At 37.5% G+C, this 134,844-nt stretch overlaps 2 protein-coding genes and 2 long non-coding RNA genes across 4 annotated transcripts; 2 read left to right on the top strand and 2 right to left on the bottom strand.

Moving 5' to 3' along the window:
- Positions 1-32,944: 32,944 nt before the first annotated feature.
- LOC139142624 (uncharacterized) lies at positions 32,945-33,590 on the bottom strand. Its single transcript, XR_011554441.1, has 2 exons — positions 33,472-33,590; positions 32,945-33,058 (listed from the first exon to the last, which is right to left on the bottom strand). It is a non-coding gene; the product is annotated as an uncharacterized lncRNA (long non-coding RNA).
- Positions 33,591-49,088: 15,498 nt separating this feature from the next.
- On the top strand, positions 49,089-52,583 carry LOC139140578 (uncharacterized). The gene is made up of 4 exons (XR_011554024.1): positions 49,089-49,146; positions 49,572-49,724; positions 49,951-50,041; positions 52,251-52,583. It is a non-coding gene; the product is annotated as an uncharacterized lncRNA (long non-coding RNA).
- Positions 52,584-54,478: 1,895 nt separating this feature from the next.
- LOC139145636 (ankyrin-3-like) lies at positions 54,479-119,377 on the bottom strand. The gene is made up of 30 exons (XM_070716914.1): positions 119,348-119,377; positions 118,927-119,025; positions 117,968-118,078; positions 112,486-112,584; positions 105,459-105,557; positions 105,172-105,267; positions 104,673-104,786; positions 104,483-104,581; positions 100,946-101,050; positions 100,658-100,744; positions 99,944-100,048; positions 93,826-93,924; positions 93,427-93,576; positions 92,161-92,259; positions 91,866-91,967; positions 89,456-89,551; positions 88,855-88,962; positions 87,308-87,406; positions 87,085-87,195; positions 86,723-86,827; positions 78,070-78,174; positions 74,584-74,682; positions 72,986-73,123; positions 72,030-72,128; positions 71,127-71,225; positions 70,190-70,288; positions 66,463-66,582; positions 64,100-64,198; positions 56,221-56,382; positions 54,479-54,640 (listed from the first exon to the last, which is right to left on the bottom strand). The coding sequence occupies exons 1-30, from the start codon at positions 119,375-119,377 to the stop codon at positions 54,479-54,481; spliced, it is 3,195 nt and encodes a 1,064-aa protein (XP_070573015.1).
- A 1,267-nt stretch (positions 119,378-120,644) lies between these two features.
- On the top strand, positions 120,645-121,687 carry LOC139145627 (uncharacterized). The gene is made up of 2 exons (XM_070716903.1): positions 120,645-121,251; positions 121,572-121,687. The coding sequence occupies exons 1-2, from the start codon at positions 120,645-120,647 to the stop codon at positions 121,685-121,687; spliced, it is 723 nt and encodes a 240-aa protein (XP_070573004.1).
- Positions 121,688-134,844: the final 13,157 nt, after the last annotated feature.

Here is a 134,844-nt window from a genome sequence, read left to right as displayed (position 1 = left end):
AAATTAGAAATGTGCACAATTATGAGGTACTGGATGTGGCATCATAAGGTCTTAGATCGTACCACATATGAAGGGTAAGGACTCTTGGTTACTGAGTTATGGACAGATATGTGTATTTGAGGTCAAAGGTCATCGAGGTCACATGACATTTTGTCAAAAAAATTGTATCCCATAGTTATCCTATATACCAAAAATCAGACCTCTAGCTCTGTTGGCTTGCCCAAAATTAGATATGTGCATATTTAATGAGGCATGACCTATGGTACCATAAGGTCTCCCATCATACTAAATATGAAGGGTGTAGCCCTTGTGGTTACTGAGTTATGGACAGATATGTATAATTGAGGTCAAAGGTCATCGAGGTCACGTGACATTTTTGTAAAAAAAATGTATCCCTTAGTTATCCCTATATACCAAAAATCAGACCTCTAGCTCTGTTGGCTTGCCCAAAATTAGATATGTGCATATTTAATGAGGCATGACCTATGGTACCATAAGGTCTCCCATCATACTAAATATGAAGGGTGTAGCCCTTGTGGTTACTGAGTTATGGACAGATATGTATAATTGAGGTCAAAGGTCATCGAGGTCACGTGACTTTTTGTCAAAAAAATTGTATCCCATAGTTATCCTTATATACCAAAAATCAGACCTCCAGCTCTGTTGGCTTGCCCAAATTAGATATGTGCATATTTAATGAGGCATGACCTATGGTACCATAAGGTCTCCAATCATACTAAATATGAATGGTGTAGAACTTGTGGTTACTGAGTTATGGACAGATATGTATAATTGAGGTCAAAGGTCATCGAGGTCACGTGACATTTTTGTCAAAAAAATTGTATCCCATAGTTATCCCTATATACCAAAAATCAGACCTCTAGCTCTATTGGCTTGCCCAAAATTAGATATGTGCATATTTAATGAGGCATGACCTATGGTAACATAAGGTCTCCATCATACTAATATGAAGGGTGTAGCCCTTGTGGTTACTGAGTTATGGACAGATATGTATAATTGAGGTCAAAGGTCATCGAGGTCACGTGACTTTTTGTCAAAAAAATTGTATCCCATAGTTATCCTTATATACCGAAAATCAGACCTCCAGCTCTGTTGGCTTGCCCAAAATTAGATATGTGCATATTTAATGAGGCATGACCTATGGTACCATAAGGTCTCCCATCATACCAAATATGAAGGGTGTAGCCCTTGTGGTTACTGAGTTATGGACAGATATGTATAATTGAGGTCAAAGGTCATCGAGGTCATGTGACATTTTGTCAAAAAAATTGTATCCCATAGTTATCCTTATATACCGAAAATCAGACCTCCAGCTCTGTTGGCTTGCCCAAAATTAGATATGTGCATATTTAATGAGGCATAACCTATGGTACCATAAGGTCTCCCATCATACCAAATATGAAGGCTGTAGCCCTTGTGGTTACTGAGTTATGGACAGATATGTATAATTGAGGTCAAAGGTCATCGAGGTCATGTGACATTTTGTCAAAAAAATTGTATCCCATAGTTATCCTTATATACCGAAAATCAGACCTCCAGCTCTGTTGGCTTGCCCAAAATTAGATATGTGCATATTTAATGAAGCATGACCTATGGTACCATAAGGTCTCCCATCATACCAAATATGAAGGGTGTAGCCCTTGTTGTTACTGAGTTATGGACAGATATGTGTATTTGAGGTCAAAGGTCATCGAGGTCACGTGACATTTTGTCAAAAAAATTGTATCCCATAGTTATCCTATATACCAAAAATCAGACCTCTAGCTCTGTTGGCTTGCCCAAAATTAGATATGTGCATTTAATGAGGCATGACCTATGGTACCATAAGGTCTCCCATCATACTAAATATGAAGGGTGTAGCCCTTGTGGTTACTGAGTTATGGACAGATATGTATAATTGAGGTCAAAGGTCATCGAGGTCACGTGACTTTTTGTCAAAAAAATTGTATCCCATAGTTATCCTTATATACCGAAAATCAGACCTCCAGCTCTGTTGGCTTGCCCAAAATTAGATATGTGCATATTTAATGAGGCATGACCTATGGTACCATAAGGTCTCCCATCATACCAAATATGAAGGCTGTAGCCCTTGTGGTTACTGAGTTATGGACAGATATGTATATTTGGGGTCAAGGGTCATCAAGGTCATGTGACATTTTGTGAAAAAAATTGTTTTCAATGGTTATCACTTTATACCAAAAATCAGACCTCCAGCTCCATTGGCTTGCCCAGAATTAGATATGTGCATAATCAATGAGGTATAGGATGAGCTGGTCATGTGACATTTTGTTAAAAAACCGTAACACTGATACATGTCCTTGTGTACCAAAAATCAGAACTCTAGCTCTAGTTTGAAGGCTGGAATTACATATGTGCATAATCAATGTGGTAGAGAAACATGCCAGGGTCATAGGTCAAGTTCATCCTCAAAATATTGATTTGCAGTTTGATCCCCTGTAGGTCATTGTTCAGTAGTCACTAGCCCCCAGCCCCCCACGACTCTCACATAGGCCAGAATAAGCCATTGGTATAGCTTAGCTGCAGAGGTATAGGGGAGGTCAAAGGTTATTGAAAAATCAGAAAAATAATACTTTAAAAATCTTCTTCTCATAAACGGCAAGGTGAAAATTCCTGAAATTTGGTATGTAGCATCCAGGTAGTATGGTCTAAAAAGTTTCTTAACAGATTTTCGATTTTTCAATTTTTATGCAAATTAGGTGAAATTAAAATTTTTAATAATTAATAACAGCCAGGTCATGTATTCAATCAAAATATGAAGGGTCAGGTGCACCAGTACTCAGTATGCTTAATATGCCCTGCAAATTTGAAAAGGCTGCGCGCAACAGTTTTGGAGATCTAGCTTTGCAAAGAATTGTCGGAAGAAGAGGAAAAAGAAGAAGAAGAAGAAGAAGAAGTGATCCAGAGTAAATACAATAGGGGACAAGCCCCATAGGGCTTTGTCCCCTAATTAAAGCTGCAAGCAGCGTTGGCGGGGCCCAAGCGATTAACCTGGTTTCCAAATCTTCCACTGATTATATTATGTGCAAAATTTTAGCTTGAAAACAGTCAAGTTCTTGTAAAGAAGAATTTTGAACATCATCTCACATTTATCTGTTCCATGCAAAATACAATATGGCGGTAAAAACATGTGAGCGATCTAATTGCCTTTCACAAACCTGAAAGAGCTCTCACTAAGAATGACAAAAGTGGAATTTCACTTCCATCAGTGTTTTGGTTCAGGAGAAGAAGATTTGTAGAGATAAATTGCGATTTTCAAGAAATCAAATATGGCGTCTTAAACTGAGCACGGTGACCTACCAAAAATTTGTTTCAAAAGTACAAAACATATATGATTTAGATACTACTCAAAATTTACAATACGGGAAGGTTAAATATTCCATCAAATAAATGTATCAATCTCTGACATTTTTGGCGTAATAATTGCAAATTTGGTTAAAAAATAATAATTAGTCATATATTTTTTCATTTCATCTTTACTGTTTAAAGTTTTACTTTTGTATAATGTTTTGACAAAACTGTGAAAATTTAGAAAATCAAGCACGGTGACCCCCTCTTTTTTCTTTAATATTTGATTATTCTCATATGCTAGAATGCAAAAATTTTCATGTGTTCTTCCTTGTGTTGCTTTCTGGCCTGATCTTGTTTAGGTAATGTTTTACTGTCATGAGACAAAACTCTTCTTCAACTACAATGTATATCGGAGTCAGAGCTATCTCTGTCACTGCTCACGTATATACTACAGTAGCAGGGCGGTATCTGATAGTGACAGTTGCCCATAGGAAGAAGTTGTATTAACTTTGATAATTTTGACACTATTTTTGTTCAGTTTATCATACAACTGCGTTCTTGTTCTACTCTCTACAGCATGTTGAACTGTCCAGTATTCAGCTTGCTAGCACAGCCTGTGTATGTGTACCACGTATCAGTGCTGACAACTGACTGTCAGTCTGGACTCTAATCAAACTATCACCTAAATACATATTATATATACAGGTTTTGTCGACAAACTGAACATTGTGTGTTTGACCATGCTGTAGGGAGACAGCAGGAAACTGTAGTTGATATATTAGATAGATTACAAAAATCATCAACGGTTGCAGCTTCTGCCCTGTTACTAGGCTCAAGTTAGATTTTTTTACGACAATCACACATGTTTAGATTTTTTCGAGATATAAGTCATGGAATGTGACAAAATGGTTCTAGATTCTGTTAATTATTACTAACATAACAACATTTGAATGACATAAAAATGGTATTCACTTCATTAGATTACCTACAAAAAACTTGGAATCGGAAAATGTAAAACATAAAAGGGAACCAATAAATTTTCAAGTGCCCCCTGCAGGTAGAGCAAAATTTTCAAGTCCCCCTCTACTACCCCCAAAATTTTCGATTTCCCTTCTGAATGAATACCTCCAGCCCCCCCCCCCCCCACCTTTTTTGTGAACGCAGCCTTTGTAAAAAACCTGCAATCGCTATCACTGCTGTACTGTACATATCGCACTATAACGGCACGAAACCTGTTTCAGCATACCAGTTTTTCAAACGAATTATACGTAGATATCCATTTTCATAGCAGTTCAAAAGTAAAATACTCAAAGACTTGACATATTTGTGCATTTTAGACTTTCGATACATTTGCTTTACGCTTGAATTTAGCATGGAGCTTTGGTAGCTCCATGAATTTAGCAAGCGATGCTCGGACAGCGCACAGCGTATCGATGACACTTGGGTCAGGGGTCATCACCAAAAAAGTCAGTGCGTATCCACGGCCAGGTTGAATCATGCCACGGATGTTCATGTCTATTACTTAAACAGAACCCTAATATATAAAGCACATAATGTTTTGATATGGAGAAACATCTTTTGTTTCACTGACGATCAAGTTAAATGCTCAAATATCGCGACAAGACTTGCGGATTTGCACAATATGAATGCGGAAGTACGTCGACTGTACTCGGCGGACGAGCGGGCGCCTTCTCTGAAAATCTGTTTCCGATATAACGTCACAATAGCTGAAAAATCTTGCGAATTCATCTTCAAGGAAGCCAATTCACACAAGTTTCTAACATCAGTAAGGATATTTGCTTATTGGCAGCTATACACCATCAACATTTTCGCCGTTCAGGAGTGCCTTACTCGCTCTACCTTGTTAAAAAAGCCGTATGCTTTGGCCGTTTAAATTTACCCATGGAGATCGCCATTGTGAATCTCGCCGCAGAGACTCAAGTTAACCACAGACCGTTGCCGGGAACAAACACACCTGAACGCAGGGCTACTTTTGCACTAATAAACTTCACAAATTAAGGAAGTACATGTTACTGAGTGTTCCCACTGTAATAAGTTGTGCAAACAATTCTTCTGAACAGCTACACTATCAACTGAAATGGTCACACCTATTTAGACCTAGAACTATGGCAAGAGCGTCCAGCTTTGAATAGCAAATTTACGACAGGCTGTGAGTAACAACAGCCATTTTAAACCTAGTTTCCTTCCCAACTGACAACAATCAATAAACTATTTGTAGTTGGTAATTGCGGCCGCCTGCTAGCCGCATCGTAGACTGTGATTTGTGAATATTTTAGTGGGGTGAAGGCGATGTGAGACACCTGAGTGTGGTGAACGCGATAGGCGGGGTGAGTGCTATATAATATCCCGGAATCCCGAGGACACCGCGACATTGCACTTTGATATGATATCCGATATTTACGGCTATTAGACTATACAATACCGAAGTTAGATTGGCTCGACTAGATCTATAAGATGGTGAAATCTCCAATCTATATCGGATATTCACCCTCGATTTGACAGAATATAGTATCGCCTGGTATCGAAGTTACAGTCGGTCCTTCGCAGTCGGGTTTGTAAGGTAAGGTGATGAAATGTCCGATATATATATATATAATATATATATATATATATATAATATATATATATATATATATATATGTATATATGATATTTACCCGCGATTTGACAGAATCTAGTATCGCTTAGTATCGAAGTTAGAGTCAGTCCTTGGAAGTCGGATTGTGAAAACCTGTAAGGTGGTGAAATCTCCGATATATATGTCGGATATTTACCCGCGATTGACAGAATCTGGTATCGTCTAGTATCGAAGCTAGAGTCAGTCCTGGGAAGTCGGGTTTGACAAGAAGTGTAAGGTGGTGAAATGTCCGATATACATATCGGATATTTACCTGCGTTATGACAGAATCTGGTATCGTTAAGTATCGAAGCTAGAGTCAGTCCTTGGAAGTCGGGTTTGACAAGAAGTGTAAGGTGGTGAAATCTCCGATATATATCGAACATTTACTGGCGATTTGAGAAAATCTAGTATCGTCTAGTAACGAAGCTAGAGTCAGTCCTTGGAAGTCGGGTTCGACCAGAACTGCATGTAAGGTGGTGTATTCTTCGATATATATCGGACATTTACCCGCGATTTGAGAAAATCTAGTATCGTCTATTATAGAAGCTAGAGTCAGTCCTTTGAAGTCGGGTTTGGCAAAACCTGTAATGTGGTGAAATCTCCGATATATACCGGATATTTACCCGCGATTTAACAGAAAGTATATAGTCTAGTGTCGAAGCTAGAGTCAGTCATTGAAAGTCGGGTTTGACCAAAACTGTAAGGTAGTGAAATCTCCGATATCGGATATTTACCCTCGATTTGACAGAATCCAGTATCGTTCAGTATCGAATTTACAGTCAGTCCTTGGAAGTCGGGTTTGACCAGAACTGCAAGGTGGTGTATTCTTCGATATATATCGGATATTTACCCGGGATTTGACAGAATCTAGTATCGTCTAGTATCAATATTGGAGTCCCCAAATCGCTGATAAATATCTGGTAAATATCGGCAATTTCACAGACCTTGTGTGCCGAGGCACAGGGCAAGTCATTCTAGTATTGTGTGCTATTTATATTAGAGTCCCCAAATTCCCGATAAACATGCAGTAAATATATCGACGATTTCACAGATCTGGCGTACCGATGCATAGGGCAAGTCATTCTACTATTGTCTAGTATCGATATTAGAGTCCCCGAATCGCTGATAAATAAAGGGTACATTTCGGCGGTCACAGACCGGGGTACAATGGCACACAGCAATTACAGTGAAGTTAGATCAAGCTGCAGAACTTCATTAAACAAGGTGTTGTTTTAATAGATGTGTATCAGCGATTTTTATGACATTTACAGCTGGGCTTGATGTGGTCTTGTTTACATTTTTAATCAGGTACATGCTCTCATTTACACAACACACCAGGGCCACTCCATGCATGTCAGATAGAGAAACATAAACAAATCACCACACCTTGCAATGTCATGTATCTTTCTTTTTTATTAGTGATGAACAAGTGAGCGTGTATTGAGACACCTACATATAAAATTACCCAAATAGCTTCATTTATGATCCTTGACACTCACATATCAGCTGTGCGTAGACCCCAGTAATTGTGCCCTGGCGGGACCTTGTCTCTTATTCAGTCAATCACAGCAGTCGGCCACCCCTTAAAGCTAGTGGCACACTCCTCTAAGTACTTCCGTGGCAGTATACTCGACAAAGTCACCCGGCGTACAAAAGCTGGTCGCCAAAGTTGCCTTAAACAAGGCGCCGATATTAGGGTTCGTGTGACTGCTAGCTGAATTTGACAGCGGGCATTGCAGTCTGTTGTGCCGTCTTTGACTTTCAAGTGTACAATATAACATACATCACTGATCGATCTTCTGACTGACGAGGTTTTACACTGCAGCCTTATGCACATTGTGGCGACTTAACCGATCCAAATGCCTTTCGCAAACTTGAAAGTGCTCGCACTAAGAAAGATATGAGTAAAATTTCAGGTGAATCTGTGTGTTGGTTTTTGAGAAGAAGAGTTTTAATGATGAAATTGCGATTGTCGCTAAATCCAATATGGCAAACAAACCACTTGACCGACCCCAACGCCTTTCACAAACTTGAAAGTGCTCACACTAAGGGTGACAGAAGTAAAATTTCAGTTGGATCGGTGCGTTGGTTCTGGAAAGAATAGTTTTAAAGATGAAATTGCAATTTTTCACAAAATCCAATATAGCGGCCAAAGCCGAAATGTAAAAGAATTGCCACTAGGGATAATGAGTGTAAAATTTTAGTTCAATCTGTACATTGGTTCTGGAGAAGAAGATTGCTAAGGATTAAACTGCGATGTACATAAAATCCAATATGGCGGCCAAATTACGTGACTGATCAAAATGTTTTTCTGAAACTTAAAAGGACTACCACTAAGGAAAATAAATGTGAAATTTTAGTTCAATTGGTGTATTTGTTCTGGAGGAGAAGATTTTTAAAAATTGCATTACGATTTCACAAAATCCAATATGGCGGCCAAACCACGTGACCGATCGAAATGTTTTTTGCAAACTTGAAAGAGATCACCCTAAGGATGACTTGAGTAAAATTTGAGCTTAATCGGTGTTTTGGTTCTAGAGAAGAAGATTTTGAAAGATTAAATTACGATTTTTGCAAAATCCAATATGGCGGCCAAACCACGTGACCGATCCAAACGCCTTTTGCAAACTTGAAAGAGATCACACTTAAGATGATATATGTGGAATTTTAGTTGAATCGGTGAATTTGTCTGGAGAAGAAGCTTTTAGAGATTAAATTGTGATTTCACAAAATCAAATATGGCGACCAAACCACGTGACCGATCAAAATGATTTTTGCAAACTTGAAAGAGATCGTTCAAAGGATGACATGAGTAAAATTTGAGCTTAATCGGTGTTTTGGTTCTGGAGAAGAAGATTTTTAAAGATTAAATGAGTATTTTAGAAAATTCAATATGGCGGCCAAGGTCACGTGACCGCATGCGATTTTATGTGCAAATTATGAAGACCTTAGGTCATGCTTGCTATACAAAAAAATTCAAATCGACTAAACCCCTAGGTCTTCTGGAGAAGCCATCTTTAGGTTTTTGGAAAATCCAATATGGTCGCCAGGTCACGTGACCAATCAAAATTTCAAGGGTCAGGTGCACGAGTACTAATTAACACCTACTAGCTCTGCAAATTTGAGAAGTTTTCATTCAGCCGTTTAAGAGATCTAGGTCGACAAAGAATCGGCAGAAGAAGAAGAAGAATTAAAGCTGCAAGCAGCGTTGGCGGGGCCCAAGCGGATAACATGGTTGAAAGATCTTGTACTAATGATATTATGTGCAAAATTCGATCTTGGAAAAGTATGATTTTGAACATCATCTCATAGTTACTGTACGTGTCAGTGGGAATTGCATGTTTTACGTAAAATCCAATATGGCGGCCAAATATGAAAGGTGTAGCACTTGTGTTTGTGAATATTGACATATACTCATATTTAAGGGCAAAGGTCATCGAGGGTCACGTGATATTTTGTCAAAAAAAATGTAATGCTAAGTTATCTCTAGCTCTATTGGCTGGCTCAGAATTAGATATGCGCATAATTAATGAGGTACAGGATGTGGTGTCATAAGGTCTCCCATCATACCAAATATGAAGGGTGTAGCACTTGTGGTTACTGAGTTATGGACATATACGTATATTCAAGGTCAAAGGTCATGAAGGTCACGTGACATTTTGTCAAAAAAATTGTATTGCTAAGTTATCCCTATATACCAAAAATCAGACCTTTAGCTCTATTGACTGGCTGAGAATTAGATATGCGCATAATTAATGAGGTAAAGGATGTGGTGTCATAAGGTCTCCCATCATACTAAATATGAAGGGTGTAGCACTTGTGGTTACTGAGTTATGGACATATACTCATATTTAAGGTCAAAGGTCATCGAGGTCACATGACATTTTGTCAAAAAAATTGTATTGCTAAGTTATGCCTATATACCAAAAATCAGACCTCTAGCTCTATTGGCTGGCTCAGAATTAGATATGCGCATAATTAATGAGGTACAGGATGTGGTGTCATAAGGTCTCCCATCATACCAAATATGAAGGGTGTAGCACTTGTGGTTACTGTGTTATGGACATATACGTATATTCAAGGTCAAAGGTCATGAAGGTCACATGACATTTTGTCAAAAAAATTGTATTGCTAAGTTATGCCTATATACCAAAAATCAGACCTCTAGCTCTATTAGCTGGCTCAGAATTAGATATGCGCATAATTAATGAGGTACAAGATGTAGTGTCATAAGGTCTCCCATCATACCAAATATGAAGGCTGTAGCACTTGTGGTTACTTAGTTATGGACATATATGTATGTTTGAGGTCAAAGGTCATGGAAGTCATGTGACATTTTATTAAAAAAATTGTTTTCCGTGGTTATCCCTATATACCAAAAATCAGACCTCTGGCTCTATTGGATTGCCCAGAATTAGATATGACTCTTACATAGGCCAGAATAAGCCATTGATATAGCTTAGCTGCAGAAGTATAGGGGAGGTCAAAGGTCATTGAAAAATCAGAAAAATAATACTTTAAAAATCTTCTTCAAAAACCGCCAGGTCAATTTCCTTGAAATTTCATATATAGCATCTAGGTAGTATTGCCTATAAAGTTTGCGAAAAGATTTTGGATCGGTCAAATTTTATGGAAATGGGACAGTAAAAAACATTTTCATTTCAAAATTGTAGCCAGGTCACATGACTAATTAAAAATTCAAGGGTCAGGTGCACGAGTACTACCCATCACCTGTTACCCCTGCAAGTTTGAGAAGTTTTCGTTCAGCCGTTCGAGAGATCTAGGTGAGCAAAGAAATGGCAGAAGAAGAAGAAGAGGAAGTCAGTAGAACTTGAGCAATAACAATAGGGTCCCAGCGGTCGGCTTGGGCCCCTAAAAAGAGGAAGAAGAGGAAGTAGTAGAACTTGAGCAATAACAATAGGGTCCCAGCCGGTCGGCTTGGGCCCCTAAGAAGAAGAAGATTTTGATTTTTCAAATAAACGTTTATTACTAAAATTAGTCTCCTGTACAGACAAGTACATATCAAAACAATTCAAATTTTGAGACAAAAAGCAAAAATGAAATCTGACAAATGCTTTACAGCAAATGATGGTCAATTACTGAAAATACTAAACAAAATTGGACTGTAAAAAATCAGCAAAAACTGCGAAATGACTATGAAACTGATGCTGGAGCGAGACGGAGAGAACTGGTGAAAGGGCAAACAGGTAGCTATATCACTTGCAACATGGGGAAGGAAACCAATTAAATCTGAAAAAAAGCACAATTTTGTTAATGACAAAAGGCAAGATGCGAGGTGCATGAAAAATCTCCACGAAATAGGGAAAGCGAAACAAACATCCGAAACAAGAAAAAGTGACAGAAATTTGCGAGGAAATAGGACAGGAACACCTTACATCTTGCAGAAAAAGCCACCTAACGCCAATGAGAAGGGGTATATTGAGAAAACTTTCGTTGGCATGTACATGCTTACGAAGAATCCTCCCAACTGACCACCCCCTTCCATTCCGTGAGGAGTACGGTGCCAGGACGAGATAGGATTTGGCAAAAGGGAAAGTGTGCTTAGAGGTGAAAGCATTTTCTTTACAACAAAATTGAATCAATAGTAAAAGTTCCATCAATGTCTACAGAAACAATGACGTCATTAATACACCAAATGTTTTTGAAAGCACTTATGTTTGAATGAGCGTGAAGTAATTATATTCTTCTAAAATGCGAGCACAAACTCGCCTTTTAAAAACAGAAACAAGCATATTACTGATTGAGGGATCATGACCATTATTGCATTTCGTCTTGTTACATGAATTGCAATTTTAGCTGTCGTAAAAAGGAAATTTAAAAGCGCAAAAGTATTCTTGTCCATGTATGATTTATCAAAGGGTGGGCCTAAAACAAACCACCAGAATAAAATCTTGCATTCCTGACCAAGAAAAAGGTGACAGAGTTTACGAAGGAGAATGAACAAGGGAGAAAGACGAGGGCATTCTAAAAATATGTGTAAAAGGTCATCTCTGGCACTACAGAAAATACAATCAGAGGATGAGCTATACCCAGAATGGAACATAAACGAGCCAGTTGCGTACGCACCGTGGAGAAGACGCCATTGAAGATCTCCTTCTTTTTTGGGAATTGGACTGAGATAACAAGAAGTGAACAAAGGTTTGATATTTTCAGAAAGTGAAAGCAGATCTCTCCAAACTGTATCTTGACGTTTATTGTTCCCATGAAAATTGGACATAATCAAGAATTTATATATGCTACCCTTTTCAAATTTATACAAGGGACAATTCAAAATAATATGGTCATCAGTGCCTTTACAAATAAGTTCGAAAGAGTACGAAGGACGATGACAAGAATGAACGTCATCCAAATCAACTTCCTCTTCAAAATAACTTTGGATTTTTTTTTCCAATCACAGGGAATAGAATCAACCAACGTCTTGACAGTATTTGTTAAAATTCTATCCGAATGAATAGAAACAATGTTTTTAAAATGGCTTGGGGAGCGCCAAGATTTTGGAAAGGGTCAAAAAGATCTCCAACTTTTGTGATGCCAGCATTGATAAAGTGATTAACAAGAGTACTATCAAGAGGGTTGTAAAACTAACACAATCGTTGAAAAAAAAGGGCTTCATGGAAGATATCTTTGATTGAAAGGGGTCCACCTTTTCTCAGGAAAATACATGACTTCCAGACTCTCAAAAGTTCAAGATAAAAATTAGGAAGATAATCTGGAACAGACTGATAATTCACTGTAAAAAGTTGAGAGGTGTACTTGAGATTACCAACATCCGAAAATAAAAATCAGCAAACAAAAATGAAGGATGATCCAGACCTGAATACAAGTATCTTTGAAGATAATTTAATCTGAAAGCTTTCACACGTGAAGAGAGATCGATGAGATTTTGCCCTCCTAACTTCAATGGAGCAAAAATTGTACGACTTGGCAACCAATGTTTTCCTTGCCAGAAGAAATCAAGAAATTTGTGCTGAATTTCATCAATGATAAGCAGGAGGACAGAGGCAAATTAAACGGTGAAAGAGTTTAGTTGCAGCAAGTTGATTAATAACGATAACACGGCATTGGAATGACAAAGCAGGAGCATATCTATTCCACCAAGATAACTTATTGTCAATCTTGGTAACACACTCACTCCAGTTTTTTGAAAATACTCATTACTGTTACCTAAATAAGTACCAAGGACTTTGAGACGAACACTATTCCACGGAATTATAAGCGGATGATCGGTACGCCGACGCCATGAACCGACCCAAAGTCCTTTAGACGTACAATAGTTAATTTTGCATTACTAGCATACTCATAGACAGAAAACCAATATTTAAACCTAAAAAAAAATCAGTATTACAAGTAGCAAAAGTATTAAGGTCATCAGCATAAGCTGAAAGTTGACATTTACGATCACTTGAATTTGGAATCATAACACCTTGAATACTGTCGTCTTGTCTTATTCTGTGTAAAAGAGGTTCAATAACAATTGCATACAGCTGCCCCGATAATGAGCAACCTTGCCTTATACCACGTGAAAACTGAACTGGAGCAGTAAGGGAACTGTTAACACGAACAAGACTATCAGTTTGAGTATACAGAAGTTTAATAAATTGATGAAATTTTCACCAAACCCGAACGCATGCAGAGTTTGAAAAAGATAATGATGACTAACACGATCAAAAGCTTTTTCCTGATCTAAAGAAAGAATACCAAGAGGAAGATTCATGTCATTATGAAAATGAATGCAATCCCTAATTAAATGAAAATTGTCAAAATCTGTCTGCCTGGAACAGTATAACTTTGATCTACATGAATGATATCTTGCAAAACCTGCTTTAAGCGAAGCGATAAAGCTTTAGTGAAAATTTTATAATCAGAGCAAAGCAAACTGATAGGTCTCCAGTTCTTAAGAAGGGAGTTATCACCTTGTTCGGAAGGAGTGTGATAACAGCTCTACGACAGGACGTTGGAAGAAGGCCATCGGAAATTGACTTTTGAAAAACCTGGTGAAAATCGTTCCCCAATAGAGACCAGAATTATTTATAAATTCACAAGGAATGCCATCAACACCAGGTGTTTTACCATTCGCAATGTTCTTGAGTGCAAAGGTGTACTCGTCAAGACTAATGGGTTCATCAAGTTGCGTAACTTTGTCAGCAGGCAATTGAGGGAGATCATGAAGCAAAGTATTTTGTGCTTCGGGCGAAACAGGCTCAGCAGTAAACAGGTTTTGATAAAACTGACGAGTAAGTTGACGAATTTCTCTCTGATTTTCAGTTATTGTATGATCTTCACGTTGGAGATGGGTAATTGATTTACGACAGCCTTTGTATTTTTCAAGAGAAAAGAAAAACTGTGAATTAGTATCAGAATCATTGAGCTGTTGAAAACGAGAACGAATAACTGCACCTCTGGTGTCAAGTTTCTGAAAACTGTCTAACAGGTCTTTTTGCTGATGATATCTTGTTTCCAGAGAAGGCTGAGTATGAATCAATGTTTCCAAAGTACGAATTTCCTCAATAAGCTTTTGTTTTGAACGTTTAAAGTGATGAACTCGTTCAGCGCTGTACTGCTGACTCAATTCTTTAATCTTTTGTTTTCCTATATCCCACCAAGACTGAAGAGAAGAAAACCTATCCTTCTCATTACGCCAACCTTCCCAGAATTCCTTAATTAAAGTACAGTAATTTTCATCGTTAAGAAGACTGGTATTGAGACACCAAACTGGATTTTTGTTGACACTCGAATTCATAGTTAAAACAAGAGAAACAAGAGAGTGATCAGATAAATCAGTAGGAGAGTCAATAGACACAGATTTAATTTTCGAAGTCAACCTCTTGTTGATGAAGAAAGTATCAATGCGACTTTTTTGCTCTCCTCTCTGCCACGTAAAATTTTGAGCCTGCTTATGAAAATAACGCCAGGTATCAGAAAGCTTACAGCGATGAACAAGAGAAGAAAAAACTTGCGAAGACTTTAAATGTGGTTCAATATGAGACGACCTATCTAAATCAGGAACAAGAGTACAATTAAAGTCGCCCCCTATGACAATATTTTCATTATCAAGATCAAAATCAAGGAGAAATTTACGAAGACTTTCAAAGAAAATACAACGATCATCTCCACTTGAAGGAGCATAAAATTAAGCAAATGAAAGGAAGTGTCATCCATTTTAATATGCAAATGGATAGACGACCTGGACGACACTTTTTACAGAAACAACATCAATATTTTTGTTACGTGGAAACAGCACTGCAACCCCAGCAGAATTACTAGTACCATGTGAGAAATAAATAGGCGCGCGCCAAACTACTTGCCACTGCGCCTGATTAGCCACTGTAGAATGGGTTTCTTGTAAAAAATAAAAATCAGCAAAATGATTGGACTCAACGAAGACAAAATGTTATACCGTTTCAAAGAATCACGGCAACCATTTACGTTCCAAGAAATGAAACTTGCCATCACTAGACAAGCAAAAACAAGAACGATTTTACTTCCCATGTTTCGTAATAGCCAAGCTTTTACATTGTCGAACATTTGTTGTAACTTTGCCACAAGTTTATGGATACGAACTTTTTGTTGACTAGTGACAATATCTGACCTGCGTAAGTTAGCAAATGACTTTATGAGAACCTTAAAATCTGAGCAGTAATCTTTACATTTTTCTATCATATTTTTAGAGCCTTTAATGTCTTCTAAAAACTCAAGCAAATTAGACGCTTGATTTGTAGCTTTTCTTGAAATTCTGATAAGTCAGACATTTCAGACGCAACAGACTCATTGTCATGATCAGACATTTCGCTGAGAACATCAAAGGAGTTTGATGTTTTCACTCCCGACTAAATAAGCTGATTTTGAGAAGCTTTTCTTGGAGACTGTGACTGAGAAATAAACAAATCCTGAGACTCATTAACGTTGATATCTGAAAAAGGAGTCTCGGGAAACTCAAGTGATTGAGACTCAATAAGTGAAGATGATGACGAAGAAGGGGGGTCGAATGATAAAACGGGAGTAGAGGGGAGCGGAGAGAATACAAAGGCGAAGCAGGGGTTCGTACCCTGTCTTCATCGGCATGGACGTTAACATTTTTGTCTTTCTTTTGAGCGTCTGTGGGTTGACTGTTTTTACTGGTGAGAGGTCTTTGAGCAACAGAATTTCATCAACAGATGTGACTTTGTGAGCGGACTCTGATTGTTCCTCATTGTTTTCGACAAAGCGAGTTGACGTTGAGGCGTTACTTGAAGTTGAGGTGTTAATTTCTGTAGTATTGATATGCTGATTGACACCTTCATTTGCATTTGCTTCACTTTCGACAACATCCATTAAACCTGAGTTTTCATCCACACCATTATTGTCTTTTTGAACATTTTCAGTGTCATTATCGTTGTTTTCTGAAGATCTATAGTTTGGACAACGTTTACGGATATGACCTTTTAGTCCACAATGAAAACAACGCAGTTCATCAATAGAAACGTAAACGGAATAAAAACGATCATCATATTTGATTTGAATTACACCACTGATGTTCTCATTGTGTAACAAAACATGAACTTGTCGTCTAAACGACTTCACATGCTTCAGCGAAGCATTTTTACAACCAAGAGGGATTGCTCTTAGGTGACCAACAACTCTACCAAGTTTCCATAAATGTTCCTCCAAAACTTCATCAGGAATGAACGGAGGAACATTTGACAGAATTAATTTTGAGGCCGGTTTCACCATGTGTTCCACATCGACTAATTCATCAAACAAAGCAAACTTGGACTCAACAATACTTTCAACATTACCGAGTGTTGCTAAGAACACAACCACGGACTTATTCATTCTAGATGCAGCAATAACATTTTCACTTCCGACTTTCTTTGCAATCTCTTCAACATAGCTTTCAACAGGGACACCTTCAATATTAGTACACCTGACAGCATGCTTGCGTGTCAGATTCCGAAATGGCTTGTCCTCCCGGGCGGCCATATTGCCGACCACGGGTTAACAAATGACAAAAAATAAAATCGAAGGAAATCCACCTAATCGAAGATGAAACCGGACCGGAGACAAGACCCAAAAGAACTTAACACTACTCACAACATAAACTGATGACAATTGACGAAGGATGGCACTTCTTACAGGTAGAAAAACAAAACAAGTAGGAGCCCTTCTTCTGTACGTCTATCCAATATGGCGGAAGAAGAAGAAGAAGAAGAAGTGATCCAGAGTAAATACAATAGGGGACAAGCCCCATAGGGCTTTGTCCCTAAAAATGCTCGGTCTCGAGCGATGATTTTCCGATGTTCGATCTCTCAGGCGCCCCTTTTCTGCATTTTGGGCTGAAAGTGACGAAAATGCCGGACCAAGACGACAAAGATACACAAGTTGATATAATATAATAGCAATAACCCCCTTCGCAGTCGGGTATAGTCGACATATAGCACGCGCCTATCGGCTCGTGCTATATGTCGCGCATTGTACCACAGCTCGTGTATACCCTCCTGCGGCGGGGGTTATTGCTTAATTAATGGGTTACAAAGGCAAAGGAATTGTTTACAGCATTTCAAGGAATGAAGATCTAAATGTGTGCGCTTGTTTTCGTTCAGACATTGGAAGTAACTGTGAAAAATTATATTTTCTTAGTCCGTCAAATAATATTGTCTATTTATATCAAAATGGCGACCATTCTCATGTTCAGAAATAACCGCGTTCAGTCTTTTTAGAAAGGTATATGTTTGAGAAATCAAGTTATTTTTACAGTGTAACGTACAGGCAAAACCCATATTAAATCAACCACATTGATTTGAGTATGTTTATTGTCCATTTCAGAAATGTTTATATCTCTTAATCAATATATGGGTCAAAGAAGATTTTCTGATTAAGTAAATATTATAATTTGCATACTGATGATACATTAAAATACGTGCCTTCTATGATACCAAAGTATGTATGTGGTTCAGCCTATGGATAACATCATTTTCACTGGTCACAATGCCAAGAAAAAGCATCCATTTGTTCAAACGTTCACTGAAAGCAAGGTATATATTTACCAATGTCCTGTGTGAGGAAACAGTTTGTGGCACAGATGTGTTTATGTTCATCAGTATAGCTAATCGTAAAGAGACTCAAAAGTTAAAAGTAGTATATAGAAACAATCAACCGTAAATTGCAACATTAATTAATTAATTGTAACGAGTCCGAGTGTGAAATTACAAGATAAAGCAGAGCTGTATTTACGTAATACCTATAACAAACTCTGTAAAAGTCTAAGACACCAGACCACAACTTATGCCTCCTTGTAGAAATATATGACATTCAAGTCTTTAAAGTTCCTATACATTCAAAAATTTATCAACCTTGAAAACTTGATTGTACTCTATTAGGAATTCGAAACAATATCCTGCAATTAAAAAGACGATTACGAAAATAACCTGCGATAAACACTTGACAACATCACAAATATTTATGCACTTAAAACTCTAAAAATGCACGAACGCAAAAGTTTTTAATAAACCTTTGCTCGCATAGTGAACTACGACGAATGCTATCTATATTTATGCTATCTTCCGACGAGAAGGAATCCATTCACGTAACTCGTTATGTAATACGTGAAACATTCCTGAATACATACATGTTCGCATGTCATGAAAAGATAGTATTTCACCACTTAAATTCTGTACGATTATCTCTCTTATTATGTTAATATCGACATCAGCAGTTGTGCCTTTCAGTGACATCAAAAGTTTGTGTATTATCAATTGCGAACGTCCTTTCAGCTGTTCACAATTCTAGAACAATACACTCCGTTGTGATAATGTTTACAAAAACATTGCATACATAACTTGATTTCCTGTGAGACCATAACCAAGAAATGTATCAGGAATATCAAGACAGTTAATCTTAGGATACAAACACAAGTAGAACACCACCAATTACTAAATAATGTGAATACCAATGGGTATGGAAGTTGAAGGGATAACAGAGCTCTGTTTATCTTTGCTATACAAAAACCCTATCGAACAAATCTACTATATCTAAGAGATCACTCATTGACTAACTTTCAAAACATCGTAAAACTATATATATAATGTCAAATTTTGTTGACCTTGCAAAAATTTAAGTCTAGCACGTCAGTAGACATTCTGATAAATCAGGATCACATTTAAATTTGAAAGATTATTTTAGTAGGAAATTATGATAAATTTTGGAAATATGACTTTTCCAATAATATACTCTACAAAACACAGAATGTCTGAAAAATATGTGTAATAAACTGTGCAATACATAGAGCGAACAACATCGGCTATTATTTACATAAAACTTTCTCTGCACACACAAAAAACAAAAACAATATACTCACGTCCGATGTTACACCAAATGTCAAACATATTATTTGGCATATGCTTCTATTTTGTCTGATACAAAAATGGCATTTTGTATATGAGAATCACAGTGAGGAGATATTATTACGCTAGTTTCTAATTCATTTAAAACATTCTTGACCACTGAAGAATATAGCATACACTATCATTAAGTGACTGATCTCTGGTCGCGATGCTTTCCAATATCCAGATACATCATTATAGGCAGATAAAAAGCGAGCAAACCAATCATTTAAGATGCAATATTAAAAAATCAAACAATACTTCTGGTTCCTCTCACAAAGTACCATATGTTGTGCCTGTGTTCTGCAAACATTTGAAACTATAACTGTATCTAAATAGCTTGTAAGTCATCTAGGTTAGTAACAATATCGTATGAGTTATAAACGTTGACGACTGCGCTGGTGTACAATGAGTCACAATAATTTCTCAAAATGCATCATCAGGCCGACCGGTCTCTGGTGGCAAAAGTTCATCGTTGCTTAACGATGATATGTCACAGGAGCATGATAAATTGAATCTGTCATCCTGATGATGCATTCAGAAAAGGGTGAGAAATGTTGCCAGTCAATGTTAGTATTTGTCCGCTAATAACTAGATTGTCAACACCTTCTATGTACATTTACTATAAGTACAGTAATTGAACATGACGTTTTGAATTGAGTCTATGCTTATGAATATACATAACAGCATACAATCAATACAATGATTAAGTTAATTTTCTCTATCGAAAATATATGAATCAAACTGATAGAAATATAAACAATTTGTGTACACAATATATGTTTAAAGGCAGAATCATTCCTGTGTTTACTATGTGGATAAAAATGCTCAACACAAAAAAAAACATTCTGAAATGAACATCATTGTGAAATATTCCATCAGATCAAAAAGGCAAAGCCTGTATGCGTTGCTATCCCGGTACAGTTAGTTTTTATTAAACTGCAATGGCATAAAATAAAGTTAAACACTACGAACACATATCTTCATTGCTTGAAATGACAAAAGGAGACGACTGGCTGATGAAGATGATTACCAGACATGCAAAATTCACTTCCAAGAAAAATACTTGTGACAATAGCATGGAAAAAAGAAAAGTCGAAAAAAGACACTCATATAACTTACAAATACTGACGGTATGATTGCAATAATTATTCAGCAACATCAAAGTTCTCTAACATTAGTAAATAATATATGGTAAAATAGAGGAAAGGATCAACGTAACTGTCTTTCAGTGTGTCTCTTTTACCTAATTGATAGCCCTTTGCATAACATGCGCAATTACAAGAACGTCATTGTGGACACAAATGGTATATTTTTACCAAACGGTGTAACATAGGAAAACACGCCCTTTTAAGTATACTTGTTTATGATTAACGCATACTTTTTGTCTTTCTTTTCATGATCTGTAAAACGCATCATTTTTTTAAATTTCCTTTGTGAATATTTTAAAGCTACGGCTATTATCATTTAAGTGTTAATACATACGATGTGTGCAAACGTAGTTCCCAAAAGTTGACCGCCTACTATAGGCGATATTCACAGATTGTAAGAAATTGCCTTAACCTACTTTACGAAATAATCTTTACAGGTTTTACATAGCCAAAGATAATCACTTCCTGACTTTACCGGATACAAATGTCCAAAGTGGTCTGGCTCATATGGTACTTTTGTCATCTTTCCTAATTCAGTCCTGTTCAAATCATTTGATTGTTTCAGCTCTTCTTTTAAATGATCAGGATGGCGATCCTTGCAACCCGCTAAATCAGGAAACTCAAAACATAGGTCTTCTAGCAACTGGACTAATGCATCTTTCCCTGACTTTAATTCTTTGTATGCTATATATGCACAAACCTTGTGTACTGGGGGCCGAATGATATTTGTCTCTGTTGTAATTTCCGTTGATGACATTACTTTCAACACTTTACATACACGCTTTCCATAAACTTTCATGAAATCTTTCATTTGGTCAACCCTATAGCCGGGTCTGTCAAAAAAATGCCACCCAGATGGCCTTTCACAGACAAAGTGCACAAGAAAGCCGTCGCGGACACTTGATATTGATTGTGACAGAGACAGTAAGTTTCCTGTGTTCACTGGGAGGAGCGTGAATAGTTTTGGACATTCAACCTTACCGATGATGCGTAAAGTATCCCGAACATTTGTTACTCTGTCAAGTATATCTGTTAGAGTCTTATCAGAACGGAGGCCTCTGACAATTTCAAAGACATCTGAAAATCTATGCCCTCTGTGTTTTGGACAAATGTTCTTCTTAATATTTACAAAATCAGAGTCAAATTCCCCTGGTGTAGGTGTTTGTTCCAAGATGCAATGACCACATAAAGTGCTGCTGTTGACTGACAAACCAGAATAGTTACCACTTTCTAAGATGCGGCAGACAATAGGCTCTACTCTAGACAAAAAACAACAAGGAATCCGCCCTCTACCAGTCAAAACTATGCTGTATTTTGCATAGTCACACTCGATACGGGCGTAGTGCACATCTTGAGTCTCGGGACCGACGCTAGTAGAAGGTGAATCTTGTTTGCGGGCACAATTGAAACAGGGCTTGGTAACATTTCCCTCAATTAGAATGTTATTTTTGAAGTATTTCGGTCTTTCAGTAAACATCTTTTCACTTGCATCGATATCTGCAATGATTTCACTGAACAATGTCGGTGGAATGAATGATAGTTTGAAACATTTTGTCAACTGTAGTTCACGGTCATTGGGGTATCTTGGCCAATCTTCTTCCTTTGGTGGATGAATTGGTAATCGACATGGGAAGAGAAATGTAGAGTTTGCATCTACTGTCTCTCCCTCTTCACTGAGCTTTTCGATTGGGAGACAAATTTTCATTTCGACAAACAGACCAATCAGGGCCTTTTGGTACTCTTGCGGATACTCTTTCCAAGCAGCGTTTAGGTTTTTACGGGTAACAAATCCGTGCTCGATGTAATTTGCACTATACGAAATAATGCTCTTTAACTGAGTGGCAAGCCACTGGGGGTCAAGAATAACAATTGCCCGAAGTTCAGAAGACCGGCATTTATTGTAGTACAGAAGATCCCCTTGACCATTCAAATAACTTGTGATGTGTTTTAGTGACTTGTCATCCTGATGTGTGCAGATTCTATGGTCTTTTGCGATTTCAAAATACTCGGTAAAATTTAGAATTGGAGGCTCTTCTTTCGCTTTTTTCTGTTTGACCAATTTTTTCAGGTGAGTACGGAATGTTGCCCACAAAGAAGGAATGGTTGGCTGCAAACTTACAAATTTCCTTGATTCATTGCGGATAGCATTTTTAACCTGCTCGATGCTTAGATTCCTTGAACCCAAACGTCGTGGTAATTGTTTCTTGCTGCTTACTTCATAGTATCCAACAATATGAGGAAAGCGGATTTCACTTTCTATTTCAATTTCTACTTCTTCCTTTTGTTTGCTGAGGTCAACCTCGACACAAGCTGCCACTCCGCTTTTTTGAGTTCTACGTGTAATATGACCTGGATGACACATCATACAGTTTTCAACAAGTTTCAATTTATGCATCGTTGAGTGCATTTTGACTGCACTAAACAATAAAGTTTGGAAACGCTGCCATATTTGCTCACTTCATGTTGTGTTATTTCATCCGCATGAGTGCCAATAAGTATTACACGGGAATTTGGGGCTTGGCCGTGTATTGTTTGCAACCACAGGCAAATTCTTTCTAGCTGGTGTATTAAACTTGCTTCACTGTAGGCTCTAGTTATATTAAATTTACTCAGATCAAAAACCAATAAAAAAAGTGTGTTATCGGTCAAGTAAAGAGAGTGCGTCTCGAGAAAATCTACATCACCAGCAAAGTCAAAACATTTCACTCTTACTGAGCAAACATCTTCAATATTTGCACTAATACATTTGGCAAGGCCTTTTTTTGTTTACTGGAAAATATTAATTCTGATATTTCAATTCCATCTGTTTTTTCAACTTTTACAGTAGCTGTATCATGGGCACTTTGAAGTGCTTTTACAAGTGTTGTTTTCCCAACTTCTTCATGACCGACAATAACCATTTTAACATATTCATTAGGTTCAGAGTTCGTTGTCATGAACTCGTTGAGAAATGCAAGCACAGCTCCCTTGCCTTCTTTCAGGATATCACTGGGAATATTGATTATCGGGTTATTATCTATCATGAATTCCTCATACTCGTCCCTAACGCCTAGTGTAATGGGTATATTTTGGAGTTGACTGTCGTGAGCAATGAAAACAGACAATCCTGTTTTCGATCCAATATCATCTTGTAAAGATGTGAGTCCATGGTTGTTATGCACGAACAAAGCATCCAATTGTTGACACTTACAATAAACACATGGGATATGTTGACCTTTTTTTGATTTTTTTGATTTTTTTGAACCCTTCTCTAATGTACAGTGGCTAACGTTGATCACTTTACAATGTTTTGCAATATCTATCACTAATGGCGATGTGCCTGTTACATCCATTACTATAAACACTGAAAGATCAGTTCCATTGATCCAATTGAAAAAACGATCATTGTCAAAGTCTTTGATACTGAACACTGCAAGTTTTTCATTGACATTGTGTTCCCTATTTTCGAGTCTTGAAATAATACAATTTAGTTCACTTCCCTGTACATTCCCTACAATTACAGATGCTACTTCGTAATCTTCGACAATCTCCATAATTGTCGTCGGTTGACATCCCACAGCCATAAAGGACAATTTGGAGCATCACCCTCAGGACACGTCTTCACATCTAGCGCAGTCTTTACAACTTGTGCAGCGGTCCTGTCATGTGGGTTTATTACAAGTATACCATCATCGCTTTCTATGAAGATATATCCAAGTTTACTCAGCCTTCTCAAAGATTCCTGGGGAAAATATAAATAGTTTACTGGTACTTATGGTCGTCCCTAAAGCTGCTTAATCTTGTGTCGTTCAAGTGCATAAGTAATCGTATCAATGAAACAATGCTCTAGCTTTCCACTTCATGGGGAAACAACAATTCAAATTTACTGTCGAGAATGTTAACAATTAAAATGCCGTCTGAATTCTGAGACAGGTATTGTGGGAAGATCACAGTGAATCTGCCCTTATTATGTGCATTTAAATAAACATCATGCAACCATAACTCAAGAAAATGGGAAAATTTGTATGTTTCTGCTACCGAAACAATCACAGATTCAAGAAACTGGGACACTTATCTCATTGTTCCGGATGGAAAGCTCGAGCATACAATTCCTTGACTGTCTTGGAAATAGAATATGCCTTTTCTTATGCAATTATTTCTTTTGTTGCCCGGAAGTTATGTTACTACTTTTGTTTGGATTGATTTTTCCATAATAGCTGGCATATTCTAAATAAGAGCAAGTCTTGAAGAAGAGTCGTAAACGTATACAGTTGATCCGTGAAAAGCGAACTTCCTTGAATCTTTTACTAACTGCAATAATTGTAGCCTTGGTGGGCTGGGCCGTGCGGCTTTGGCCTCTGTCTTGCGGTTGGCACGATGCCGAACTAAGGCTGCAATTCCAACCTAATACCTTGCCCACGTAAAACAACACTGTAGATTTGCAGTGCACGCTCAAGGCACACACGGGGCCTCATTATCAGTGAATCTCGCCTTACCGTGTGCAAATTTCACCATAATCCTGCTCCCGTATACTACAGGATAGTGGTAACCGCATATCGATGGTCAACTGTACTCACTGCAGCTAAAAAAATGACAGATTAATGATTCAGACTCAAAGTCAATTCAAAATCTACCGTCATTTTCACATTTTTAACTAAGCCGACTGTCGGTCTCCCCTAAAACAATACAATACTTCGTATTTGCAAACAGTAAGGCGAGAATCGCTGATAACGCGGCCCCGTGTGTGCCTTGAGCGTGCACTGCAAATCTGAAGTGCTGTATTACGTTGGCAAGGTATACGATTGAATTGCAGCCTTGGTTGATTATCGTGCGAGCCGCACGACAGTAGCCTAATCCGCACGGACGGCCAAGCCCACCAAGGCTACAATTATTGCAGTTTTCTGAGGTGCCATGGCAAAGCGCTCTATTTGAGATTATCGGAAGTCGGTAAACAATTCTTATTTACTGTTTACAAATAATGTATAGGGATTAAAATAGGACGGAGACCTACGCCCTCTACGGTCGAAAGTGGTTACAACTCATGCATGCATGCATAATGGCGGATCCTCTGGTGCACATGCTGCAAACGCTACTCTATCTGAATTTGCATTCTAACTGTCACCGAGGCAGATTAATGGCTATTTGCATGAAGCGTAACACAAATTACCGCAAAAGCCTCGACAAGGGTTGTGGCATGTCGTAGCCAACACAAAAGATTACGTACACGAATGCGAAAAATTACTTTCGCAACATTCATAAATATGCAGGTCGCCAAGCAGATTTACAACGCGATCCAAACATTAATATACTGGCTTCGCTACTTGAAGAACAGTAACACTGAATTCACTGAATAACACTTAATTCACAAACACAAACTGAGGAATAATCTACGCTGCGAATGATGAGAAACCAGACTCGGGTTTCGAAACGCAAGCGTCAAAGGGCTACTCTATCAACTTTTGTAACACCATCATCAATCAAAATCGGCATGCTGTATACATGTAAAAACCTATTAAAAAGGTCCGTCAATGGCACTCTATCAAGTTTTGTAACACCATAGGTCCGGCTGCGTCTCGCCATAAGCTTTCCCTCACAAACAAAACATTATCGTGCACACTAATCCAAACTTCCCTACATATATCTGAAACGAAACAAACACTATTGTAACAAAACAATCGAATAAGAATGTAGGAACCCCATTTCACACATATCCGAAACGAATCAAACGCAAACCCAACACAAACATTTTGGATAGTAGGGTGGGGAGCCTCTTTCACATTTTTACATACGTAGACGCTTAATTTTCTTGTGAATTTGAACTGCTGTCCGCTAAAGGCCTTTAGCCATCGCTTTTGAAGCGATCACTCCATAAACCCGGGAATCCCTCGATGTCCCATCCAACATTTGTTGGATGCCTTCATCTTTCCAAATTGAAAGCAATACTCGAATCTCCCATTGACTCAGTTGTTGCCACGATCGCGAGATAATGCTCTTGTGAGATCAGCCATGCTTTTTGTGTGGAGTATCAAGGCATAATGAGGCAATCCCCGTCGGTAGAGGGCGTTTAGGACGGCCTTTTAAGCCCGCGTTTGTCCCACACGTGATTTAGGTCGCTGTTCAGGACGGAGCACCGACCCTAGACCTACTCCCAAGAGCGTTTCAAATAAAAGACGGTCCGGGGCGTCTCGACCTGTTCAGACGGAGCACTCATCAGAGATTAACAAATTTAGGCCGTCCGCTCTGAGTCCTAACCCGCACATCTAAACGGCACTTATGTCTCTCAGATTCTGGGATACAGTTGGGATTATGATTCAAATGAGGATTTCCGAATAAAACCGGAGGACTAGCATCTAATCTAGTGAGGCAGGGATACTCGGAACATAAAATGATAGGATCTTTAAAACCATTAAATAGCAGATATGAAGATTTTGTTAATGAATATGAGTGACGGCATCATAAAATTGCACGATTCTAACATTTTTCAATGCGTCTTTCTTAGGGAGAAAAGCCTCACAGTATAATGGCTATAACACCAGAGTATATAGGCGTACGCTGGGAAGAGAAGACAGCAGATAGCAAGAAATTAAGTCCTCAACTGGACATACCCCTCAGCGGGGATTCAGTTAAAGTGGAATTTGCTGTTTGCATGCCGGCCAGTGTACGATGAAGCCCTTCGAGGCTCGTCAACAACTGCCTAGGGTTACTGCAGTCCTGCTGTTGAGACGTCGTGGGTGTCTCGTTTCAAGCAGTTTCGTTCTATTATTTAACGGAGTTCTGCAGAGTTTAGAGTATTTCTCTGCTTCTTTAACAAGATTTCATCTGTTGTGATTATGAGTCATATATCTGAGTACACAATTTCGATTAGTGGCATGTGTTTTGCTCGTCTTTTATGATTTATGATTAACCTACGAAAAGCGCTTGTTCCACACTTTGTTCCACACTTTTATTTATCATATTTCATAAAGTTGATTCACTCTGCTTGATGCAGTGCCAATATGTCACACCATTTCTAATGTATTATTTTGGGTGTTCCTTTATGGTAAATGCTGCCAACATGTAACTCATGGTTTACCGCAGGATTGATCAATCGTCGTGTTCACAAATATCACACACTTTTGTATGTGTTACCAAAAAGGACATTTACAGACATATTATCACTGCTATTGGCGCTTCTGAATCACCTTCACTCATCATCATCTTATTATTTCTTACCCTTGCAATTAAAACTTACCACTGGACTTTCACAGGCAAGAAACATTACAATCTTGCACAGAATGTTGGCAAAAGACAGCATGTAAGAATTTGAATTCGCATAATTTCATTTTAATATATATATTAGCGCTTTTGAATTACCTTCAATCATCATCCTGTTTGCAAATCTTAAGTAACAACCTACCATGGGGCTTTCACAGGCAAAAAGCAGTACAATTTTGCAGACGTATTGAAAACTGACAGCGTGTACGAATTTGAATTTGTATAATCTCCGACAATCCTGCAGCATAGATGTGTCTAACATTATAAAGTCTGAAATATTAGTGTTACTTTGATTTCACTGTTATGTATCCACCTGCCTCAAAAAGCAGTTTAAGGCAAAGAACACTTTCTATCGGTTGACATCTAATGGCATCGTTCCAGATTTCAAGTAGGAGGTCCAAGGGAGAACTTTCGTCCTAATAGCATAAAAACAATAAAATTATTCATCAAAGACTGTATTTACTTAAGCATTCCTCATTTCAGTTCATTCAAAGTTATCAAAATGATAATGATCTATGACAGTATCTGTAATACCATGTTGTCTTGCAAATGTATAATCTTGCATTTACACTCTTAACGTAATATGGAAGATATGCATCATGAGATGATCAAAACGAAATTTAAAAATGCTACAGCTCTTCCGGTAAATGATATCAGAAGGTCGCTCATTTCAAAGTTAACAACCCTTTGTATTGAAATACAAACATATAACTATACAATTATAAGTTATGACTTTTGCAGTAATGAGAGTGGGATCTTTACAATTTTTAAATGTACTGTTAAAAGTTCGTAGCTCGAATGGAAAAACTTATCTGTTCAGTAAAACGTATGTGATAATATGTCTGAAAATGTCATTTTTGGTAACACATACAAAAGCCTACATAAAATTTTAAATAAACGACATCATTAGTATAATTTCTTTGAGACCAGTAGCTTTGGAATAGAAGGCATACAGTCGTGATGTATTTTTGCTTTGTTTGTTTTCTATAGTTCTTTTGAAAATGTACAGCTTAATGCTAAACAGGTCAACCTGTAACTTTTAAACAAACAGAAGTCCCGTTCTTATATTAAAATAATCGATTATTTGAAAAGGGGACAAAGTTAAATGAGACGCAGAGTGATATAGCTTGGAGTAAATCTAATGTAAAATTGTACATACACTAACATTTGGTCTTGATGATACACTAAGTCTTCATTTGATTTGGAATTTCATTTGCAAAAGCAAACCGAAAGACAGCATACCAATTGCAATAATAACGAATACAACATTGAACAATAAGGAGAGCACTTTCATTCTAATAGGGCTCCTAAAACATGGTAGCACATTTACTTCACAGATCTTCTGCTTGTTGTTGTGCAATCTAACGATACTAACTTAACATACATTCCAAAACCTAGGGGGACTAGTGCATAGACACTAATTCTCAGTTGACTTTAACACTCACGGAGTCCTTCTTTATGATGCTTGCCCCCGAGCGAAGGAGAAATGTTACTACTCTGTGTAGTGGATATTCAGTCTTACTCTTGAGTCTGATCAGAGTGTGTGAAGAGGAGTTTCTTTTTTCTGTAAGCAAAGAATATGGTTGAAAAGGGTGAGGGAGTTTGCTGAATATATAGAACAAATTGCTGCAGATTAATAAGTTTAGAAAATAGCTCAATATTTAGCATTTCTGCAGCCTATGGACCAAACAACAACTTATGCATTTTCACTTCACTGCTTAGTCAGCAAAAGCTATCAGGACAAAATCAACGAAAGTATTTCTCGAAATAAAGCAATGCCAGATGTTTTTGAAGGATAAGTGCATTTCAAGTATTTATTTTTTGCTCAGCGGTGCCCATTCAATTTTATAGAAACGCATCGTCTCCTTTGAGAAGCTAAGAACTATAGAAAATCAAAGTAAGACTAAGTGGAGAATGTTTGCTAAGATGAATGTATTGGAAATATGATGTAGGTGCAACAGCAGAGAAAATACCGACGTTTGCAGGAGTTTATGTCTACACAAACTTAGTGTTTCTTCATAAGCTCATAACCTTTGATGTTAAAACAGGTCTTACCTGTTCATGTAAGTGCTTTCAATTACGATATATAGAATAATTACAGAAAGTCAGTGAATATGAAAAGGACCAACAACATCTAGAATCTCTCACAGCCCCTCACCGGCTATGCCTTAGACTATTATACCGCCCTCAGCAGTTGAGCCGAGCGAGCCGGCGAAGCTTGCGAGGGGCTGTTAACACTTGTTTTTTCGATTTTATTTTCGATTTTTATTATCTTTTATTGAATGTCAAAACCCCGCCCATACTTTTCCATTTAGCCTGCAATTGGCCAGCTTTCGAGACATACATGTCTCCTTTCAGTTAACAAGGGATATCAGTGTTGATAGCATGCTACTCAAATATCTCAGGCTTAATTGTATTACGCAATTGCCAACATTTACACTGAATTTAGACGTCATAATATAATAGTCAGAGGGGCAGAAAGTCAAGGGTTCAAAATGTCTAAAGCGAAGCACTGAAAAGGTCATTGCATTGACAAAAAGAAATGTTATATCGAGAAGCTGCGTGACAAGCGGCATTAAATTCAGTAAATTCACTAAAAAAAATTCTGCATTTTCAAAACAGATCAAATTGATCTGTTGTTGATCTTCGAATGATTGACGGACTGACTGGTTATATGCATGGAGGTAAGAAGAGACTACCTCCATGGTCTGACATATATCGATAATTGTCGAGTCCTAAGTCACCGTCAGTGCTTGATTACTAAATTTGTAATTCACTCAAAACTTAGAATCTATAATATATATAGTCATATGCATATAACATGGAGGTAAGAGTGGTCAGACAGTACTGGACGGTTAATGGTGGACCTATGAAATATGAATTTTAACATGAATTATTGCATACGTTTGGACTGTTATAAAATCGTGTATGAGAATTGAACCTTGGCCTGTTCAAATTAGCAAGGGAAATGTTATGCAACGTTTGCAGACAAACGGGGAAACAAAGACATCATGCATTCTAATGAGTAGGCGGAACTGGAGTATGGAAGGCTTGACATTGAATGGAAAAGACGTGTACAACATCACTGCCAAATTAAGGCGATGCCGAAAGATTCAACGCGTGCGTGATCGCTAAGGCTGGCAGTGTTCCAAATGCGCGCTATTGCACGTGAAAATCGTTACTATTTACAAAGTTTTCTAGGCACTTTCGCTTTCTGCTCTTATGCAAATGTTTAAAAGATTTCAAGTCGGCCAATTTGCCATCTGTTGAAATAAATCGCGAGAATTGTAGACACCGCCAAGGGACTGTGAATGAATATGTCAAGTATCACTGTGTAAAATTTCAGGGGAATCTGAGCAAATTTGGAGCAGCTTAATCTGGTCACTGAAAACATGCTGAGCTAATCTATATACCTATGACGGCACGCGTTCCATGACCGGCAACCATGAGTCTGCTTGAATTGGGTTTTCGTGCCATTGTTTTGCATTTTTGGGTCAATATATGGACAAATTCTCCCTAGCAACCGTTGCCTACATCCTTAAACCCTTTGGTATCGCCTTAAATATCCATCTGCGAGGAGAAATAAATCTAACGTGTTTAACTATGCACAGCTCTTTCAATAGTTTTACAGTCGGGACTGTGATTAAGTGGACTGGCAAGTATAAAGGTCCTATGTTTAGATAAGGAGACTGAGTTTTTTGCCCTTCTAAATTAATTAAATTCACAGCAGCATAATGCTTACGTTCGATAGATAGCGCGGCTTGCCAATATGATATGGTGGAAAGAAAAGCCTACGTTGGACTAAGAATCCGCCCAAAAGTAGCCAATCAGAAAAATCGAATACAAAAATCGAAAAACAAGTGTTAACAGCCCCAAGTTCAGCTACTTTATAGCCCGACCGGCTCGGCGAGCCTCGCTTGCTAGAAAGACTGTTGAGGGCGCATCACCATATCGGTGAGGATAGCGCTGCTGAGCAAGTCTAAAGAACGAAATTCTATGGGCATCAAACTTCAAGCATGACTATCAAAATAAATGTACCTTAAAGTCTGATAAATTTAAGTTCATTCAGTTATGATATATTCCAATGACAGAAAGTTATTAAATATTCTAGTAACTTATTGATGAGCTAGTCATACCAGCAGCATTTTTAGAATTATTAGCATTGAGTGCAATCAACGTACTCCAGACATCGGATCAATGACTACGCATTCAGCTTTAAAGGGACAAAGTCGGCCATTTTTCATGAATTTTGTTTGATACGAGATACGAATTATATTAGTAAAAGATACAGAATGAATGGGTGACCATGCATATATTTGCCCCCGGTTTCAGACAAATTAAATAAAACCATCGCGATAATAATTAATGGTCATGATCATTAATTCATTATCGCGATGGTTTCGCTTATCGTGTTTAAAATCGGGGTCGAATATTTGCATTGTCTTCCATTCATTCAGTATCTTTCAATATGTCAATCAATATAAGTAGTGTCTCACATCAAACAAAATTCAAGAAAAATGGCCGACTTTGTCCCTTCAATATCTAGCTTAGCTGCAAACATTCATTAAACATGCAAAGGAGTTATGGCATGTAACACTGATAATAGTCTTAGGTAGGTGACTAAATCTAAATATATTTAAAATCAAATAAAGTACATTCAATTTTTGTACATTGCTTAATTACAGATTTTACATATGCAAATGAGCTAATAATCGGACTACAGTACCAATCAGTATTTGAGCATAAGAAAACCTAGATACGATCCTTTCAATATATATACATTTATAGAGTAATTGCAAAAATATCTTAAATATGTAAATGAGATAATAATCAATACATCAATCTTTATATATGACAAGCCATTTTACGCTATTATAATTATTTCAATTCTTTCGAAGAAGAGGTGAACCCTACTGTTGATGTAAATGTGGCAACTGTTATGTAGCGCATCGTCTCTTATAAAACAAGTCTTGTTTGAAAATAGATTGATGTGATATTTGCAAATAAGGTGAGAAGAAAAAGTTGTTTGGGAGGTCAAAAAAATACAATTATAAGAGGAAATATTTTATCATAATAAGGAACTGAGACAAAGGACTAGTAGCAACTGTTATTGAGTAGTCAGCCAATTCGGAAGAAATATTTACCTGAACATGAAATACGTGTTTCGCAGTGACAGATTTAAGAGACGTATGTAAATCGAAGAAAATTACCTTGGTAATGGCATTAACAGCAATCTTCTGGTCGACAAGATATGACATGATCTTTTCTACTTCACTATACGGGATTTCCGTAGAACAGCATGAATGAAGAGCCGTTTCACCTGACTGAATGAGAAATAAAAACCAAGCTGATTTATTTATTTGTTGTAAAGTTAAAACATAAAGGGATAATTCACTATGAAGGAACTTGTGATTTTAAAATTTAGCTATTGAATAAGAAAATACATTTCACATGTACAGTATGAGTTAGAATGTACTAAGAAAGTATTCTGACCTATGCAATGTTTTTGTTTTTCTTGATGTTTTAATAGAAATTATCTGGATGGATGATGAAACTGGTGATAAGATTATTTTTCAGGTGGACTCCAATTACTTGCTTTTATCTTCTTTTACATGTTTAACAATGCCCCACATTTTCTGAGTTCAGTATATTTCGATCATGTTTTCAATGTTGCAGTGTCGTTGAAAAACAAGGCTTGAACTAACGCTACTTATGTACTATTTGCCTATGGACATACCTCGTTTTTTGCATTCACATCAGCTCCAGCATCAATAAGAGTTTTTAAGGCATCCAGATCACCGACTTTACAAGCAAGTTGTATTGGTGTAAGTCCATCCTATCATAAAAAAGCGCAATAATACAAAATTAATTTATTTTATTTCAGCAAATCAATTGACAAAAGGAAACAGCAAAGTATACTCTCGTTTTTCCTTTGAATAGCTAACAATTAGATAGAATGCCTGTAAATAAGTCGAGAAAATGACGATAACTCAGTAATTAACTACATCGAAAGTATTGTGACTCTCGCATTATGAGAGAAAGATAGACAGCTGGTCATATTCCTGTTCATTGAAATTGTATATTTACATGTTACTTACATGTGACTTAAGACTTTTATTGATATCCACTTCTGCCTCCTGGAAAACCTTTATAAAGGACACTTTCTTCATTTCTGCAGCTGCGTATACTGGCGGAAAGATGGTCTTTTCACCCTTCAATATATGGAATCATGACAAAGTTTATTATGTGTTCTTAAGATTGTTCAATGGAAGATAATAGAACATGAAGCACAAATATTTATGGCCACAGTACAATAGATAATAATAATAATAATTAATATAAGTATTATATAGAAATAATAACGCGAATAATAATAGGTTCAATTTCCCTGAAAATTTCACCATAGGGGTATTTTGGGTCGAAAAGACCAAATATGATATCGATTTCACTGCCCCATGTTTCCATGGTAACCATTTTAGGGGTTGAAAATTTCAGTTTTTCTAATATCTCATGAAAAATTACTTTGATTGATATGAAAATTATTTACTTGGGGAGTTCGGGTAAGAGAACACAAAAACCAGACTAATTTTAATGTTTCAAGTTGCCATGGTAACACTTTTGGGATTGAAAATGTGACTTTTCCCTAATTCCTATTAAATAACTATTGATTGATGTATAAAAATTGATCATAAGGGTTTTTCTGATTAGCACACCAAAAAAATCACACGATTTAAAGGTGAGATGTTTCCATGGCAACCATTCAGGAGTAAAAATTAGCAGTTTTTCAAAGATTCTACCTAAAATCAAGTAATGAACAGAAAGTGTCATATCAAAGGGATATTTTGGGTTAGAAAGACTAAATATCCAGTGTAAAAATCCAGTAATCAAAAGAAATATTATAACAAACGGTTATTTTGGGTTAGAAAGATATAATATGATATCCAATTTTACTGCCCTATGTTTCCATAGTAACCTATTTATGTTTTAAAATTTCATTTTTTTTCCAAATTCCATTAAATGTTATCCCAGTTACTATGCAAATGCTCTCCTAAGTGTATTTATCAAAGCATGAACTCCATGTTCATTTTTGTTTTATGTTGCCATGGTAACAATTTTTTAGTTTAAACCATAATTCACTGTTTTTTATTTATTTCATTGATTTCTAAGTAACAACTTTTAACATTTGTTTATTTATTTCATTGATTTCTAAGTAACAACTTTTAACATTTGTTCTATAATAATAATAATTGTAATTTCTTTGCCTTCAGCTAGGAAGAATAATAAAGATAATGTATACTGGGGCCATTCTGGTCAAAATTATGCTTTTCGTTAATTTTAGTGTGTGAGAATTAATTTTATATAGACCAGAAATAATTTTTCAAGCATTTTAATTTTGTTTCATGCAGTCATCCCAAATAAGTGTTATATAGTATAGTACTAACTTATTATGCATTCATTGAATTAAGTTCATGCCTTCAAATTAATTTTATGTGCTAAAATTAATTCTACTAGTATCTCAAATTAATTTTATGAACCCTATTCCCCTTAGCACCCAATGTACCATTATTTATCACAAGCAGTAACAGTAGCGCCCATTTTTTTTAAATTCAAAACACGATTCACTGGTACATATTTATTTCATGGATTCATATCATAATTAACGACGTATTAATTTTCATTTTAAAATCATTTATTATGATATCTTTGCCTCATTCGAGGAAGAATAATTAAGACAAATTATTTCTGATTATTTAACTAAAGTAAATTATGACCATGTAGTGGTGCATTATTTTTAGTGTGACCTGGCGTGACCCCATATACTCTATGAATTGCTAGATCTCCCCTTTCCATGGTAGCAACGGCTAAATTTGAACATAGTGCCTGTATACCTTTAAACACTTTTTTAAAACCCAGCAGACAAAGACAAGGGGGGAAATATTACAAGTTAAATGTTTCGTGTTTAATACTACCCTGGTTGTAAAGAAAATTAAACTAACACCAACTCTCAATGAATTTTGCCCTATTTCTCACTTGTGCGAACGTCGTAGGAAACACTTATTGCAACAATTTACCCTAATATAAAGAATCGGCTGTCAATTAAACTGCGGTTGCTAACCAACCGGAGGTAAACAGTGAGACTAAACGTGCCCAGAAATTCTAGCGCAAGAGACTGATCGTTTTGGCGTGTGCCAACTTACTTATAGAAAACCGCAAAGACTAGTCGTTTTGGCGTGTGCCGGCTAATCGGCTAACAAAAAACAGAGAACTGCTAAACCGCAAAAAGCGATAAAGAAATGTAAATAGCTACGGAATAGTTTCTATAAAAAATCTCTACATATGTGTGTCAACCTGGGGCCAATAACACAATGGAATAGCCAGTATTATTGTAAAAGGCGATAGTCATATCAAACTATTGACATGCGGCAAAAATAATTAATCTTTTCACCTTTCAGCTTGGTGAAAAACGCATTTATTGATTCGCCAAAGGCCTGTGGATTCGCTTATTTTCGCAGAACTGCTACATGGACATAGGAAAAAGTTCGACTCACCCTAGCCTCTCGATTGTTGAATATAACCACGGTCCATGATGAGAGTTCTCGAATCAAAAAGTGTAGCCGTGCTCGAATACAAATGTCTTCTCATTAAATTACGTCATTGTTATAACTTATACAAGAGTTAGCATTCAAAAGTCTATCACCCTGGTTTTTTTTAAAGTTTGGAGAAGGGCGGCGTTTCCATCTGAATGATTGAACGACGTGAAACGCAAAATTCCATCGCATATTATCCGGCAATATGTAGGGTAGAAATACTGTAAACGCTCCAGGTACGGTATAAGCTGATACTCCACAAAATGGCTACAGGCGGCATGAACTTTCTGAAAGGATTTCCTAAACGTCCTACTTGTTGCCTTAGAGACTCACATGTGTTGTCCTGAAAAGTATTTTCTGCAGTAATTCCAGTTTCTGTCAACTTGCAGAACATTTAAAGCTCAACGACTCGCACGAGACGAAGAAGTTACAGACTGCACGTTCACGCGCATATACGTAAATATATACGTACAATCAATTGCGCATGCTCATATTGTCAGCTGCACTGGCATAGACTCTCCACAGTTGCTATAGCGCTGTGCCTTGTTTTGTGCGCGCGTGCGCGCCCACGCAACAATGTGCCTGTCACGCTACGCTGTGCATGTGAGCTGCAAGACACAGCGATCTTCGGTTTTTGCAAGTATATGAATATTCATAATGGTAGTGACGTCAAAAGAAACATCTATCTAACTTGGCGGAGGGAATATATACTAGCTGGTAGACCTATTAATACGCGGCATGTTTTTATTTTTCATTTTTAATTTTATTTGGCTGTGGTACTTGTATTTTGTTTTTGATTAACGGATGTTTAGAGTTCCATAAAGTATCCGGATCAGGCTGAAATCCGACCGGTCGCTTGCAAGAACGTCCAGACCCTGGGATCGCGTTGCGATTCGCGTCGCGTCAATACCTGCTGGTATTGCTTAATCTACTTAGTGTCACTTTTCCGACAAGCATTACCCTTCGGCTTAATGATATCACCCCTCTCTCCGTACAGTATGATGCATAATTCTGCGCTGCACGTACGACAATTAGAAGTCACCCCTATTGACAAAATTAAAATAAACAACACCTCTTTTTTAGAATTTCCACAGCTTCAATGAACTGTTATTAGATTTCTATATAATACTTATAGCCCCTTAACTTGTAATAATAATAATAATAATAATAATAATAATAATAATAATAATAATAATAATAATAATACACAGCATAGAAACACTCTAATACTTACTGTATTAGCATGGAGTATTGCCTGTATTTTTGCTGAACAGTGCATATACGGATGAATACAGTCAAGAATCAATTTCTTGTATTCAGCAAGCCTGTATTTTTGTGGATTCATGTGTACTTACGTGTATTATTCTTTAATACAGGCAGCTCATTAATGTGAATTTATCTGTATTATTGCATTTTCATGCAGTGTATATAATAATAATAATAACAATAATAATAACAAGGCAGTATTGCAGAAGGCAATGAGTACTTGGGCCGTGATAGAGTATTTTGAGGACAATATATACTACTATTCAAATATGGTCTTGAATTTCCTCCTGTCAATTAGGCATTTGATTAACTGGTTATTAAACGAAGCAATGGCATGACAACGGCAAAATATGTCTAGCAACTTTTGAGGAGTTTGAGGCAGGGGTTCTTTATTTATAGTGGAAATTGTTTAAACTCCTTAAATATTCAAATTACAGCAAATTTCTTTTGTTCTCGATGGTAGATGTCTAATACTTAGATGGGGATATTTAGATTTCTACCCTATAGTTATCCCTATATACCAAAATCGGACATCCAGCTCTATTGGCTTGCTCAAAATTAGATATGCGCATAATTAATGAGGTACAATATGTGGTGTCATAAGGTGTCCCATCATACCAAATATGAAGGGTGTAGCCACTTTGGGTTACTGAGTTTTGGACAAATATGTATATTTGAGGTCAAAGGTCATTGAGGTCACGTGACGTTTTGTCAAACAAATTATATTGTTAACTTATCCCTATATACCAAAAATCAGACCTCTAGCTCTATTGGCTCGCTCAAAATTAGATATGCGCATAATTAATGGGGTACAATATGTGGCGTCATAAGGTGTCCCATCATACCAAATATGAAAGGTTTAGCACTTGTGGTTACTGAGTTATGGACAAAAATGTATATTTGAGGTCAAAGGTCACCAAGGTCACATGATATTTTGTCAAAATGTATGAGATATCTGCGTGAACCGATGGACTCACTGATGGACTCACGGACGGATATGACCCAATCTATAAGCCCCCTGGACTTTATCCGTGGGGACAAAAAACTGTGTCACTGCATCCTTTAGGCAATATGAATACGATGAGAAACTAAATTTTTATTTTTCTTGGCCTTATACATGGGAGTCTATGGAGAACTGTCTTATACATGGGAGTCTATGGAGGTGTAAACTAAAAAGTCCTCTAACACGGCCAAATTCGATCGCATTGTAAAACAAATCGACGTGCATCTGTATGGGGTTGGGTACTATTCTTGTGCAAAGTTTGAAAGAAATTGACCTGGGCATGTCTGAGATATCTGCGTGAACGGACGGAGGGACGGACGGACTGATATGACCAACCTATAACTCCCCCAGGACTTCATCCGTGGGCACTAAAAACAACGCAACAGTTATTACAGCTACACGGGCGGCAGGTTCATATCCAGAGCCCCGTACGGTCTGCCACCGTCGCTTGAAAACAATCTCATAAACCTGGCCATATGGGCAACTGTGTATGGGCAGCTGGATGCTTGACTTCCGGAGAAGGCGAGCTGTCACGTTCAAGCTCAGGATTATTTGTCGATCAAATTTTAGTAGATTTACCTTACCAAGATGAAATTTTGTCTATAGGCTGAAATTTCGCGGAAGTTTGACAAAATTACATCGATTTTTCAGGTTCATATCCGACATTTTTGAGTTTTGAGTGCAGACAGAAATAAGTTTTGAGGCAACATGGCTGCGACCCCATGTTGACCCCTAGCCCTGCGTACGATGCTATGTGCTACAGCTAACACACAGCATCGTACGCAGGGCTAGCGAGAGAGTTGCCGACATCGACGGTTATTTACGAGAATAAATAAAAGACTCAGACTGTCATTTTTGGAAGCGATCGAGTTGCTGAGGTAGGCTGGGATCGACTTGGGCCCAAGAACGCTGTATTTCGGCAGTAATTTGGCTTTTTACGTCAAGTCCCAAAATGGATTTGAAGTCACCGACCCTACGTACGGGTCTTTGCAGGGCTGTGGTGAGCGGGGCAATTAGCTGTAGCGGAACACACAGCATTGTACGCAGGGCTAGTTGACCCCAAGTGAAAATGTGTTCGCGATCAAATCTTCCTATATTTTTTTCAGAATTTTCGACAAAATCATTGCTTCTTAAATCTTTTGTAAAATATAAAATACTAAAATAAAAATGCGATGTGCCATGTCTCCAGATTTCTAAAATATCGTTCGTTGACCGTTCGACGGAATACTCATTTCGCAAACTTGTGACGCAGTTGAAATTCAATACTGACCGCCAAATAATCTTAATGAGACGAGATCATTCTAGACATCCTCCAAATTATCCAACCATTCGCGTTAGAGTTCAGCTCGCTTAGAGTATCATAACATTCTTCGGCCTTCGTTTAGATCAACCCTAATCTCTCCCATTTAGCAAATAAATACACAAGCTACCTTGACAAAACTTCGTGCTCCATCCAGGACCAAACGCACTACAAATCTGTCTTGACGTCATCATCTCCTTACATGGTAATCGGCATACCGTATTTTTTAGCAAAGGAGACAAAGAATACGTCGGAGTATTCAGTTTCAAAATGTATTACATTGTGTGATGTTGTCAAAATAAGGTAATGTTACTGCAGTGGTATAAATTACAAAACACAAAAGTTCAAATCAGTTTATTTTGGACTGGCTTTACCCAACATTTCATATTGTTTCTTATGCCAGATTTGACCACGTGCTTGCTGGCGACCCCTTTACATACAAATTTTGTGTCAAATGGTGTGTTCTCCTGAAAAACAAACGTACGATTTCTAAATGAAGGAGGCGAAATTTGCCCTCAAAACTCGAAACCACCCCTTTATGGGGTGTACCTAGCTATTTTGAACGAGCTTCTCGAATCTGCAGCTCTATTTCGAAATGATGGTCTGGTTTTCTCAGCTCAAGGATAAGTGTTCTCCATCGCTGTGGGCATTACTATTCTCAACTGGGGTACAGTTTCCAGTCGTAATGTTTTTTTTCATTGTGCCCGGGATATAAAACTTTTCCTATTCACACTTTTACTTTGATTAACACTGGTCCACGTCTTGTCAGCGATTAAACATGTTTCAAGTTTAAATGTAAATTCTGGTCTCGAGCCATCTTGTTCGACCAAACTGAAATTACCCCTCCCACTTTGACTCGTCCAGTGGGTGTAGCAAGGGTCGTGCCATCGCCTAGGAAACGGAGGGTGCATTAATTGTTGCATTTCGATGCACATTTTGATTATATTCAGAAGATTTTGTGGCAAAAACTCAGATAGAGAAGCATTAATATTCACATCTCACTTATTCAAGACTGGCTGAGAGCAGCACTTCCATTCAGTTAACATCATTACACCATTTATTATGCCAAGAAAGATGAAGCCAAGACATTTTGCCCTCCCTGGTCTCAGCCAGAAATGGTTATACCTTACAGAGTTTTTTCCCACAGAATGAAAACAAATGTACTTGGGCTGAGGCCCAAGTACAATAATAATAATTAATATAAGTATTATATAGAAATAATAACGCGAATAATAATAGGTTCAATTTCCGTGAAAATTTCACCATAAGGGTATTTTGGGTCGAAAAGACCAAATATGATATCGATTTCACTGCCCCATGTTTCCATGGTAACCATTTTAGGGGTTGAAAATTTAAGTTTTTCTAATATCCCATGAAAAGTTACTTTGATTGATATGAAATTACCTAGTGGGGGAGTTCGGATCAGAGAACACAAAAACCAGACTATTTTCATGTTTGAGTTGCCATGGTAACCATTTTTGGATTGAAAATGTTACTTTTTCCCTAATTCCTATCAAAGAACTATTGATTGATGTTAAAAATTGATAATAAGGGTTTTTCTTGTTAGCACACCAAAAAAATCACACTCATTTTAATGTGAGATGTTTCCATGGTAACCATTCAGGAGTAAAAATTACCAGTTTTTCAAAGATTACACCTAAAATCCAGTAACCAACAAAATATGTTATATCAAAGGGATATTTTGGGTTAGAAAGACCAAATATCCAGTGTAAAAATCCAGTAATCAACAGAAATATTATACCAAAGGGTTATTTTGGCTTAGAAACACAGAACATGATATCCATTTTTACTGCCCTGTGTTTCCATAGTAACCTATTTTCAAAGTTTTTCCAAATTCCATTGAAAGTAATCCCAGTTACTATGCAAATACTCTCCTAAGTGTATTTATCACAGCATGAACTCCATGTTCATTTTTGTTTCATGTTGCCATGGTAACCATTTAGGTAACCACAGGTTTTTTTATTTAAAACCATGCATATTTTAGACCAGGGGTATCTTTATCGTTAACCAGACAAAAAAGGCTATTTTACGAGATTCTGCCCATAAGGTGAATTTTCTAGTCTTTTGATGTGTATACTTGTACACCTTTAATACCCAAGGAAACAGGTATAATGGACGATAGTGGGACTCAAAAGTTTTGTGACCTATTAACAACCCGTTTCACTCTCAGAGTTGTATGCAAATTTTAAAAGTCGCCATGACAACCTGGCAACAACATGGCCTTTTCAGCACTGAGACATACTGTAGCAGGGCTAAAAATTGGCTCGGCCCTTCTGCCGGAGGAGGCATAATTTCTGTGTCATTGTGATTGATACATTATTATCAAAATGCAACGAGAATGCGTTTTTATTGGCCATCGTTTCCTGTGCCGGTCTTCAAGTAGTCAGTTCAGATATTGAAACTTTGTTGCAAAGTTCCACCGCACGACAGGTCGTCTTCGTAATTTCCAGAACAAAGTCACATTATGTACCCAGCTTGGTTTGACTGCATTTATCTACTTCGTCCCAAAGTGACGGACTGATCTTTCAACCTTTCAGCTTGGTGAAAAACGCATTTATTGATTCGCCAAAGGCCTGTGGATTCGGTTATTTTGCACAAGTGCTACATGGACATAGGAAAAAGTTCAACTCACCTAACCCTCTCGATTGTTGAATACAACCATGGTCCATGATGAGAGTTTTCGAATCAAAAACTGTAGCCGTGCTCGAATACAAATGTCTTCTCATTAAATTACGTCATTCTTGATATACAAGAGTTAGCATTCCAAACCTGTCACCCTTTTTTTTCCCAAAGTTTGGAGAAGGGTGGTATTTCCATCTGAATGATTGAACGACGTGAAACGCAAAATTCCATCGCATATTATCCGGCAATATGTGCACTGTACAGTAGAAATACTGTATACGCTGCAGCCAGTGCAGGTACGTATTTTACGGTATAAGCTTATACTCCACAAAATGGCCACAGGCGGCGTGAACTTTCTGAAAGGATTTCCTAAACGTCCTCCTTGGTATCTTAGAGACTTACATGTGATGTCCTGGAAAGTATTCTCTGCAGTAATTCCAGTTTCTGTCAACAAGCACACATTTTATAGCTCAACGACATGATAGCACGAGACAGTTCTACAGTACTATACACATTCTCGAGCTCGCAGGCTCAATTGCGCATGCTCATACTGGCAGACTACGTCACCTGATTCGTCACCTGTGTTTTGCTTCCGGCGCGGCCGACTTGGCAACTTAGGTTGAGCAAACAAATAACGAACAGCCGAACGCACTCTCAGTGATGGCGGCCATCGTATTGTATGCATACCGAGACGATCGCTCGCCGTGCGCGTGTTGTTCCTCGAATTCTGACCCATAAACATTTAAAAAATGCATTCAAATGTGATAGTGAAAGCTGTTCTCAATTAACAAGGTGGCATACTCAGCATAGCTGGATGTTTATCGCTAGTTTACCTTTGACCTCGCGATATTTGCAGGAGAAGTTTCTTAGCACGGACAACTCGATAACATAAAGCATGGCGGTCTGTAAGTATTTTCATTAACACTTTCACCGCGGGAGGGCGCATTCTGCGCCAACGGCCAGACTGCGGGAGGCGCGTAAACGCGCCAAGAACGTACGCGTTTATATGCGTTCGATATACGTTGGCTTTGTTTGATCTACATCATGTTTGTTGACTATTTCATCAAGCCTAGCGTGGAGGTCAAACCTAAATGAGCATGCGCGCCAAATTTGTAAACAAGTGCCGCCATATTCGGTTATTTCTTGGCCGTGATTTGTAATGATCGTGTGATCGGTTGTTGTTTTTCTCTCAGAGGTATTTAAAAATGGCGATGCGGGCACAGTTTAACACCGACAAAGCCCTTGAGCATGTTTTTCTAGACACTAATAGTGGAATTGTCACTGATCTTGAAACTGAACTCGACGAGATGGCGGAAGTCAAATTTCAAATTACAACTCTAGTACAGAACGTGAATATGTTCCCAAACCAATTGAGCAAACACAGAAATCGCAAGCAAGACACTGACAGGAAGGTAGGCAATCTGAGCATGCGACAAAGTGCGACAAAGGACCGGTGACTGACATCACAAACGTTGATGGGGTATCCTGTGGATGTTGTACGACATCAATCTATCAATGACAATTACACATCGGACTGGCTACCATTATATAAGCTTAAATAGAACATAGCTCTCTTTTGAATGTCAGATGATGCCTGTTGTTCGAAGATGAACTTGTAATAAATATGCATATTAATCTCATTTACGTGGAATATATTTTAGCGTATGTGTTCCTCCTACTGAATTTGAGTTGATAAAACGTATGTGGTAATTTTTAAAGTGTTAAGCTGAGAAATATACATTTATATATTGAAATAACAAAAATGCAACATTTTTTTATTTTTTTTGGTAAAATCCAATATGGCCGCCATGATCACGTGATCTTCAAGGCATGTCACATGACCTTTTGTGCATTTTTATGATGCTCTGTCATATTGCAATACTCACTGAAAAAATTGTCCGAATACTCAAATAATTACAAAGATATAGCACATGCATGTAAATCAATATTTATAAGGCCATATACCAATAGAAAACTACGCACAGGAATGCAGGTATGAAAATTAATTACGCAGTGAAAGTGTTAATGTGTTGTGTAATTTAAGAGGTTCAGATATTAAGTAAATCAATTTTAACTAGAATTGAAACTGATTTAACCGTGTCCGCAGTGATTTAATCTGTACATTTATGGCGTGATTTGTCATGGGTTATTTTTTATGCGTGTGGGTTTTTTATTTACGTCCATATGTGCGTTGCAGTTGAGCATAGTTTTTCGGACCATCACGCATGTCTCCCTGGTAACAGGTTTGTTTACACACTGGCATATTTTCTGGTGCCTTTTTCAATCGTCTGTTGGCCTAGACTGTGAAAATGTCATTCGAATTTCATGCTCGTGTGTTAAAAAAACGGTGTCGTATTTGTGCACGGAAAATAAATGGCACAAGTTATCCATGCTCCAATTTTATCATGGAGTTAAAGAATTGTTTCAGAGTACAGTTTTAGTGAAGACATTCTGACGTTCACCCGTCCAATTTTTGTTGTCTCTGTAAGAGAGTCATTGCTTCATGGCAGCAGGCAGAAAGCAATAACAAAACCTATCGGCCAGGGACACACGTAGTGAAATGGTCCAGACACTGTAGAGTACGAGGATTTGCGGTGTGTGATGTATTGTGTAAGGCAGGAAAGAAAAAGAAAGAGTAAAAACAGGGGCAGACCAAGTCAATACCAAGGCAGTGACATTTCTGATATCACTGGCAAGGAGACAGGAAAGACGGGGAAACTACAGAGTGAAACTCATGGCAGTACAAATCTAACAGCAGCTGTAAAACAGAGGGCAGGAAAAAGATGAGAAGATTCATTCCCTTGCAGAGACAGAGGTTCAATGATCTCATTGAAGAAATGGAGTGTCCCATTTGCAAAGACATAATAGATGGACCAATACAACTTTTGTGTGATGGACCACATGTGTTTTGTGCTGAATGTTTGTGTCAGTGGTTGCAAGTTTCTTCATCCTGTCCTGTGTGCCGTCTCTATTATGTGTGAATCTTAATCTATTGTAAGTCCCCCCCATTGCCTTTGCAAACATGCTATCAAATGCCAGAGTCACATGTGATTATGGGAATGTCGGTTGTAAGTCATTTGTGCCACTGCAAGATCTGCAACACAACACCGGACGGTGTGTTTACCAGTCCATTGCTGGAGACCACTGCTACTCGTCAGTGAGCCGTTTCCCTTCAGAAGCCACCCTACTCCAGTCCCCATTCCTGACACAATCAATACCGAGACATCAAATGATGAAACATCAAGGGATAGGCAGAACAATATATGTGCAGTGAAGGCCGCAGAAATTGTGTTGCAGAATGTATCAGCGGTGCATATGCTGCTACAGTATGAAGAAATGGCAACAACACTTGTCAAAAAACAGAAGCAAACAGAAGTGATGATAGTTTGATAAAGGTTAAAACCAAGGGCCAGGTGAGTTTTTTACCAGCATTACTCTTGCTGATCTATACCCACATATCAGTATACAGTTAGATTTTGGAGTAAATTCTTCTGATAAAGCTATCATGGAATATGATAATTTGTAAATTTGTATTTGTAATAACATTTATTTGGTTTTGTAGTACATGTGTGACCTGGTAGTGGTTCAACAAATTAATTTCATCAAGTAATGAGCTAGTCCAATTTCATGAATTTATCACCCACATATACTTTTGAAAGATAAATTTGGTTTTTCAATTTTTGGTGTGATTTTTTTCAGCCATTGTGTTTAACATATACACCAAAGCCACGAAAAACAACCTCAGAAGCTAGCACTAGGACAAGACGTCAGAGGGTGTTGCAGTTAAGTCAGAGGAGAGACATGTCAGTGGTGGTGATGTGATGCTGCAGCTGAGTGAGAGGAGGTGAGACACCAACAAAGGACAAGAAGGAAAATCCAGAAGATCTTGGGACTCACTCCTGACATACCTCCAGGTGCTGGCCTTCACTTGAAAGTTGCTATGGGAACAACATGGGCTGCCTCGAGAAATTACGGCGTTACTTCAAGGCATGGCATGTGAATATTGGAAGTGAGGTATGTTATGCAGGTCATTTTCCCCCACACTCATCAAAGTCACTGTCCTTCTTGACCTCACAACCATGAATTTAATTAGTCATGTTTGGAATTTTCTGGAAATTTAATTAGTTGTGTAAGAGAGAGAATTTTAGAACAGTAATTAGCATGTCAATAAAAGTTCTAGATTGTTCTTATATGCTCTTATATAAGCACATGAGTATTAATATTGGGACAGCAGGCTTGCAGTCAGACTTTTGGGATTGTGTGCAAACTCTATTATGATCATGTAGAGAAAGACTGTGGATAAGTAATCTTGTTATCACATATTACTGAATATATGTGTTACTGTTGTTTTTGCATCTTGTTCATATTTGTCTTCAGGTCTAGCAAACTTACCTGGCATGCAATACCTACCAGTGAAATCTGGATAAAGTTAGGTGGGGACAAGGGTCAGGGAACCATGAGAATGGTTTACCAAGTTGTTAACATCAGTAATCCAAATGTAGCAGATAATACAGTGATTTGGAGTACATTTGCAGCACCTGATTCCTATTACAATTTAGAAATAGCTTTAGCTGTTAACAGAGGTCAGGTAGACAAACTGGATGGCACAAATGGAAGTAAGTCTAAACATGCATACTGTGTTTTACTAAACAATGAACAGATTGTACCGTATATCTATTTTGGTACAATATTTGGAACTTCAGATACATACATATTGGTTATCCAAGTTTAATACATGCATTATACTGCTGATCCAAAAATCTGAAAAACAATGTGCAAATCTGACCAAACTTATGCAACATAAATATGATACCTACATTAAAAAGTACAAAAGGCAAAGTTGTTTTCTTGCATGTACAAAATGCATTGATGTGTAGAAACATGGGCATTAATTTAGAATGGTGTGGACAATTGTCTTACATTCCACTTTGATTTATTTCAGGACATGACACTATTAGCACGGATGATGGGAGATTATGAGTATCTGGCCGAGAGTTACGGAATGTCTGGACCAAATGGTATGAAATGTATACTTGCATGCTATGATTTATACATAAGAAAAGTTGAGGCACTGACAGGACAGGCAGTTTATTGTGTACACTTCAGTTTTACCTATGATTTATATGTGTACGTCCTTGACCTATCAGTTTGCAATATGTGCGTCTGTTAATAATCAGCATGCATTGTGTATGATATGCTGTAGAACACAATTATGATAATTTGTTGTAGTTTTCGTTGACTTAAGACATTCACAGCTAACATTGATTAGTCAGATAAATTTAAAGGAAGGGGTACACAGTGGGTCAGATCTTGATAAATACATGTATTTGCAAGCTATTGACAAATGATTGTTTTGCTCGGTAGAAATTCTTGTGTTTATTTCTCAATTTAATTCTTACACATAGTATTAATATGTATACTGGCAATGCAAAATGTAGTAACCATGAATTTCTTTGAAATAAATATTTAAATTGATAAGTTTGCATATTACAGGTACATCCTCTCCAAGAGTTCACACATGCACATCAAATTGACTTCATGAACACCAGTCATGTCTATACCCACTAAGGTTTTTAAGTAATTATGTCAGTTTTTGTTCCTTGTCTTCCTCACATTGAAATATTTTAGGGAAATATTTTTGCGTATGCTGTGTGATCAGCAAGGAACAAGCACAGTTGCCGAAGGAGGAACAACCATTGTCATCAATGAAGAAGAGAACCCTTGATGATATCAGAAAATGTCACAGTGAATTTCTTTCAACTGGTTGAAACCTAAGGCATGCCATGCAGCACTACAATAGTGTCAGAAAGCCACTTTTCAATGTACCACTGCACAGAGTATGTACTAATCAATTCAATCCACTATGTTGTTTGCTTCCATTGACCAACTAAACATATAGCTCTGTTCTGTTTCAATCAGTTCACTTTACCTTTCTCTGAACAGTTCAACAGACCACACTGTGGCCTATCTACATGCATGCATGCCACTATGTCCATAACGGTGTGCACAATAGAAGTTTATTAGTGAAGCTATATGCGAAAACAAGTTGACAATGAAGCCAGCACATGTCAGCATTTGTGATCGATCTAGTTGTTGTATATTTGTATGTAGTGTTTTCTTCATAAATAGGTAGGTATGAACGTTACAAGATATTGTCATACATTAAAAGTAAAAGATACATGTGCTAACCCTTATATTTTATCACAGGTTGCAGTCCCAGGGTTGCACATCAGTCCTGGCTTGTTTTACAAGTTTTTCACCATGATGGAAGCTAGCTGTGCAGTACTGGATATCAAGATCATCACGACTCTGGAGAGAGATGATGACATTGATTAACCCGTGCTGAAGCCTGCTGGATTTGCTTTTGACACATATGTGGCCATGTTGAAACAAGTCGAGACATTGCAGTGTGAAGCGAAAGAACTCCAAGAAGAAGCTAAGACCTTGGCTGATAGTGTTGAAAAGGCTCTCCTTGCTGATGATGACTGTGACGATGATGGTGATGATGACGACAATGGTGAAGATGATGGCAGACTGCCACTAATGACCTTGAGCAAAGTTAAAAAAGCCCAGGAGAAAGTACAGGAACTCAGTGAAAAAGCTGACAGGAAGGTTAGTATTTATGAATAGAAGACCATACTACATTAACAAATAAAAAACATGATTTTGTGCTAATTTTGACATCTTGTGAGACACAATTAATTTCAGTGGCAGTGAGTTGCTAGCCAAGTCAAACTTTTTATCAAACTGGAATAGTTGCCATGTTAAATAACATGTAATGTTTGTTTAGCCTGTGTCATGTGAGAACACCCACAGATAACCTGTCTAGCAACCTGAGATCTCAGAGGGTCTCCTTCATCTTTGAAAATGGCATATTGATACCAGAAGTAAGATCATTTTTGTGATGATAAGCAATAACATTGTAAATCTCAAGTGCACAGTCATGTCTATGCTGCATTTTCAGAATTTTGGCTTGTGCACATTTGTAGTGCAGTCAATACTTTCCAACAACATAGTGTTTATCTTTGTTTTCTTAGATATCTGAAGCTACAGACGTAAAAGCGAAACTGCCAAAACAATGTGGTTTTGTAGTCTGCGGTATTGACCAAGCTCTGCAGTCATTTGGTGTTGGACGTCATTCTTACCACGGGCAGGCATTCATCGGAAATCATGTGAACAAGTGCTGTAAAGTATATGTTTTAGAACTGTACACTGTTTTGTTGCTAAAGTCATTAAAAGGTTCAGTATTCTGCTTGTCATGATTTTCAAGCTTTCAGTGTCAGATTTATTGTGTGTTATATATATACTACAGAAGATGTATTTCGTCTACATTATTTTGACCTACTTTCAGTGAAACAACTGTTTGCTTCTTTGAAAGAAAGTTATCATATCCTTTTTTTATTTTTTGTGTTTCAGGAAGAAAACATTCAAACGTTGTGCAAGAGCGTCATCAGGACCACAGCAAGGATATGCCCATAGCTGAATGAACAGGCTGCACACATTTGTGGTCTGTATAAGCCAATATTTTCAAAATTTGCAGCCTGCCATAATCTTTAGAGTACAAGCAATAGAATGTCAGATGAATATATTAGCATTCTCAGTTCAAACATATCATATTTAATGGCATATTGCAGAGAACACTTTCCTAATGAAAGTGTACCCCCCAAAATGCATATGTTAGAAGATCATGTCATCCCTCAGATTGAAAACACAGGGTTTGGCTTTGGTTTCCTCACAGAACGGTGTAGAGAGTATCCATCATGAGATTAGGAAGGGAATGGACCGTATAGTAAAGTACCTGGCCATAATGGTTTAAAGAAATTAGAACTTATGGTAAGGGAGCATCATGTCATGACCAATCCCAGTCATGTGAAAGTGCCAAAATACAAAGGGTTCATACATAACCAAATAAGCAACATGAAATAATGATGGCCATAGTGATAAAAGTAAAGATAAATCATGATAAAATAAACATGTAAAGAACAAATTAATTAAGTCAATAACAAACCAATATGTAAATAAAAACATTGAAATCTGGTCCTTTCTGTGAATCATATTTTTACTACATTGATGCTTGTATTTTTAGTCCCCACAGATACCATCAGGGGGACTTATAGGTTTGGTCATGTCCGTGCGTGTGTCAGTGTGTGCGTTTGTCCGTCCATGCATCCGTCCGTTCACGCAGATATCTCAGAGATACATGGAGCGATTTCATTCAAACTTGGTACAAGGATTACTTGATATGTCATACATATGCACGTGGATTTGTTTTGTGATATGATCCAATATGGCCGCCGTGCGGCCATTTTATTACAATTTTTTATGTATAGAGCCATAACTCCGACATGTTTCAACCGATTTTATTGAAAGTTGGTACAAGGACATTGACCTTCATCATACATATGCACATCAATTTGTTTCACAACATTATCCAATATGGCTGCCATGCAGCAATCTTATTACAATTTTGTCATGTACGGAGCCATAACTCAGGCATATCTCAACCGATTTTATTCAAAGTCGGTACAAGGACATTGACCTATGTCATACATATGCATGTCAATTTGTTTCACGATATGATCCAATATGACCACATGGCGGCCATTTTGTTATGGGTTTTTTTCATGTCGAAAGCCATAACTCTGGCAAGTCTCAACCGATTTTATTCAAAGTTGGTACATGGACATTGACTTATGTCATACATATGCATATAGATTTTTTAGACAGAAAGATTAAATATGGCTGCATGGCGGCCATTTTGTTACGATCTTTTCATGTACAGAGCCATAACTCAGACATCTTTCCACCAGTATCATTCAAAGTTGGTATAAGGACATTGACCTATGTCATACATATGCACATTGATTTGTTGAACGGCATGTAGCAGTATCATGTCAATTACCTAAGTTTCATAATTAGACTGATATGTCGAGAAATACTGCATCAGATTTCATGAAACTTTGTACAGATGTCAAGCTTACAATGCTTTAACAATGAAAAAGGCATTTATCAGTGTCATTTTAATTAATTTGTAATTGCTTATTTAATGAACTTTCCTAAGTAGAGTTATATATCCACAAATACTGCGTCAAATTTGATGAAACTCGGTACAGATGTTGATCTCATAGTTTGTAAATACTGCATCAAACTTTATGAAATATGGTACCGGTGATAATCTATTAGTGTTAGGATAGTATGCAAAAATGTTCAGCAACATCCTGTTGATTCATTACTAATTGACTCATTTAATGACCTTTTGTAATTAGGATGGTGGCCTACATTGGTTTTATGTTTTCACCACCGTGGAACTCATTCTTGGCCATTTAGCGCCATCTGTATCACAGTATTTTTATCATAGACCTAATAAATGAAGAGGACTCTATCCTCTCTGAGGACTTGTAATTAAAGTACCAATGAACAAGTGGGGACTGTGTCATCAACGACTTGTTCAATTTTAAATTGATGCTTGAAAAGTCATCTTTATGGTGAGTCCAGTATATGTAATGATGAATTAAATGTAAACTTACCATTTTAGGTGTTTTCACATGTTCAAATGAAACTTCCTTCAGTTTTATCTTACACGAAATATCATTGGAAAAGTTAAATTTTTAGCATGAAAATAAGAATGAAATACTTCTAAATGCTTTCATTATAATTTAGTATATATACTAACAAGTACAGATGTAAATAACCTTGTTTTGCTTATCTATTTACAGAATACAACGACCCTGGAAGTTGCAAAGGTGTCCATTTGATTTCAAGTATTTCTCATTTTTTAATTTTGTTTGTATTTTTCAGATTGTATTTAAAAGAAAGGTATTTGATCATTTCAATTTGTATTTTTTCAGTTTCTGTGTACCTTTCCTTTTCGTTTCCTATATTTTTTGTTTAGCTCTTTATTTGTCCCTTTTTTAAAATGCAACTTTGTGGGATAAGTTACTTTTGATATTCAGAGAGTTTGTAAAAGATGTTTGCCCGAAACTTTGTTACCGGTATATCTAATTTATTTGAGTCTTGTCACTTCAAGAAATAAAAAAAAAGTTTTATTCTATATGCACGTGCCTGTTTTGATCATTTATGTTATGGTTTGAAGTAATTTTTAATAACATTACAGTTAATTTGCCATTGTGCTATTAAAACAATCACCGTACAATACAAATAAGGCAATAATACATTGATTTCTGCCTATATGATGAAAAAGGTGCCTCTCTAATTTTGCCGTTTGTGGCGCTGTTCTGTGGCTTCCGATTGAATGTGTATCCATAAAGTTCGCACACAAGTTAAAAGTCTGGGCCTGCTGGTATCGCTTTAAACTGCTTAGTGTCACTTTTCCGACAAGCATTTAATTACTCCTTGGCCTAATGATATCCCTCTCTCCGTACAGTATTATGTATAATTCTGCGCTGCACGTACAACAATTAGAAGTCACCCCTTTTGACAAAATTAAAATAAACAACACCTCTTTTTCAGAATTCCCAGAGCTTCAATGAACTGTTATTACATTTCTATATAATACTTATAGCCCCTAAACTTGTAATAATAATAATAATAATAATAATAATAATAATAATAATAATAATAATAATATCTTTGCTATTAATATTTAGATTACCTGATGAATATATTCATCAGGTACTCTTTCAGAAACTTGTCAAATAGTATTACTCCAAAATTTGCCTCTCACCGTATATGTCTTTACGTTTGCATTTTCTGCAAGTAGATACTTGACAGCTTGTACATTATGACTTTCTGCTGCAACGTATAAGGGAGTTTTGTTATTCTGCAAGTAAATAAAATCATAGCATTTTGTATGATTTAACAAGTGACCTAGTAGCTGATATATCTTGTTTATCGATGAAACATCAACCGTTACAATTATGGTTTTCTATATGATATTCAATGATCAAAAAGAAAACATTACAGGAAGGCTTCATTAACTTAGGAATACCCTACTTCCTCATGAGGATCAATTTCATAGACCTGCCTTTACTACAATGGCACTACAATGGCACCAAAATACTTATGATAATTATTTTGATTTGTGATTGAAAAATATATAGACGGTATGAAGATATAAAGACAACTGGAACGTCATTTCGAGGGTACAACTATTTCCAGAAGATGGCATAATCTAATACAAAAGTTGTCTCTAAAGTGTCTCGAAAAAGAAAGCATACATAAAATGGGAAGATTAACTCCGAGAAATTGAAAAAAAAGATAACCTCAAAATTAATAATGGCAAAGGAAACAGATGTCACAGCTGCAAGATACTTTAGGATAATAGTCTGCGGAAATATTAAAAAGTTTACATAAATTTTAAGATAATAAAGTTAAGTGTATATAAGGTAACCCTTAGAACCTAAGTATAAAAAACGTGGGGTATTACATGACACATGTTTTGGACAAGAGCACTTTATGGCCCGTACACATACACGTTTCACTGCCAGTACTAGTAGTATAATTTGAATGAAATCGTACCTAAGAGGCTAGAATATACATTTCAAAACTATAGTATAAACAGTATAAGTGACGAACACTTTCAAAACAGTGTACAAAATCTATAAAATATGCATTTGCGTTATATGCTCGTTTGAATATCCACCAAATTTGAAACTTGATAGACAAGGGGTAGTACATCTGTGGTACTAGAAAATATGATGTGGAAGATATAACAAAAGTCTTTAACAGGCAGTTTTGTGGACAGAATTAAACTCGACACACTAAAACCGCCTTTAGCCCGACTCAGAGAGACTAGCAGTTTATAAATTGTTCAATTGTTGATGAAAGGTAAATGCTGGTTTTACTACTGCTATGAAAATTGGTTCTGACACTGTATATACAGGTACTTAGCGAAATGTCTCAAGTACTTCAATTAGAATGAATAAAAGGATTGGCTTTCGTCTTCCACATTGAACAGACTCTCTCAACAATTAATAATGGAAAGTTATATTATGTACGAGAACGTCGCCATTAAAAGACAAGACGAACTGCAGTATATTACCTTATCCACTGCATTCACATCAAATATGTCCTCACAAACCCGTCTGACAATCTTGAGATGACCTTCACAGTGTTCTGCCGCCCAGTGCAAAGCATTACGCCCTACCTGTCATGACATGGTGAAATATGACAAAATTATTTTTTTACCTTGAAAAATGTGTAAAAATAGTTGTCAATTGTGATTTATTGTACAATCCCTTTTTATTTATCGTGTACTAATGAGCAATGACCCTGAAGGTATCTTAATTATTTCATCACCTCCCATTCAAAGAACACACAAATTAATGAAAACTGATTTATTTGCCTTCTTTAATTAATACATCCTTAAAAATGAATATTTCATGTTAAATGAAATCCAATAAGAAATTATCAGCTTTAAAGTAAATTGTTCTACACGAAATATCTGATAATTGATTGACAGCAACCTCAAGCAATGACAAAACTGGGCATATAAGCTTGTAAAGTAGGTTCCCTTCTTGATGTTGCCAGTTGAATGACTGTGGAAATAGTGCACCTGAGACGCCACTTTACTGTTGATTAAGCCCACTTGATGCAGTCAGAAATTCCTTACAAAGGGAAAACCAAACCAGCTCTATGGGGTTTGTAAATTAGAGTTAACGTTTGGCACCGTGTGTTCAAGATTGAGATTATGTACCAGTACCATACACTGGTCCAAGTTCAAGTCTTGGTAATTACAATTTCAAAGATACTGTATGCATAGGATAAGTTTGCGGGATGCTATTGCAGTGATTTCATAAAAGTGTGTTGCCTCAATAAACTAAGTATCGCATAGAAGGCTTTAATCGATGGCAGTGGTATCTTATGTCTAAATTTTTAATACAGGGTGCCAATCGTTAGCATTCATTTACAACCCTTCGCATGGTCGGTTTTGTCTTTATACAAGCAGAACTTCTGACTGCATCAAGTGGGCTATTTAAAATCAACAGTACAGTGGCCACAGTTGTAACATTTCGTGGTATCTATAACATTCAGAAACATCTTTATCTCTACTAGAGATTTATATCTTACAATGTGCATGGACATTACTAATACATTTGATAGTTCCATGCTTATAATGATTGAATATATCAATTCTAAATCTCCCAGTATATCCCTAGCAGTTAGAGGCTTGCATCTTGCTGCAGAGATTTCGTGGATAGTTTGAAGCCAATCATATAGTGTTTGTATATGTTGAAATGCATTGTAGTATATTAGAATCCAACAAATGGACTATGCAAGAGGGTTGACATGATCGCCTGCATCAAGGATACATAGGCCTTCTGACCAGCAATGCTTGTATTACATGTTCTATTACATTAATTGTACTTAAAATTGTGGTTATATGCAATGACAATTCTATGTTTACAGCCGTAGCAAACAAAATCATTAAATCGAAGGGACAGTGTCGCATAACATTTTCAGCATGCGAACACCCAACAACGATATTTAACATTAAAGCTGTACAAAACGAGGGCTGCGGTAAAAGACTTCTCTCAAATTATCCAAGGCACTTGAATGCAAACATAAAAATCATATCAGTGATATTGGCTTCACTGTAGGATTATTGAAGTAAACTTTAATCAGTAATTGGTGTAACGTAATCTTAGCCACTAGGAAACTATTTAATGATAACATAGACCCTTTCTCGAGGGTCTATAATGATAACAAATATATAATAATACTTACTGTGTCACAGACATTGGCGGAAGCTCCCTTTGACATTAAATGATTTAATGTGCGCAATGGTGCACATTCCCTCACAGCATATTGTAGTGTTGTACATTTATGTTCTTCTGGTGCACATTCACTTTGAGCATCATCAATTTCTGTACTTTCCTGGTTGTAAACCTTAAAAAAAAAGTGATATGAGATAGACGTCGCACGTGCATACAATGCGTTAACTGTGCTACAAACTGATTCGTTAAGAAATGAATATGAGAACATATAATTCTTTTGTTTATGACTATTGGCTTTGTCACCATTTCTGTTTACAGTTGTAACTATTCTGTTAAAAGCGAAATCAGCCTATTTCAGCCCTGCCTATTTGTTGAAAAACTGTTCAGAGGTTTTCAGTAGTCTTGTGAAAAATTAAACTCTGGGCATGAAAACATTGTAAGAAAATGGCTGCTTGGCGGCCATATTAGATTGCATCATAAAGACATCTTACATGCGTATTAAAGTCATAGTGTGTTGTCCTTATGCAAAGTTTTAAAGGAATCGGTTGAGGCATGTCTTATTTACGGCCCTGGTCATAAAAATATTGCAAGAAAAAGCTGCCTGGCGGCCATACTGGATCATATCACGAAACTATTTACGTACTCCTGTATGGTATTCTGTCTTATCCTTGTGCCAAGTTTGAAAGAAATTGTGCCATGCATATCTAAGATTAGACTTGGTTCAATTCGTCTAAAGTTTGAAAGAAACATACTCAATTGCAACACTTTCTCTGATGTCACCTCTACTTTATACAAACTAATTTGAAGTGTTGCAGTCCAGGTCAGGTTTTGAAAGCGATAGAACATATTAGATTTGAGTCTGCACAGTAGTTACAGTGATTCGCCTACTAGGCACCCTTAATTTCACATTGCCGGTTGGCTAGACGGGCTGTGTACACAGTGACGTACAACAAATACATAGTGATTGACAGCCCTCAGCGTTATTCTGGCCAAGAAACAGAACGCATGCTATTTGTAGCCATGCTACGCGAGGCGACTTTGATATCTAGTACGCTACATGGAATCTAGTTTCTTTATCGACCGCGTTTTAAAACTGATCGCTTGCGAGATTACCAGACAGAAAAGTTGTTGAGAAAAATAATCGCAATCATACCAATCCATAATCCGATGACATTTGGTCAGAATTCGTAAGACAATAGTTGTAAACATAGACACAAAACAGCACAGAACAGACATTAAATAGACGGCACACAAACAAAGTCATATTCTTGAAAGAAAGCTATATGGACCTCTGGCCAGAAGACCTAGAAGTGATATCAGGTGTTCCGAAAATAGTAAGCGCATCCTGCCCCACATGTTACATTCAGGAAAAAGGTGTGTTCGCCTGCTCACCAACTGGCAGTGGTAAGTCACCAATGTACGAAGTCGGCCCACATTGTTTCGATTATCCCCACTTCTGACACGTAAGAGGACAGGCTAAAGCTATAACAAATATAGCCTCCCCACTCATTGCTCGGGTGAAGGAGCAAGTCCAGAAATTGAATGGAAAGGACTGAAAGCGTTATGTGTACATCAGCGCAGAGACCAGGAAATTGATATGACAAGCGAAGTGAAAGGCCGGCTCAATTGCGTCTTGAAGAATTCCTAATGCAACATCGGTCACATTTTGTCACATTGGCTCGACATACAGCTCATATTTTTGCGCGTTTTCGGCGATATTACAGGATGTGATCGTGTTGACTCTTGTCTATAGTAAGATTGAGTGCACTCACCATGCGAGTTTTATGAACATCTCGGGGAGGGGGTTCGAGAAATAACTTTCCCAATATGCAAAATACAATGATATCATCTTATGAATAGATAAGTAAATACAAACATCATGTCATCAATTCAGATCAAACAAGAAAACAAAGTTTGTGATTCCAGATGAAACTCCCCTGTATCGCACGTACCCAACACATCGCGATCACCCTACGCACATGTTTCATATGAAAACCGCAGGAACACAAATCATCGCGTTCCTCCCACTGAAATACTCACGGGCGGAGGGAGCCCACTGTATAAGTCACTCGGATTTTGTCCGTTGGGATTTTTTTTATTTATTCAGAATCAACAGGCAAAATGCCTGGTCTGACAATAAAAGTTAAGCTAAAAATTTGATACAAACATAAAACTCACTTACGCATATTATCTGTTCAAAATATCTTTGACAGTCTGAAGGTAGACAGACCTGTTGGTGAAGATGTCAGCCAATTTTTTTTATATATTAGATCATCATAAAAAGACAAGGATCCTGAAAGAAAAGAAAACTTCCTAACATTTTGGCGAGCTCTCGCAGGTTAAAAAGATTCAGAGTAACGAAGTGTCTGGAAAGTTGTAATTTTATCTGTTCTACAAGATGGGAATAATAAATCTCAGAATAGACACATTTGTGCAGAAAGTTACGGTCTGCGGCCTTGCGACGGGAGTTTAGCTGGGGAGGTGGAAATATTTACATTTTCTGTTCATATTGTTTTAAGGGAATACTTTGAATAAAACAGAGAAATTTAATAAACTTTATCGGAACAGCTTAAAGTTTTTTAACGAGATACCTTTGGTTTTGAGACCAGACAGGAGAGGCGTATTCAAGATTTTAAGCTGAAAAGTTATTTTCAGGATCTAAAGTTCCTGTCAAGTGGGTAGATTGTAATGAATACATTCCTGTTCCTCTGAATAATGCCTATTTGTCTTTGGACTTTGTTTCGGGACTTGTGTCTTTAGGCTTAAGGCCTCTTTAGCCTTTCGAAGGGATTCACCTTCTCTTTGGAAACGACCTTGCTAGGGACAAGGTCGTTGCAAATACACTTGTAACCAATAAGCTTATATGAAGCTTGGCGCCGAAGCTCAGTACAATGGTTTGCGTGCCGACCTTAATTTAAGACTGGTTCGCCCAAGATGCGTTGAAGCTTATTCTTGCAAACCTTTGTTGAACCTTAGGCAACTAACCTTTATTTTGGACACATCACTCGAATACAACGCGATATAGACCAAAATGCGTGTCTGCGTTTTCCCGGCCATATGTAAAGCTCCGTTGTTTGTCCTAGGTGAAGTTTAAAATGCCAAGCTTCACTGAAGCTTAATCCAGGTAGGCTTGATTTAAGATTTGGTAATAACACTGTTCCAAGTTTTGGACACAATCCTTATCACAAGATTTGCAAACAAGATTGGATTAATCTTTACCGACAACAAGCTTGGCCGAAGAGCATTGGCCAACCTTCATCCAAACTTAGAGTACCGCCAAGCTTGGACTAAGGTACTGCACAATTGCGTGTGTAGGCGTAGATGTCAAGGTACCGTATATAACCAGCTGGACGTATGATATTGTACTGCTTATGGGTCTATCGACGCCAATGAGAATGTCGCCCAGAGTAGTTAAAATACGATTAGACCTCTAAATTCACTTCAAAAGTGATCGTCAGGTTAAATCCAAATGTGAGCTTCTGAACGTACAAAGTTCCATATCCTATATCAAGGTTCTTACTTTGCATAACCTTGAGGGTCTTTGATTCTATTAGTGAAATATGGTAATGATTGTCATTTTATCATTGTTGTTAAATAAATTATCCTTCTTACCTCCCTAGTGGTATAAAAATTCTTCATGTACAGATTTCCATACCAAACATCAGGGTTCTTAATTTTATGCATGACATTATTCAACAACAGAGTTATCGAAGATACTGACTTCTGTTATTTGTACTGTTAAACGGGGACTTCAAGCATACTGTGATGTTGTCTTTTCTCGGAGTGGTATAAATCAAATGTGAATATTAAAAAATTCGAAGGAACTCCTGGAAAATTTGAAATCAAGATCTGTTTAAAAAAACCATCTATTAAATCTTTCGATTTTTCCACATTGTATACCACAATACCACATGATAAATTGAAAGAACGCTTGAAAAACATCATCAACCAGGCATTTTTCTACAAAAACGGTTCACGCCGTTACAAATATGTGGTATTAGGGTATAATTCTACATATTTTGTTAAAAATATTACTAACGCTAAAGTGTTTTATACCGAGAAAGACATTATCAGTATGCTTGATTTCCTCATTGACAACATATTTGTTGAATTTGGAGGACACATTTTCCAACAGTGTATAGGAATTCCTATGGGCACTAACTGTGCTCCCTTACTTGCCGACTTATTTCTGTTCTCATACGAGACAGAATTTATCCTGAACCTTATCAAGCAGAAAAGGTCTCTGTAGCTCGTACTTTCAACGTTACATTTAGATACATAGACGATGTTATTTCATTGAATAACTCTGAATTCAGTAAATATCTCGCTATGATTTATCCTCCAGAATTGGAGATTAAAGAAACTACAGAAACGGCCTCTTCTGCTTCATATCTGGACATTTTACTTGAATTTGACTCTAATGGTCACCTTTCTACTAGGCTATATGACAAGAGAGATGATTTCAACTTTAGTATAATAAATTTTCCACACCTCATCAGTAATATTCCACTCTCACCTGCTTATGGGGTATACATTTCCAAGCTTATTCGATATGCAAGAGCATGCAGTTCATATGGTGATTTTGTAGAGAGACATGGCCATCTCTCTTACAAACTGAAAAATCAAGGTTACACCAGAGCAAGACTTGTCTCTACATTCAAACGCTTTTTTGGCAGGTATCGCAAGCTGGTAGATAAAATACAATATCTCTCTTCGACAAATAATCACTGATGGCATCGGTGACATGGGACCTTAGTTAGTGACCACTACCCATCTGACTTACAGATTGATATATGGCGGGTGCCACATGTGGGGCAGGATGCGCTTACTATTTTCGAAACACCTGACATCACTTCTTGTCTTTTGACCAGAGGTCCATATATCTTTCTTTCATGAATTTGACTTTGTTTGTGGACCGTCTATTTACTGTCTGTTCTGTGCTATTTTGTGTCTATGTTTACAACTATTGTCTTACAAATTTTGACCTAGTGTTATTGGATTATGGATTGGTATGATTGCGATTATTATACATTGATGAAAAGTTTCTCATTTACTGTGCTTAAAATATGACTGTTTCATCCAGGATGGCATCAACAAGGGGGATTTTCCCCCTTTACCAGAAAATTTCGGGGGTATTTCACCAGTTCATGTGTTCTACTTGTAACCTCTCTAAGGTGTGACTGGCACCATTTCATTAGAGGTAGTGGTCCACCTTGACAAATTAATTGGGGTGCCAACATTAATAATAGTAAATTATTATAGTTTCCCTCCTAAAAGCATAGAGGTTCTTAAGTTCTAAAACTTCAGTTTTCTTTGTTCAAAATATCGTCAACACTACCTCATTTTATCATTTTTAATTATGAATTATCATATTTAGGCCTCAAATCTCCAGGGAAAATGGCTTTATGATATGAACACAAATTGCCCTGGAACACTGCTGACAATTCTCCTGAAAATACTAGAAATTCAAGTGACTGTGAGCTGTAAAAAGTGAATTTTAACTAATTTTTCAGGGTTTCCGGCCTTCGGCCGGGAGGGGAAATACCCTCTTCCGGACCCTCCCCCCACTACCACCGCTTTGTGGTCATGGCAGCTGCAAGCCACCTACTTTTTCATTCTGGCCCCCTACTTTAAATCTTAATGAAACCCCCGCTAGTGAATTCGAAATTTCCAGTAAAACTTCTATTGACCATGGTCAGACATTTTCTAGATCAAATATCATTGCAGAACAACACAAAGACCCAGACATTTGTGTTTGTTTGACAGGATCGTTGACGAAGTTGAAACTTCAGATAGTCTTGTTTGTTATTCTACAAATTCTGGTATTCTCATGAGCAAAGTGAGACCTCCGGATGTCTTGGTTGATGGCGATTGGGCTATAAAACATCACATTGCGGTTCCAAAGTCCTATCGTGCTGGAATATTGCGCCTGGCCCACGAAACCTCCCGGGCTAGTCATTTAGGAGTCAGGAAGACCTATCATAAAATCTTCAGTCCTTTTTATTGGCCTAATCTAAGGCAGGATGTAGCACATTTCTGTAAAACTTGTCACACATGTCAGGCGGTAGGAAAACCAAATCAGACCATTCGAAACGCTACAGACAATTCCTGCATTTCAAGAAGCGTTTAGTAGGATACTCATAGACTATGTTGGGCCCCTACAGAAAACTAGATCAGGAAATGAGTACATGTTGACAATAATGTGTGCATCTACTCGGTTCCCAGAAGCCATACCACTGAGAAACCTAAAGGCAAAGACTATAGTAAGAGTTCTAGCCAAGTCTGATCGAGCCTCCAACTTTATGTCTGGAATTTTTCAACAAGTTGTGAATTAGCTAGGCATTAAATAGTATAGGTCCTCCGCCCATCACCGAGCAAGCCAGGGTGCTCTCGAGCGATTTCATTAAACTTTGAAAAATAAGACCTACATTTTTGACACAGAGAAGCACTGGGATGAAGGAATTCATTTTCTGCCCTTTTTGCTGTTAGAAAGTCAATTCAAGAGTCTCTTGGTTTTAGCCCATTTGAGCTTGTATATGGACATACAGCGTGTGGCTTACTTAAGCTCTTTAAAAATTTGCATCGGACAACAATGCATGTCTGAGTATTTTGCAATATGTGTCAGAATTACGTACAAGACTTTCCAAGGCATGTGAATTAACCAGAGAAAACCTTTAGTCATCTCAACGGTCTATGAAAGTCAAATATGATAAAAACACCTCAAAACGGAAGTGTGAACTGGTCAAAAAGTTCTTGTTCTTCTTCCGGTTGCTAGCAAATCACTCCATGCTCGTTATATTGTTCCCGGTCTAACTGATAAGAAATTAAGCTATCTAAATTACATCTTATTAACATTTGACGGGCAGAAACAAAAACAATTATGCCATAAATATGCTTAACCAACTTGGATAGGAATAACTCTTCTGTAATACAACCGGACAGTGCAAGTCAGTTAAAACCATTATCAAGCTAGCGATGGTGAAACTGACTTGAGTGAAAATACTATAGATTCAAAGCTGGGATGGATCAAACTGTAGAATTCAGGAATCCTGGAGAATCTTGAGTCTAAGTTTTCACACCTCCAGCCGTCACGACAACAACAGGTGAAAGAACTGATCCAGGCCCAGCTGAAATAAGTAGCCTGTAAACGTCTCTAGTTTGTACTTAATCCCTTGACTAAGTGATTAACTTTATGTTTAAAAAATAAATTTCGTTTTTACGGAAATCGCTGAGTTCACTGTTTATTCTCACGTAACAGCGTTAGCGACCATAAAGCCGCACTGGTTGTTCGTGCATGATTTTTATATAGTATATGGACGCCATATTGCATGCTGAAGTCATTATCGTTTTATTATGTACTTTCTACAGTTTAGCCGGATATTACTAGGTAAAGTTAAGTTCGTGAAGTATAACGAAAGTTGTTTGGGTATCATTCTGAGCATATATAAAAGGTTAGTGAGTTACCACCAAATACATTCTATGCAATTTATTGTACAGGATGGACAAATGTACAATCATCTGTGAATGTCGAGAAAACCTCTGCTATGTCAGTGATTTTGGACTTTAAATTTGAATGATATTTACTGGAGTCTAAGCATGGACCAGTCCCCTGATGTTGTATACAATGTTTTTGTATGGTCGCTCAAGTTTAGGCCTATATTGTCTGTTGAAATGGAAACATGCTGGTTGTACACTTGTTACTGCTTACAGATGGAATTGAAATCAAAACTATTCATACCGTTTTTAAGTCTCTGCTGCCTATTTTGGGTTCCTTGGGGTCACACATACACTAAGTGTAATTTACATATTTTCAAAGTTGACTCACTGATAACTGACACGAATATGTGGTTATGCTTATTCAGACATTAGTAGCTTTAAATTGCAAATACCATGTGTAGTTCATTAATATTTTCTCCTGCCTCTTCAAGAGCACTAAGGATATTTTCTGCATCATTCTGAGCAGCCCAATAGTAGTGTAGTAAGGTGTCCTGGAAATAAAAAAAAAGACAAAAGTAACACTTTTTGTGGCATCAGATAATATAACATCAGTAACTTTTCATATAATAAAAGTAACACTTTTTGCTGCATCAGATAATATAACATTCCACATTAATATACTATGACCATATGAAATGTGATAATCTTTGCGGCCTGATACGGTGTTTGCGGACCGAGGTTGTACGGCTGAAGGGCCCGAGCAAGCGAGGACCCGTACGCCATACGACCGAGGTTCGCAAAAACTGTATCAGGGCCGTAAAGGTTTATCGTATACCTTTGGAATGATAGCCGTTCATGCAATGTCAAACATTAATCGCCATTTTTGAAAATATTTTTGAAAAGCGATGGTCATATCACGTCGCCTAATGATATTCATCGTAAAGTCTTTTGTTTACCTGTGGAACTTTCAGAGCAATGAGGCGTAAATCGAGGTCAAATAATTACGGCGTGTTGTAACTGATCGTAAATGTTATTGCTTCGGCAGGGAGATGCGATCATCAGTAAAACACTCGATTGAAAGAAATGTTGTGCCATTAATTTTACGAGGACATCGCGATGAAATGATCGTGTACTTGAAGCTCAGCGACAGGTAGTGGCTAGGCCGACTACTATCTGTTGCACACTCGCACTTGATCTTATTTATATTCAGTTCAATTCCATATGTTTCAAAAACGCAGACATCATCGATAATGGCTCAGTCAACACGGGATTTTAATATAAAACCCTAAGAAATAGTTAGGGGTTATTACACGAAGTTTGGGCGATACCGCGTCGTATTCGAGTGATGTGTCCGTATTTTGACGAGTTGCACAGTAACGAGTCAAATTGCGGACACATCACGAGAAAACGGCATACGGTATACGAAATAAAACATTTCAAAGGTATTTTAATCGTCTGCAAGTATATTTCCGTTACTGGTACGCCTAAATAAAACTAAACTTGTTTTAACAACCTAAACGAAAGTTTGACTTTCTTTGGCGTATCCGAAACCCGCCAGGAACACGATCATGACCTGTGAATCTCCATGTACAAATCGGAAATATAATATGTGCACCTTTTCTGTCGCGAGTATTCAGTATTATTGGATTTTTGTGGCTCATTTATGCCTATACACGGTATCATTCACTAACTAGATATTTAAAGTAGTCAACAGGAAACTTGTCATATACTGGTTCTGTCATGATGCACTGCCGATCGATCGGGACCGTAATCTTCAGCAGCGTAGACGACATAAAAATACACCATCTGGGCCATAGACAGTAGCGGGGGAACCATGTCAATAATGAAAGGTTTCGGTTTTAATACGTACAAATTTTCGTTTGCTTGTTTATTTTTGGTAACACTGTATTGTACCTAACTGCAATGCCCATGATCTGAATGCATTCAACAAACTTTTGCCCATAATTATCAATGACGTTTCGGAGTGTCACAAGTCCTATTCACTCAGCTGTTTTTTGTACATGTATACCACCGTATTCGAAGGTCACGCGTACCCGTAGCTGTAAATAGTTGCGGTTATAGTGGAAATATAATTCGTATTTTAACTTGTTAAAATAAGGACTCATATCAGTGCCCTTAAAACAATAGGAGAATGGCAATACAGTCACAGCATGTATGATAAAACCCGGTATGACCAGAACGGAGGAGACGTTCGAATCTCACGGTTGCTTTGTTTACGAATGGAACTTTTGCTGATTGCAGCGTACATAGTTACCCGAATGAAGCTTGGTCTGAAATGCACACGTTGCCTATATTTGGGCAACATGTGCCTGGGCGTGATACGGCAAATTGTTACACAAATCTGCGGCGTCTTTTCCCATTCTAGCATTGCACAGGAACGTGTCTCGAGTGTATAACAAGTCAAATAATTGCAATGTTCTCGAGCTGAGACATAAAGTTAACTCTGCATCTGCTTGAAGTAGACAAGACCTAAAACATTTATTGACTAAGTGTATTTAAACATTTTGTGTTCTGTTGAACTCTACCGTCATTCTATTCCCCAGTGCAATAATGGAATTCAAACCAAATGTAAAGCCGGAATAAAGGTTTATGGAAATGAAATGGTACCCAAGAGCACAAACAAAACACAAGAACATAATTCGTGTAAATCTATTTTTAATTAACAGCACAGTGTATTAATTGCAGAAGAAGATATTAAAGACAATAGAATAGTCACGAATTCCACTGCAGTCTTGCATACTTGTTGTAAATTTTCTTATATCAGAAGAACAAGATAGAAGGCATCAATACTTACATCTTCATCGCCATGTACTTTAGCTTTATATTCTTCGAGTAAAAAATGAGCCATCCTTATTTTTTTCCCTTTGTCTGTTTCGATGTCATCCAGGACAAGATATAAAGGCGTGTGTCCCTCCTTTTAACATAAAATGACGATAATTATACTGCAAACAACTTTATATATAATCTCGACATTTGTTATTAGAATCATTGATGCTGAATTACACACATCGATATTCTAAAGCAACATATATTATTTACTCAGCTGATTATTTTGCAAACCCTTGTTGTATGATCTTTTCTGGTTCTCGTTACATCTTTCTACATAATTATGATGAATAATGACAAAATGAATATTTCGGGGTCAAAACATGTCGTTCAGCATTCTGTATTTGACAGTCGTGTATTTGACAGTTGGTCATAATTATTGTATATTTGCAAAAGTATGGAGAATGGGTAACGGTTTTTATAGATGCTACATCTTTATACATGTACATAGCTAATTGTTGATAATCTCTGAAACCTTAAGTTACTTAAGATATTACCACATTGAATACTAGCCACTTTGGCTTATATTAACTGCCTCTACTGTTAAACTTGTGCGTAAAGGGGCGTAATTTGAAATTTTCACTCTAATTTTTCTGTCTCTTTCTGCTTCAATTGTTCATGCATCATTGCATCTGATGAAGGGCGGCAGGCCGTAGAACTTCCAATCGGCGTGAAATAGATCGGTGTCCACAATGCCCGGATCTACACGTCTTTGGAAATTTATGCTCCAGTAACAATAGGATGATCGTATCGTGCTACCAACCTAATTTTATTTTGTATTGTATATATATCAAAATTATTTTTTGTTCTGGACTAGCATCTGTTTTAGCTTCACTGTCAGCGATGCAGAGCTTATCTAGTACTAGGTGGATGTTTGGCATCGTCCTCAAATTTTTACATCGAAAGCTTCTTCGGTACCGGTCCTTTAATATTTGGAGTACAGGTCCACAGGGATTTCCCTAATCAGATATAATCAAATTCTGATGAAGTATGCAAATTTGTATTTTTGGGGTTAATTTTGATATTTCTTGGCAAAAATTTTCTTCTCCTTTTATGGCGGTTCGACGGCGTCACTATTTGGCAAATAGGTCACTAAGAATTACCTCGGTAAAATTTGTGCTAGTTGTGATGAAATCTTCAAATTTGTATTTATCGTGGCAATGTTTGTCATTTTTTATCCTAAAAACTTAAAAATCTCCTTCAAAACCGTTTCTTGGACAGCTTAGATGTTTAGAATATAGGTCACTAGGGGTAATCTTTTTCAGATTGTTCAAATTACGCAAAAATATGACAATTTGCATTTTTAAGACAATGTTTGCCATTTTTTGTCACCTTTTTTCACAAAAACTGCTTGTAGCTTCGATATTTGGTATATAGGTTCCTAGGAATTATCAGAATGTGATATGTTCAAGTTATGATGCATTTTGCCATGTTCAATTTCTGAACATCTAAACGCGTTCAAAAAGTGTTACAAAAGGAGTGTAATTGGTGTTCTATCCTTGGCATTTTAATTTACAGTATGGTGTTCTCACAGACTGTAACCCCCATAAATATAATATTAACCACAATTGTAATAAAATCAACCGCAAATGTAATAAAACAGACAACCATTAATGTAACAACCCTGAACCACAAAAATTTAATAAAGAAATTAACCATAAATGTTATAAAACTCAACCATAAATGTAATAAACTTGAACTTGTATATACGATAATTGGTTTATCAATGCCCTGAGTAAGACTAGTATAATGTTATTGCTTACTTTCCTGAAGCTAGATTTCCGTCCCGAGACACAGATTGAATAGAATACATTGAGAACACTATAAGAAAACGGCGAGGTACCGACCAAACCGTGAAAGGAAGTGGAATAGCAGTTCTAGACACTGATGATGACATAATGAAGAAGCGTAAAATAGCTCGTGATTCAGTGATACCATATAAAGTTTACAAAAGACGACATACTAGCATCAACAGAGAAACATACAACCTTATAACAGGAACGTACGATACAAAACATGTCGACAAGAATATATCTATATTTCAATCTCATAAACACGATACGAAAACTAACTTGGACACAGAAGAACAAAATTAGACATCCCAGCACCCCAGCGAAGGAACAAACCTCCAGTAGGAAGACGGACAATCTATCACGTATTCCTCACAGTTTATTCACTGAAGATGAATACGTGGCGACTGATGAAGAAAGTATGGCAAATTAAAAAAAAACCAGCGTTAAAGGATTACAGTGTTATACAGTCTCTCCACTCTGGAGTAGAGACTGTACTTACATGCAGATTCAAGCGGTGTCTCGCCGTGTCTAATCAGCTCTATATATACAAAAAAACAGTCAAACGCAAAATACACTTTCAAAATACACCAAAAACACTAACCGCAAACAACTAAGACATGAGCAATGTGTGGAGCTGCTTTCCTTTATAACATAGATAAATGTCGAAGGGCTAATTCTTAAATCGCGATGAGAAAGTAGATTTATTACATTTGTGATTAACAAGCATTACATTTATGGGTGATTTTGTAATTCATTTATGGTCACAATTTATTACAACTATGGTTGGTGTTTTTATTACATTTACGGTTAATTTTTGTTACATTTATGGCCGATAATACATTTATGGGTACATTTTATTACATTCATGGTTGATGTTACATTTATGGAGATTTTTACATTTGTGGAGGTTACAGCACCCAGCTTACCAGGGACATGAGGATGATGTTTCTTAATGTTTCTTAATAATAATATTGCCCTTCTATATAAAAAAACAGCATGATGGACAATTCTAAATGTACAAACTTTAATATAGGTACGACATAAAAGGTGGTCAAAGTGTTATATATCTATTTACACTATTCTGAAGCAAAAGATTAAGGCTACCGTAAGTGCTGAGTAAGGTAATCAATGCTATAGGCTAACAAATATAAGCTTTTGGCAATTAATACCTCTAGTCATCATTACCATCATCAGGGTGAATGGTGATTTATGTTAATGTAGATTTCCTGCTTTTCAATTTGCTGACACAACAGAGCTACAGTGTAACAAAATATTTTTTCGCCCAGCATTGAAGGACATACATTGCCGAAGACAATGGACAAACTATTATCATTGAATTTCAAAAACTTTCTTGCCTTTCTTAATGATAACAATCTTTACTGTCATAAAGTAAGCATAAAAGTCAGTAAAATATTCCGTATGCCGCATTTGATTAATGATAAATTATAATTTATCTGAAGGAAGTGTGACTAAATTGGTGTCAATTATACACATTAGCTGAAAGTTAATTTTCGAAAATGAGGAGCTCGAAAATTTGGTCTAAATACAGTGATATTTCACTCCACGTTTAATAGAGCTTTCCTTATTCAAAAGTGTATTTCAAAAGATATTTGTTTGAGTTTACGGCGTTTGATTTATAAAAATATAGGGATATTTGCCACATGAATGTATATGAGGCTATTTTGCAAAAAATTGTGATTGTTAACTTCAGGTGTAAATTCCATCACACTAATATGGCATTGATCTTTTGAGCACTAGCTACCTTCTATGTTTATCTTGAATTGTAAAGAAATACTGAAATAATTTTATACATGCACATCTGATGTCACAATAGCCAAACTAAAAATTTGTCGGTAAGATGGTAGAAGGCGCATTTTAACATTAAACTCAGAAATACTATACCTTAGTCACAGAATTTTTATTTGCCCCATTCCGTAACAGGTTTTCGACGATTTCCATTTGACAGTCTACTGCAGCATAGTGTAAGGCTGTTTTTCCGCTCTGTTAATTAGAAGAAATTATAAAGTTGACACCAAATCATTATGATTTTGTTAATCTTATGAGAAGGGAAATGGAAGGAAACACCTTTTTTGCACTCAAATCATTTGCATTATATAAGGACATGTTTCAATCTACCATATTGTCTCAACATCTGGTAATGGTTATGCCCTGTTTAATAATAAAAGATACGTGACAAAATGAGGCCTTATGGGGGTTATGGCAAGATTAAGGTGTAACAAATAAGAAAACAGAATTGTTTTATTTGAAATGTCATTTGTTAGTGAAATCAAATCATTAATAATTATTGCGAATAGCACAAATAAAGAGTTTATGACCGCAGTATTTCGGTGTACCATTTCCAATTTTGTAATACTGTAAGTCGGACATCCTTGCTGGTAAAATTACAATAGCCTATCACTACTTCGTCTCTTAATAAATGGAGCGTGACTGCATATAATTACCGGTAACGCGTTCTTTTAGAAGCCTGAGATTAATTTAATGTAATGAGTGTTCCGCCTCGTTATCTTTGTTACAATGACACAAAACTGTCTACATTCGAGTGTTTGGCAATATTTTATTGCTTGAAATCATAGCAATATGAAAATGGATAGATCTGAGATAGGTTCAGTAACTTGTCAATATTCCTTCATCAATAGCAAGCTAAGAAAAATATACCCTAGTATTTCTACTTTTCCTTTCGCAAGTGTTCAGTGACCTTGCCGACCTACCCTATAGACATAGTGAATGATAGATCAGCAGTTTTCAAAGAGAACATGCTATGTCACTCTGTGCATTCAAAGGAATGCGTAAGGCAAAAGAACCGATTTCTGTAATCTACCTCATCATTGTGGTCCAATGCTGCTGATTTTTCACAAATAAGAGACACCAGATCATTGTTACGTCCGAACACAGCATGATGTAGAGGATGTTTTCCATCCTGGTATTGAGAGAAAAAAAAATGTTATATCTCCGCGATAAATATGCACAAAAACATTAAAATTAACAATCTGAAATATAGCCTTGTTAGTTATTGTACGAATATAAACAACAACAACACAAAAAACAACAGCAACAACAACAGCAGTAACAGCAGAAGCAACAACAACAACAGCAACAATAATAATAATAATGATAATAATATTTCTTGTTTAAATACCACTATACAACCTTGTCTCAGCCGTCTGTTCAGTACATTAGAAATGTAACAATACGAAAAGATTACAACTCGGTGAAATAATAATTAAACCACATGTAAAAAAAGAAGAAAGCTAACATAGAAACAAACCTAAAAGTTGAAATTTATCATAAAGTAATGTTCTTAAGTTGAGAAGCGCATTTATATTTTAATTGTTTTAATTTTAAAATTTGACTAATTTTGAGAAGCGCATTTATATTTTAATTGTTTTAATTTTAAAATTTGACTAATTTGACATAATCTTTTCTTCGAATGGGCCGAATCACAATTATACTTTGAATGTCGTGACTTGTCACCCACGTAACGTAGAATCATATTGTTTACAATCTTTGCACAATAGAGGATGTGAAAAAAGGACGTTTACTTTATCATGATGCATAAACCTGGAAATAATACTGATACGTATAATTCAGTTTTGCATAAATACATTTACACGTACGTAATTGTTAAATCATCGACTATTTCAACGGACAGCAGTGACATCATTAAATAATATTTATGCTGGTTCATGTGAGGATCTGCACTCTTCAACATATTATATATTACCTTGTCATTCTCAAAGTTATTTGCTCCACACTCCAACAATATTTTTGCTGCGTCAACGAGTCCCTTACTACATGTGTGATGTAATGCAGTCATTCCATCCTAGAATGAATTGATTATATGAATTCTGTGAGTAGAGTGATAATTCATTAGTAATGTGTTATGAGTACACAAATAATGCCGCATATTAGTTACTAGGATGGTAATTCATTCCCGTATTTTGAGAGTATATCCGATAGCAATGTTTTCAGATCATGATTTGCGTTGCGATATGTCAACTCTTCTTTTACATTGAAGCTAGTTCAGAAGTAAACTTGATTTGGGTTAACTGCCATAGTAATACAAGGGTGTGCTTCTCATTCAGTCTTCCATTAAACATTATGAAACGAGGAACATTAACGTTTCTATGTTTCTTCTAAAAGTAGGAAGATAGTTGAACCAGGTCTTAGCAGTTGTACTTTAGGTATTAAATGCTAGGGAAGTGCTTTTGCCGGGCTGGGGCAAAACGAGATCAGAGAAAATCGTTAAGAGTAAGTTAGTAGAATCGAAGGGGAACTCAGTTGTGCATCACCCATAGATATCAACAAATTATGGCGTGTGTTGATAGTTGACAAAAAGGGCTAACATATAACAAACATACATGTAACATACATACATGTAACAAACATATAACAAATTAATGTTTGAAAACTAAATGTTTGAAACCTTGTCAAAAATACTCGTCACTAGGGCGTGTGTAGAAGGGCAGCAACTGGGCGCATTGTAAAATGTCCTTTGTGTGATGTGTTCCACTTTTTTGATAGAAATTTAAATGTTGTAAAACATAACCTTTAAGTAGATGTAACGAGACATTGTGAGATGCAAACAGAGCTTTGTATGAGCTTTAGAAAAAAAATTGGCACGTACAGTATTTGTACACATATATCCTGTACTAAGTATAGCATAGTCAATGTCCTTACTTTGTCCTTTATATCAATGTTTTCTCCCGCCTTTTTTAAAATTGTAACCATGTCTTTATCCTTGTACTTGGCTGCTGCAACATATATATTCATTTTTTGGCCATCAAGACCTTGCATATTCTTCTCAGGTGTTTGTGGCTGTTGTGAGAAATATTGGAAAATTTCATCATGATATCACGATATTGTATTTGAAATTATTTTCGTTAAAGCGTTACTTGTTATCTTGTCTTAGCTTTATGTACCATTCACTCTACATACTGTCACCCTTGAGTGTCTCATTTGTCAAATGCATGTTACATTGTCAATAATGAACATGGTGGAATCTGGCCCATCTGCATGTAGATTTCTTTACAGTTACAGCATTATGTGAAGAGTAGCATTTTATTCTTTATGTTGAATTGAACCTTTCCAAAAAAGACAAACACAAGTAAAAGTTTTCTTCAGATGTTCAATTTACATGCAAGCAAAATTCTTATGGAGGTTTTTAATCGATATTCTAGTACTCATAGGTTAGACCAGATGCCATATGCTCTTGTGGACCTGCACACTTTTTTGCTGCTATTTCACTCCTAAAACATATAATCAGCTTAAACTAACACCATTACTATGCTCTTTATATGTAAAACGAAAGAAAGGATTGCCATTAAGTACTGCAAACAGGTAAATTATTTTCTGAATCTACATATAATTCAGTAGATTTTCGATCGGATTCGAACTTACAAAGTTCGGCACCTAGTCACCAAGGTAAGGCACTACAGTGAAAACCGCTCGGCCAAAGTTGTTACAATTTTAGTAAAAGATACCCCCATGCGATGTAGAGTAAATGAAGCACTCGCACTCAGATACTCACTATCACACATCACACACAAAATTTATCAGAGCAATGACTACATCGCTTGACCAGGCGAATGGCAGCCCCAGGGACAATTCTGTCCATCAGTAGCGCTATCAACAAAGGGAGGAAAATTCAGTAAACAACGAACGTCACCAGGTCATCTAACGAAGACATCACAGTCAAAACCGCTCGCCCAAATTCCAATCCTTAGAATTCTTAGAATAATACAAGAACACAACACAAAACAACATCGCCTATTATTTTAATAGAGTAAGTTCTAATAAACAAGCCCCTCGGGTTATATTTAAAAATGAGAGTTTCTTATTTGATTCAGAAAGAAGCGTCTCCACTCAATATTTTAATCGAATTGCTTTAAAGAATATTTTTAGGTAAAACGCTCGACTGCAAGGCTCACATTTTATAGCATTTAGTTTGATAAAGACTTCATACAAATAGCTTATAACTGATTATTGATCTCCTTTAATTGAACTCCTGTTTCCCAAATATTGTTCACCAAAAATATCTAAACATGTTCTACCTGTAAGTGCTGCATATGTATATTTCTTAACATAGGTGCATTTTTAAAAATCCCTTAGCATTCAGATCATAACTTCAAAATTTCAGTTGAACGAAGCTTATGTGTAGAATCTTAAGCATTAAAGAAATGCTTTAAATTTTTGGCAATGGTGAAAGAGTGTAAATGATGTCATAATAGGATATGCGCAACTTCACGGTTGTGCTGTTCTCCTTTTTTAATACTTACATTTTCAGTTTCAAAAAATCCGGCTCCTGCTACGCGTAATTCCCGCACTGTATCCACATCTTTAGATTGTGTTGCATAGTAAAGGGCAGTCCTAAAATTCTAAATATAAACATAACTCTTTAAAGACAATCAGCAGGAGTAATATATTAATGTTTCTTAAATATGAAATGCAAACTGTCTGTTGATATGTACTCTATCTTTGATACTTTGCACGTGAAAACATTGTCATGGCCATGCTTTTATGGTATCATATTTAATCCTAGAATTACATCCATCAAAGGTATTTGCATAATTAGATGTTATATAAGCAATAAAGCACTTCCAGCGATGGTATACCACGAGATTTTGACCAGTTCACGACATATATGGACGAGCGATAGCGACTGTATACATATCAGTTGCTCAAGGTGAGAGCTTGCTCGTATGCCAGTCGTGGCATATCACCAATATACCACAAATTTTTTCGCGTCTTGACCAATCAGATCGCTATATTTGCGCCATCAATGTACTGGTATAATATGATTAAGCAATAATGCACCCCCTCCCGGCTCATAATGGACGAAAGCAAACTTTGCACGACATAATGTACTCGGCTTCGCCTCGTACATTATGGAGTGCAAAGTTTGCTTGAGTCCATTATGGGCCGGGAGGGGGTGCATTATTGCTATTATTTTATAGTTTTGGCAATGCCAGTGAATTTGTAGTTGTAGAAAACGAATAAAAAAGGAAATTTTAACTGAGTTCGAAGCCAGTGAGCGTCGTCCAGCATGATCGGCCCTGACTCTGTACATATTACATGCACTCCACACTGCACAGTGCACTGCACTGAACACGTACGTTTAGCACAAATAAAATGACCAGCACTTTCACGGTTCATTTTGAATTGCAAAACGATGTATTTTCGAAGGAAATGAAAAGTAACTGCATCCCTACCGTCTATATCAAACTTGAAACATCACCTTTAAATATCATGCCATTCAAAAAGCCGACACGGTGAAATGCCAGAGATGAAGAAAACGGAATGTTCATGCATCGATGTCGACATCAGTATGATCAGCGAGCTGCATGCCATGGTGTCAGCTGATCAATACGATCATTATTATGTCGCTAGTAGTACAGCATTCATTCCAAACGATATCAACAGAGTTCAACATTGTTAATCAAATGTTTATATTTCAATAATAATTGTGTCTATAAATTTAATTTTCGATGGCTCCTTGAGAAGAGCTATTTCATTTCGGCGAACGATAGAACTTTGATGTAAACGGGTGCTTGAAAGGTACAGTTGACAAACATACTAGAGGGTTTCGGTACCGCCGCGATATCGAGAACAAGGCAAGGTAAAATCACAGACATGGAGAAAAAAACGATGAATGAAAGTTGTCTCCGATTACAGTCAGTGCATCAGAATTAGGTGGCCGAGATGTTAGATCAACGGAGAGTCCACGGTCGTCATGATTGTTGGTAGTAGCTGACCTTGGACCGAGACTTTGAATGGCTCCGTAGTAATTTCCATAGACACTTCCGGTCAAGGTTGATGACAGCAAGCTGCCGTTGTTGGCCCGTTTACGGCTGGTTCGAGTAGCCTTTCACGCTTGCATCGTTTACATGGCGACAGACATACATAATATGACATGTGTCAAACCCAGTATCGTCTAGGAGTTTGCAAACGTACTGAGTTCTGTTTCACCTATACGGCAACGAAGCGAACCATGTTGTAAACAAACGTAGTAGTACGGTACAACCAGCGTATCGGACGGGGACTGCATGCTGAGCGCCAGCCAGACAGACGGCAAGTGCGTGCGTGAGGACTCAAAAAATGTAATAAATCGTACAGTAAGACATTATTATCAATATTGTGAACCATTGTCAAGATTTATAGTTTTGTGTATTACATGGTTTATCCGATACTTTCCCTCCTTTGAAATGCGCAGTCCTTTTTTCGTTTTCCAAAAAAACCCAACTTGTTCGCTGTTGGGCGCAATGCTGAATAATGGAATACATTATCAGTGATAATGTATGGATATGACGTCACAAAATTCACTGGTATTGACAAAGCTATAATATAATACCCAATATCGCATGTTTCTTCGTTATATCATCATGAGTGTCATTTGTGCTGCATCACACAAGACGAAGTTGACACAGCAAAACATACATGAATGCTGGCACGGCACAAGAAAATTGCGATATTGGGCTATAATCGATTTATCATACACGTGACCTAACTTGTACAAATTAAATATTGAGGCTTTACTTTAATTCCGCCATGCGCATAAATATGGAATATTTGTGTAAACAAACAGCACGGGCGACAAACCCTCGTATCTCAATGAGCAAATAAAAAAAGATACCGGTACTAAAATATAGTCGCATGGCAAGAACATTTTACTTTGCATAATGTGTCGGTCACCCTTGATTGTCGTATAGAGTGGAGAGAGTCGGCCATTCACTTTGATTACACGGAATGCTGCCATGTCATAAGGTGTCGCGCAATATATAGCTGTCACGCTACACACTTGCTACCTGTTTACTATCTTATTGCAGTTGTTGTTTGGGAGTAATTCAAAACTGATGCGTTTGTCGCACAAATTTCGATGTTTACCATAAAATACCACGGCTAATATTTTTAAATAAACGTCAGCAGGATGAAGCTATATATATAGTCATTGGTATATGATAATATATCACCTGCATGTCTTTTATAATATATCTTATGAGATGAAGCTATCTGAAGGACACATTGTTGGCAAATAATAATAGCATAATTGTGATAGCCTGGAATGTCGCTGTATTGTTTTAAAATGTAGCTTATTAGTTTTCGCTCATATGTAAGATTATGTTCACATATAAACATCTTATGAATATGTGTACTATGTAGTTGAATGACGTTTAGTCCTAAGGGTATTCCTTAACGTCCAGTGAGAAATGATGGTAAAGCAATGGAGATTTCCTGCTATTCGATTATTCTTAGTGGGATAACTTTGAAATGCACACACACACACACACACACACACACACACACACACACACACATATATAATGACACAAAACTACTTAAAGTACAAATTGATGGTACCTGTCACTTACGTTTCATGCATCCTGCAATCATCAGACAGATGGCCTGTCACCTTTGACGGTACCCTCTGTGCCCAAGTTCAGAGGTTGCCATAAAGCCATTATGTTGATAACCGGTAGGGCACATTGTATACATTTTGTGTGTATATATATATATATATATATATATATATATATATATATATATATATATATATATATATATATATTACAATTATGGTAACGACGTAATTACGATGCTCTACTCACTGAATCCACAATTATGTTGATAACCGGTAGGGCACATTGTATACATTTTGTGTATATATATATATATATATATATATATATATATATATATATATATATATATATATATATATATATATTACAATTATGATAATGACGTAATTACGATGCACTACTCACTGAATCCGCAAGGTTTACTTTACATCCAACTTCAATACAAAGTCGCACTGATCTATGTTGTCCTCGTGTGGCAATTGAATGTAACACCGAAGATTCTGCAGAAGACTAAAGACACCTTAAAAACGTTACCAATTTGTAAATGCCCTAATTCATAATTGCTCTGGATATTACTATATTCATGTGTTCTAAACACTTTATACATGTCATGTTATTGTAAATCAAATGACAGAAATCTAAACTAGTGCATTTCTCTAAAAAAATGATGTAATGGAAAGGCAAATTTTGTTAAAATCCTTATACGCCTCTCTTTCCAGAAAATAACCACTGTATGTGAGAATCTCGATGATCACTTCCTAGCATGTAGTATAATAAAGGTGGTCAACTGTGATAAATTTGTTTTATTTTACTACACTCTTACACGTTTGCCTATTGTGCATGCGTGTAAGAGGGAATTCCCACTGAGTCCCTACGGACGTTCTTTAGGAGATACTTAATTTTGAAGTAATTCTAGTAGAAGTTTTACTCGGGCCGGCCGCACCAGCCCGATTCAACTTCCAAAATGTTTAAAAAATAAGCATTGTGTGAGCGATCTTATTCTTCCTTTCGGCAGCGAGAATTGTTTCCAGTATGCTGTCGTTTCAAGTATAAAGTTGAGCAACATCATGTTTCGTGAAAAGAAATGTGGACAGACTAGAAAAAACTACCATTTCCTATGCCCGCCGATGAGACTGTATTCAAGCGCTTCGAGCAGCAAAATCCAGGCATCAAACTCCAAGTATTTCAGATCTACGAGAATGATCCCGCCCCGTCCGACATAACTGTGCTATATAGTAGCTGTAGCGGAGCCGAAGGCCCTAGCGGAGCTCGTTCCCCCATCGGAACGGAAGGGGATCAAATAGCAAATATCTTACTGATAGTCGGCGAAGACGCGTTCCCTCACGGAACGGAAGGGGCCACTATGTACCAATTACTAAATTAAATCGCCTTCTTAATTCTCGTAATAATCGAAAGAATGAGCGCAGACAGAAGTGTATTTGTATGGTTTGTAAGCAAGGTTTTGCATCAACAGAAGAATTAGAAATACATCAGGTATATTGTGGGACAGACACGGCTCAGCCAGTTTTTCCTAAGGAAGTATGTCAATTTGAAGGACATAAGAAGAAGGTGCCCTGTCCCTACGTCGTGTATGCAGATACTGAGGCAATTATTGAGCGGGGCACCGGCCGACACATTCCAATTTGTCTTTCGTATGTTATGCTTGAACGATGGCCAGGCCCCTTACGGAACGGTTCTAAAGGTAAGCCGAAAATTTTTAGTAAAAGAACATTCACAGGTACAGATTGTGTTACAGAATTTCTAAAGGATATGAAGAAAAGGGCTGAGAATTATCCGAAATCGTATTATTGGAAAATAAAACCGATGAAAGATAGATCTAATTACAATGATCCAGACTGTATTGCATGTGGAGATGAAGCCGGATACCGAATAGTGAAGGATCCTATCTGAACGACTTTTTATTGTGAAAAGTGCCGCCCGTCGAGAACCATTCCTATCTACTTTCACAACCTCAAGGGATACGATGGTTCTTTTATTTTACAAAAAATACATGAAATCAGGGATGTTGACCCTTCCGTTCCGATAGGGGAACGCGAACCAGAGCCAAATATCATAGCTAAGACGGGTAATGGTGGAATTATGTCTTATGAAAACATTTATTTTTAGTGCCTCAATTGTTGTCGATGGGGAGAGGGAGACAAAGAAACGTTTCTTTCATATAAAGTTTATGGACAGTGCTCAGTTGATGTCTGGGTCGCTCGCGAAGTTGGCAAAGACTGTGCCAGAGAATGGATGGATGGCAGTACCACTTTCGTACCCGGACATTCAGCGGGCGAAAGGTTTCTTCCCGTATGAATATTTAGATTCTCCCGAGCGATTGGAAGAGGACCAGCTCCCACCAAGACACAAATTTTATAGCGAATTAACGGAAGAGGGGATTTCTGAGTCTGATCACGAACATGCATTGCGAGTATGGGACGAAGTTGAATGTAAGACGATTCGTGATTATATGGAATTCTATTGTGAGATGGACGTTCTCCTTCTTGCGAATATATTCGAAAATTTCCGTGACACATGTTTAGAAGCATATAAGTTAGACCCAGCTCACTATATGTCAGCGCCCGGCTTGACATGGGATGCTATGTTACTTTACACAGGTAATAAATTTAAACTCATTCAAGATGCTGAGCAGATGAATTTCATTCAGAGGGGAATTCGAGGTGGTATCAGTCAGTGTAATATTCATTATTTACAGACAAATCATCCAGCTTACGCTGGCGCTACTGGCGGGAGTTACGACCCGGAGAAGCCGCTGTCCAAAATAAAATATCTCGATGCTAATAATCTTTATGGCTGGGCAATGAGTCAACCGATGCCGGTGGGCGGACTTCATTGGATGACGAAGGAAGAATATTTAGAATGGTCTGCTCAGAATGGCGGAGCAGGCTTGGATTGGGGCTGTGCCAGCACTAGATTTCCACCAAGTTTTCTAGACTTAGAATATCCGGCTGAATTACATGAAGAACATTCTGATCTACCTCTAGCTCAACACCACTACGAAAATCTGAGGCAGGGAGCCCTTCGGAACGTACCGCCGGAGGGAGTCGACTCATTACAAGTCTAATGGACAGAGAGAGATACGTCTTACATTATAAGTTGCTTGAATTCTATCTTCGGATGGGAATGCGACTGAAAAATATTCATCGGGCGCTCGCATTTGAAGAGGCTCCATGTCTCAAACAATATATTGACTTTAACACTAAAATGAGGACAAAGGGAAAGACAGATTTTGAAAAGAATTTCTATAAGCTGATGAATAACGCAATGTTCGGTAAGACAATAGAAGACTTTAAATTTGTTTTGGGCCCCTGCCGGAACGGTACGGATAGTGGTCGTAAAAAGATTCAGAAGTATAATCCAAAGATGAAACATATAACTCTCATAACTACCAAAGAGGATGGCGATTCCTGCGACAGTGTCCTACTGGAACTGAAAAGGGATCAATATGAATATAAAAAGCCAGTTTTCATTGGCGCAGCAGTGCTTGAACTTTCTAAGCTGCTTATGTATGATATGCACTACAATTACTTTCGAAAGCAGTTCCCTGGAATACGATTAGCCTACATAGATACAGATAGTTTCATATACGATGTGCCTCTTCAGTCCCCGGACACCTCCAGCGTCAGCACTTTCAATGATATAGTCCGAGAAGATGTAGAACAGAATGGTGAGAAGTCTATATATGATACTAGTGGTATGAAAGATGTGATGGGAGTTCCAAAGATTAATAAAAAGGTGATAGGTAAATTTAAAGATGAGTTGAATGGAGAACCTATTCTTGATTTTGTCGGCATACGCTCGAAAGTGTATGCTTTTCGAACTCCAACTTCCGAGACGAAAAAAATAAAGGGATAAAAGATGTTTGTGTTAGAAAACATTTGAACTTTGAAGACTATAAGGATCTGTTTGAAACTGGGAAGGAGCCCGAGCAGGCACATTTTGTGCAGTTTGTACGGAAAAAACCTGGAGAAATCCGTAGTGAAAAGCGCATTAAAATCATGATGGCGCCAAATGATATCAAACGTGTGCAGTTATACAATCCAGACACGGGCGAATGGTTGGCAGAAACATATCCGATAGGACGGAGTTCCCCTTCAGAACCGTTCCGGATAGGGCTAACGGAGTTAACTTTCATATCCATTTAATCCGTAATATCGCATGTATCTTTCTAGCGGCGGACTAAATCCTTCTTGTTTTTGTATTTCTAGTGCCTGATGAAATATGTTTTGAATAAGTTCTGAGGTGCGGGTATCTTTATTCTCTTCTATCTTTATAGATGCGCCTTTTTCTCGTATTTGTGTAAGCAGCTGTTTATATTGAACGTAATAATGTTTATATTTCTCTCGTCTTTTTGATACTCCTGTTTTTCCTTGTATTACATCAATGACAACACCTGGTATAGGAGTTAAGGCTAACAGTACTGGTACTGTTGGAATGGCTGCTATGACAGAATTCCCTTAGTCACATTAAGAGCCGTATCAATTCGGCCCATCAATTTATAACTGCGGCGATATGCAGCGCTAGTTCTTTCGATATAGTCGGCCAATTGTTCAACACTTTCAACAACTGAGACGTGCATTTTTTACTGTATATGTAAGGGATGATAAAAATAATTGTAGTAATATAGAGAGACAATATGGCAGAAGGAGGAGAAGATATACCATTCAAGGATTTCGATGATGCAAATTTGAATGATGATGATGCTGCTACTGCTGAAACATCTTTTTTTGACGATGATGATGCCCTTACAGAAGGCGATCCTTTACTGGATAGCCCGCAGGTGGATCGTTTGACTGGCCAGAGAGTAGAAATTACAAAACAAATGGCTGACCAATACTTAGATGCTAATATGATTACTGATGAGCATAAACGAATATTAATGCATAATAATGCTGGAGAGCTGTATTATCAAGACGCCAGGCTAACAACAAATAAAGGCAAGAATTCCTTAATGATCTCCTCAATAAAAGGTAAGGGAGCTGCAGAATTTAAAAGAGATATATTAGAAATAGACCCAGTTAATGTATCAGAATTGACTGATAATGAAGCGAAAATGTTATTGAAAAGCAGGCTGATAGACTGAAACCATACGACATTGGACGACTCAGAGATAGAATAATAAGATTTACGAGCAAATTTTAGCGATAATGCCGATGAAATACGTACTATCGAAAATAAAATTGATGAATGGAATAATCTAAACCCTGACTACAGAGTTTTTGCTGATAAAATTAAAGATGGCGAATATGTTTTGATGAGCTTTACAATGAAAGAGATAAAATTCTGTCAGAGCAGACAGAACTTACACCCAAACTCAGAACAAGACTAGCTAAAATTAATAATCGAATTGAAGTGCAACATGATATGATCAGTGGGGCACGTGAAAGACTGGCGTCGACTAGGTCTCTTCGTGATGTAATTTCCGATCCAGAATTGTCACTCAGGCTGAAGCTGACAGAGTTATTTAAACGAAATGGTATTACAATCGCTGCAATACTGACTGCCCTTGGAATGACAATATCAACAATTGCCCTAGCTGTGACTAAAGGAGGACGAGGGGAGCAGCAGGAACTGGCGCAAACACAGGGGGTTCAGGCCCGCCCAAAGTATATACAAAAGCGAAAGAAATTGTAAAGCAATTTGGCAAATGGTTAAAAACATTGGCTGCAAAAAGTGCTGCTGCAATACCAGGTTTAATCGGTTCACTTGTTAGTTTTCTATTAAAGACAGCAGGATCGGTGGTCGGGTTCGTTGGAGAACAACTATGGATATTTTTAACTGGTTTAACATTAGTAATAATAAATAAAATTATGTATTGATATATGACCAAGCATGTTTGGTGAAAAGAATATTACAAAGTTTCTTTCTAAAAATAAAGACCTGTTTGGTTTCTCTGTCGAATTGGAATGGTGCAAACTCCGACGAGTGAATCGACATATCCTTCGAGCAAATCCAGGTGTCCGACTCAAAGATGATAATCTATATCATAACATATTAGCTTTTGTGAAGGAATGTCAAAAGACTAACTTCTTTAAGCGACTAGAATTCATAAACGTATTCCAAGAGATAGATAATGATGACCAGGAGGTCATATATTTACAAGAATATTGGGTTCTTCGATTGATTCGCGACACAGGTAATCGATTTATCTTTCAATCAGATGGAAATATTTATGTAAAGATGTGATTTTTTTCTTCTGAGTTATTATATACACGAAGTGAAACTTAAGATGTGATTAATTTTCTTTTTAACTGTAATTTTTTCTTCTTAGTTACTATATACATTACACGAAAATGGGATACGATAGATCATTATTACCGACTTTCAGCATCGAATGGAATGAAGTCAGAAAGAACTCATCATGTGGTTGCTCATAATCCAATTGAGGCAGATCCAGGCCAGACACTTATCATACGATGTCCAAAGTTAGAAAGCGGAGTAGTACTAGTTCCAGATACTTTCGACCTGGTTTTTGATCTCGAAGTAATGGGTCACGAAGAAAACCGAGTAGTACAAAATGTTGCAAAAAATTTGGTGGAGCGTATGGTTCTCACATTTGAGGGGCAGGCACTTTTCAATTTGAATAAATATAATCTTATTGAATGTTATCGCGATCTCTTCAAACATAAAAAGGAGAGAACGAACATGACACTGTATGGAATTCAGAATGAAAATCTAAGAAAATTGAGAAGTGGCGCGACCGATGCAAATGCCGACAGGCTTTCAAAATGGGGCGATATTTTACTTTTCGACGCGTATAAAACAAAATATGCTATTCGTCTGAATCATCCCCTCATAACAGGTCATGGGGTTGCATATCCATCAGCGTTAGGGAGTCATATCGAATGGGAAATTACGCTTGCACCCGTCTCCCAATTACTTGTCAGTAATAATAACGTTGATACACCCAATTATAAATTAAAAAACATTCAAATGGAATATGAGACAATATCTGATCAAACACTCGCGAGAGAAACTGCTGGTTATTACAACAACGGTAAAAGTTACCTTTACGAACATTTACATTATTTTAGAACAATCCCATTCAAAGAATCAACAATGGTTATCAATGAAAATATTAATGTACCACGACGTAGCATGAGAGGTATTGCGATACTCTTCACTAAAAATCAGAATCAGTCAGAACTGAATAGTGAACTTTTCCATAATCCAAACATTGAATCTGTGTCTGTAATGATTGAGGGTATTGCGAACAAAATATACGCTCAGAAGATGTTACCAAGACAATTTTGGACAGAAACACGACGGTATTTTGCTGAAGATAAAGATTGGTGTGAAATTGATATAGATGAAGTCGATTATTTGAAGAATAAATTCTGTCTGTTTATCGATCTGCGTAGTTTTAAAGATATTGAATTTCATGGAAATGGATTAAGAGTAATGAACACAAAAGATGGTATACAACTTGAAATCCTGAAAAAAGATACTTCAGTGAAAGGTGTCGACGACGCTCGAGATGATAATATATTTGCTCATGTTTATGTTATCAGTGATGCCCAAGTCTCTGTTGAAAATAGTAGATTAAAGTCTTTACTATTTTAGTTAACTCTCGAGTTCAGAAAAAATCCTACCGGAACCATAGCTGAAGGGGATCGACAGAAACCGTAACCGAAGGGGTTCCGATAGGATTTTCATGAAAACCATTCCGAAAACTGTAGAATGACACATCTCAGTTATGACATCACAGGCTGCTAAGCAACACTCGAAGCCTATTGGAATGGGAACCTCCCTACTGGAAAGCCCCTGCTCAAACCGTAACCTAAGGGGGTTCTGATAGTGGTATTGCGCAACAGCGTTCAAGATCAGAACCCCCTATCAGGACTCAGTGGGGAATTCCCTCTTACACGCATGCACAATAGGCAAACGCGTAAGAGGGAAGGAAATTCCCTCCCTGTAGTTAAATAAAACAAATTTATCACAGTTGACCACCTTTATTCTACTACTCCTAGCAAAGAAAACTCATCAGCGCATTTGACAGTCATTGTAAACACTTATCGCTAAATCAAGAAATAAGATGTGATTCATGCTTTTAACATCACGTCTGTGCATTTTCAGTTCACCATCACAAATTTTTAAAAGTGTGAATGTGTCTTCAAGAAGGATCTGATATAAGGTGAATGTGGAAAGACTACGAGTTTTCCAACTTTGAGTGAAGGTGTTCATAAACTTCTACTCCTAGGTTAATGTTCTTTACTTTTGTGCTTTTAGGAAAGTTGCAAAAATCTTGATTTATTGGAGGATTTCCTCTTTGTGATTGACAAGCCAGTAAGAGTAGCCTTTTTCATATATACATTTACTGAAATTGTGCACAATGTTTAGGTTATGCAGAAGATTCAGAAAGCCATGATAGTCTGTTGACTTAGTTGTCTTTGTGAATGACCCCAAAAAGGAGGCATTTTTCTAGTGATCTCTCTTTTTTGCATGCCTGTGCTTTTGAAATTTCAATGACTGAATATTTGGACTGCCATTGATAAAATGACTTAACTTCACTGTTCGAGACCTGTCGAAAATAACATACGAAGAGACCCGAAGTACATACCTTTATTTTAGAATTAGACAAACTAAAAAGGTACAGCTATCCTGGTGGATCTTTTACACTGCCCAGGAATGTGAAGCATAGGCCAGGAGACTGATTTAGACGGTGAACTCTTAACTATATTTTTGTTTACGATTGAAGTTTGTTTAAAAAAATAATAGTTTCCCTGTTAAATGTTTCAGAACAAATTTGAAATTGATTTATTACTGGGTAGAGCTTCAGTTATGCAACACTAACTGTTTGACACATAAATTTAATCGGCAGCCGGTATGTCAAGTTATTACAGTGCTGTGACGTTCTTGTCATTTATTAAATCCTCTTTACAACACCACCACCACCACCACCACCACCACCAACAACAACAACCACCACCACCACCACCACCACCACCACCACCACCACCACCACCACAACCAACAACAACAACAACAACAACAACAACAACAACAACAATAATAATAATAATAATAATAAACTTACATCCTCGGAGAGTATGGTCATCTTATCAATATCTAGTCCTGCCGATATTAAATTCTCCACTATTTTGTTTCTACATTCTGATACAGCCCACAACAACCGAAAGTCCTGGGAAAATAAGTTGTAAATGACTTATTAAATTGAATGAGAAAATAGTATTATTGTTGCTAGCAGAGTTTAAAATTGAATGTCTATTCTGATATACTGTACTGAGGCATAATGTATGGAATATTCAAAATTGTCACATTAACCAATAAGTAAAGCGATTTCTGTTTTCTGTTCATAATAAAAAAGTAACATTAGATGACAAAAGTAAAACACTACATGGACCAGTAATTTCATATAGAAAAATGTAATTCACATACCTTACTATTCTCTCTCATTACTTGTGCATCCTTGAAAAGCAAACGTTTAGTGACGTTCAAGCAATTTTCTCCCTCTCCATTTGAAGCATAGTATAGGGCAGTGTATCCTTCCTTTAATAAACAGGAACATCGTTAACGTGGTTTTTGCGAATTACATTACGCAGATGGATTGCTTTTCATCATTTTCGAACAATTAAAATATCCAAAATACGATTTTACTAACCGTAGAAAATTTGTTGATGTCAGCACCATAGTCCAACAAGATCTCAACTCCCCTATCATCACCTTCCTCCGACAGAATATGCAGTGATGTCATTCCACGCTACAGCATGTACAAATGAAATGTGTAGTTTGGTTTTACATATTTCAGTGTAAGTTTGAACGGAAAAAAGCAGTGAAACTATGTAAAAACTCAAGGCTTGCAGGCAAAATGCAAAACCTCATAGAAAATTAGACATACAATTCTTAAGCAGAGATATTGCACTTAAGCTAGTGTACACACAAAGAAACAACCATTTAAGATGCTTCATAGGCATATTTCAACCGGCACGAAGGCTTATCTTGGCAATTACAAACATTTGTCGATCTTTATACAAATTTCGTAAGATTACTCTCTGAAAAGTGATTTCATTATCCAGGCCCTATTCTCAGGTGATAAAAGACCTCTGTCAAGTCCGGGTGCCATTTACAAGGCAAAAGTCTCAACAGAAGTCAATAAGGAGGTCTCACAGATAACATCTTCAAAACACGCAATTAAAGACCAACTCGGAGCGTGTGTTCAACAAGTTGGACGTATCTGGATTAATAATGAACAGCTTGTAAGTTTGACAAAGATCGCATTACCTTGATAGCAACTACGAATAATGAGATAATTTTTTTGTGTATATAATTATAAACATGGTTGTTTTTTTTTTATTTTCGTGAAGTAGTATTGACTTTAAAATTCAAGAATAATTATGTGTGTGACTATATGATTCATCTGGAAAATGTAGAATAACCTAATTACTAAAGGTGAAACAATCACAAACTTATAATAAAATACTCACTAATTACCTGGCGAACTCCCGTTATATGTAACAAGAATGTACTTAAGTGACAAAAGTATCTTAAAGTGATTTCGAATTATACAATTTAATCCTCCCATTCATTCTATTATATTAAGATTGAACCAAATTCTGGATGTTTATAATTGAACAAGAATTTTCATTGAAAGAGGTACATAAATAAATAAATGTACTTTGGGTAGACTTCAACGTTTATTTATATAAGAAAATATGCTGGTAACACTCCATTTTGGATTTTCTGAAATTTTAAGGTGTTTCGAATAACAAAAGTAACTTTCTCTATTTAAAATGTCAATACAAAAAGTTTTGTTCTGATCCAAAGGCATGGCTGTAACAGTTGCAAATGACCATACAAACATATATATATATATATATATATATATATATATATATATATATATATATATATATATATATATATATATATAATATATATATATATATATATCATGCAATAAATTAACAAATACTCGACTGTGCCTGATGAGGTGTACGTTCTCTGCGGATGTTTAACAAGCGCTTTGAAGGCTTGGTTGTAGATACATGTTTAAACTGTGTCACCTTGAATTGTTACTCTCCAATGGATTTCTATGTTTATTCATGTAGGCACTCGGCACTCTTAATGGTTCTATTTTCCCCCTAAACTAATGTTCAATTGATAAATTTAACATGTTATATGCCGTGTGTTACTGGTATATACACATACCTGAACATATGAATTAATATCCACTCCAGCGTCTTTCAAAACAGAAACTACAGGTCTGTGACCATTTTCCAACGCCCAATGTAACTGAGAGTTGTTGTCCGTACCAAACTGGAGGAATAAATTAGTAACGGAAATAAATATTTTGATATTTAAATGTAAAATAGTGTTGCAGGTGATATCTCAACAGTGATATCTCTTAATAGGTTAAAATACGCATGATTATTTGTGCCATATATAAGTGAGAATCAAATATGACAGTGATTTTAACCATAGTCCGAGGCAATTTGCTAACGCAGCACCACAGAAACCCATTAATACCTTTAAAGACCATTAATGCGACTTTGAAATGGTTTACAGATGGACAAAAGTAAGATAACTGATAAAATGATGCGAGTTAACCACTGCTTGATGTTGACAACAATAAATGAGCAAATAAAAAACAAATAAATAAAAAACAAAACAAATTTAAAAACCAAATAAATAAATAAATAAATAAATAAATAAATAAATAAATAAATAAATAAATAAATAAATGATATTGGTTTCTTTGATTTTTAAACAGAACAGGCATTACAATAGCATTGTACAATAGCTGACTCACCGCATCTGGATGTATCTTGCATTGGTTACGAAGTAATATCTTGGCTGTGTCGTGAAAAGATCTTTCAGCAGCACAGTAGAGGGATGTTTTTCCGTTCTAAAATATAGAGACATTGGAAATGTCATACCAGTGAGGTCATTTGAATTTTATGAAGAACGGAAGCTGATGACATACATTTATGCAAAATAGTTATAGGCGGAGAATTGGTGGTGATGAATAATAATGCGATTAATTCTAAACACACCTTCTCGGAGTATTATACAAACAATCATTTAAGACAATCATCCATTATTTCTCATATGAAGGGTTGGGCAAAAAATGCATAAGTATTCAAGGGAGCACACAGCATCAGACGTGCTACTTTAAAGGAAAGCAAAACCACGGGAAAAAGAAATATTATGTCAAGGAAAGGCACTTAGGCACCTACAACCTCATGAACAGTTACAGTCTAATATGAGTTAACATACACTGTTCACATGTATAGTTCAGGTACAAAAGAGCTTTCGTTCACACTGTTGAGTGTCCGTTGACGTTGAACAAAAGTTCTTGTTTGCACCGTTAGCACCAGGCATGCATGGCTGCTTACACAATGTATTGTAACTAGCTCACAGCAGCGCAGGCAACGTTCATATATCTCTAAGTTTTAACTTAGTAGTTGTATACATCCTTTATTTTGACTGTTAAATCCTGGAAAAATTATTCAACCCCATATTTTTCTCATCAACTACTCTTTCCAGTGTCCTTTTTGGGATGGGACCAAAATGCTGCGATTTCTAATTCTAAATATATGGAAGAAATTGCATATATCTCATTCCAAACAATGCTATAATTTTGTCAATAATTTGAATCCGGCTTATCTAAAGGGGCAAACATTAACATCAATAAATGTGACAAAGAATGTTTAGGTTGAAGCATTGTGTAGTTCACAGTACACATTTAAGCCCATGATGCAACACGACTTGTATGCTCGGAGATCACCATCGTGCCACCGAGGGCGCCATTACATATATGACTAATGCTGTGTCCAAAAATAGCCACTAGCTGAAAATTTAGGTCATAGGCGTATACATGTTTGTTATCCTCGTTCGCAGTTACTTCTATGGGATAATTCGGAAGGCGTACATTTTTAGGTTTTTTTCCAGATCTCTATAGCATGATTCATATTATTCAAAAATTGAAGTTGAGTTTCTATTTTTTGACCTTTTTTTAGATATTTTTTGCTATCTTCTCTCTGGTTTTTGATCAACAATGCCTGGAAGAGTACGGAAGTCATTGCTATGCTTGCTCCGCGTAAATGTGTGGTCTCAGTTTTTTGTTTGACCGATTTAAAAAAATTTCATCACAAATATTTGGTGAAAAATTAGATTTTTGATGATACGTAGCCTGTTTCTTGATGAGAAATGTTGATTTTGAACAATTAAGACCATATCATCATTGTACAACTAAATACGATTCCAACGATATACTGCATGCCTATGTTGACCCCGAAATCGAGGGAGGAGATAGTTTGAAAAAGGACAGTCACATCGGAATAAAAATGTATTCGCCATGTTACAAATTTGGCTTTTGTTAGCACATGCACTGTACTCATGTGTGCGCTCACTTGTGTCGCTACTAAAATCCTACGTTACCATACCGTACCACAAGCACCGTCATATGCCGATGACTGTAATGTGTATGTGCCCATGTAGATGATGTACAAGTCTTTGGTAAACCTGTACGATATTTCGATCGCACGAATTTTGATTAAATGTTTATTTTTGCTTGATCCATGAACTACTAGGGCCAGAGTAGAACAGGCAGGTACTTAGTTTTGCTAACTGTCGACATAGGCTGTTTCGTGGTTGCCGATACTGTGATGGCCGGTCATATAATAATAACAACAAACGCCAGCTGATAGGGGTATTTCATACAGAACTTCACAATCGTCTCAATTGAAAATTGCGACCGGTTATTTATATGCTCACAGTCGGCGTCAACAGCTTTGCTGAATTTGAAGGGGCGCCGCATCAATTCAGTGCAGCTTGTAGTTTTCAAAATGTGTTTCTGTCTTCGCGATCAGGTATCAGAAATAACGGTGATTCACTGATTGTGCAAACAAGTTCCATCTTTCAACTTTCGTCTGCATCTGTTGTAAAACCACAAAACCGTGTCGTACATGTTCCTGGCAGGTGATAAATACATGCACGCGTGTACAAGGCAAAGTTTCCACTTGCAACGTAATATTTTCGAGGCGACCGCAATCGCGGTGACTAGACTGGACGTGTACTCTGATCGCGTAGCTACTGTTCACATGTGGTTCATGCGTCGCGCAATATGGCGACAACGCAATGTGCAATCTGATCTCCGTGCATACAAATCGTATTGCATTATGGGCAATATTGCGTACTGTGTAGTTGTCATTTCTTACTTTATTCACAGCATCCTTGGTTGTGGCAATGTTACTGATCAAAACCTCTACAACATCGTTGTTTCTCTTTACCACAGCATGGTGAAGGGGTGTACAACCTTGCTGTATTGGAGAAACAATGAATAATAAAATGTAAAGAAAACCTTCAATGATGCACTTGCTAAAGTATGCAACACGTTATGATAAAAAAGATAAACTACCCACTACAACTCTTTTATCAGTATTTGAGTAGATAACTTAATCGACATAAATTAGAGGTCGTTTCATAATATAATCATAATCAAGATCTCAATACCTCATCTTGTTTATTTACATCGGCTCCACATTCCATTAGTATTTCAACAGCCTTCGTTTCGTTATTAGCAGCTGCAACATGTATAGCGGTCAAACCATCCTAGGAATATAGGAGAAGAAAGCTTTTAATCTTTGAAACAAGACTTGGACTTTGAAACAAGACTTACAAATAGTTGGCAAACCTTATTAAAGTAAATATCCGTTCTATACCTGTACGATGCTCGTTCATTGTTTTCTATAAACCATTAAGTATATGTGTAAAAATTTTCAGAACATTATGGAAGTTATCCAGCTCTTATGTATTTTTAATAAGCGGAGAAATTACTGGTACTAGACTGTAATGATTCAATACATACGTAGTAAAATAACAGGAGCAAAGGCGAGTATGTACAGCACGTTGCATTTTTGATAAATAATCGCAATCATACTAATCCATAATCGAAAAAACACGAGGTCAAAATTCATAATACAATATTTATAAAGAGAGATACAAAATAGCACAAAACAGACAGTAAATCACCGTTACACACAACAAAGTCAAATTCATGGAAGAAAGATATATGGACCTCTTGGCAAAAGACCAAGAATTGATGTCGTGTGTTTCGAAAATATAGCGCATCCTGTCCCACATCTGGCACCCTCAATATATGAATCTGTAGGTCAAATAGGTAGTGGTCACCAACTAAAGCCAAATGTCACTGATTCTATCAGCAATCATTTGTCGAAGAAAGATATTGTATTTATCTACTGATATTTGTTTCATGATTTGGCGAAAAGGCATGTTTCATATGGTTGACTCTGTGTTAATGCTGAAGACACAGAGGCAGCAATATGCTTCATGTTTATATGTGATCGCCACAACCTGTTAGACAAGCTTTCAACAACCTTATTTAAAACTATCATAGAATAAATTAAGTATTAAACACACACGGCGATATTCTTTACATTATACTATGAACAAATAACGCTGCTAGGTCGATGTGCGACCTTAACTCTTGATGTTCGCCATTTTATATTTTTCAAGGTTTATTTAAGAACAACATTTATCAAAGTCAAATTACGGTGCACTCTCATCCAGTGTGGCTTGTATATGAGTATTTTAGTATATTGTTTAAAGTTCAGAACAGTAATATCATTGCATAGGCAGGGACTAAACATATCTTTATTAGACAAGCTGTACCATTATGTGCCGAATAGAAACAATAACAATGATGGTTAAGAAATGAAGTCTAATTTATCACGTTGTTGTGCGTCTATATTTAAATACCTGGAAGGCATCGTTTATGTTTTTTCCTGCTTTCTTCAGATTATCAACGAAGGACTTCTCTTTGTATTTGGCTGCTGCCAGGTATATGGGTTGTTGTGACACTGACCACTTTGGAACATCACCAGTTTCTTCTTGCAAGACTGAAGCAGCCTGATAGAGAAATAATGAGAACATCTATCAATAAGGATTTCACGGAGCGATCTTTCTGTGCAGTTGCTTTTTACTGTTGTCCATGTGGTTTCATTTTTGAGTCTTCTTCTTGTTTATTTCTCATAGATGACCTTCAATTCAATACATATCTGTATGGACTATTTGTTATGTGAATATTGATAATAATAATAATTACCAACCGGTACAATTGCTATCAGTATGTCATTATGACGTATCACGCAAACCTACCTCGGATAATGGTAAAAAGTTTGCATGCGATCCCAGAAGAAACTTTGCATTTTCCACTTTATCATTTCTTATTGCATAGAATAAAGGAGTACGTTTTTCCTGTAACTAGACGAAGAAGAATATATTGGTAACATAAGAATATGATAGAACCCGATGGCGAGACCGTGCAAGTGCGCCATAGTCCGGGTATGTGTGAGGGGTTGTGGTGTTTTCAGGGGCAAGGACTGAAGAATTCACCACCAGGTCGAATGCAAATACCCCGATTACAATGTGCTTATAGTCTGCCGTTGGGTCTGTTATTATACTTCATGGAAAAGCCGAAAGGGCCACAAAAATGTTTTCATTTACGTGTCATTAGATTGTAATCCTTTCGTAGTTATTGTCTGTGAAATTGTTCATGTTGAAAGTTTGTTTCCCGCATTTGCTGACGACCATTGTTGTTTTTTCACAAAATAATAGCTGGTTACAAACAAAAGTAGTCCTGGTGCCTTTGCTTATGGCATAACGTATTGGGTATTGCACTGCAATGCCAATACTGGTAGTAAGTTCATGTGTATGTAAACTGAGGTACATTGGTGGTTTCATTATCAGTCGCTGGCTTCAATTTTTACATTAATATGTAAATCAGAGTATATAACAAGGTGTTGGTGCGTAGTCATGTGCCTTACATGACTTGACTGGTTTATGGTTGATGTATCAGAAATTGACTTCAGAATACAAGGTATTTGGTGTGTGGAATTACCAAGGCTGCTGTACAGCTGGTTGGGGAAGAGCCTCATAGAGGTGAGGAATGTCTGCAGAGTAGCATGGTAATGAACAGTCAACTATTTAATAGCTTAAGTAGTAAGCATATCCAATTGCCTGTTGTCCCTTGGCATACAGTTGACTGGAGTGATACAAGCACACAATGAGTTTCTTTACCAGCAATACTGCGTCAAAACTAGAATCCAATAGAAATGTACATAAAACTATAACAAGATATTGATATCAGCAAAGTAAACGAACTTTGAATATTATTAAATACTAACCAACCAGCGGGAGATAAAGCAGTGTTTTTGCCGCTTACAGTGCGAAGATGGTCGACAAAGTGATGGCCTGGGCGACGCTTTGTTTCGCCAATGTATAATATGCAAAAGCGCAAAGTACCACAGATCTCCCATAATACATCATGATTTATGCCAACGTAGATTCCCCATTGAAGTCTACCATGTCTCCCATGTGTAGATATATAGATTATAATAATAATGTTTATTTCTTCTATAGCATTACATAATAATGCGCTTTACAACACATATAGATGAAAGAAAGTACATTAAAGTTGTCATAAAAATAATAAGTAACATTACAAACAAGCATACATAAATATACACGTACACACACGCACACAGACACACACACACACAAACACACACTCGAGCTAATGTAAAACTAAGCAATCTGGTAAAATATCAGAATTGTACACGCTAAAAGGTTCAACTTTAAAAACACAATTGGAAAACACTAATGGAGTTAGACAAAAAAACTCACTGTGAGAAATATAATTATTGTACCCCGTATGCCTTCCTAAAGAGATGGGTTTTAAGTTGTGTTTTAAAAGAATACAGGGAAGGTGCGTTTCGAATAGAAACATCAAGGGCATTCCACAGCCTGGGAGCAGCTATAAATTCCTCGACTACTTGTAAAAATTCTGAAAATCAACTTTTAATGAGATTTTCTTCTCACTTTCCATTTTAAAGGATTTAGAAAATTGTACTTGATTGAGGGAGGAGATAGCATTTTTTGTAAATTTTCTACTGATTGTGTCATCAGCCATGAAGGATAAAGTGATGGAAAGTAGGTAGACTAGTTGCACCTGTTTTATGAAACAGAAAGGATATTGATTTTTGCAATTAGAAAAGGCAAAAGAAACTTACATGCTAACTTTTTTCAGAGAATGATCCCTTCAAATGGTCTTCCCAAAACTGTGACATTTGTATTACCTTCAGAATGTGAATTTTATGGTCATATAAGAGTTTCTTTGCAATTTATACTACAATATTTCAACGTACATTTAATAAATATAATTAATCAATATCTTGAGACTTCACATTAGTGCTTTTCTGCTGAACTGAAAAGTTATAAGAATAACAAATTCGTTGGTACAAATCAAACAGGGTTGTTGGTAATGTATTGTACTGTGTGAGGGGACATGGAAAGTGAAGAATCCCCCTATTCATCATAATAATAATGGACCCTGGAGGAACAAATCGATAAAGCATATGGCATTACGCCGATCAACAGAATTAAAAAGCAAGCACAAATGTCGTGACTAATAACTCCAAACACCAAATGTCTGTCACTGTGTCTACCCAAGCTTTGTTTGGATTTCCGGAACTTGAATTCATTATTTAGGGGTTATTAAACACAGTTTGGGCGATACCGCGTCGTATTCGAGTGATGTGTCTGTATTATGACGAGTTGCGCAGCAACGAGTCAAAATACGGACATATCACGAGAATACGACGCGGTATCGCCCTAACTTCGTGTAATAACCCCTTTATCATACACGCATGCTTTGGTTATGACTGTTTTCCACAGACGCTCCGAAATTAGCGACGAAATCAACTTGAAAACGACCTTGCTTCCTCCAGGCTATACTTATAAAAGTTGGTTGCTAAGGAGTGATGACAACCGTATCACTTCTTGATATTATTCCGTATCACTTCTTGATATTGCCATTCCACTGCAAAGGAGGATTTATGGAGCACTTTTAAAGCAAACAATTTAAATATTACGATGTCGACACAGGTTTTCACAATTTGAAGAATATTTAGTTTTAGTTTAAAATAACGGTGGATGTAAAACATAGGCGGGAGTTCATAAAATGGGTGTGTTTTCGTGTTTTAATACATAACCTCATCCTGCGTGAAAGTTATGAGGTTGCCAAAATCGGGTCAAAATACTCGCGCGCTCAACATCTTATCGAGTATGAACAGCTGAGAGCACAGAGCTGCAGAGCAAGCAGCTTTGCGACATCTATGAATGCACATACAGTGGATATAATACCCGTACCAGTCAGTTTATCTCGAAGAATTATACATGTTCCCAGACGTCAAATATGCCGAATTTACCATCTCAGTAAGCGGATTAGTGAAAACATGAAGTGAGTACACTGTAAGCTGTAGTGTCGTAACTCGTTCGTGATTTTGTTGCTGTACGAATAAAAGTACATTTCAAAGGTATTTCTGTCGTCTTCTCGTATATTTTCCTTGTCTGTCGCCAGTATTTTCAGTGCGGTTGGATTTTCGTGGCTCATTTACGACTGTAAACGATGTAATTCACCGCCCAGATACTTTAAGCTCATCAACAGGAAACTTGTCGTAAAGCGATTCTATCATGATGCTCTGTCAACCGATATCTTTACGTGTAATGATACATCCATGGTGTAATCTTCAGCAGCGTAGACGACACGAAAACACTGCACCGTGCACCGCCACGGGACCGGCCGTGAATTGACAGGTGTCGGCAAATTATACAAATGTTCAATACGTTTGTTTGTATGTTTTTGGTACAACTGTACTTGTGCCTAAGTGCAATGCCCATGAAGTGACTGCAAACAACAGAATTTTTACCATAATCATAATGACGTTTCGGATTGTCATTTGTCTTATTCGCTCAGCTGTTTTATATGTACATATACCAACGAAGGTCATGCATACAGCGAAGGTCACGCGTCCGCGTCGCTGTAAGTAGTTCGGTTACAGTGAAAATATAATTCGTATTTTCACTAGTTAAAATATGGGTTCATATCAGTACCGTCTGAACAATAGAAGAATGGCAATACAGGCTTAGCACGTATGATAAAGATGATTATTTTTTCATTTGTGGATTCATAATGTGCATAATACACCCGGCCAATAATCTATTGGGAGGCATGATCGCAAAGATAAGGGAAAGACATTTTTGGACAAAAATTAACATGCTTAGAAGAAGTAATGCAAAATGAAACATACAAAGTTATTTTGACCGTCAAATTGATTATAACTTGCAGTTGAATGAACTCAGAATTCTGTTAAGTGACAGTATGCGCTCTTTGGCAACTGCTGTATCAACAAAGTGTCTATATGGCCAGTGCCGTAGGGGTCAGTTTGTATGTGACAACAAATTTAAGGAATAAAACGAGAGAGGGGACATATTCAACCCGGAATCCGCAATCACATGAATTAACTAACCCTTACCCTGAAAAGTCTGTGATTGTCTTCATTTGCTTAATTTTGTGTCGGGCGGAGCACAGCGGGAGCCAGAAATTGGGGTTAGCTGACCAAATTGTCGGAACTCCGCTCTCTTACGCTCGCTCCATTCGCACAAATTGGACAGCTAACCCCAATTCCTGGCTCCCGCTGTGCTTCACCCGACACAAAAACTATGTAGTCGGTAATTGTGTTAGTGATTTTAAGAAAGTGCAAATCTATATCATCTTAACCTTATTGGTTAGGCACTGCCGCAATTACGGGTCGTCTGTGTTTTGTGTACGGCGATTTTGACGTCATCAGTTTGTGGCTATACCACTAGTAAAATGGTGCCACTAAGGCAAACGTACGCACGAGAGTCTGTTGGTTTATAATAAATACAAGTAGACAACGAATCCACATTGATTGATACTAATATGTCGAGAAAGGCAACCGATTTATCTGTAACAGTGGAAGTAAATTCTAATGCAGGGTGAAATTGTGAAGCAAATTAAATAATATTGTCCACGTCAGTGCGTGAACAATACGCTACCTAATGAATTCATAAATATACCGTTTAAAACGCTTATATACCGTTTAAAATGCAAACGCTTTAGCATGTTATACATTAACGAAACAAAGCGTCGCCTAGGCGATCGCTTTGTGGAACATCTTCGTACAGTGACCGCCAAAAAGCTTGCATACCCTATGGGAAAACATTTCTATACACAACCACACCCCGGTCTGTCCGACATGTCAACTACTGCAATTATTTCCAAGCGACGAATCTATTCGTCATAAACTCGATCAGGCCACAATGGGTAAAGTTGGCACTCTAGCACCAGCTGGAATGAAGGCAAAGTTCAATGCGTTCGATCTTTCTCCCGTTTGATTGGTTGTTTTTATTCTTATATTTCCACGTTTCTTCGGCGAGTTTGGCTGATTTGCAGAGTCTCGGAAGTTGATCCTATTGCGTGGCTGAATCTTACCGTTATAATTAAATAATAAAGAAATAGTCCCTAAGTTGTTGCGAATAGTGACAATCAACAATCAGATAGAACCTTCAGAGCGCGCTGCACATCAGCAGGCGAGTTTTAGTTCTGACGATCTGTTGAACCCAAAACGTCCATTCTTTTATTCTCTGCGATTTTGCATGTGTTTTATCTCCCGCTGGTCGGTCAGCATTTTACTGTATCAATTTTCACTTGTTATATGTTATATATGGTCATTCTCTAAATCTACCTGGGTTTGAAGCTCTAAATATGATAATTATTGTGGGAACATTCTCAGCATACAAAGAAAGAGTAGTAAACGAGGTAATGTGATACAATTATTTACAGCATTGTATCACATTACTCATGTCTAGAGAAACACTATTATTTCAGAGTTTATAAATCATCTGGAAATCACTTATGATTAGTTGTATATTTAATGACTACCAAAATGAAGTTGATCTTGTTTTTAAACCAATGTCATTTGAAGTAATCAATGTCAGGTCATCTCTTTGGACATGTTCGTAAAATATTCAGTTTTGAGACCGGGGGTTTCAAAGAAATATTTGAAGTAGAAGGCTATCCAAAGAGAATTTGAAGTTAGGCAGAGAGAATATGCCTATCAAACAGTACTTCATAACTATGACCAATATGTCCAGTAGATGTTACTGATTAACATTAGAAAAAACATCATCCATACAAAAGATATGTTTTAAAACGTATCGTCTTTGTGATGCAAACAACAAACGGAAAAAGCAACATTTTCTCAAGTTAACTTTCTACTTACAAAAATATGACACTCAGTCGAACATTATTTGATATAACTTTTTTCTGGCCTAAACTGGCACCTAAATCAGAATTGTGATACTGCAGAATGTAACAATGTTATTTATTTTAAGGGCGAAAAATAATACTTACTCTGTCTTCTTTGTGAATATCTGCCTCAAGTTCAACACAAAGTTGAATGACTTCTAGCTCATTATCTCGTATTTCTCGATGTAAAATTGTGCTTCTATCATACACCTATAAAAAAGGACGGTTAACATAAAAGTGTTTCAATGTCAATTTAGAAGCGTCCTGCAAAAGACTGTAAATACAAGTCGAACTGGGCTTCTTTTAGAATGTATTCTTGCGCATAATACATAGCAGGAAAGAATGCTATTGAAAGAAAATATGATATTTCAAGTCTAATTACATGATTTTAGGCCGTCATTTTAGTAGGAAATCCACGGATGAAATCAAAATGCACGTAAACATAAGGGATAGTTCCCAAGGTGTTTATTTCAAATATTTCCAATTGATCTTCAATGTTTAAAATTTTCCATCACGAAAATTATCGTTCTGTTTTTGTCAAACATCAGGGTATCACGGTGTCTCTGTTTATGTTTTGCGGCATTTTATCTGAATCTAAACTTATCATATGCAAAAATATAAGATCCCTCAAAAAATACGATTTGAGAGGGTAACCCTTCCAAGTCTAAAAGGTACCAAATTCACACTTTGTAAGACATAATTCAAAAAATTGTGCTCCAATCTTTCGTACATTGGATATTTAAGAGCTTCGAGTATCTACAAGGCTTCATCAGCAGGGTTTAATGTGAACTGGTTATAAAAGTGTAATGAATACTTTACCTCCCCATTAATGTCAAGACCTGCACCTGCCAATGTTTTTGCAACATCAGGGTAGTACCCTCTAACTGCCCAATGAAGATGTGTCATCTGTCGTGCAAAGGAGAGCAATAGTATAACATTGTATGCAAACAACATCATTTGGCAATATAACAGAGTTAATATGAACACGACCATGATGTTAACGTTGTCTTGAAATAAAAATAATTTAGACGACCAGAAACATATCTTTTTAAAATATTCTTTTAATTCTTTTAATTAAGGGAAGTTCTGGATACACGCAAAACTTACCTCTGGTGCACAGTCCTTGTGAATTTTTTTGGTTTGGTTCAGTAAACGTTGAGTTACATTGTGATGTTTGTTACATGATGCATAGAAAAGCGGAGATAGTCCTTTCTATAATAGAGACAGACGATTAATGTACTTTGTATTTTGAAATACAAGGAATCGTACATGAAGAATGACACATACCTATACGATCATGTATAAATTGATATCATTTCCAGTGTTTCGGGATGTGATGTAATTATATGGAAAAGTTACAATATGGATTGGATTTGACCTGTATATTTCAGCGATGTAAATATTAGAAAATCCGTTCCAATGTTAGATTAACCATAAAACGAACACGGTTATTAGAAAAATTCATTTATTTACCGTATACATTTGGTATGTGGGCCTAACTTACAGTGTAATATTGCTAGGACACATGACAGAATTTGAAATGCCATTTCTAGGATGCCATTCCTTGAGGTTTATTATATGTCCATGGGTATTTGATGCATGGTAAAGTTTGCAAAACAGCGTCGTCATGTGGACAAAGTCTCCATGAGCAAGCGGTCAGGAAGTTCTCCTCTGACAGTTTCAGCGTAAAGAGCAGTAGAGTGGCAAAAAATGCAGGCAAAATGAAAACGCTATTGGCCTTATTGGTGCATGAAATAGGAAAAAAGTTACAAGAGACTACTATATAGCGTCGATGAGGACTGTCTATTGTCCCTCGTGAAATCATCCGCATAGGTGATGCAACTTTATCACGTCCCGCTTGTAGCTCACGTGTTCACACACATGAGCTAATGTTAAAGCGATGTATGTCTGTCCGTGCGCGCGTTTATGTTGTGTGTACACTATAACTCAAAAACATCTGAAGTCAGATTTGGGAGACAGGTATTATATGCTAATTGCAAGAACTGACCAGATTTTGGTTACTGTTGCTTGCATATTAATGAAGTTATGAAATATCATTTAGACATATATCAAGAAATACTGTATAAAAATTTCATGAAACTTTTCAAAAATGATAATCTCAGAATATTATGATACTATGAGTGTCATGTGAATTATCTGCTCATTTGCATATTTAATAATCTTTTGTAATTAGTGATATAACTGAAATTCCTACACCAAATTTGATAACACCTGCAACAAATATTGATTTGATATATATTGTCATGTAGCGTGGTTGTGATGTAGCTATTGTCGGGTATGTACATCTGTGGCGTGAAACGTCAGGCAGTAGAGACAGCAACAGGTACACAAATATACTCTAAGTCGAAGCACTTTATTTAGCTGAGTAACATAAGTTACATGGTAAAACTTCTAAGTCTCACACAAGTCTAATAATACGCGTCGGTCACGGTCAACATCGTCATCGCGCGTCGAAACAGGTTCCAAACAGGTTCTACAAAGACGAGGTCCAACACAGTCAAACAGACTGGGCTTCTCACTAAAGTCGGTACGTCACCGTGGTCAAAGTCTCAGAGCGTCTACATCTCTGTACAGGAATGCGTCAAGATGTGAAGTGAAGTGAAGTGTCGTGTCTCTCTGTCTAGTAAGTATACAACTTAAATCGTCTCTAAATCTGCATATTGTCATGCCTTTGGTATGCATGTATAATTAACTAAAAGAAAGTCGGTAGCAGTGAAAGACAGGAAAGGTTGCTCCCATCAGTACATCTGTCAACATAGCGTCCGGTCAATGCTAATGACTGAAGCAGTTATTAAAACAATACGTTCGCTTGAGGCGGATGAACGTTTACATCAAAATAGTCTCAAACTAAACAAGGGAATCGTTCTCACGATGCCCCACGTACAGAAGTGGTTACTATAGGTCACAGTCATTGTCATTCATACAGCTAAATTCGAGAGATAAATATAACTATCAATGGCTATGTCACAATATCTAATTGTACTGAGAAGCATAGGGCAGTGTGAAGTTAATAAATAACTCATTTGCATATTTAATGAAATTTTGTAATTCGTCATATAACTCAGGAATAACTGCATCGAATTTTATGATATCTGCTGCAGATACTGATCAGACAGGTATCTGACTGTGTTGTGAAGTATTGAGTAGTGTGAAGTTAATTGAGGTTATTTGCATATTTAATGAACTTTGCAATTAGTGATATAACTCTGAAATTGAGCCACCTAATTGATGAAACGTTGTACAGATGTTGATTGATAAATATCTAATTTTTCAACGAAACATTGAGCACTGTCAAGTCATTAAATAGCTCATTGCATATAATATGAAGTTTTGTAATTAGTGATTGAACTCCGAAAGTAAAGTTCTAAAGTTGATAAAACCTGCTACATGTAATGATCTGCCACATATCAGATTGCTCTGTGAAGCGTATTACTATGTAATGAACCTGTTGTAATCTACGTGAGCACATACAGTTCACATCTGGTTATGCTTTGCCCTCTAGACGAATGCTCGACGGCCAGACAGAAGGCACGGGGTAAAACCTTTAAAGCTGCACAAATCGGTCACATTGGCTGAAACTGGCTGATATACGGAGGTTTCTTAATCGCCTGGTATTGGTGACGTGAATCATAGACCCTCTATATTGTCGGATCTTTCCCTGCTGCTACCTCCATGCTTTAAGGTTGCTATCGCAGCCATATAGCCTCATCTAAATGTCGGCTAATTGATATCCTGAACAAGTATTTCAAGCATTAAATACGACTTTGATTACTACTTTATCAAAAGTCTTATGTCAATGTCTAGTTGGAGTTCGGCTGAGAACTCACATTAGTAATTTGTTGGGAAAATTACTGATTACCTGTTATATGACAGCTTACCGTTCGAAATTTTAGGACGCAAAACAGTTAAATTAATCTCTATGGCGTCATTCATGATTGTGCTTGTGATTCATATAACGATTTAACGTGAGACGCAGCTTTCTAGTATGAAAGCTAGTGAGACACACATTTTCACAAAGCAGCTATGATCTAGCCAACCTGCAGAATGGCTAGATCATTTGAGAAATTCGACGGTAGATATAGAGAACCCATATCAAAATATTTCAAAAAGTGTTACTCAGATGATGACAGAGAGAATTCCTGGCTTTGACTTACGGCAGAAAGATCGTTGGATATATCCGTGTTTGGTTAGATCCCCGTTAGTTTTAATAGTTTTAATTTTCTTCATAATATTACCATATATAGATTTTACGCTATCGCAATGTTACCTGTTGCGTTATTTCTCAGGAGTTTAACGTAGAGGTCACTGTACTGACACTGTCACATGCTTTTTTGACACATATGAAGCACGCATACAGTTTAGTACATTTTTTTTATTTTTGACAGATATCATTCCGATACGGATTCAATTTAATTAAATTTTTTTTTTATTTTTTGTTTTTTTCCTATCCAACAGGCTAACCGAATTACAGGATGGGGTACTTATAACCCTTGCTCAAGGGCATATCACCGTTCTAAGTCTCGAAATCACTATCCTCTGACAGTGAGACGAGATATACAAATAAAGAGTCTGACAGCCTCAATCGCTAGTTTGTGTAAACATATGAGCTCTGTTCTCGCTTACCTTGCAGTACACATCGACATTTGCTCCATTTTCCAATAGTATTTGAACTGTTTCTTCACTGCCTTCAGCAGATGCAAGATGTAGAGGAGTTTTCCCCTCCTGAAACAATTTATTAAAGACAATCACAGGTGAAGAGATAAATTTTTTATCTATTTAAGCAGAAAATTAAAAGTACAGTAGGTGAGCTTACCTCGACCACGACTACCCCGTCCATGTCGACACCACACTTGTGAAGTGTTTCTACCATAGATTTCTTGTCATTTTTTGCTGCCCAGTATACCTGCGATACGTTGGATTTGAAATCCTGATAGAAAAAGAAAGGTTTAAAACCGTGCTCGTCATAGAACAAGACAAATATGTAAATATCAATAAATGTAATAATAGCACTGATCAAATTAAGTAGTATCAATACCAGAGTGATTATACACAATGTCAGACTTATAGACTTTCATCTTCCATTCTTTCCTAATGTCAAAACGGTGAAGACTTCTGAGTATTAAGAAAATACCAACCTTTCCATTGAAAACATTTCTTTGAACTAAACTGTCCAAGAAGCTTTCTTGTCGGGTTGTAACTATGTTACATGCACAATACATACAAGGTTAGTGGTATCCTTTCGCATTTTAGTAAGGTAAATACGGAAGAACGCATCAAGTTATATCCTTTCTCACAGTAATTTAAATACGTACATTTTCAAGATGAATAGTGCTCCCAACGTCTAACAGCTCTCTTACGATTTGTTGATCTTTAAGTTCTAGAGCTATGTACAGTGGTGTTTTTTGATCCTGAAATAAAGAAAACAGAGAGAATGCAAGAGAAAATCCAAACAGCCTTACGCAGGCTTTTATCTAAATCGAAATAACTCTATATTTATACATACTTTTCATTTTTCTGTTGCTGTCCGTCTAATTCCTAATGTATATTAAAGTGAACAAGTTTGCGACATTATGTATATAGATTTACAAAAAATACTCACCACATCCGCAAGATCAGTTTTCGATTTATTCCTTAATAGCAGCCTAGTTGCTTCAAAGTTTGAATTTAATACAGCATGGTGTAATGCTGTTCGTTGATTCTGTTATTGGACAAAGATCATTAAACATTCTGAATTGCATATAATGTTGATAACAAAAAAAATCTTGTGAGCGATAAGAAAATTCAGCAGATCACATACTTACTATTTATACAGCGCTCTATACTTAAAGCAGTGCATTACCAATAATAATTCATAAGCTCAAGTACAAATTATTTATCTTCTGCTACTTAAGCTTCATGAGTCAAGCAATCGTCAGACTGCTTTTACCGTTATAATGTTTTCTCTTTTATGGTGTTGGGACGTACCATTGTACTATAATTCTAGATGGATTTGAAATTCGATGAATAATATTTGTTTTGATGATGGCACTTTGAAACCAGCTAAGATTTTTTGTATAACTTGGTTGGTCGCTAGCCAGCATGCGACTCGCCCAACGCAGTAGTCATGAGCTAGGGATTGTGCCAGAGATGTAGTTCAAGCAATGGAATTCGCTGATGCATCGGCTTTATCAGTGTTGTCCTCTGGCCGTCGAGTGGAAGGTATGAAGAAACAAAGGAGGCGAGAAATTGACGACAGTCTGCACACAGCAAACTATGAGAACTGAATGACTAAAGTTGTAGAACGAAGACTGGTTGAGACTGTGTGGCTATGCAGGGAAGGAGCCGATAAGCAGAGAGAAAAATGGTTTCAAGGGATATGCTACGTCTGACCATGAGGCTAGCAGGAGCAGTGTGGCAGGTCTACAAAACACATCTGTGTCAAAGACACAGATTACACGTGATATCACCTGCACCAATATCGGATGCTTAAGTTAATCTGGACCACAAGAAAATAAACTAACATTTTCAAAGCAGATCGGATTTATTATGTGAAAATGGAAGTACAGGAAACCTCTGGTTCATTCCTTAAGCCTCATGGGGTGCGAAGTGACTATCTACTACTCAGGGCAGATCATCGAAAGTGTAAGACGATTGCTACTGTAGCCAGGACATATATTTGCAGGCACTGCCGTGCGATGGCCGGGCGCAAAAGGACTTTTGGTTAAAGAACTTTTGTAGCACAAAATGCTTATATGTACACTGTTGGGTACAAATATTAAACGCTTTGTCTTCGTTGTTAGTCACAGATTATATCGCACAAAATCCTTTTATAATATCAATCATGGATGATTGTATCTTTAAAGTGTTGTGTAAAAAGTCTCGGTAGGGAAGATAGTCACACTGTATAATCAAATGATTTTCTATTCTAGAATATACCATGAAATAAGTATATTACTGGGTTATTATCGCTTTGCTATGATAATGGTTAACATTGGGAAGGGGTGCAGAGGCTAACGCAAAGATCACTGATTCGTGCAGGCAACCAAACACTCCTTCACCTTATAACTAGCTCTACGTAATTTAGAAGTATCCCAACCAACACTACTTGCGTCATCTGTGCTGAGTCATCGCCCATTCACATATTAGTTCTTCCATGGGTCCTTTTCAGCAGTTACCACGCTCAAGTTCACATCATAAAACTTAAACCATGGTCAAAACAAGGAGAAGTAAAGGCTGCATGCACATGGCTTTCAGCTCATAGACGAGGTCGACGTGATGCTCAGGTACCTGCTTCAGTCAGCTTCGACAGAAATTTACTTAAACTGCCTACCAACCCTGCCATTGAAGCACCGACAGCCATCACCGAGTCAGCCGGTCCAGGAACGGCAGACTACATTGCCAAACAGAAAGAAGCCGGCATTGCAACTGTTGTTGACTTAACTCTCTGTGAACTGCGTTTGACGCCGGCCAAAAGTACTTCCAACTCGACATCTGTTTTTGCATTCAACTAGCACGTTCAGCCCACCAGTGCATCTGCTGGAGGACTGTCACCAACAACAATCATTGTCAGGGTTCCTGCAATGCTTGCCGCTCCGTCCGACTTGGTCACCTCCCGGTCCAATGCTCGCTCATCTCCCAGTCCACCCCCTTCCAACATTGTGGACTATGCAATGTTGCGAGTGAGCTCAATGCCCCGCAACACTACCGACATATCAAACAAGAGACCTCCCAGCCTTTTTTGAGTGTGCGACCGGTAACTCTTTAACACTCACAACGCTACCACCAACAAAACAAATCAATCTTGCTAATTACTCTGTAACACCGTGCACACGCACAGTTCACACCCAACCTTATGATATCATTCACGGTGCTAACATCGGCTTCAGTGGGACTCGTGCACCATGTTACACCCAAAATGCCTAGTCAGGGATGAATGATCCTGATGCTGTCCTGAATGCAACAATGGAGGAATGGACCTTAGCGACACAATAGGTCCATTCCCATGCAACCATTAACCGACTTTGTTTTAGCCTCACTCTGAATGCAGCCCAAAAATCAGGTGGCCTCCTTATAATCATGGACTTATCACAGCCAAGGAACCATAGTGTCAACCACAACATCAACAAAGAGTACTACACCCTCTTCTACTCAAGAGCGGACAATGCTGTTGCAGTCACACAAAGACTTGGCATGAGTGAACTCCGTACAAAACAGGAGCTTAAACACGCATTCAATTTCTGCCCATGTAAAACGGACTGGCACCTCCTCAGCTTCAAATGGCAGGGGCTCTTCTCCTTCAATGACTTACTACCCTTGGGCCTCTACTCCGCTCCATTCCTATTCAACCGCCTGGCCGAAGCTATCCTCTTAATCATCAAACGCAAAGCAAACTCACACGACTTACGCATTACCTAGATGACTTTGAGCTGGGACCCTAAATCCCCTCAATGTTAGCACTTCCTCGACTCCAAGCTCAACACTTGCGACTACCTAGCAATACCTACTGGAAAAGATTGAAGGACCACAATACATCATCATGTTCTGGGGCATCACCTTGGACACTTACTATAAGGCTCCACCTGGAGGACGATAAGCCACAGAATCCACTTCAAACACTCCCCACCTGGCTGCACTGACAATCGTGCAGAAAATCGGAGCTTTGTCCTTCATCGGCAACCTCACCTTTCTATGTAAATGCATCAAGCAGGACGCATTTTCCTCCGCTGCAGGACCAACTTGAGTACATCCACATGCCAACTGAGTGCCATAATCATGCTGTCCGACGCCTTCTGCATTGATGTATTGCGGTGGTGCTACTTCCTACTAATATGGAATGGCACTGCTTCATTCCTCGAAATGAAATGGGCACTGCCTTGTGACTTGACCTCTACACTGATGCTTCTGGCAAAGTCCGATCTGGTAGCTTTTACAAAGTTCACTGTTCATCGTCGCCTGGCAGGTTCTTTGCAAGCCTCAATCGAATGTGTGGATATGTGCCATATACCCATTGCTTGTCCAATTTCGGGGCATCGCTGGCAAGACCGCCGCTTGCTGTTTCACTGTGACAATCAAACTGCTGTGCTTATCCGGAAAAGAGCATGACAAGGTGTCCTGACATCATGTACCTAGTAAGAAGCATTTTTATGAGGCAGCCACAGGAAATTTCAACGTTGTGATCGCCAATGTCAATAAAATTGACAAATCAATTGCTGATTCACTTTCTCGTTCACAAATGCAAAGATTCAGAACATTAATGCCTGAAGCAGACTCCTGCCCTATGCCTATGCTGACATACATGCATCCGTATTGCCTACTATGCAATTACTCACAGAGGTAGTGACAGCCTACATCCAGAACAGTGTCACAGAAAATACACGATGCACGTACCAGGTAGGATAGACTTAGAGCCATTAGCGCCCTAAAAACATTACAGTCAGGACAGCCATACTCTTTGTGAATAGCCTGGCAAAACGAGGACTGGCATACAAAACCATTAAGTTGTCCTTGCCACGGTGATGCACCACATATTGAACATAGGTATATAGATAATATAGTGATGCACGTGATGCAACGGACACTGCGATGAATCAGGTGTCAGAGAAGTGCGTAATCTACGACTAGTTATCGCCATTGACCAGTTTCAATGGCTTGAGATATGCCTATGCCAGCACAACAACACTTTGATAACAACAGACACTTGAGGTGGGCTAGCTTCAAGATGGCATTCTACAGCTTCCTGAGAGTGAGGAAATTCACCTTGCAAATGTCAATGCAATTCAATGTGAACATTACATTACTTTTCTGGGACAAAGTGCTAACAGACGTGTTTGAAATAAAAACAAAATCATCCAAGACAGACCAATACACCCAAGGATATACTACCTATTATAGAAATAACGTGCGATGCGCTTACCATTAACGTTTATTACTGGGCAAGAAATGCAAAAAAATAGCAGCCTCGCCCGTTAATTTGCCTTTCCTCGAGCCCGCGCCCATAAATAAACATTAATGGTCAGAGCAGAGTCTGTTATTTCCATTATATTATCACTTGTGTGATTTTTAACCATTTTCATTGCTCTATTTTTTATAACTGAAATGTAATGCGCCTTGAGATGTCTTTTACATGGAAGGCATTTTTAAAGCAATAAATATTATATTATTATTAAATATTATTATCAGCAAACCCATGGAAACCGTCAAAATTTCCGAAAATTTCAGAAGCGAACGACAACTAGGCCAAATACACTGCGCAATACGCGACGTCCTGTCACAAGCGCTGTAACACAAATTTGCAAATATGGAGATATTTTCAGAAAAAACGTATCTCAACTTGACCTACAAGTGCTCCATTTTATTTTGTGATTGATTATGATTTACGTTTGAGCTGTAAAGTTACGACTTTTTGAGTTGTTAATCTTATTATTCATATTCACGGGCATGTAAACAAACCATTAATGTGTATTTGTGGTCAGTCACGTGGTCCAGCTCGATCAATTAAAATGCGACAGACCGAGCATGGTAATATAATGCACTTTAATGGACCTCTGTGTGTTCGGTCTACGCCTATGGAAAATATGAAGGTTTGTGTGTCCCGGGGAACCAGCATTTTGATTTGCTGTTGGTGTGGGGCTCACGCAACAAAGAATGAATCAATGCCAGCAGGAACTGTTAACGCTATATGCCATTCATAGTTTACGTCATGGTTCTGCTACGACTTAGTCGGCCTGCCTGATTGGCTCATCAAGATAAAAAGCAGATGGAGGAGCAATGCGTACCAGATCTACATCAAAACACAGCTAGACACTCTCAATGTGGTACACCGGAGGCGCTTGGGATGAAGAGTATGGCACTTAAATAACTGAGAACCGACTTTGATTCCCTGTAGACTATAAAAACAGTGCAACAGCAGAAATGTGGACCCTAGAGATAAAAAATAATAGGAACTATGGATAAACACCACCGGATCTCATCCAATGGCATGTGGTCACCTCACCGGCCCTGGGAGGGGCCTCCTCGGCCACTTGTGTGCAGTTTAGCCATTATTTGGGAAGCAGGTACTGTCATAGGCCTCCAGTGCGTGCTCAGTAGCAAGCTGCCAAATGTGCAGTGGGCTTCCTTAAGGGACCCTATACCACCGTCAAAGCTGCTAGAATGCCTCGATGCTCCCGCTTGGGCAATATATGCATCCTAGTAACACACTGCCCCAGGCCATTCAAATCTGCGCATGTCCTCAAGGGAAAGGTGGTGACGCCTGGATGTACCATCCCTCCTAGATTTCGGCCAAACGTTTGTCTCTGTGTCACGTGTTTGCATTAACGGGTGATAATGGATTTGATACAATCATGGTTAACATTGGAAAGGGGCACGGATACTAAGGCACCACTGATCCGTGCAGGCAACAACATACTGCTTCACCTTATCACTTGCTATACATACTTTGGTCGTAAGTCGACCTATATCAGCTTCCTTTCCTGATTGCTCGCTATCAGAGCTGCTTGCATCTTCTCAGCTGAGACATCGCAAAGGCAATCAAATTGAGGGGGATGTTTCCTGGAGTAACAGTATCAGCACATCGGCTGCAAAATTTGTGTGTTTCAGATTTTTTCCCGCATCACACAAACTGCCTTACATGGACACTGAAAGATAAGCTAGAGTACGTGTAGGTAGTAGTTATTTCATGTACTATGGCTACTAAGCAAGCCGGGAAAAAGACTGGAAATCAACTTCAAAACACATCTGGTTGATCGGCCAACATGGAAGCAGAAAAAACGAGATGCTGACATTGTTATGTAAGCTTGAGGTAGGTAAAAAGTCGACGTACATCACTGCCAGAGAACGACCTTTGATTAAGAATTATTGCAACTAGTTTCAACACTCCTGTCCATAAACTCAATTTTATACCGATATAATCCATACTCGTGTAAGGCGTGTAACTAAGCAGAACGTCTAGTTTTTTTTGGCGATTGCGATTTCGTGTGTATATAATTTACAATTCGGTCTTATACTGACGATACGTTTGATCATTGTGCACGCTTGTCAAGAAGTTCACGAAGTTCTGAATTATAGGTGTAAACGGAATCATTTAAATTACATGGAGGACCAGAGAACAATGTAGTGCTGTCAAGGTCTTTCAGCAAATCCTTAGTTGAAGTTTTAATCAGTTCACAATTCGTAAATTCGTATTTGAGACACTGTAGTTTTAGGAGAGATAACTTTGCAACTACCTGATTGTGATCAGTGGAGCAGAAGCCATCTACATATTCAAGCTGCACAGGCCAGCAAAGACCACAATGGCGACTTAAACTTGTTACTGCTCATTGTCTTGACAATTTTTTGGTAGTATTTACATTATTACGTATTTCATAGCAAATAATGTTGTTTAGAGGTACTTAATAAAGCTGCATGGAAAATAATTACAGGAAAGATTGCGAAAATAGCTATCCCAGACCAACAAGTGCTAAAATTTGAGCAACATGACATGCAACTACCCTATAATGAGACTTTGAAAATATTGCAATTCACAACACAACTTTCATTTTCAAAATCGAACGTTTAATGCTTATTGTAACGTATATTAACCTTAGCACTTTACAAATCGTTTTCGTAATATGTTAGTATTGTTATACTATCATTATATATTCATTCACCTTGTCTAGGATATCAACGATTGCACCATGGTTAACAAGATGAACTATGGCTTCCTCTTTATTTTCCTTGGAGGCAAGGTGTAATGGTGTTGTACCATCCTGAAGAAAATATAGTAAACTTTATCTCAGGAATCACCATTTAACAGAAACCAGAACTTCATAGCGGTCATTTCATGTAATCCAATGCGATTTATATAATATAGGGCCACTAAAGAGCAGATATATATGTTTCCCGGTTGACCTTAATAACCATATGAAAACCCAAAAGACATTAAAGGCAGAACATCGACTCCGTTGGATTTCATGGTTTTTACATGAGTATAGAAATAAAATGAATGCTACAGAAACAATTTAACGATTTGGCACAACACTAGTCAAATCCCTTAATAAGTCACTTGCTAAAATAGCAATGCAACACAAACACCCCAAGACCACTAGTGTACATTTAAAGGTCAATTTCATGGCAACTCTACTGCCAGTTCAACATGGATTTAGAAAAACAGTCACCAGTAACAAACGAGACAGAGTATGACCGTTTTTATTTGTTTAAAACTTTTGAACTAGGCTGCTACATACTTGCTACATTGTTATATTTTAGTTGGCTGCATTTATGCAAAAAAGGGACCTTACCCTAAAAAAATTGCTACAAAAGGTTTCTCAACGGTTTTCTATAGAGTCAAATATGCTTAATAACATAGTAAAAGTCTACCAAAATCTAACCACTGGAAACGTGTCATTTTCAAGATGGCGTCCAAGATGGCCGCCATATACTTAAAATGGCCATAACTACTTAAATATTAAAGCTAGACTAGTGATGTCTGTGTCTACCACCATGTTTTGGTGGTTTAGGAATCCAGGTACCATATCTAGATTATAGGAAAGTGATCATAAGTCCCATAATATGCATATTTATACATGTATTAAAAATAATCACTGTCATATTCTTCATCCGGAACGTGTTGCTTATGTGGATTTTCACAATTTTCGAGGTTAGGTAGTAAAGGGAAAGCAACTCCACACATCGTTCATATTTGGATTGTTTGCGTTTTGTGTATGAAATTGTGTATAATATAAGTGCATCTCATGTTTGGCTGTTTTATGTAAAATTTTGCTTTAATGGCTAATAGCCATGGCTAGACGTACCCGTAATCTACGTGTCTTGATGTTACTCCGCACTGAAGCTGAGAGACTAGCGTGACACTGCGATCCTTTGGCGCTACGTTTCGAAAACAGAGTTTTCTTCATCAGTCGCTTAAAATTCATTCTTGACTTGTGAGACTGTTTGATGGTTGATTGTTTTTATTTGGTAGTATATTGTTCAACATACGTTTGTTGTTCAAGTAGGTAAGCTAGAATATCTACTGTTTGGTCTTCTTGTGTTTGTGTAGGCTCGTGTGAACCTGAGTTCGAGCTGTTGTCGCTTTTGTGAGTCTGGCGCTTATAAGTGTGTCGCCTTTATTTCTGTTCCTTCTATATGCGATTGTTGGTTGATTTTGGAAAAGTTTTTTAGTGTTTCGTCTTTTTCAAGTCCACTCCAGGGTTTGCTTGATTTTTGTCGTTTCGATGTATGGGCTATATGTTGTTATGAAGACTACTGTATTGTTTGTGGTGTTCTTTCTTTCTTTTTGTTGTTCAAGCTGTCTTTTTCTGCTTTTATGATCTGTTTCTCTGATAATGCGTTCTATTCCATTTTAGCTTGTATTTCGTATGTATATATATATATACCAAAAAGAGCTTATATGGTGATTCGGTGGCGTCTGTATGTCTGTATGTATGTATGTGGGTATGTATGTGCGGATGTATGTCCGTCACACGCAAAAGCTCCCATACCGCCGAAGCTACCATCTCAGTAATTGGTGTACAGGTAGATGCAGAGTTTTAGATGTGACGCTGTTCAAATGAACACGTCAGTGTAAAAAAATGTGCAAATGAGGTGAGAAAAGGAAATCCTGCAATGTGCAGGAGTGGTGGCATGCCAGTGACTGAAGCAGGCTACTCCACTGACCTTGAGTTATTTCCTGCCATTGTTTATGAACTGTTAGAAATTAACGGACCTGCTCAAACTAAGAGGGATCTAGCAGTTTCTGCTATGCATGTTGCTAAGGTTGACCTCCAGTACCTACAGTTTCAGACCTTATTTACTTTTGTCATTCTTGTATTTCTGGTTTAAATAATTCTTGTTGTTTTTCTGTTTGTACTGTGCAGAAATCATTGTCATAACATCAACGTAGAATTTTCCTGCACTGAACAGATAGAAACAACATTTATTGTTGATCTTTGGTACCCATTCTAGTATGTTCCAATTCGGATCAAATATGAGCGACACCGTATAATTGCGTTTTTTTTATATTGTCGGTCTTGGAATTTTTCACTAAATTGTGTGACTTTCTGTGTAAAATCGGTTTCGTTGTTGCATGTTCTGATGTATCGTAATGTTTCACCTTTGATAAGACCTTTGAATGTTGCTGCCGTATGACATGAGTTTCTTTGTAAGAACTGGAATGTATCTATTGGTTTTATGTGTGTCTTGTTGTCGAGAATGTTCCTTTTGTTGTATCGACGACCTTTGTAGATAGTCAGGTCTAAATATATGATTTCTTGAGAGGAGCTTTCAAACGAAAATTTGAAAGTAGGATGCATGTTGTTGATGTTTGATATGAATTCATTGAGTTCGTGTTGTGTTCCGATGAAAGTCAGAAAAACATCTTCCCTGAACCTCAGCCAGGTCGGTATTTGTTGTTTGTGTTTCTCTTTATTCTCATTTCTGTCTCGTAAAATGTAATATCTGCATAGAGCATCCCATATTTGCCGGTAGAATTCATCGTTGAATTCAAATATTTTGTTTTTTAAGTATTTTTAGCAGAGCTATCATGTATTTCGTTGCTTGCTGCTTGATTATGTAATTGTTTGATGATCTTTGATAACCGTACAACACCCATTCAAAATGAACTACAAATGGATCCCACATACAACTGAGAACTCAAAGCTAGAAAATTATTTGGAAGCGACGAAATTGGCTATTGTTTACACACCTATTCGAAACACAAACATGACACATACAGAAAAAATGGCGTTGAAAACGCTATCGAAAAGCAAGAAGATAACCATCAAACCGTTTGATAAAGGACGGGGACAGCAGTTTTAAACACTGATGATTACATAAGAGAATGCCAACGTCAACTTAGCGATCAACGATGTACACAAAATTGGCAATAGATGACACAAACACTACAATAGAAGACATACACAATCTCAAAACAGAAATGTACAATGAAAAACATATTGACTATCCCATATATGAATATTTGAATCCAGTCAATAGAAAAATAAGAAAACCTCTTTGGTACCTTCTACCAAAAAATAAATAAATACATAAAATGCCGCCACCAGGAACTAAGCTCGTAGGGCGGCAAATTATAAGTGGAAGCTCCAGTCCAACATTTCCCATACCAGAATTCATTGACCACTTTCTCAAACAATTCGTCAAGTAACAACCAACATACATCAAAGATACAACAGACTTTATACGGAAAATTAGGACAATCAAAGCACCGGCAAATGCGACACTAGTAACACTAGATGTAATTTCAATGTATACGAATACACCAAATAATGAGGCAGTTGAATTAGTCAGCAGAGCATTAAATCAGGAAGGATCATCATACAATTACATAATCAAGCACCACCAACGAAATACATGATAGCTCTGCTAGAAATAATCTTAAAAACAATATTTGAATTCAACGATGAATTCTACCGGCAAATATGGGATGCTCTATGGGGTCTCTCTCGTCTTCGGAAATAGCAGATATTACATTTCACGAGACAGAAATGAGAATAATACAGAAACACAAACAACAAATACCGACCTTGCTGAGGTTCAGGGACGATTTTTTCTGATTTTCATCGGAACACAACACGAACTCAATGAATATATATGAAACATCAACAAAATGCATCCTACTTTCAAATTTTCGTTGGAAGCTCCTTTAAGAAATCACATAATTAGACCCGACTATCTACAAAGGTCGTCGATACAACAATAAGAACATTCTCGACACCAAGACACACACAAAACCAACAGATGCATTCCAGTCCTTACAAAGAAACTCATGCCATCCGCCAGCAACATTGAAAGGTCTGATCAAAGGTGAAACATTACGATACATCAGAACATGCAACAAGGAAGCCGATTTTACACAGAAAGTCACACAATTCAGTGAAAAATTATAAGATCGACGATATAAAAAATGAAATAGAACGCATTATCAGAGAAACAGATCATAAAAGCAGAAAAAACAGCTTGGACAACAAAAAGAAAGAAAGAACACCACAAACAATACAGTAGTCTTCATAACAACATGTAGCCCATACATCGAAACGACAAAAATCAAGCAAACCCTGACAGAAAACCGGAGCGGACTTGAAAAAGACGAAACACTAAAAAACTGTTCCAAAATCAACCAATAATCGCATATAGAAGGAACAGAAATATAGGCGATACACGTATAAGCGCCAGACTTCACAAAAGCGACAATAGCTCAAACTCAGGTTCACGCGAACCTACACAAACACAAGAAGACCAACCAGTAGACATTCTAGCTTCCCTACTTGAACAACAAACGTAAGTGGAACAATATACTACCAAATAAAAACAATCAACCATTCAACACGTCTCACCAGTCAAGAATGAATTTTAAGCGACTGATGAAGAAAACTCTGTTTTCGAAACGTAGCGCCAAAGGATCGCAGTGTCACACTAGTCTCTCCGCTCCAGTGCGGAGTAACATCAAGACACGTAGATTACGGGTACGTCTAGCCATGGCTAAGCAACATTTTACATAAAACAGCCAAACATGAGATGCACTTATATTATACACAATTTCATACACAAAACGCAAACAATCCAAATATGAACGATGTGTGGAGTTGCTTTCCCTTTACTACCTAACCTCGGAAATTGTGAAAATCCACATAAGCAACACGTTCCGGATGAAGAATATGACAGTGATTATTTTTAATACATGTATAAATATGCATGTTATGGGACTTATGATCACTTTCTTGTAATCTAGATATTGTACCTGGATTCCTAAACCACCAAACATGGTGGTAGACACAGACATCACTAGTCTAGCTTTAATATTTAAGTAGTTATGGCCATTTTAAGTATATGGCGGCCATTTTGGACGCCATCTTGAAAATGACACGTTTCCGGTGGTCAGATTTTGGTAGACTTTTAGTATGTTATTAAGCACATTTGACTCTATAGAAAACCGTTGAGAAACTTTTGTAGCATTTTTTTGGGGGTTAAACCATATTTTCAGCCGACTATTTTCGGCTATCTTATTTGAAAAATAGCGGTTACAATAACAACTGCTACTTGATACTGAAACACATCAAAGTTAATTAATTCTACCTTTCATGTTACTTGAACGCAAGACTTATTTAACTATAAATCAATATCAAGAAAGCAGCTTACACTGTCAGTGGCATCGACACAATATCCTGATTTCAGTAATACCTCCAAGTATTTTGTCGTTCCAAAATCCGAAGCAGCATCGTAAACTGTCCTTGCCTCTAACTTGTCTGGCTAGAAAAGATATATAACAGGTACAGACGTTTGTCAGATGAGATCGCACTAATTTGGTAGTGCATATGTTTGATGTAAGAATACGTCCATACAAGTAATGGTAATAAAACGAGACAGATAAACACCTAGCAACAAGTAATTGTTTATTCCTTTGGGAAAATGACGTTGGGAAAGATTTGGGAACACGAAAAGCATCTTAAAACCAGAGGTAGATCATCTGAAATGTAGTTCAGTGGGAATTGATTGCTTATTGGTGTTAACAGCTTACTTTAATGTCATGAAAAAAAGCAAAACTTGCCCGACGAATTTTTCCCGGCAAGTCGTATAAAGTTAACAGATTGTTAAGTGTATTTGCTTCAGCTTCTTTTAATACAGAAGGGTTGAATGTAAGTATGCATCCGTATTCGCACTGAATCAGAAGTATTTTTCTAAAACTTTGGGCGCCAAAAGCGTTTTGTGTAAAAAAAGCTCTCCTCACCATATCTGTTTTCCAGTTTACCTGGAGCCATCCCACGCAATGTAAAACAAATACTCCACACTGCATAAAAACCCTATAATACTTACTGTATTAACATGAATTATTGCCTGTATTTTAGCTGAAGAGTGCATATACAGATGAATACAGTCAATAATCCATTTTTTGTATTCAGCAAGCCTGTATTCATCTGGATTCATGTGAATTCACGTGTATTATACTATAATACAGGCAACTCATTAATGTGAATTTATCTGAATTATTGGGTTTTCATGCAGTGTAAGCTTTTTACTGATGCGTTCCGGAGCACGAATGGATCAGAGGACATAGTCTTTAAGAGACCTTTTTATGTTACCTAACTAACTAAACTTACTGGAAGATGCGGTGTGAAACTGGCATGTGATTTCTTGAGTCGTTTTATATTCTCTGTTTTTTCATGATCAACAGCATAGAAGAATGCAGTCTTTGAATCCTGTTAAGAAAAATAGGAGTATGAATTTAGGAGGAAATCTAAATACAATAACACATACGAATATAGCAGCAGCCTCGCACACGGATACACAGACCCGTTAACACAAAGGGAGACATAGTGGGCCTACACGCAGAAAAAAAAAACACAGGCAGACTGGCTGGCTGACAGACACATACACGAACAAACACACAGTCATACACACATACATATTTATTTCTATTTAAATTAACACAAATTATTTTGAGTGGAAAGTAATATCCTTTGCTTAAGTTTCATGCACCATGCAATCTTAAGATAGAAGTGAAAGGATTCTTAGCTCTACACTCCCATCTATATGTTTGAGACGTACCATTGTATTTGTAGTCGGTGTTAATATTTGATAATGTAATATTTGTTTGGTGGCGACATTTTGAAACCAACTCAGAGCGTAAACTTTGTATATCAGAAACGCTACTCATTATTAATGGTCACAAATCTACGTGTCAAGCAAACGCTCTTGGTTAGTTTCATATTTATCAATATTATTTATCAAATTTTAACAGCAACTACAAATACAATGGTAAGTCAATAAACATGACGACGAGCGTGTAGAGCTAAAATCCTTTCACTTCTGTCTGAAGACTGCAGGATGATAGAAATTTGGAGACAGTTACCGGCGAGTTGGCATTGTACGTATTTTCGTCGGCAGTTACATATCTTGTTGTCTGCAAGGTGATTTCAAAATGCGTTTGACATGGTTGTCTATGATCTATTTGAGTTGTTTATGCTTCTTTACTATTTATTGCTACAGTTGAATATTTTGCTGCGCCCCCATTTAGTAAAAACGTAAGCACCAACATTTGATAAAAATACCTATCCCTTGCGCACAGATGTTTCCCATCCAGAATGGTCTACACTCAACAAAGCAAATGAACTTGTGTTCTAATGCAAACACAGAAGTAAGGCATTGTTATTAATAAAGTTGCTCCAAGTCTGTTGGCATAAAAATATAAAGAAGAACACATTGAAGGAACGAACTTCATTAGACTGTCAGGCCATGCAGTTGATAGACTGGTGCTCAGATCGTGTGGTGACCGCTTTGCCAGACAGTAACTGCTCTGATCAGACGAACCAAGCAACTGGGAACCAAGCTAAATGTAGTATATTCACCCTATATACATTAACAAGTGTTAATTGATGGAAGCCACCAGGATGAGACACTATCTCAAGTATCCAACAGTAACCGGTGACGTGTAGTTTACTTATGAGATTATGTTAATAAAGCCGAATTGTAGTTAATGGCTACACTGTGTGAGTCGTGTGTCTTTTGCTCTAATCAAAAGTGCACTAAAACACAACATAATTGGCGACGAGGATGCTCTTTTGATCCACAAGTGTGTGAAAGAAGACGCCCTGCACAGCCTGAGTGAAGTTGACCTCTGAGTAACCAAGTCCTGCAAAGTTTCAACTGGAAGATGGTAAAAAGTTGCCTTGAGTCGAACTTGAGCCACACCCTGTTGAACAAAGGTCAGTAAAGTTACTTGGTAGTCTACATGGGTGATACAGAACAAAACTCTGTAGTCACCAATCAGCCATCAACACCGGGTCGAAGTATTTCTCCTGCTCCAGCGCCAGCCTGAATGGAAAGACCATCTTCAGAACGCTGGGGACGCATAGATGCATTTGATGACAGTTTAGAAACATGGTCAGCTTATGCAAGGAGGCTCACCCACTATTTCAATGCCAATCAGGTACCAGAGGACAGGAAAGTTTCGTGTCTGTTATCGTTATTGGGACCAACAGTGTATGGTACGTTAGAAAATTTGATATTTCCAGAATTGCCAACATCCAAGCAATTCGAGGAAATTGTTGAGATTCTTGAAAATCACTATGAACAGAAGCCATTGTTGGTGCATGAAAGATTCACATTTTGGTATAGAAATCAAAAAGAAAGCGAATCCATTAAGGCATACGCATGTGAACTGCGGAGACTATCAAAAACCTGCAAGTTTGGTACATTTTTGGACCAAGCCCTCCGTGATAAGTTGGTTTGCGGTCTACGTACATTCTCTATTCAGAAGAGATTACTGCAGGAAGATGACATATCTTTCGAGAAAGCTATGCAAATCGCCATCTCCATGGAGTCAGCTGATATGAAGCAGCCCGACTTGAAAAGCCGCATGCCAGACCTCAAAGTCAATAAGGTCAGTAATCCCCAAGGAAAGACAAAGCCTTGCTATCTGTGCGGTAAGAAAGGCCATAAGCCAACTGACTGCAGATTCAAAGATACTTAGTGTCACAACTGTAAGAAAACTGGACACATTCAAAGTGCTTGCCGTTCTAAACAAGGGAAGGGAGAAAGCAAAAAGAAATTCCAGAAAAGCAAAAGCAAGAAGGTGCATGCTTTAGAAGAAGACAGTAGTGACAGCGACTTTGTTTCAAGCCTCACAAGTGTTAAGACTTTAAACAAACAAGGCAGTCACCTGCAAGAGTAACACCACGAGTAAATGCAAAACTCATTAACATGGAAATAGACACCAGATCCCCAATCTCTCTATTGTCAAAAGATGACTATGACAAGTATTTCAAGGGAGCAAAGCTGAAAGATGCCGAGGTAAACATGAGAGCCATTACAGGGCACAAGCTAGGCATTATGGGTATCTTTGATGTCACGGTTGAATAGAAGACCAGAAGTCTAAATTAGAGCTGTATATCTGCAAGACAAAAAGCAAGCCACTGATGGAAGAAGCTGGTTATGCAAAATACAAATAAAGTGGAAGAAAATTAAAGAAATCAACCGCCAAGCAGTGAAAGCAATTAAAGTTGAAAAGAAGACAACAAAGACAACAACTGATGAAAAGCTGAAAGCAATACTAGACAAATACCCACAAGTTTTCAAAGACAGCATCAGAGCTATAAAAGGAATCAAGGCAAAGCTACTGATGGAGAAAAATGCAGCGCCTAAATTCTAGAAAGCCGCCAAGTGCCATACTCTCTACGTCCGAAAGTGGAAAAAGAGTTGGACCGACTTGAAAGTGAAGGTATTTTGTCAAAAGTAAGACACAGTGATTGGGCAACGTCGATTGTACCAGTTCCCAAGAAATCAGGTGCAGTACGTATATGTTGAGATTTTAAGACGACAGTCAACCCATATTGAAGGTAGATCAGTACCCACTACCACGTATTAAAGATATCTTTGCAGACCTAGCAGGTGGAAAGAAATTCACACGCATCGATTTGCGTCAAGCCTATCATCAGATGGAGATGGATGAAGACTCAAAGAAGTATCTCACCATCAACACACACAAAGGGCTATACTGATACAACAGATTAGTGTTTGGTATTGCCTCAGCACCTGCAATATGGCAACGGTCCATGGATCAAGTACTGTAAGGAGCTACTCGCACAAAGTGCATCATTGATGACATGATCATAACAGGCAAAAATGACGACGAACATTTAGCCAATATTGAAGAAGTATTGAAATGTCTTCAAGAGCATAACTTACAAGTCAATTTGGAGAAATGCGAATTCTTCAAAGATGAAACCACATTCTGCTCACATGTCATCGAACAAAATGGGCTCCACATGCCGAAAGAGAAAGTCAAAGCAGTGACCGATGCACCCCGACCGAAGGACGTCAGTCAAGTTTGCTCCTTCCTTGGATTGATAAATTATTATCATCGATTTCTACCAAAACCTAGCAACGGTATTGCATCCACTGAACCAACTGTTGGAGAAAAGTCGAGAAAAGTCGAAAGTTCAAGTGGACTGATGAATGTGATAAAGCTTTCAAGAAAGCCGAGAAACTCATCACATCAGAGAAAGTGCTAGCGCATTATGATCCTAACCTGCCCATCAAAATTGGCGATGCTTCACCAGATGGATTAGGAGCAGTGGTCTCCCACACAATGGACGATGGGCAAGAAGACCAATATCCTATGCATCAAGATCGCTAACAAAGGCAGAGAAGAATTATTCGCAGATAGAGAAAGAAGCGCTCTCAATAGTATGGGGAGTGAATACGGCTAGTTTTCAATCGGATTCGAACCCACAACATACGGCATCAGTCGCCTAGCTGAGAAGCCATAGACAGAACCGCTCAGCTAAATCTCCACTCCCAAAAAAGAGTGGTTCAATAGCCGGCTAAGTTGTTACATTTTTCTGACTGAGACCGCTCAACACGTTGTAGAGTTCGTGAAGCACTCACGCACGCATGCTCACTATCATACATCGCACATACACACTTTATCGAAGCGAAGAAACGAATTTCATCGCTTTAACTTGGCGAACGATAACCTCGGGGACAATTCTGTCCACCAGCAGTGTTACCAACCCAGGGTAGAAAATACGGCTAGTTTTCAATCAGATTCGAACCCACAACATATGGCATCAGTCGCCTAGCTGAGAGGCCATAGACAGAACCGCTCGGCTAAATCTCCACTCCCAAAAAAGTGGTTCAATAGCCGGCTAAGTTGTTACATTTTTCTGACTGAGACCGCTCAACACATTGTAGAGTTCGTGAAGCACTCACGCACGCATGCTCACTATCATACATCGCACATACACACTTTATCGAAGCGAAGAAACGAATTTCATCGCTTTAACTGGGCGAAAGATAACCTCGGGGACAATTCTGTCCACCAGCAGTGTTACCAACCCAGGGTAGAAAATACGGCTAGTTTTCAATCGGATTCGAACCCACAACATACGGCATCAGTCACCTAGCTGAGAGGCCATAGACAGAATTTCACAGCTACCTGTATGGTCGAAAATTCACACTACTGACAGACCATCAATCGCTGGTATCGATATTTTACCCAGAAAAAGGAATTGCAGCAACAACTGCAGCAAGATTGCAACGATACGCAATATATCTTGCCGGTTTTGATTATGATATTCAATACAAGAATACCAAGAAACATTGCAACGCAGATGGTTTATCGAGATTACCCTTAGACACCTATTTTGAAGAGAAGGAAGACGCGATCGAAGTGCTACACATCTCGCAAATCGATAGTCTCCCTGTTACAAGCGCTGGTGTTCGAAAAGAGATGCGCCGAGATCCTGTTCTAGCCAGCATATACAAAGCTACTATGAATGGATGGTCTCACAAGGATCAGAATCTAACTTCGTTCTATTACCGTAGAAGTGAGTTAACTGTATTCAATGGATGTCTAATGTGGGGAATGAGAGTCATCATACCAAGCAAACTGCAGAAAGAAGTTCTAGATGAACTACACAGCGGTCATCAAGGCGTAGTGAAAATGAAAGCCTTGGCAAGAAGCTATGTATGGTGGCCAGGCATCGATAAAGCTATCGAGCAAGTAACCAAACAATGTTCTGGATGTCAACAAAACCAGAGCATGCCAAATGTCGCACCACTTCATCCATGGGAATGGCCAACATTGCCATGGCAACGCATCCACATAGACTACGCATGTCAGTTCCAAGGACAGTCGTACCTGGTGATCACCGATGCACACTAAAAATGGCCAGAATTAATTCCTACATCGTCCACTACAGCTGAAAAGATGATAGCAATACTGCGCACCATATTTGCAAGATAGGGTATCTCAGAAATATTGGTAAGCAACAACGGCCACAGTTTGTTTCAGATGAGTTCGAAACGTTTATGAAGAATAACGGCATCAAACACATCACATCTGCACCATACCATCCTTCCACAAATCGCTTTGCAGAACAATCTGTACAATCATTCAAGAAAGCATTATGCACCATGAAGGGAGAGAAAGGAACAGTGCAGAAGAAATTAGCAAAATACCTGATGTCGTACAGAAACACACCACATTCTACCACTGGAGAAACACCAGCGATGTTATTCTTTGGTAGAAGAATGCACACACGACTAGCTCTCCTGAAACCAGATCTACGCCACGATGTGCGAGAACAACAACTAGATCGAGCAGCCATCAGACAGACTGCACATGATTGTCAACTTGACATTGGATAAAGAGTTTCCGTCAGAAATTATCGCGGAAATGAGAAATGGATACCTGGAATAGTCACTGAGAAAACTGGACAAGTATCCTGCAAAGTTCAAACATCTCCTGATGACGTCAGACGTTGCCACATCGATCAACTCCATCGATCACAAGTTCCCATGGCAACATACCAGGACAAGGATGTCCATGATGAGGTCATTACCTCTGCTGCAGCTGCCAACCCAGTAACATCAGGGGAAATGACAGATGCATCTGAAACACCTACAACTTCGGCGCCAGTAGTGAATACAGCACCAGCCAACATAACATCAGGAAATGCTACTGTTAATAAGGATCCAGCAACCATTGTGTCACCACCACCTAAACCAATGGAAAGAAGATATCCCGTACGGAATAGAAAAGCACCAGATAGATTAGATTTGTAGTTTCCAAAACAAAAGTGATTGTACTGTGACAAGGGCAGAATAATCCCTAACAATCACAGAGGCAGCGAGTAGTCTACCTCAAAGCCTCATATTTCGGCATAGTAGATTGCATTTTATTTTAGTTAGGAATTAACTGAACTCATATGAACTCTACGTCATGAACTCTGAACTCTGACCGGACATATAAACTTAGCGGGGAGGAATGTAGTATATTCACCCTATATACATTAACAAGTGTTAAGTGATGGAAGCCACCAGGATGAGACACTATCTCTAGTATCCAATAGTAACCAGTGACGTGTAGTTTACTTATGAGATTATGTTAATAAAGTAGAATTGTAGTTAATGGCTACACTGTGTGAGTCGTGTGTCTTTTGCTCTAATCAAAAGTGCACTAAAACACAACACTAATGCAACAACAAACTTTGAAACGCATTCTGCTATCACTTAATCGATGAGCATTCATAACAGTAGCAAAATATTGTCAAGTAATAACTGTAAATGACAGAACAATGTTCCGTCACCTGCGTAACGTCTCGAAATGGCACGCCTCCACAAGAAGTACCGTTAAATAATAACTTCAAAGAGACAAATAAAGCCAAGGGATTATATATTTATCACATGAAGAGCCTGGTTACTTTTGGTCTGATGTATATTTAAGGCGAGACCCAGTTAACATAACTCCGGTTTTGCGCGCATTGACGTCACTTTTTGACCCAATTTTTAATAGAAGTGAATGGTTAACTTAGAAAATCGAAGGACCAGATAAAAGAAGAGTCTGGTCATCTACGTACATGTCCAGGTTAGAATTATTGATAAAATTGTAAGGAGTAAAGGACCAATATTGAGCCTTGTGGTACACCAATCATAACTTTTGGTTTTCTTAGATTTTACCCCTATGATAGACAATCTATGAACGACCAGATAAGTAAGACTTGAACTACTTTAGGTCTTTACCTTTCAGCCTATACAGGGACAATTTCTTGAGAAGAATGCCTTGATCAACATGATCAAGGGCTTTAGAAAGATCTAGAAAAAAGACTTTAGAGAGACGACCATTGTCATTATTTTGTAACGAATCGTCACACAGACGTAGTAGCAGCAAACTTCTATCAGTATGTTAGAAGTTTCATGAAATTCAACTGTACTCATCTTTGATATATCCATGGTCTAACTACAGATATAATGAAACATTTATCAAAAAACCATGCTTATCAAACAAACATCATAGATAGAACTTTAATCAATTAAAACAGCAGAGATTTGAGCAAAAACGTAATTATTCTTTCTATTTAACTTTTCTGTAATGACTGGGTCTCCCTGACTGTTTTATGTAATTTGCGAAAATGAACACCATACGGTTGTTCTACTTACACACAGTTTGATATCACATTTTTGTTGATAAACATACATTCAATACCTTTAAGGCCCTGATACGGGTTTGCAGACCTCAGTCATACGTCAGACGGCTCTCGTACGCTTAGACCCTTCTGTCACACAACATTTGTCCTGTAAACCAGTACCTGGGCCGTAAAGATTGTAAATGTTACTTATTAATCAAAAGTCTTGACGCTATACATACTATACATACTATACATACTATACATGTTTACTGAATACAACATACCTCATCAAGTAGATGGCAGTCAGCTCCCACTTCCAGGGCTAAGTTAAGGGCATCAATGCTGCTCTGTCGTGATAGGTAATGTAGCAACGTTGTTTTCTTTGGAAATTCCTAGAGGAAAATATCAAAGAACTCTAAGCCTCAGTGTAAAGAATTTTCAAATGTAAAATAACAAATATCAGGCATTACATTAGCTTATCTGTTGCCGGGCTATCTTATATTGACTAAAGTTAATACACTGTGGTTAAGTACAGAACCTTTTCATATCCGTACCGACATAGGTGACATTTTAAAGAAATGAAGTGAATTTGGCGTTTTTCATTTCATTTGTTTATTATTGTAGGATTCACCTAAGTGTGAAATACTAACGTATAAAAAGATCCAAGAACGAATTTACAAGGACAGATAATAATTTGCAAAGACATAAATAAGGCATCAGTTTGGTATCTGTTTAAATTGCAAATATATGTTCATAAAATAGCGACACTTCTTGCAAACTGCATCTATTGTGTTTGATTGATGAGAGTACTACAACATAAACTGAGAATGCAACGCCGAATGACCTGTAGTGTTTAAATACTGAGCTAGGCAACATTAGGAAAGAGAATGCCAGACAACAGTACCATAACAATATCAATGTACTCAAAATGAAAATCCTAATGTGTACATTAAATGGGACAAGGTTTTCAAAAGAAATAGGCATGTGAGTTCATCGCCATTTCTTTAAAATGGTACAGCAACCATCATGTGCAGTAAAATTATTTAACATTAAACACGATGTTTAGCGAAAAGGATCCTTTGGGACCTTTTTTAACTTTTCAAGTTACCATTTCCACAGTTTCTGTAATTTCAGTAAATCCAGTTACTCCAGTAAATGCATATTCAATGTAATCTGTGAAATTCTAACAAAAAGTCGAATATGACCCAGGAATATATTATTCAATGGATTTGTTCGGCAAAAGTCAACATGGCTACCATTCTCAGACGGAGAAAATTATTAAAATCGCAGCAGCAACAAAACAATATAAATACCGAAAAAGTATAGCATAGTACATGTTTTCTTAGAACAGAAACCTTTCAAATACTGCATCACATCTACCTTCGATAGACCAGTCATTTCTTCATTGATGTTATGACCAACGTTCATCAGTGTTTTGACTACAGTTTTCAAAGTCTTGGAGACTGCCCAGTGAAGAGCTGTGGTCTATGCAATAAAATAAAATTATGAAAATAAAAATTGACAAAAAACTTGCATTCTTCCAACAATGCAGGTGATAGTTCTTGATTTTGCTATTTAATATGATAATTTTGAAATGAGGAAACTTAAAGGCAGGGGAGCCTATAAATACCCCCTATCTCCCTGGGCATTCATAATCCAATATGAGTGGCGTATGGTAACAGCGTCAACGAATGCTCCCGAAAATCTGGAGCTTTCAACAACCATGGTGTAAATTAAAGCACTGTTCCAACATATTACGTTTTGTGAATACTTGTTGCATCACCTTGTTGGTGAAATTCTCTCATTTTTTCCATTTTAAGTTGATTTTTTATGCCAAAACTGCTTCGATGTTGTGTTCAAAGCGTCCACAGAACAATAGATGAAAGCATTCAAACAGCTGCCAATCACGAGGGGACGCGTAAAGGTGCAAACGATCAAACATTTGTTGTGTACATCAGATCGATTACGATTCTTACTACTGAGCAAAATACTTGACCAACGGTTACTGAACACGAGTCTCAGATGAGTTCAGACACAAACGGACTGCTTCATGGTTTCAAGCAGATTGCCTCTCCCTGTTTGTTTGTTGATCTGTGTACCTGTAGGCCTATGAATGGGTGATGTGTATGTTGACCTGCAGTACGATATTTTATGATAGATCTCTTTTGGAAGTATATAGTGGCCTAGCCCTGCGTACGATGCCGTGTGTTCCGGCGTTATACGGCCTCCCACCACGGCTCTGCTGATTGCCATGGACAAAACCGGCAACATGCGGATCCAATTTGGACGGAGCACGAAAAACTACTTTTCTGACTGTTTTCGGCCGAAATCAACGTGAGTCCGATCCAAATCCAATTGCCTACCCAAATCACTCATACGCTCACGGAGTGCGAAAAGAATGCTCTCGTGACGTCTAAAACCGTTGTTTGCTGGCGATGCATGGTCAATGGCCGAGGCAGTGGACGCCCATTGGATACGTTCATGCCACGATCTAGCCCTGCGTACGATGCTGTGTGTTCCGCTACAGCTAATAGCCCCGCTCTGGTGAGCGAGGCTATTAGCTGTAGCAGAACACACAGCATCGTACGCAGGGCTAGCCACGATCATGCAGGTGCCTATGAGCTGCATTATTTCCTGTCGGGTCGGGGCGATGAAACTAAATCGCGATTGACTCATCTCTGTCGGATTTTACCAAAAAGAGACTCTTGAAATAGATGATAGCATCAAATGTTGACATCCAGACTGAAACATGATGAAAGGCCTGAAGATCGCCGTGATGTCATTCTTCTCTACACGTTTTTCTGAGCTTGTTTTTACTAAATTGCTCTAATATTATCTGACTTTTTTTGATCATTTTTCTTTTCCAACCAGGGCACAACATTACCTTTTTTACTTTCATAGTAACCTAGGATTCATTTAATTCGCAGATTAGATGTAATAGACTCATGTTCTTCCTCGATTGTCTGTGACTGATTTTGCTTTCCCAATATCGATATTGCGTTCGCACTCACATGTCTTGAACCTTACGTCATTCACTGAAATAGTTTTCGGACAAACTCAAGAAATTTGACAACTACTAACGAATAGTCGGCAAAATTTACAGAGACTAGCAATAATAATTATGGTCATTTTACCATCTTTAGCTAAGCGGATTCGCTTGGCGGAAGCAGTATATAACGATCTGAGTTCCCAGTTTTACCCTACCGTGTGAGTGTAGCATTCGAACGAGTGAAATCATAATCTTACGATGTTCCGAGTGGCCTGGAGATTTTTTATAATATACAATAAATTGACCCTATCAAAATTACTCTGTTTTACATTGCTTGGATATTGATATTTTTTCTATACTTTTTGACTTTTGATTTTTTGATTCTCCATTGGCGGCAGCACATGTACGGTTACAACCGTCATGTGATGACCGGAGTGCGATTGTAAAGTTGTCGGGAACAGTTGTTGTTCAGAAGAAAAATCATTTTGTATTTAGAGGCTGCAGTTCGGGATTGTTCATGATAAACAACCAATTATACATTTCCTACATCTTTGGAACAGGGATTACGGTAATCTTTCATGTGATGAAAATTTTTTGAACGTGATGTTTGCAATGTGTTCTCACGAGAAGTGTGAACTGATTCTTTGTCAGTACAAATCGTCAGAAATGGTCCAGTAACCATGGTAAAATAGACAAAGATGAAAAAATCATTGCGAGGAAGATAGTAAGAAATTCTTATTGCAATATTTGCTGTCGTATTTCTCGGCAGGAATAACCAATTTTACACGTTGTGTATAAGGAGAGCAAGCAGGTGTTCGGCGGTCAATTGCTTCTATCATAATAATCTTGATCGCAGCTATTTGGCGAGAAGACAGCGGGTACTTATAATCTCGCAAAATTATTGACATCATGTCTTTGTATTGACAATTTTCGATCGGAGGCAGTTCAAATCAACAGCCGTGGTATATTAGGAATCGTGTTTATCACTGGACACCCAACTACCTGCTATCAACAGTACGTTATGTACCATTGGCGGTAACACATTGGTCGTAATCTTGTCTAATTCTGCCCCGCCTTTTGTACCGTCCTGAAATTTCAAAGCTAGAATCTTTTTACCCTGACATATAATACAGCGACCTTGCACACTAATGATCATTCCTCTGTTTCTGTTGGGGTTTGTTGGCTTTTCCATTTGCTCCGTGGCCCCGGTAAGATTTTTTTCAATATGATACACAGTTTGAATTTTTTTCAACGTAAATTTAGTATATTGCCAGTATGTTGGGTAAAGTTGTCTGGAATGAAAGTTTGAGTTGACGCTGACAGAGTAGACGTCGAGCCCGGTACAGTTGACTGAGATTCGGTCGGTTTGGGGTCGTTTAGTCCGGAAACCTGCAGAGTTCTGTATGATCATTGTTCGGAATTAAGGTGAATTTTTTGGTCAAAGTAATTCAGTAACAATGTACGCCAGATTCCTTGTGTTGTTTTTGTCACCGTTATACGCGTATATGGACGGTTTTCGATTAAAAACGGTAAAAATATCCAGTGCTCGTAAATGCGGGCATAGTTTATTCAGTGACTGTTTACGCAGCAGTGTCGATTCCACTAGGATTTGCCACCACGTAACAACTGTAAACACCGCGTCAACAGTCAATACGAAAATTTTGTGCTGAATCGAGTAAGATCATAATTGGCTTGCAGTGGGAAAGGTCAGTCCATCATCCGTCAAAGTTGTTGATCCAAAAATCTCCACTGTGCACCAACTACATGAGTGGCTGTTATAGTTGTACACGTAGTTCCATGGGCTTTCCTCTGTCCCTTGTTACGAGCTATGTTCAAAGTGCGTCAAGCTACGAATATCGGTGAAGTACCAGGTACATTGATTTTGTTCAAAGCCACTGCCTGTTTGTTCCCCGTGTTGTTTTTCGTGTCCCTAACGTTGGCTGGCTCTATATGCGTACAAACATAGCAGTCGGGATTAAGATTTCCTGGATAAATAGATACACTCATAGTTTATTCCGCCTCTGACGCAAAGATACACACTGTTTTACATGTGCCACTCCTAGGCCCTGGGATCGATTTCCATACCTTTAAATACTCTAAAATGAAATACAAAATAGATAACATCTTTACAGTGATATATTAAACTAGATGCCGTTAGAAATATCAGTCATGAAGCGGCAAAATCGATAATATCGAAAACGTACCTGATTTTTTTCGTGGAGGAATTTTGCTCCATTTTTCATGAGAAGACAGGCGACTCTATCATGTTCTTCCGTTGCTGCATAAAGAAGAGGGGTGCCTCCGTCCTACAATTACAACATGCGATAAAAGATTTTTGAAATCATCGTCCGAAGAATTCAAAAATACCGTCAATGACGATGCACCTTCTCTAATGTGTGGCCAGGTCAGGTAATTGGTTGTTGGCATGGAGTTATTGGTAAATAGTTGATGATGTAGGGGCATGAGGTGAGATATGGACCCAAAGAACCCAAAAGATGATCAAATACATCAATCAAAAAAATTCTAAGCTACAGTATAAACTGCTTAAGATAGTTCAGTGTGGAAAAAAGGTTAAATAATTCAGAAATAAGAATTAACAGTCCAAAATAGTAATGACGCACTTCCCTACTGACCTGAGTGCATGTGAAATACACAACCTGGCATCTGTAAATTAAATGTATACCAAGTGATCATTTTTAGTCACTTTTAACTGTTTTTAAGGGATATTCCAAAGAGTCCTGTGGAAATGATGAAAAACGCTTATCTGGTCTTGTGTTTGTAAAACCTCATGGCTGATAATTGTCATAGTATTCAAAAGAAATTGAAAGTGAAGAAATTACTGTTTTTAATAGGCATATTTTCCTTGAAATACATGACCATGTAAAGAATATATGCTGAAAGTGTTTAAGAGTAAATTTCTTTTCAAAAATAATTTAATCTGTGACCAAGGGATTTTTATTCTTTGAGTTTACAAATTCAAACATTGCAATTTGTTCAATCATCTTGTGCAGTGCAAAATTTATAAAATGACTGAAAAATAAAAAAAATTGGCAGAATTACAGTCTTTGTGATGTAAAATCATGGGTTGATTTGACGGTGTCCGTGGGGACTAAAAAGTTCATGCAGAAACGGTAACATATATTGTCAGCAATGTAGTGTTAATTTTGACTTTACATCAAAATATGCCTTTGCTGGATACCAAATATGTAGGGCGAAATATTATAATCAGCCATGTTCAGCAAAATCCACACAACAGCATTGATCCTTTTCTAATTTGATTTGATTTGCTTATGTTATCCTTGTATGACAGTCAGTACAATATGGAACTTGAACACAACACAGTGAATAAGTATGCTGTAAATGAAATGGTGTGGCTGCATCCACATGCAGCAATAGGAGTGCCTTTGTCTCTCACCCCTCATTTCCAACCTGTCCCATCCCTGAAAAAATAGTTTGGTCTTATATTTATAATGTTAATAATTTCTGTATTTGTTAAAATGTGCGCATCTCAAAAACTTTTGATCATAAACATTTTCATTGTCTTTTATAGCTGACCAGTCAGTTAACCTGTTTATTTTGAATATTTGCGCATTTTTTCTCAGTATTTGACATTTTCAGAATAGCTTCTTATTCAATTTGTCATTTTCTAAAAGTTAAAATGCTCCTTTGTGTGGTCAAGCTTTCCACAAGCATCATATGTTGTACTTCATATAGGAAGGTCTGCCTTTAGAGGGCGGGCATCATGAATAGTGTTTGTTAGTTATTTCCTCCACATAAACTTCAGATTGTACTGTAAACATTGAACATGGCCGACGTCCGATTTTCCTGTCTAAAACTTTCACTCATTTTCGTTCATATGACTCTGAAACTCAAGGAAACGATTGGGAAGAAAGAGTTAGCTTGAAATATTGAGGTACTCGCCGATATTTTGCAAAATTAAATGAGAAAAAATGCAAGGAAAATGCCGACAGGCTTACACAATGACCGTTTTCAGACTCAGAGGCATATGATCATCTGCAGATTATGCAACAGGCCCATATCACGTGAGGCCATGAGGGGATATCCACGCAACTCAGTACCAAACACTAGCGCACACAGGGTGAGCAAACACAAAGTGAGTACCCCTAACGTCAGCTCAGTAGTCTGTAATAGATCGTAGTCAACTAAGAACCTTGGAGAAAGGCTAACATGTAACACTGTGGCTATGCTGCTAAGTCCCTTTTGATTTTTGTCACAGCTCAAAATCGTTCTCCTACACCTCAACCTGAACCATGAACACCCCCACCAGTTTATTATGATATGACCCATCACAATGGCATAACGTCAACGGATCTTGACAGACGGAAGTCTTGACAGACGGAAGTAGTTGACACCAGCATACTGGTTTTCAACTCTAATACCTTCTCTGTCTATAAATAGACACGAGAAGGTAAAAATGATAATATTAGTGAGATGTTAATAGAGTGACCGCGATGGGCTTGTGATGACACATGTAGCTACATATATAACGATATATACAAGAGGCTAAATTCCGTGCTAAAGAAACGTTTTCAGGTAAAATTTAATGTACATAACAGAAATTACTTTGCCTATTTTATTAAATTCGTATCAACACAAGCTTTAAACGACTAAAGGTGAAGGATGTATTGTTACCAATATTATATCTTTTACTTTTACTATGGTGAATAAGTCAAATAAACGATGAATCTGGTCGGATTGCTGTAGAAACAGTTTAAAACTGTGACACACACGACTGAATGTACTCCTATGTTTGACCCAAAATGGAGTTTATGTGTATACACACTTTGCTGAAATAAAACTTCAAAATGGAATTATATTCTTGTGAAAACTTACAATTGAATAAACATTAACATCTGCTTGGTTCCGTAGCAGCATTTCCACCGCCTTCTCATCGCCTTGTTTTGCAAAGTGATGAAGTAATGCAATACCATCCTGTATGTGGTTTGAACACATTTTCAAAATAAAGGTTATTGTTTGATCGATTGATGTTGCACTTTGTCTCACGCCCTCAAATGTGTACCCGTCACTGGCCCAATGTATTCAAGACCACATTCATAAACATGACTGCGAACAATTGACACGTTTAAGGTAGCTAT

Source organism: Ptychodera flava, chromosome 1, assembly GCF_041260155.1.
Source record: "Ptychodera flava strain L36383 chromosome 1, AS_Pfla_20210202, whole genome shotgun sequence".
NCBI lineage: Eukaryota > Metazoa > Hemichordata > Enteropneusta > Ptychoderidae > Ptychodera > Ptychodera flava.
This window is presented reverse-complemented; position numbering and strand designations above follow the sequence as displayed.

Excerpts from the sequence above, each read along its gene's own strand:
- LOC139145636 (XM_070716914.1), bottom strand. The coding sequence starts at position 119,377 with ATGGTACGTCTCAAACATATAGATGGGAGT. Across the intron at positions 104,582-104,672 it reads ACGGGGTAGTCGTGGTCGAG|GAGGGGAAAACTCCTCTACA; the intron begins GTAAGCTCACCT and ends AAATTGTTTCAG. Across the intron at positions 72,129-72,985 it reads ACATTGATATAAAGGACAAA|GATGGAATGACTGCATTACA; the intron begins GTAAGGACATTG and ends AATTCATTCTAG.
- LOC139145627 (XM_070716903.1), top strand. The coding sequence starts at position 120,645 with ATGGAAAGACCATCTTCAGAACGCTGGGGACGCATAGATGCATTTGAT. Across the intron at positions 121,252-121,571 it reads AAAGCCTTGCTATCTGTGCG|ATGACTATGACAAGTATTTC; the intron begins GTAAGAAAGGCC and ends TATTGTCAAAAG.